The 138,799-nt window shown below is 54.9% G+C and overlaps 4 protein-coding genes across 9 annotated transcripts; 3 read left to right on the top strand and 1 right to left on the bottom strand.

Annotated features, from left to right (window-relative positions):
• The first annotated feature begins 22,567 nt into the window (after positions 1–22,567).
• On the top strand, positions 22,568–66,975 carry ADGRG1 (adhesion G protein-coupled receptor G1). Of its 3 annotated transcripts, XM_075940437.2 has the most exons (15): positions 22,568–22,747; positions 23,505–23,621; positions 48,612–48,700; positions 49,409–49,834; positions 50,957–51,185; positions 55,197–55,344; positions 56,602–56,724; positions 58,738–58,854; positions 59,547–59,592; positions 60,277–60,377; positions 60,489–60,607; positions 61,811–62,082; positions 62,993–63,101; positions 63,582–63,850; positions 65,318–66,975. In XM_075940437.2, exons 3-15 carry the CDS (start codon positions 48,652–48,654, stop codon positions 65,437–65,439), a joined length of 2,130 nt encoding a protein of 709 aa, XP_075796552.2. In that variant the 5' UTR covers positions 22,568–22,747; positions 23,505–23,621; positions 48,612–48,651; the 3' UTR covers positions 65,440–66,975. The 3 variants fall into 3 exon arrangements, with proteins under 3 accessions (XP_075796552.2, XP_075796549.2, XP_075796550.2); XM_075940434.2 differs by lacking the exon at positions 23,505–23,621 and having other exon boundaries at positions 22,616–22,747; XM_075940435.2 differs by lacking the exons at positions 22,568–22,747; positions 23,505–23,621 and adding an exon at positions 34,813–35,339.
• Positions 66,976–72,356: 5,381 nt separating this feature from the next.
• On the top strand, positions 72,357–89,546 carry ADGRG3 (adhesion G protein-coupled receptor G3). Its single transcript, XM_075940439.2, has 13 exons — positions 72,357–73,083; positions 74,491–74,520; positions 76,669–76,846; positions 77,835–77,976; positions 78,797–78,943; positions 79,860–79,982; positions 80,057–80,096; positions 80,891–80,991; positions 81,531–81,643; positions 82,333–82,613; positions 83,015–83,108; positions 83,906–84,195; positions 85,149–89,546. The coding sequence occupies exons 1-13, from the start codon at positions 72,999–73,001 to the stop codon at positions 85,259–85,261; spliced, it is 1,737 nt and encodes a 578-aa protein (XP_075796554.2). The 5' UTR covers positions 72,357–72,998; the 3' UTR covers positions 85,262–89,546.
• On the bottom strand, positions 89,523–109,209 carry LOC102463142 (zona pellucida glycoprotein D-like). Of its 2 annotated transcripts, none has more exons than XM_089781424.1 (9): positions 109,066–109,209; positions 104,533–104,599; positions 103,783–103,950; positions 102,536–102,741; positions 98,852–99,009; positions 97,032–97,277; positions 92,861–93,020; positions 91,174–91,315; positions 89,523–89,679 (listed from the first exon to the last, which is right to left on the bottom strand). In XM_089781424.1, exons 1-9 carry the CDS (start codon positions 109,069–109,071, stop codon positions 89,588–89,590), a joined length of 1,245 nt encoding a protein of 414 aa, XP_089637550.1. In that variant the 5' UTR covers positions 109,072–109,209; the 3' UTR covers positions 89,523–89,587. The 2 variants fall into 2 exon arrangements, with proteins under 2 accessions (XP_089637550.1, XP_075796556.1); XM_075940441.2 differs by lacking the exon at positions 109,066–109,209 and adding an exon at positions 105,895–105,982.
• Positions 107,431–138,550, top strand: DRC7 (dynein regulatory complex subunit 7). Of its 3 annotated transcripts, none has more exons than XM_089781422.1 (18): positions 107,431–107,861; positions 110,526–110,669; positions 111,950–112,124; positions 114,810–114,935; positions 116,230–116,424; positions 117,235–117,393; positions 118,487–118,705; positions 120,238–120,363; positions 122,499–122,571; positions 124,572–124,700; positions 126,365–126,493; positions 128,333–128,559; positions 130,920–131,135; positions 132,492–132,602; positions 133,992–134,102; positions 136,153–136,347; positions 137,140–137,279; positions 138,169–138,550. In XM_089781422.1, exons 2-18 carry the CDS (start codon positions 110,539–110,541, stop codon positions 138,260–138,262), a joined length of 2,556 nt encoding a protein of 851 aa, XP_089637548.1. In that variant the 5' UTR covers positions 107,431–107,861; positions 110,526–110,538; the 3' UTR covers positions 138,263–138,550. The 3 variants fall into 3 exon arrangements, with proteins under 3 accessions (XP_089637548.1, XP_075796547.2, XP_089637549.1); XM_075940432.2 differs by having other exon boundaries at positions 110,523–110,669; XM_089781423.1 differs by lacking the exon at positions 107,431–107,861 and adding an exon at positions 107,977–108,102.
• The last annotated feature ends 249 nt before the right edge of the window (positions 138,551–138,799 follow it).

Raw genomic sequence — 138,799 nt, 5'->3', positions numbered from 1 at the left:
GTCAACCCCGGTTTGTGGATTCAAAAACATTTGATAGTGACAGTGGTTTATATTCTCCAAAGTCCGGGTATTAGGAGTGTGGGGGGGAGTTTTGTACCAAAGCCTGTAGAGTTCAGATTTTGGGGTGTTTCTGTGGGTCCCCACTTCTGCATTCATCGTGCCAGAGTGGGGAACAGCCTTGACATGGTGGTAGAGCATTGGGATCAATTTGAGGACCCAGGGTTTTTAAAGGACACAGGGTTTTCTTTGAGCAGTTGCAAGCTTGGGAGGTTTTCTTTCTGTTGGTGTCTTGGGGAGAGGCAGACAGGTTAATCGATAGCCAGACAGTCAGGAGTGGCCGGAGGCGGGCTGCGGCAGCTGGCGCCCTAAGCGGAAGGCGCAATCCGCACCCCCGCCAGCTCGGCCGTCAATGGCCGTGACATCATCATCGGGCGCCCGGGCCGGCGGCGCCGTAGGCAACTGCCTAATCTGCCTAGGCCCCTGCAGACCGTCCATCCCAACCGGTTTATTTTGTTCTAGCTTTCAGGACAACTGGCTAGCTAGGCTAGTTAAGGCAGGACGTCCAGCTCTAGGACAGATTCATACCCCAAGGAGGGGAGACAGGAGCATGTCCCTGTGAGTCCAGGGCGGGAGTAACCTTGAGGGGGCAGGAGCAAGGTATAACAGCCCTCCTCTCCCTCATCACTGCCTTCGGTGTGGGAAGCTGCCTCTAAGGCAGAGGTGGAGTTCTTATGACCACTGAAGCAAATAGAAGCAGAAACCAGGAGAACGGAAGCAGAAAAACAGGCCAGGATAGCAGAAATAAAGGCAGAGACCAGGCAAATGGAAGCGGAAGCACAGGAGAGGATGGCTTAAGTGCTAACTATCACCCTGCTCCCCCGAATGCTGCAGTCACTGTTCAACAGCCCAAGGAACTCCAGACCCAGAGAGCGAAAGAACAACAGAGACGGCTGACTCCCAGGCGTTCAGTGTACAGCCATGTGGGGATGGGGTGTGATTCTAGCGTGGCTACTATGTGTAATTGGCCCGGTGCCTTAACCCAGCCCCAGAACGTGTATGAAAGTAAATCTCCTGTGTTGCCTGTAGGTAACAGGGAGGTTTGTGACGGGGTGAGCACAGGGCCGGCTCGAGCCGTTCCTGCACCCCGGGCAGCAGGTGCACGACGCATGCGCGGCTCCGGCGCACGGCGTATGTGCAGCCCCGCCCCCCCGGCATGCTGCGCACCTTCCAGCTGCAATCGGGCGCGCGGCGCCCCTTACAGCTGCCATCAGGCTCCCCCCCTAGGTTGGTGCCCCAGGCAGCTGCCTGGCTAGCCCCCCCTTAATCCGGCCCTGGATGAGCGTGATTCTGGGCAGTTGTCTGTGTCTAGTCCTATTGGGACCAAGGTAAAAGTTTCTCTGTTTGCCTGAGGGAGGTAGCTGTGTATCTATGCGGGAGAGCCATGTGTCTGTGAGTAAGATTTCTGCATGACTGCTTGATGCCTCAGAGGTGAGGCTGGAATCAGAAACAGGGCAGGGAGAGCCCAGCAGTCAGGGAAATGTTTCTCTGGAGCAGTCTGGAGTGGCTGGCCAGAGTGGAGTTTTAGCTGAGGAAAAAGCTTGAGTTCTGGAGGGTGATGGGTCGGTGGCTGGTGAGGTCTGTAAAATCGAACCTGCACAAGTGGAAGGTGATTTATTTGAGAGTGCTCCGTGTGAGCAACTTCTCTGTGTGGAAACTGGCAGTTTGGCTGTTGGGAGGAGGGCGGGGGGAAGGGTTTCTTCCCAGTTCTTTGTCTGCGGGAGGTGCCTGTCAGCCTGGACGGGCTGAGGAGAGAGCTGTGGGTCCAGATTTAGTTCTGGGGACAGCTGAAAGGGGAGGACCCTAGGTTTGTGTGTGCTGGGGAGAGTGGTGCTGTAACTGGGGTAGGTCCAGGCAGTATCATGTCAGGATCCCAGGGATCAGACCAGTCAGGTGCTGGTGTGTTGCTGGGAAGGAGGAGAGTGACTCTGTGTGAGCAGGGTGCTACCCTAGCCAGGAGACCCGGGGAGCAGCAGGGTGTGGTAAATGTGCTTCCTACCACCAGTGTGGAAGCTTGTAGCAGTCTAGAAAGCTGCAAGGGGGAGGAAGATGTCTCTGACATCTTACCAGAGGAGTCTGGCTGGTTGCCTGAAAGGGGTTGTGTGGAGACCTGCCTGTTCAGGGAGTAGGGGAAACTCAGGAGGAGCAGTTGACGGTGGCTCAGCAGGGCGATGCTACTGTAGGGCCAGGGAACGGTGAGCTTTGCCTTACGAAAGGTCATAGGGAAGAGAAGCCTTACGGGGATGTTGGCCAGCAGTTTGCTGTGCCGGAACCAAATAAAAGTGACTTGCAGTTAGAAAGATCCAATGTGGACAAGGGTGAGGAAGCTGCAGAGGGACAGGAGGTTGTTTCAGATGAAGTAGACGCAGCCAGGGAGATGAAACAGCCCTCTGGGGACCAAGTGACTGTGTTTGGCCAGCTTGCTGGGGAGTGAACAAGAATGTTTCCAGTCTGATGCTGTGAGGGGACGAGGTGTGTCTCGGGTTCAGAGGAGCTGCGGTGTTGTAGTGAATCTCTGTGGAATGCAGGAGATGGCAGAGACACTCCTATTTCTGGACACTGCGGAGAGTTGTGATCTATCAGTGAGCCTCACATCTAGGAAGCAGAGGTTGGTGGTGAAAGGACCAGAGAGCCCAGTACACCTAGGCCCTGTCTCTGTGAGGCAGTGGCCCACTTGGAAAACTAGATTGCAAGCAGGGGGCCAGATTAGTGTCTGGGCTGCTTATTATCTGATCCGCTGTAGGGAGCAAGGAAATTCCATGGCCATTGTGACCAGGGAAGACACACCCAGCCAGCCCTTGTCTTTGTTAAGATGGAGACTTCAGGATTTAAATCCACAGGGCAAGGGGGACGGGCAAGACTTGTGTTTGCCAAAGAAGGCTGCAGCTTTTTAAATCAAAAAGCCCCACATTGTCAGGGTACACTTGCTATGGGTTTGTTCCTGTGACGGGGCCCTCCCGCCCCGCACTCAGAGCGCGCCGGGGGACGCCGGGCGGACACACCGGGGGGTGGAGAGCACGCCCCAGCCCGCTGCGTCGGGCTGCAGGAACGCGCCGGCGATCGGTGCGGGGAGCGTCGGGAGGCAGAAGGTGCCGACCGGCAGGGCCCAAGAGGGAGGGGCTGGCGAGGCGCAGGGGGATGATGTCACGGGGGAAGGGTGGCTGGGAGGCGTCGCAGGGGAAGTGACGCGGAGGGGGAACGGAGCCGGCGGGGGATTTAAACCCGGGGTCGGCACGGTGCAAGGGAGCGCGGTGGACGGAGCTGGAGGAGGGGAGAAGGAAGGAGAGGTGAGGCAAGCGATGTCAAGGGAGATGGGCCGGGAGGCCTGGTGGAGTAGGAAGCGGCCCAGGGCGGGGTCGTGGAGCCCGTGAGCGGGTGTGTTTTGGGGCATTCCCCCATCCGCTAGGGAGGGACCATGGGTCCCTGCCTTTAGGGCCCTGGGCCGGGGTTCGGAGAGGGGGCGGGCCCGAACCCCCCTACTCCGCTGACCGCCAGATCCGGCTCGGGTGTAAGCACGAACGTGCGCAATAAAAGGGCCACCGGCCTGGGTGGTGGCTGCTTATGCTTAACTCTCTGTGATAAGATTGGTTCATAGTTGACTCTGAGGGACGAACTCGTTCACAGTTCCCATTCATGAGGCTCACTTTTGTAACCAATGTGCTGTTGTTACTAAGAATTGTAACAATGTCCAGTGTGCATGATCTTGTGCCAGCATCCTGGAAACTGTTAAGAAATGTACCCAAGGACACACTGTGTGTTAAAGAGCCTTGTGATACTGGTATTTCACAGGTACTGTAATTAGTTTTGGAGCTTCTCACCTGAGAAGGGCATTCCAGGATTGGTGTGCTACGTGAAAGGGGAAACTGAGGCACAACTACATTTTTTTGTTTTCGTGGCTAAGGGCCAAGATGCCTACATTATGGGGAATAAGGATACATACATTATCTCAGCGTTAATTGGATTTCAGACCATTGCCAACTCTGGCATAGAAACATTTAATTTCTTTAGCTCTGAGCAAGGGCATTGCTGTACCCACTAATGGGTGTTGGGTCCAGATTTGCTCTCTAGATACTGAGGGAGATAGAAGACATGTCTCTCTCCAAGAAAAAGACTCTTCATAATGTGTAAGATGGGTAAAGTCTAAATAAATCCGTCAGGTTTTATTGTTTTCTGGTTTGGGAATTTGGATCTGATGTCTGTGCTGTTAGAAATGGGGTTTCCTCTCTTTTGCAACTAAGTTTTGGCCCATGGAGAAATCCTCCGTGAGTGTATTATTTGGTGGCTCTTACCATCTAGCCATTCCAACTATGCTTGTAACTGGGGTTTTGTTTTGATCATAAAAGTTCTTTCTTTCTGTTAATTAACCTGGTATTGGTACATTTCTGTGCCCTAGAAAAATCTCTCTGTGGATATTTGCATGCCTCTGACTAGAAGGCAGCTACCACAGACTGTAGCTTGTATTTTCTCTTTTCCTTTCAAACTCTTTGGGGAAAAGGGCTTGGGGTGCCCTGGTTTCAAGTGTCAACCCCTGTTTGTGGGTTCCAAAGCACTTGATGGTGGCAGTGGTTTATATTCTCCAAAGTCCGGGTATTAGGATTTAGGGGGAGTTTTTATACCAAAGCCTGTAGCAATCAGGTTTTGGGGTTGCTTTTTCGGGCCCCCACTTCTGCATTCATCGTGCCAGTGTGGGGAACAGCCTTGACACTAGGCATCCAGTGTCACTTTGCTTTCCTAAGAGGCAGGAAGCAGGCGACTGTACAACGCTACTGGCTTCTGGCTTTACATCCTTTCCCTCCGGCCAATTCTGGATACGAGCCAAGGGCACAGAACGAACACAGCAGGCTGAGATCGTCCCAGTACCACTCTGGGGCGTCACCCTTGAGCTGTGGACGGGTGGACCAGCACAAAAGAAAAGCCAGACCACAGCCCTTCTAAACTGTGATATTTATAGCAATTCTGACTCTAACACACTCAGTGGTAGCAAGCGAGAGGGCTGCATTTCCTCACACTCTGAACACGGCGTTTTACGGTGCTAAGGCAAGTCAATCCAACAACCCCTGGTTTTGCAAGCGTGTCGGGCCATTCCTTAGCTTGTAATAACTCTACTCATCTTAAGTACTTCTCCCTCCCTCCGCCGTTGCCATAGCAACCTGAGCATGTTCCAATCTTTATCCTCACGGGACTCCTGCAAGGCAGGCCAGCAATATTATGGCCCCTGTACAGATGGAAAACTGAGGCAGAAAAGCTTCAGGGGGAGCCAAGTTAGTCTGTACAGGATAAACTGAAAAATCAACAAATGGTCTGGTAGCACTTTATAGACTAAGAAAACATGTAGGTGGGATCATGAGCTTTTGTGGGCACAGCCACTTCTTCGGATGACCGGAGTTTTGAGTTTAGGATGTTCAGACCCAAAATAAATAGGGGAGAAGGGAGAGGGGGGGAAGGAAAGAAAGGAGGGGGGCAGGAAACAAGGAGCAGAGGGTATGAAAATATCAAAGGGAAAAACAAGTACGCAGAACTGGCAATCTATAAGCACCTGAAGATTGGATAGTTAAAGGAAACAGATAAGGATCAAGGGACAGCAATAGATAGGAAGGGTACTAACCCAAGAATCTACACAAAGAGCTGTTGGCACCCTCGGGCGCACAAGTACAAAACCAGAACTTGACCCCTGATCACCGCACTCTTAAGAGGAGTGCACCGACCCCTAGACCAGCCTTCCTGAAGCACTCTAGACTGAGAATTTCTGTCCAAACGCATAAACTAACTTACTTGGGGGGGGGGGGGACAGATTTTCCAGGCGCTGAGTGATGTGGCATAGGGCCTGGCTCTGGGCTCCCCACAACGACTAGGGTCTTGGACAGCCAGCTGTCAGCTCTTACCACACTGTGCAGGATTTGCCGAAGGTCAGTATTGGAGCAGGTCAGGAATTTTTCCAGCCCCATTGGGTTGGAAAATGCCAGTGTGTTGAAGCAAAATGGCTAAGATCTAGGGTTTTAGTAGTTTCTTATTTAAAAAAAAAAATGGAAAAAAGTTTAAAAATGCCAACATCATCCCCCTCTGACCTTTCAAAATGAAAAAATCTGGTTTTCCATTCAAAATTGTCTTTCCACTGAGAAAAGTAAACTAGCTGTAGTATAGGTGGAACCTCTCTAGCCCGGCACCCTCAGGACCTGACTGGTGCCAAATCAGAGAATTTGCCAAACCATAGGAGGTCAATATTGTCTAGCAGCATTGCCAGCACTTCCCCGGCTTACTGGGCTCTTAGAAGACGTTTGGGGTAAATTAGAGCTAAAGAACAGCACAGGACACTGAGAGCCAGAGTTGGTGGCTGAAAATAAACTTTATGGGACTGCGAGAAACTGGACCGCACCCACAATAAGTGAACATCCGGCTAAGTAACATGCCAGACTACAGATGTTGCCGGACCAGAGAGTGCTAGATGAGAGAGGTTCAACCTGTAAAACATTCAAATAAGAATCAAAACAAGATGCTCTAATTTACCCAATTGACTTTTTTGTTTGAGGGGGGGAGGGGGCGAGGAATGCCAGTGTGGAAAAAAATCCATCTCAAATGTTCCCAAGATTAGGGAAAGGAAAAATTATTTGAAGTTTCAAAAGTTGCCCCAGAACAGGGGACCTGTGTTTTGTCCATACTGTGGTGCCCATTTTACAGATGAGGAGAATGGAGGCACAGAGAGGTAGACTGACTTGTCCAAGGTCACCTAACAGGCCAGTGGCAGAGGCAGGAATACAATCCATTGCTCTATCCACCCAGTCCCCACTGCCTCCCACGTTCAGCATGAAGCTTAGGGGACCAGCTACCCTACGAGTATGGTGGGGAGGGGAGATGTGGCACCAAGCTAAGTAAGCAGCTTTACAAATCAGTTCAGGATGCTGAGCAATTTTGAAAATAATGGGAATAATGGGACCGGAGGCGGGGGATAACCCAGCAATCCCTTATCTGTTTAGCAGAGGCCTGTCACCAATTGTCTAGCCCTGCAAGGGAGACAGCCTGTCCCCAGGATCTGTGTATTGTTAATGATTTCCAGGAAACCTTAAGTGAATTTCCCTCACTGCTGACTTGTGCACCCTGTAATGGAGCGCTAAGCTGCATTGTATTGTTCAGCCACTAGGCAGCACTGCCTAAAATCCCCTCTTTGAAACCACCTCCGCCCTAGCTGAGAGCAGAACATTAAAGAGTCTTCTGGTAACAAATCTGGCATGTCTAAGCCAGCGCTGTGACCAGTCCTGATCCGCTACAGCAGGGCTGGGAACCTTTTTTGGGTTGGGGGCCGCTGACCCCCAGAAAAATCAGTCGGGGCGCCGCACTCAAGGGAGAAGCCAAAAAATCTCTCACTGATGTGGTCCCTGACTGAGAAGGAGAAAGACCCTTGCCCCGCACACCAGAGCCTCGTGGGGCCCCGGCCAGTAGATTTTGGGTGCTCCAGTCCCGCAGTAGGCATAGGTTCCCCAGTGCGGAGGGGAGAGCCCAGGGAGCCGGATCCAGGCAAGCCAGGGGCCGCATCCGGCCCCCGGGCCTGGGGTTCCCCACACCTGCTGTACAGGGTGCATGACACGTTCTGCCATCCTGCTTCTGAGTCAGTCTCACCCAATGCAGAAGGGAAGTTGATGACAGAAGGGGGCTCCCCGCCACTGTGCCGCAGTGCCCCAGGCTTCTGTGGAAGGCAGCAGGAAGCGAAAGGCATCAAAACAAACAGCCCCTGTGTGCACGTAAGTCGCCCGATTCTCCCGTTGCCAGAGGCGGCGCCTTCGGCAGGTCTTTGCCCGAAGAGCGCCCCCTGGAGGTCCAGCCAGCCAGGCTCACAGGCCCAACGCAGCAGCATCGGTTGGCTCCCGCCGCCAGCGCAGACGCGGCGAGGCGCATGGAAGACCGTCATCCATCTCGGACGCGGATTGACCGCCTTGGTGAACAGCCCGTGTTGGAGGCCTCTGTCCTAGGACACTACAGTGCCCGCCCGGGTGCTGCGGCGTAGGAACGGGCCCGGAGCACAGGCTGGCACCTTCGTTAGTGGGTGGAAACTCTCAGCATCGTGCAGCTGCCTCTAGAGGCCCGTCAGGTTAGACTCCTCGTGGCAGCTCATTGCGGGGCCAGGTTCCACGCCTCTTCCATCCCAGGCTCCCAGAATGCTTTACCGAGAGGAATTAAGCTCTGGGGTTAGGCAAGATTAATCCCCTCTTGCCAATAGGGAAACGCAGGAGCAGAGAAGTCCAGAGCAAATGCTTAACTGGTTGTCTAAAGCGGGTGGAGGGGGGGAGAACCTCAGGCCTGGGGGCTGGATGCGGCCTCTGGCGTGCCTGGATCCGGCCCCTGAGGCTCAGCACTGGGGAGCAAAGGTTCAGAAAAGGGCAACAAAAATGATGAGGGGTTTGGAACGGGTCCCGTATGAAGAGAGATTAAAAAGACTTGGACTTTTCAGAGGAGACTAAGGGGGGATATGACAGAGCCACTCTGAAGTCTACATTAGAGGTGCCAATGTAGACACAGCCCAGGAGTGAAGTGTAATGGGCTTGTAAGAGTGCACCCCCAAAGATTCATAGATTCATAGACTTTAAGGTCAGAAGGGACTATTATGATCATCTAGTCTGACCCCCTGCACAGTACAGGCCACAGAATCTCAACCACCCCTCTTAGAATAATCCTCTCACCTATATCATAGAATCATAGAATAATAGGACTGGAAGGGACCTCGAGAGGTCATCGAGTCCAGCCCCCCGCCCTCAAGGCAGGACCAAGCTCCGTCTACACCATCCCTGACAGATGTCTATCTAACCTGTTCTTAAATATCTCCAGAGAGGGAGATTCCACCACCTCCCTTGGCAATTTATTCCAATATTTGACCACCCTCACAGTTAGGAATTTTTTCCTAATGTCCAATCTAAACCTCCCCTGCTGCACTTTAAGCCCATTACTCCTTGTCCTGTCCTCAGAAACCAAGAGGAACAAATTTTCTCCTTCCTCCTTGTGACACCCTTTTAGATATTTGAAAACCGCTATCATGTCCCCCCTTAATCTTCTTTTTTCCAAACTAAACAAGCCCAGTTCATGAAGCCTGGCTTCATAGGTCATGTTCTCTAAACCTTTAATCATTCTTGTCGCTCTTCTCTGTACCCTTTCCAATTTCTCCACATCTTTCTTGAAATGTGGCGCCCAGAACTGGACACAGTACTCCAGCTGAGGCCTAACTAGTGCAGAGTAGAGCGGCAGAATGATTTCACGAGTTTTGCTTACAACACACCTGTTGATACAACCTAGAATCATATTTGCTTTTTTTGCAACAGCATCACACTGTTGACTCATATTCAACTTGTGGTCCACTATGACCCCTAGATCCCTTTCCGCCATGCTCCTTCCTAGACAGTCGCTTCCCATCTTGTATGTATGGAACTGATTGTTCCTTCCTAAGTGGAGCACTTTGCATTTCTCTTTATTAAACCTCATCCTGTTTACCTCTGACCATTTCTCTAACTTGCTAAGGTCATTTTGAATTATGTCCCTATTCTCCAAAGAAGTCGCAACCCCACCCAGTTTGGTATCATCTGCAAACTTAATAAGCGTACTCTCTATCCCAATATCTACATCATTGATGAAGATATTGAACAGTACGGGTCCCAAAACAGACCCTTGAGGAACTCCACTTGTTATCCCTTTCCAGCAGGATTTAGAACCGTTAACAACAACTCTCTGACTACGGTTATCCAGCCAATTATGCACCCACCTTATTGTGGCCCTATCTAAGTTATATTTGCCTAGTTTATCAATAAGAATATCATGCGAGACCGTATCAAATGCCTTACTAAAGTCTAGGTATAGACTTTGAAGGCCCCAACATGCAGAGAGTCCTTCAGCTGTGATCTGTGCCCAATGCTACAGAGGAAGGCGAAAAACCTCCAGGGCCTCTGCCAATCTACCCTGGAGGAAAATTCCTTCCCGACCCCAAATATGGCGATCAGCTAAACCCTGAGCATGTGGGCAAGACTCACAGCCAATCATCAACTGACTGTGGTGGATGCTGGAAATCCAGTGTGCTTAGTTGGGTATTAGTCCATTGCCCCGGCTTGCATAAAGTGTAGTGGTGCAGTGGCGAGTCTGTTTGCTGGCAACTATTACTGTATGTTGCTTGACAATACGCCTACTCCGATTCTTTCGATCCTTATCTGATTTGTGGTCCCTGAGGGCTCTCTCGGGAGTCTGTTATATTAACTAATTGCATGCGGTTAACACATTTAGACGGAGCATGCATGCAGCCGAAAGCTGATCATCATTTATGGAGTAGAAACCCTGTCGGGAACCCACCGGGACAAACCCTAAATCCTGACTGACGACAGTCAGATGTTAAACATTTTCTTGTTATTTGTTAGGCTGAAAAACAATCCGGTCCCTGCCCAAGGAAGCTGGTTCCTCTGCTGACATAGATACTACCAGCTCCTGAGGTGCCCACAGAGGCTTCCTGGACGGCCAAGAGAACTAAATCTAAGCATTTCAGGCTGTCTTTAGCACGATAAAGGAGCAATAAAGACACGAACTTAATTGATATCCCCTGCAGGCCACTTTAAAAAGGTTAAAGAAAACCCCCCTAAACCGCAGTGGTATCACCCGAGAACCACAGGACTTGAGAATCGTACAGTTGTAAGAGTGCCAGTCCCCTGCTGGCCAGACGTAGGGCTCCCAAGCTGAGTTAAGGCCATTAGCTTCCCTCTAAGGTTATGTCTACACTCGCGGCGTCTTGTGCGAGAAATAGGCAAATGAGGCTAAGTGTGGAATATTGCTGAGCCTCATTTGCATATCTAATGAGCCGCCATTTTTACAAAAGAGGCTCTTGCGCCAGAAGGAGCTGTCTACACTGCCCCTTCTTGCTCAATGCCGCTACGCTGATTATTTTCAGGAATAACGGCGTTGCGCAAGAGGGTTTTTGTTGCGCAAGAAAGGGCAGTGTAGACAGCTCCTGGCGCAAGAGCCTCTTCTGCAAACATGGCAGCTCATTAGGTATGCAAATGAGGCTCGGCGATATTCCACGCTTAGCCTCATTTGCATATTTCTTGCGCAAGAAGCCGCGAGTGTAGACATAGCCCAAAAGTTCAGGACTGGAAGGAAATAACCCGCCGGGGAGTCACTGTCATGGCCCAGCGAGGAGCCGCGTTCACAGCTCCATCACATCACACGCTGACCAGAAAACACCTTCATTTGGGAGGGCGTAGCTCTAAGCAACAACATTTGAACAGGTAACTAGAGCGAAAGTGTAACGTGTTTGTACCTGTGTATAAAAGTGCACCCCAAAGGGTAATCATCGACTGACTGTATGGTGGGCGCATCCAGTGTGCTTAGTTGGGTATTAGTCCATTGCCCTGGCTTACATAAAGTGCAGTGGTGCAGCGGCGAGTCTGTTTGCTGACAACTCGGGGCCTTCAATTTAACCCTCTCCCAGGCGAAGCCACTTACCCACGGTCCAATCAGTATGGACTCAAGCCCAGCTCTCCCAAGTTATTTAGGGCATAAGGCCCATCCATTTCGGCGCTCTCGCGCATCTGTCATCAGTGGAAGATCTACCTTATCATCAGATGAAGCAGGGTCAACCTCAGCCTAAGGCTTCCTTTCAAGACAGCAGAGTAGTGTAAGATCTAATCAGATCTATCCGTTCTGTGAATTACCACATTACAAATAACTTCCTCACCCTCACGACGGCAATGCCAGATAGGGATCTGAGAAATCATGCTGCTCTGTGAAATGCAACAAGACACGCGCTGGGCCCGTTCGCCAACGCTCTCCGACTGTCCATGAGGCAGCAGCATCGTGTGACTTCACTGAAATTCCCCCACCAATACGGCCCCCTGTCGCATTGCCTCTAGCACTTTCCCACAGGCTCAGGGCAAACAATGCTCCTCTTTCCAGAATAGTAATAGAGATGTAGCCGTGTCCGTCTGGTGTAGCTGAAACAAAAGACAGGACTATGCAGCACTTTAAAGACTAACAAGATGGTTTGTTAGGTGATGAGCTTTTGTGGGCCAGACCCACTTCCTCAGATCAAATTGTGGCAGAAAATTGGCATGACCCTATATACCAAAGGGATACAATAAATAAAAAAAAAAGTGAACACACATAAAATTGACAAATCAGATTTTAGAACAGAGGAAGGTGGGCGGGAGGGGTGGAGGTTAGTGTCTATGAGATAATGAGATTAGGGATGATAATTGGGGAAGCTATCTTTGTAATGGGTAAGGTAGTTAGCATCTTTGTTAAGGCCCATTTGTAAAGTGTCAAATTTAAGCATGAATGACAGTTCTGAGTGCTTTCCAGAAGCACTTAGCACATAGGAGACTCAGCTAGCCCCAGAGCTGCCTTCCTGATTCCCTTCCCAACTCTGCTTTTTCTATCCTTCAGCTGATGCTAAATGGTTCATGAACCCACCTGGCCTGAGCTGCTAATTAGCTTCATAGTCTCCAATCAGCCTTCTCTAGGGAAGCCGGTTGGCGCCATGATCACAGCTGGTTCCCCTGCCGGCTTCCAGATGACTGTCACAAACTGCAACAAAAGAATAGCGATAGAGATGCAGCCGTGTTAGTCTGGTCTAGCTGAAACAAAAGACAGGATGTGACGGCGCGTTGGGGGTCCCCCGTCTCCTGCACCCCGAAATGGCACAAACAGACTGCACCAGCCGGTGGAATAGAGGAAGTTTATTGCCTCTCCAGGATACAGCACAGCACAGATGTAATCTGGTCCCAGAGCTGGGCTAGGATGCCTCAGGCCCCCTTGAGATGGGGGAGACTGGGCCCCTAAACTCCAGACCCTTTCCCTAGGCTGTCTCCTCCATGCTTCCAGCCCGCAACTAACTAACTCTCCTCCAGCCCTGCCCCCCAGCCAGGGCAGCATTTCACCTTCCTTTGTTCCTCTCCATGGGGGGTGTCTGGCCACTGGTTTGCATAGTGACTCATCCTGTTTTGCTGGGTCGTGGTACCCACGACAGCCAGTGGGGGTTACCCCAGAGCCAGCAGCATAGAAACCAGCCAGGTACCCCCACTACGTCACACAGGACTATGTAGCACTTTAAAGACTAACAAGATGGTTGATTAGGTGATGAGCTTTCGTGGGCCAGACCCACTTCCTCAGATCAATATGTGGAAGAAAATCGGCACAACCATATATATCAAAGTGATACAATCAAAAAATGAACCCATGTGAAATTGACAAATCAAATTTTAGAACAGAGTGGGGGTGAGGGGAGAAAGTTAGTCTCTGTGAGGTAATGACATAGGGGTGATAATTGGGGAAGCTATCTTTGTAATGGGTGAGATAATTAGAGTCTTTGTTTAAACCCATACATTAAGTGTCAAATTTAAGCATGAATGACAGTTCTGAAGCTTCTCCTTGAAGTCTGGAGTTAAAGTCTCTTTGAAGCAATATGCATGTTTTAAGCTCATTGAGGGAATGGTCAGTCTGGCTGAAATGGCAGGCAACAGCTTTCTCTCTGTGAGCGAGTCTGATGTCTGTTTTGTGGGCATTGATCCTTTGGCGAAGTGTCTGAGACGTTTGTCCAATGTACATAGCAGACGGACACTGTTGGCACATGACGGCATAAATTATATTTCTGGATGAACAGGAATATGTGTTCTTGAGCCTATAACTGGCATGGTTAGGTCCAATAATGGTGTCGGCAGAGTGAATATGTGGACAAAGCTGGCACTGGGGTTTGTTGCAAGGGAAAGTTCCAGGGTTGGTGTTAGTGTGATATGTCCTGTGGTTGTTGGTAAGAATCATCAACAAACCCTGGTGCCAGCTGGGACCGAGGTGCAGGAGACTGGAGTCTGGGAGGCGGTTTGGGGGAAGGAGGCAATTGTGACCTAGGGCAGGAGACTGGGATGCAGGATTTTGGGATTTGTTGTAGGGTAGGAAGGGATTGTGATCAGGGGCAGGAGATTTGGGTGCCAGATCTGGGTGGGGATGTGGGTGCAGGAGGGGGCAGAGGGTTTGGGTAGGTGAAGGGGGCAGAGAGTTGGGGAAGGGAGGGGCTAGGAGCCAGAGGCAGACTCTGGCCGGGAGGCGCTTACCAGCAGAAACCTGAGGCAGATTGTTTGCTGCAGTCTGCTCGCTGCTCCACGCGGCTCTGCTTTGAGGGGGGGGAGGGGGGTGGAAAGAAGAAGGCTCCCTACACTGCCCCTGCTCCCAGCAAAAATTCTCAGTTCCTATTGGCCAGACACTGAGAAACTGCCCCCAGACTTCCTCCCAGAGCCCGCACCCTGCACCCCTTCTCACACTCAAATTTCCCCCTAGAGCCTGCACCCCCAGCCCAGGTGGTGAAGGTGGGGGAGAGTGAGTGGTGGACGGAGCAGGGCCCCAGAGACGGGGTGGGCAGGACCCAGGCAAGGGTCTTTGGGTCTGCAGGATTAGGCCGTTGGCCACCATGTGGGGTGGGAACGTGGCAGCCCTGGCCATGCTGGAGGAGCACACGCAGCAGCGCAGCCGGAGCTCGCTGGGCACCAGCCAGTGCAAGCACCGTCCCAGCCAAATGTTGGGGGGCGGGGGCGTCCACGCGGGTGCGGCGGATGTGTGAGTGGGGGCCCACTGACTCTTCTCCCCCTGGCCCGGAATTGCTGTCGGCGGGCTGAGCGCGAGCGATGGGGGCGGGGGGCATGGAGCAAGTGGGGTCCGGCCTCAGGGAAGGGCCAGGACAACGGGGTTCGGTTTTGTTTGGCCAGAACATTGGCAATTGTAGACTGAGGGCTGGGACCTTGGGGCACATTCCCCACAGACGAGCCAAGCAGGACTCCCCCTGACAGCTTGAGGGTCCCATAGGGTCTGTCTCCCAAACTCCCCACTGTCCTCCCTTCCCGACCTCTTTCCCAGGTCCTCCTCAGCCTCTCAGTGCTGAGACAGCTGTAGGCCCCACGTGGGATTCAGGGCCCCCCCAAATTCAGGAGGCGTTGGCTCTCCACCTCTAGGTTTGCCCACAAGTCCCCGGGCCTTCCCTCTGAGTCCACACACCTCCCCACAGGCTCCTCCCTGCGCTCTCCAGGCTGGCTCCTCGGCCCCCAGTGCCTTGGCTCCATTGGCTTGGCTTGTGCCCAGGGAGCAGGGTTATTTCAAGGTGCGGGTGGATGGGCCTGAATCCAGCGCTTGGCTCTGAATGCTCCTGAGCTTGGGGGAGTCTGGATCCGGCTCCACCGTCTTTCGCTGAGGCGCACGTCAAACGTGGAGTCTTCCCAACTCCATCGGCCATCTCATTCCCTGGCCTCCTCCCCCCTCACGGCTGGCTTTGATCTCTGCCCGCATGGATGTGGTCTTGAGGACCATGTGCTGAGCCACAGAGAGCCAATTGTGTGCCTGGCCATGCTGAACAGGCATGTGTGCAGCCCGGCTGCTCTTCAAAGGAGGACCAGTTAGCCATGGCCCCCCGTGGGCTGTGCACGTTGCCAGTCACGCTGGTCGCCAGTGTGGTCAGAATCCCCTTGGGAGATCTTGGTGGGCACCGGCAGAGGCAAGAGGTTCCTCTTTCCCATGGGAACAAAAATGGTTGTGCATTGGGAACCAAAACAAGCAGCACGGCCATCAAGCAGCTCAGCCCCCTCCTTCCGCACAAGGGTGTGGCGACACCCCCTGGATAACGCCCCGCAACCCAGGAGAGACTAGCTTGTCGAAAGTTGCGGTAACTGATCTGGAGGGTAACGGTTGTGCTTCACGTTGCGTTGTGAACATCTATAGTCCATTGTTGGTGTGCTCATTTTTGGAGGAATTAGGGTTCTTGCGCAAAAGGGGTTTTTTGCACAGAAAGGTGCCGTCTACACGGCACTTTTTTGCACAAAAACCTCTTCCGCAAAAAGGATCGGAAGAGAATATGCAAATGAGAGCACAAGAGATGCAAATGAGCGCGCCATTTGCATTTCGTCTTCTGGAAAACGTTTGTAGTGTAGCCGTAGCCCTAGTGTGGTTCACTGTCTCATGCAGTGGCACCTAGACCACAGCAACAGATAAGACCAAAAGACCTCTACAGCACGGGCTGAGCGTCAGCTGGCTTTTAGCTCAAAGGGTAGAGCAGTGTTTCTTAAACTGAGGCAGTCAGAGGTATGCCACGGAGAGTAACACATAATTCAAAATGGCCGCCCTTAAAGGTGCAGGTGACCTTTTTTTTTTTTGCTCAATAACGTCCCCCCAACCATTCCCCCCCCCCAACCTTGGTGTTCCCCATAAAAAAAATATTGTTTGGTGTTCCTCGGTCTTAAAAAGTTTAAGAAACACTGGGGTACAGACTCCTATACTAACCTCCTAAGGTCCCAAGTTCAAATCCATGTGGTGGGTTCCTTCGCCACGGAGACCGTGATATTAATAGACCAGCAGGTGGATGAGTACAGGTGCACACAACACACCTCCATGAACCACAGTCAGTTCCCAGGTAGGGGCATTACCATTTCTACTTTTTCCGAGTAATTGTGTACTTGTGTATTCAGGGGTGGCCCGTGAGTATAGGCCGACTCGGCCATTGCCTAGGGAGTCGCTTTCAACGGGGCGCCCAATGATGACGTCACGCCATTGAGGGCCATGCAGGCTGGGGCGCCGATCGCGCGTTCCACCTGGGGCGCCAGCTGCTGCAGCCCACCTCGGGCCACCCCTGCGTGTATTCCACCATTCGAGATTTCCAAGCAGCGCTCTTGGGATGGAGTCTGCTTCACCAGTGAGTGTCAAACTGCCTTCCCAAAGTTTGCATCCGCTCTGGATGTTTCAGTGAGAACATAATGAGGCATCAACATTTGTACCCAAGACCAATCCTCTGTTTTCCAAGTGTGCAGGACAGGAACACCGCAGAGAAAGGCCCCGGCGGTAGCTTGATCCCCGGTGGAAAGATGCCGTCCCTTTCCCAAGTCATAACATGTCCTAAGGCAGGCAAATCTCGGACTGGAAATTCTTTGTTGCTGATGCTACCTGACCTCCCGTTCTCCCTGAGGATCTAAACTGTGCCATCCTGTCTCTGTAACATGAGATTGCCCTGGGGGCTCTCCAGAAAACATACCAACTCTTCATCCTCTGAGCGTGCAGCTTCACAAAGGATATTGGCACAGAAATGACCCGACTCAGACAGAACTCGGAGCCTGCTCTCTGTAAAAGGAGGAATCAGGCCTTCATGGGAGTTGGTCCTTACAAAATACAGCAGGTAAGGGCCTTGCCATTAAAATGCGACGCTCTCCTCCCTGCCATGGCGTCGTTGCCATTCGAATGACTATCTGAGCTGGCAAGTGGGAGACAGTGGCTTGAACGGCCGTCACAAAAGCCTTGCCAGTCCTGAATTAAGGTCAAGGGAAGGCAGAAGTTCCCTTACCGGAAATTAAACCAAACAGAACACCTACAGGCCGAGAGCAACTGGAGAGCAAAGATGGCTCTTATTGAACTTGCAGAGCGACCTGAGGGTTTCAAAGTCTAGCGGGGGGTTGAGGAGATCTTGACTCTGAGCTGTGGATGGTGGCTAGCCCAAATTGAATCTAGCTCCCCACTTAGCTATGTCAGTTGATCTGGTTGAGCTTTGCCGGCTGTTAAACAAGGTGTTCTGGACACCATGCAGGCAGAACCTCTGATGTCACTGGCCAGTCAAAATCCACACAGTGACAGGAGCAAGAGGAGGGTCTTCGCCAAGATCCCGGAAGAGTCCGTCTGGGAGAAGTGGCAGGCTTCGGGGAGGCAGGACTGTGGGAGTGTGAGCTGGAAAGCAGACTTGCCTCAGCCGTGCACAGCAGAGTGAAAGCATTTTGGGCTGCTCTCATGTCAATGCTCTGGCGGCTATTTTGGATGTCAGAGTCCATTCGGGGTCCCTGATCGACTTCTGCTCAGGTGACCGGCTAGAGCTGGCCGCAGGCGGCCCGTTTGCTTGCGGCCTGCAGTGTGGTTCGGGTTTACGCGGGGCTCAGCAGGTGGGATCCTTTGAACATGGCCGACACTGGGAACAAGCTCCACAGTGGCGAGGCGTCTCCCCGGCGGGGTGAGCACTGAAGAAGGCAAGCCGACGGGCTGGCTGGAACCGACAGGGACAGAGTGTCGGTGTTTCTAGCCCCCAGGGAGGAGGTGCCGGGAGCACCGGGGCATTGTGTGAAAGAAGCTGTTTGCATATCTTTGCATATATATTTGCATGTCTATGCACCCACACTGAAGTTGCGGCTCTCGGCATGTGCTGTGAGTATCACTGTGGGCCCTGGGTTCCAAAGCTGAGTAGCCCTGAGCTAGAGCATTGTAGCCACTGGGAAGAGCAGATGCCCTGAGAGCGAGGCCGTTCCGGATGCAGATCCAGAAAACAGGGGCTGGAACTCACCCTCCATGGTTTGCTGAGATACAACATGGCAATTGCATGGTGTGTCATTACTGGGCTGGGACTCACAGAACACTGGGACTGGAAGGGACCTCGAGAGGTCACGGAGTTCAGTCACCTGCCCCACGGCAGAACCCAGTACCATCTCGACCAGTGGTCTCCTACCTTTTTTAGCACAAGATCACTTTCTGAATTGACGTGCAATGTAAGATCTACCCCGCACCCAAACACCCTGGCCCTGCCTCCTTCCCGCCCCTTCTCTGAGGCCCCGCCCCCTGCTCTCTCCATCCTCCCTCCCCCATCCTCCCTCACTTTCACCAGGCAGGGGCAGAGGGTTGGGGTGCAGGCTCTGGTCTTGGATTAAGGGATTTGAAGTGAGAGGGGCTCTGAGCTGAGCTTGGGGCAGGCAGTTGGGGTGCCGGAGGGGGTTCTAGGTGCAGGCTCTGAGAGGGTGTTTGGATGCAGGGGGGCTCGGGGCGGGGTTTGAGGTACAGGAGGGGGTTCCTGGCTAAGGAGGCGTTCAGGATGTGGGCTCCAGCTGGGCACTGCTCACCTCAGGTGGCTCTTGGGTAGTGATGCAGTGGGGCTAAGGCAGACTCATCCCTGCCCGGGCCCTGCCCCACTCCCAAAGGCAGCCAGCAAACTCCCTCCCAAGTCCTGTTGTGCTCCTCACTCTGCTCTATGGAGATAGGATACAGAGTGGGAGAGGGGGCACCCTGACATCAGCGTCCTCTTTTCCCTCCCCTGCCCTGCCCAGCAAGCAGGAGGCTCCCAGGGATGGGAGGAGGCAGCTCTAAGGCAAAGGGCAGGCGATGCACAGCAGTGGGGGGAGGGGCAGCTGAAGTGCCAGCACTTGACAGCCTCTTGGCCAAACCAGTCAGGATCCCCTGTCAGAGGTGATCTACGAAGATCTACCAGTCGATCCCGATTGACTGGTTGGTGACCTCTGATCTAGGCCATCCCTGACAGGTGTCTGTCTAACCTGCTCTTAAATAACTCCAGCGATGGAGATTCTACAACCTCCCTAGGCAATTTATTCCGGGGGAGGAGAGGAGGAAAGAGGGGGAAGAGAGAAAGAGAGAGAGGAAGGAAGGAAGGAAGGGGAGGTTTTTTGATAGATGGTAGGAAAACCCCACAGACATAAAGAGTGCCCCTCAGCTACAAGGTGATTTTCAGGTAGACCATAGACCCCAAGTCTATCTGCCATGATCGCTCTGAGCTCCCAAACCCAGGCCCCCACTCCAGGTCTTGTAACCTGACCTCCGGGGTCGCAGTGCCACTCTGCCTTGTCACATCCACCCCTGCGCAGATGGAGACGAGGGTGAAGGGCCCGGCTCGCTGAACATTGACCCTAGCACACGGGGGTGCAACGCAATTCAGGTCTGGCACGTCCATCTTGCCATCTGTACCAAGGCGGACGCACAAGGCCCGAAGGGTGCAGCAACCATGCGGGCCAGGTGACAATGCTTGGAGGGAGAGGCATGGCCACTCGAAGGGGCGTGGTCTGTATTCAAATGAACCACTGGGCACTCAGCCTGAGGAAGGAGGCGTCTGGTATGTCCCTCATTAACAGACCTGAATGCCTGGCAGGAGGAGCAGGCATTAAAACCTGGGGACTTGTGCATGACTAAGCTTGTACCAGACTACCCACAAGGATTTCCTATCCGGGAGAACAAAGGAAACATTATAATACAGGCGCTAACGACTCTCCTAGTTGCAGACTGTTTGCACAAGGAGAAACTTCTGATAAGCAAGAAGGAAGAGACTTCACTGCTGGGCTCTGAGGGAGGGGGTGGGTCGAAGCAGCCTCCCCTTTTATGCCCCCGCTTGGCGGCACAAGGACACGCAGGAGGCATGCGCCAGCCAGCCAGCTCTGCTGGATAACAGCCTCTGGCCAGGTGCCCAGGGTGTGCACACCCCCACAACGGATTGAATCCCTGCACAAGCACTTGAGGAAGAAAACAGCTGTTCAGCCGTCAACCCCCGTCAGCTATTACAGTAAAACCGGTACCTTAGATAAGGGTTGTCTGGGGCCCACGGGCAACTCAGCTCAATAGCTCATGATCAGACCTCTCTCTGCCCCACCCCCCAGCTGATGGAGGAGTGTAGACAGAGCTCAGCCCCACGCTACAGGAGCCTGGTAGGACAGTGGCTGGGTCTGTCCCCAGACCTGCACATCGCTGTGTGGCTCCAAAGCGTGGCGCTCTCACCAGCAGAGGTTGGCCCCGTAAAGGAGATGACCTCCGTCACCTTGTCTACCCACACGTCTGGCTTCTCCCTCTTTCCCGGAGCAGGCAGATGGAGCGTAGCTGATAGCAGCTGCCACCCTCTGCCCCTGACACAGCGGCGCTGACGCTTTGTAACCCTGACTGGCCCGGGAATGAAGCGAAGTCTCTTCCCACCACTCCTGAGAGTCACACCTGTCTGATGTGGTGTCGCAGCCCAGCCAGGATCTTAGACAAAAGTGGGGCAGAGGGAGCCTGAATACCTCACTCAGGCCAGGGACCCCGTGAGGGTGACCAGATGTCCACATGTTATAGGGACAGTCCTGATATTTTGGGCGTTGTCTTATAGGGGTGTGAGGGTGGCTGTGTGTGTGTAAGGATGTGACACTGGCTATGTGTATATGGGTGTGACACTGGTGCTGTGTGTGTAGGGGTGTGAAACTGCATAGGAGTGTATGGGTGGCTGTGTGTGAAGTGATGTGACACTGTGTGTGTGTGTGTGTGTGTGTGTGTAGAGGTATGATACTGTACAGGGGTTGACGCTGGCTGTGTGGGTGACACTAGCTGTGTTTGGGGGAGTGAAACTGTATAGGGTTGTGACACTAGCTGTGTGTAGGGGTGTGACAGTGGCTGTGTGTGTGGAGGGGTGTGAGTGGCTGTGTGTAGGGGTGTGACACTCACTGTGTGTGTGTGGAGGGATGTGACAGTGGCTGTGTGCAGGGGTGTGACACTGGCTCTGTGTGTGTGTGTGTGGAGGGGTGTGAGTGGCTGTGTGTAAGGGTGTGGCACTGGCTGTGTGTGTGTAGGGGTGTGGCACTGGCTGTGTGTGTGGAGGGGTGTGAGTGGCTGTGTGGAGGGGTGTGGCACTGGCTGTGTGTGTGTGGAGGGGTGTGACAGTGGCTGTGTGGAGGGGTGTGGCACTGGCTGTGTGTGGGGGGGTGTGTGGCACTGGCTGTGTGTGGGGGGGGGTGTGTGGCTGTGTCTGTGTGTGGGGGTGTGTGTCTGTGTCTGTGTGTGGGGGGGTGTGTGTGGCACTGGCTGTGTGTGGGGGGGGGTGTGGCTGTGTCTGTGTGTGGGGGTGTGTGGCACTGGCTGTGTGTGGGGGGGGTGTGGCTGTGTCTGTGTGTGTGGGGGGGTGTGGCTGTGTCTGTGTGTGGGGGGGTGTGTGTGGCACTGGCTGTGTGTGTGTGGGGGGGGTGTGGCTGTGTCTGTGTGTGGGGGGGTGTGGCTGTGTCTGTGTGTGGGGGGGTGTGTGTGGCACTGGCTGTGTGTGGGGGGGTGTGGCTGTGTCTGTGTGTGGGGGGGTGTGTGTGGCACTGGCTGTGTGTGTGGGGGGTGTGTGGCTGTGTCTGTGTGTGGGGGGGTGTGGCTGTGTCTGTGTGTGGGGGGGTGTGTGTGGCACTGGCTGTGTGTGGGGGGGGTGTGTGGCTGTGTCTGTGTGTGGGGGGGTGTGTGGCTGTGTCTGTGTGTGGGGGGGTGTGTGTGGCACTGGCTGTGTGGGGGGGTGTGTGGCTGTGTCTGTGTGTGGGGGGGGGTGTGGCTGTGTCTGTGTGTGGGGGGGTGTGGCTGTGTCTGTGTGTGGGGGGGTGTGTGTGGCACTGGCTGTGTGTGGGGGGGTGTGGCTGTGTCTGTGTGTGGGGGGGTGTGTGTGGCACTGGCTGTGTGTGTGGGGGGTGTGTGGCTGTGTCTGTGTGTGGGGGGGTGTGGCTGTGTCTGTGTGTGGGGGGGTGTGTGTGGCACTGGCTGTGTGTGTGGGGGGTGTGTGGCTGTGTCTGTGTGTGGGGGGGTGTGTGGCTGTGTCTGTGTGTGGGGGGGTGTGTGTGGCACTGGCTGTGTGGGGGGGTGTGTGGCTGTGTCTGTGTGTGGGGGGGTGTGTGGCTGTGTCTGTGTGTGGGGGGGGGGGGTGTGGCACTGGCTGTGTGGGGGGGGGTGTGGCTGTGTCTGTGTGTGGGGGGGTGTGGCTGTCTCTCCGCGCACAGCCGGCCGGAGGGGGCGGGGTAACTCGCAGACTCAGGGCGGCTCCGCAGGACGCTGCAGGTGAAGCCGCCCCCGCCCCCCTGGAGGTCGCTCGCGGACGCCGCTGCAGCCCAGCCCGCCCGGCCCCGGCCGGGTCTCGCCTCGGAGCGCTCCCGCCGGACGCGGCTCGCCCTGCAGCAGCACCAAGGTACCGGCTCGGCGGCGCCTCCCCCGCCGCTGGTGGGCAGAGCCCGGGCCCGTGGGGCAGGGATCGGGCCCCGGGCCGGGCCGTCGCCTCCCCCGCGCTCCCGCCCAAGGAGGCTGCAGGCGCCGGGAGGGCTCTCCCGGGACCGGGGCGAAGGGGGCTCCCGTGCGGGGGGCCCGGAGCCAGCGAGCGCCCAGCCCGGCCCTGCCCGCCCCGCCGGGGCTCCTGGAGCAGCCCGGCTGGGGCCAGGTGCGGCTTTGCTCGCTCCGCAGGGCGGGGGCGTTTCAGGGCGCACCTGGCGCTGTAGCTGCGCGGGGATTTGCAGCCGGGGCTGGGTCCGAAATGTTTCCGTGGCCCTGGGGCAGGCTGCGCCCCCCCCCCCCACCCCCCTATGGTCTCCTATAGGGCGAGCAGCTCTGGAGATCACAAAGCAGCCTTCCCTCCGCTGCCCGGGGGAGGGGCGGGCCCAGGCGGGCTCCTGCGCTCCTTCCAGCTCGCCTCCCCCCTCCGGGATTCCTGCTGGAGCCCAGCTTTCTCTAGCCGGAGCTAGAGCAGCCTGGGTGCCCTGCTTGGCCAGCAGGAGACAGAGCGATGGGGTCAAGCTGGGGTGTGTGTGGGGGGGGGGGGTGTGACTTCCTTGGGGCCTGAATTCCGATATTTGCCCACCCTGGGGTGTGTTTTCCAGCTGGATGGGTCTGGCCCGTCCTAGGCAGCGGGGAGTCATTGCCATTAAACAGTTAACACTCCCCCACCCCACCAGCTGCCCTGCACAGCTGACCACAGGCTCTTGGAGAAATGTCCCACTGCAGCAGCCCAGGACTCAGCTGTGCCAACACCTGCTGGGGAGCAGCAGGGATCTGACCACAGAGTCAGGCAGGTAAGGAGAAACTGGAGTGGTGGAGGAGGGAGGAGAGTTTTATTCCAGCGGGGTGTGAGCAGTCTTCTTGGTGGATGGATCCCGCCCTTCAGGTCTGGCGAGCCTCCTGCAATGTTGCCCCACCTCTTTCTATTTGTGGACTAAGGATGTTAAGAGGCAGGCAACGAAGTAATTGTGTAGTCGATACAGTTTGTATCAACTACGGGATTAGTCGGTAAGGGAAGGTGCTACCCCAGCTGTGGTTCTGCAGTTTAAATCTAGTAAGAGTCAGGACCATGGTGGACAGAAGCCTTTTACTACATTTTAAATAGCAGAGCCATGGCTGGGGTAGCTCCTTCTGAGGGCCTTTCTGTATTGACTGTTCTTAAGCATCCTTAATGAAAAGGCTCAGAGGGATAGCTGGGTTAGTCTGTAACTTGAAAAACCACGAGTAGTCTTGCGGTATCTTAGGGACTAACAAAAAAAATGGAATCATGAGCTTTCGTGGGCAAAGCCCATGAAATTGGAGTGGAAATAACAGAAAACAAGATGTATATATTTAACAGCAGAACAAGTACCTGTCAATTGTAGGGCCTGTGTTAATGAGGCTAATTAAGTGGTCTGGATGTGTCCCGTTCACAGCATTTGTTGTGAAAATGTGCATGATAGAGGCAGGAGAAATTGGCTTTTCTTTGTGCCAACCAGTTAAGGTGTTTGTTCAAGCCTACGGTAACAGTGTCAAATTTGAAGATGAATTCCAGTTCTGCAGACACTCTCTGTAATTGGTTAGTGAAATTCCTTTGTAGAAGAATGGCTACTTTTAAATCCATGATTGAGTGACCAGGAAGATTAAAATGTCCCCTGACAGGTTTATGCATGTTATGGATTCGAACAGAGGTTCCTGCAACGACCATTAGGCATAAGTGTCTGCTCCACGTTTGTGCCCTTACTGGACATAGCTGGAGTTTGCACTGTTGTAACCAGGTTGGTCCTGGGATATTAGAGGGACAAGGGGGTGGTGAGGTCATAGCTTTTATCGGACCAACTTTGGGTAGTGGGCGAGACCTGGCGAAGAGAGCCGCCTGCGGTCCCACAGCTCAGGGAGGAGGGAGAACGTGCTGAGAGAGGTGCTGGAAGGCTGACATGGCTGATTTAGACAACTTGCTGCCCCAGGCCGGGTGGGAATTTTGCCCTGGCGCTTTCTGCCTGGCGCTGTCTGCACGGCTGTGACCTGCAGGGTTTGCGCAGCTCAGGCCGTGACGATAAATGTTACATATTTGATTGCCGTCCAAATCTTAATCCAGCGACTGGAGAGATGGGAGTGGGGGAGGGAGAAGATCAGAGGGCGGCAGGTTTGTAAACAACAGCAGGCATGGTGGGAAAGGAGAGCTCGTGGCGCTTTAAAGCTGGGCTGGTGGAAGGCTGGGAGCTGTTCCCAGAGCTTGCTATGCTCTGTTGGGTTTGATGGAGATGGTTTTCTTTAGCAGCCATCCCTCACAATGAAACAGCAGGGCGGAGGGAGGGGAGTGGGGCTGCCACTGGACTGCTGAGTCCGACCATTGAGTTTTTAGCTGCTCTGTTGAGACCATCTCGGGACCTAATTGGTGCCGCTGTAGGTGGTGGTTTTGACACCTGCTCCCACGTAGCCACGCGGGGACCCACCAACACGTTTCCCAGCAGCTCCGAAGCAGCTGCTACCCGGGGCTAACGTCTTGCTCGCTCCCACCCTGGGCTGGGCTAGAAGCGGGGATTCTAGCAACGGAGGGAAAGCGTGCACGAGGCGTAACGAGGAGGGAAAGTGGTGACACACAGAGCTGGAATGAACGCTAAGTGGTGTGTCATGGGAAATGGTGGCGAAAGCCAACTCCAAGCCCTTTCTTTTAGACAGGCTGATGGCTCTTTACGAACCATTAACTGATAAGTCATGGCCATTCCCCCTGCCCCCCACCCCACCCCGCCCCCACGTCCTGCTCTGGACACGTGGTGAGCCAGAGTGTGAGACATTCGCGGAGGCGGCTCGTGAAGCAGGAGGGTGGCAAAGCCCTCACGGCCCGAGGCAGCTGAGAAGCCGGCCAGAGGAAGCCCACCTGTTAGAGGGGGAGCCCCATAGAGAGGGGAGAGCAACTCCTCTGCCCCCCCCGCTCCTGACGGTTGGCAGAGGTTGGAAGACGCCTGCCTTGGGGGCGGAATGCTGTAGCTGATTAACTGATAAGCAAAAGCTTTATAGGTTAATGCATTTTCCCCCCCTCCCACAAATTGTTTAGCTGGCTGTCCACCAGCAGCCTGGCTCAGTGCCCGGTCTGAGACCTACCCACGCTGTGGCTCTGCATTTAAAGTGTATCAGGAGCCAGGCAGCCTGGCTCAGTTCTGGCTCGTGCAGGATCCGGGAGCTCAGCACCCACCCTGGACAGCAGCGCGGAGTGGCAGGCACCCGGTCCTCGTGAGGAGCTGGTTTTTAAACAGGCTCCTCTAATGGACCAGCACCCACAGGGTACACCACGCTGCTGCCTCTGATTCAGAGCAGCAGTGTGGGGTGATGGGGCTCCTTGGGGGTGTGGCCAGGCTGCTGGCCCCGCCCCCAGGGACTATAGAAGAGTCGAGTAACTGATAAAAACTCACGAGGTTAATCGACTATTCAGTTAACTTCCCTACGCTGCCTGTCTCCAGCTGCCATAATAGGCCATTGGAGACCCCAACGAGGGGACCGCTGGCTCTGATTCGTGCTGGGGACTGAACAGCTGAGGATTGGGGCCCTCTCAAAGCCATCTTTGCCTCCACCCCCGTCCCACTGTGCACCGAGGGTGAGATGGCGGGTGCAGAAGGGCAAGTCCTGTGGAGCTCAGGGAGGAAGCCGGCTTTAAGACACTGTTGGGCCTTGGGATTTGGGGCTACTTCCGGGATTTAAATAACCTTCCAGCAGGGGAGCGAGGGAAGTCTCCTCCCACACCAGGGGCATGGGCATCTTGGGGGAACTTGGGGTGGGGCAAAGGCACTCCCTCACCCCCAGACCTGTCATTGTCTGAGGGTGGGAACCCAGAAATATCTTGCCCTGCCCCTTCCGCTCAATGCCCGGAGCCACTTCCAAACTTTTCGAAGTGGCCCCTGGCAAAAAATTATTGCCCGTCCCTGCTCTAGACACTGCTGGCCCACTAGGTCTGAGGATCGGGGCCCACCGCTATAGCAACAGTCCCTGCGTGGCCTAGGTTTGGTCACCGAAGCCACGGCTGTGGCAGACGCCCTGTGACCCATCCCCCTCGCGCCTCCAAGCTCCCAAGAAGGTTTGCCAAGCCCTGCCTCCCCCCTTTCCAGGGCAGAGCACAAAGGCTCTTGTGCGGGCGGATGCATGGCCCCAGGTTGTGTGACTCACTCCCCGCTCCGCTCCCTGGCACTTGGCAGGTGGCCCGCTTGCCCTTGGGTGTCACATGAGTTTCTGCCATTCCCGAGGAATTCTGCATTCATTGAAGAGCCGTAAACATTCGGCAAGTCGTGATCAGACTACAAAGGAGTCTATAAAAGCACATTGAGGCTGACGGTTCAAAGGGCTGTCTGCACACAATGCTGCCAGTCTGTGGGTCTGATTTGAATCCCTGTACCCTGGTTTTCTCTTTTCTGTGGGCCGCTGACTGCCTGGCATTTTCCGTGGTTGAAGGCTCCTCGAAGAGGCGTGTCAGACCAGGGTGCGCTTACACCTCGCAGGAGGGACGGTGGGGAGAGAGGCCCAGCCGTGGCAGAGAGGAGAGTAGGACTTGCACTGTCACCAGTTTCACAATTTCCGAATTAACCTGTCTAGGCACCTTCAGGCGGATTCTCTGCAGCGTGGGCTGAAGGCTGAGAGACTCAGCCTGTCTCAAAGCCCTTTGTTATCCCTGAATTATACATCTTAAGGGCTTGTCTACACTGCTACTTCACTGCGCCGTAACTTTCTCACTCAGGGGTGTGAAAAACACCTCCCCTCCCTTCCCCCGAGTGCAGCAAGTTACAGTAGCTGTTAGCTACTCCCATCGTGTTTTAGGTGGTTTAACTAACGCGCTCCCAGCGCCGGTGCCGTGACCACACTCATGTGTCAAGGTGTTGCTGCAACAGCGCTTTAAACTTACAATTGCAAAGAAAAGATAAGGCACAGCGAGATGTATGGTGTGCGGCAAAACAGCTGTTCGAGAAGTCAGCGCCAGAGGTGGGAACAGATCCCACAGCTCTGGACTCCCAGCATTAGCCACTTCTGTAGTTTTACCTCTCTCCTGCATGTTCGCTGGCACCTGTAAGTGACTGTCTTGCCACAGCTGTTATAACTGTCAGTGACTGACATTTGTGAGAACATAAGAACGGCCACACCGGGTCAGACCAAAGATCCATCTAGCCCAGTGTCCTGTCTTCTGACAGTGGCCAATGCCAGATGCCCCAGAGGGAGGGAACACAACAGGTAATCCTCACGTGATCCCTCCCCTGTCACCCATTTCCAGAAAAACAGAGGCTAGGATCACCATTCCTACCCATCCTGGCTAATAGCCATTGATGGACCTAACCTCCATGAGTTTATCTAGCTCCTTTTTGAACCATGTTATAGTCCTGGTCTTCACAACATCCTCTGGCAAGGAGTTCCACAGATTGACTGTACGCTGCATGAAGAAAAACTTGTTGTTTGTTTTTAATCCTGCTGCCTATTAATTTCATTTGGTGACTCCTAGTTCTTATATCATGGGAACATGTTAATAACTTTTCCTCATTTATTTTTTTCCACATCAGTCATGATTTTATAGACCTCTGTCATAGCCCCCCTTAATCTCCTCTTTTCTAAACTGAAAAGTCCAAGTCTTTTAAATCGCTCGTCATATGAGACCCGTTCCAAACCCCTCATCATCTTTGTTGCCCTTTTCTGAACCTTTTTCAATGCCAAGAGATCTTTTGTGAGATGAGGCGACTGCGTCTGCACACCGTATTCAAGATGTGGGCGTACCATGGTTTTATAAAGAGGTAAAGAATAAGACAGAAAATATCCTATTATCCCTTTCTAAATGATTCCTAGCATGCTATTTGCTTTTTTTGACTGCCCCTGCACTCCGAGGGGATGTTTTCAGAGAACTAGCCACAATGACTCCAAGATCTCTCTTGAGTAGTTGTAGCTACATTAGCCCCCATCCGATTGTATGTATAGTTGGGCTTATTTTTTTCCACTGTGCATTACTTTTCAGTTATCACCCTTAAATTTCATTTGCCGTTTTGTTGCTCAATCACTTAGTTTGGTGAGATCTTTCATAGTCTGCTTTGGTCTTAACTATCGTGAGCAGTTTGGTATCACCTACAAAGTGTCAAAACTTGCATCTCACACTTTTTCTCCTGAGGACCACCCTCCCCCCACCCATCAGCAGCTAGCAAAGTGGTTGCAACCCATTCGTGCACTCTGTTTTCCTATGCACACACATGCATGTGTACCTGGCTGCACGTTGTACCCCCTCCTACCTTCCCTTATTCCCCTTCCTATATTCCCCTTTACAGCAACACCCTACTAGCGAGGGGACCAGCAGCAGCCGTTTCAAAGCCACGCTGTCTGGGGCAGTTCTGGGGCCTCAGAGCTGACCACACAAACTGGTGGTATGTTTGATAATTAGATTTTGCCAGCACCGTAACAAACGGGACCTAGATCACTGTACCGGTCTTACCATGGAATCAGACAGGCCCCTCTGTCTTCCCACCCAGGCAAGCTGGACTTAGTGATAAAGGGTCGCGTATGCGAAAGTCACAAAATAGTCCCAGTGCACGCAGTCCCAAGAGACCTGCTCCGTACCTCAGAGCACTGTGTGCCTTAGGTCTCACCGCAAGGACAGGGCCGGTAGCCAATCCTATCGTGAACTAACTGGGGGAAAACGAGGGCGTTATTTTCAGGGGAAAGCCGGCGGCAGGTAAGCACAGGTAAGTTACTGTCTGTGGTTCTGAGAGATGACAGACTAGGGATGTGAACGACCAGGCAGACGCGGAGCAAAGATGTGAACGACTGGTTAACTAGTGCGGCGAGGGGAGGAGAGAAGGGGGTATTTCAAAGTGGCAGCGCTGCTTAGAAACGCTGCGGGGAGCACGGCGCCAGCGGGGGACTGCCTGAGTACCCTGCTGGCCCCTGGAGCTAGAGCTACACATTGAAGGCGGAGGCACCCGTTATCGACTACAAATCAAGGGCGATCTATGCAACCATCAGACGAACTGGAGTGAACATCAGAACTTAGCTTATTTTGTGGTATAAAGGCCTAGAACAGAAACGACCCAAAACTAATTTCAAGCGATAATACAGGAAAGTCCACCTATTGCTCAAGGCAGGCCCGATGACTACCCATCGACTATTCGATTAGCCAAATAACCAAAATTTGACCTCCCTAACGGAGAGGTCATGTGTCCACTGACTGGCTTTTAGGGCTACCCCAGATTGATTCTGGGGATCTCTGCTTTTGTTCCCTCGCTTTAGCCCAACGAGAGGTCAAACAGCTCACCGGTTCTTCTTGTGAGAATCTCTAGCTGCTCTTCTCTCCGAGTTCTAACAAATGGGGCGATTGACAAAGTCTTTATCCTCCAAGGGCCCGTTTCGTCTTCATAGTGCTCCTTGGTGGGTGCAGGAGCCTACAGCCCTGCCACGAGACACCAGCAGTTCACAACGGTCTAGGGTAGGTGGGAGACTATTGGGATCTGTCGAAACCAGAGGAGAATTGTAGGTAGAAGACTGAAACCCGAGTGTGTACGGTCCTCCAAGGCAAAGTATTACGGTACCTTTTACAACCGTCAGTGACCCAGATGAAGAGCGCACCTGCTCCCTATGGCTCTTTTAGGGTCTCATTTCAGCTCTGTCTGTGAGCGCAGAATGCCGTGGCAGCACCTGGCTTTCCCACAGAAGTCTCCTGCAGCGGTGGTTAGCTTATTTTGTGGGTCTTTGATGAGATCTCTTGACAGCAGCGCCCAGGTCTCAAAGCAAGGTGAGGGCTGGCCGACTTCTGTTCTCCTTACGGCCGCATTTCTCAAACTGTGGGTCCCGACCCTCTGGGGGGTCGCGAGCAGCTTAGAGGGGGGTCGCGGTATCACAAAGTTTGAGAACCCCTGCCTTACGGTGTTTTATGCCCCTGGGTTCCCCTCAGCCCCCAGGAGGTCTGACCCGGGGGTTCAATACCGAAAAGACAGCAGGAGAGTAGCTGTCTGGCTGAGTGCTATGGTACATGGAAGAGGCGGACCTCAGCAGGACTGCTCCATATTTGGTGTTTAGGGAACCCAAGGAAAGTGACGTGGAGGCCTTGATGATGCCGGTGTGGTCTCTAACCTCAGCGGATGCTTGGTACCATTCTTAGCACTGTGATTGCAAAAGGCATTTTTGGGGGGGTAGGGCGGCACGGGGAGCATTGCAAGATGCTCCTGGCCAGCCTTGTGATGTTATTTCCAGCCACCCAGCTTTGCCTTACCATGGGCTGCAGTGTCGGGTGGGGAGAGGGACGAGCGGATCAGCTCCCTTCAAGCAGTGTGACCGATGCTTCCTCGTATCTTAGCAATGGCCTGGCCGTGGTCACTGCTGAATCCGGCAGTCAGCTGCCGCCTGTTGTCTGTGTGTGTGGCCACAGCATCACAGGCATGTGGCTTGCGTGCGTGCTAAGCGTGTTGGGCGAGGCACTATTAGTATTGGAGTTGCAAATCTGAGACCACACAAATGTGTCTGCAGGGAGCAGCTTGTGCTCTGGCTCGGAGAACACACGGTCACGAACGAGCGGACGGAAGAGTCCAAGATGGAATAAGTAGGTTGCCCAGGCTTTCCCGGCTCGGGGGAACTGCTGCCACGGCAGGGTGTTGTTCATTAGAGATACTGTGTTGTTCACGCTGTGGGAGAGCGCAGAGACCTTTGTGCTAGGCCCTGTACATGTGTTGGCACCATGTTACCGTCTCTCGTGATTTTTCTTCACCCAAACTCCCTCTCAGACCCTTCACCCCGTCCTGCACCCCAGCCCCTTACCCCAAGCTCCCTTCTGCACCCAACCTTCATATCCCCACCACAGAATGCTGCCCTCGTCCACTTGCCAGAACCTTGGAGTGGCCCCCCTTTAAAAATTATTGCCCATCCCTGCCCTAATCTCATCCTGCAAGCTACCTACTCGCTCATCTAAAATAGCAACCCTCTCTGCAACCTTGAGGATGGGTGGCCTTCACCCATCTCCTTTAGACGTGTCTAGATTGCGGCGCTATTTCAGGATACTTCCGGTATCCCAAAATAGCTATTCCGCACCTTTCGAACCAGCGCGTTCTTTTGAAATCTAACGGGCTCGCTGTTCCGATGTCCCTGAGAACCTCGTTCCACCAGGATTAAGGGACGCTTCGGAATAACAGTTTATCGAAATGAGCTCTTTCGACATTCACTCGAGTAGCTCAGATGGTGTCGCTTGCTTCGAGCTAAGGGGACAGTGTAGACACACCGTGGCAGCCCATTCATAGCTCTTGCAGAAGCTAGTTCACGGAGCAAAATGCTGCAAGTTCCTCTATTCAAAGTAAATGAAACTGACTGGAGCATTTTTAGCCAGTGCAGAAGAACATGTTAGGAAATGAGAATTATTAACCTTCAGCCCCCAGACAACAGGTCTTACCAAATCACTTTCCTGAAAAGTCTCAAAGTCTGTCCCCACACTTCCGTTTTTTCCCTGTGCACAGCTCATAAAGTAAGATTAGCTGTCTTATTTTCCGAGCCCGCACTCTCATTTCTGCTCGGTTTAGCAACCGAAGCCAGCTCCGAGCAAAGTCGGTGGGGGTCTTTGCATGGGCTAAAATAAGAGTAGAGCTCTCATGCAGTCCAGTCTGTTCTTCTTTTTTTTTTTTCCTTCTTTCGTTGAGTCAGCCTGGAGGAAGACTGCAAGGCTCCATTTGCATGTTGTGACCCAGAATGCAAATTCTGAGGCCAATATTTGTGATATTGGGTATTAATAGAAGTTAGAGCTGGCTGAAAACGGGACAAATGTTTGGCGAGTCTTAGTGTTTCTATTCCACTCCGCTGTATTCAGATCTTTCAGTGATGGCAAATATAGACTGCTTCGAAACCGTTCTGCACGGCTCAGATGAGTGTGTGTGTATTCGGCGCTGTCATGGGGCAGACTCAGCATCATGCGTGGCTGCTCTGGGAATTCACTTGTTTGGCTTATTGGACGCCTCCCTCTAGCTCATGGGTTCCCAAATTGGGGGGCATAAAGAAATTCCAGGGGGGTGCGAGGTGACCCAGGTGTGCACACACCTGTCAATAGCACCCGAAGTTTTACTATTTTGGGGGGGCGAGGGTTTTTCAAATATCAAAAAGGGGGCGTGGTGCTGAAAAGTTTGGGAACCACTGAAGGGTGTCTCCCCATGTTTCTCTTTGACCACGGCATCCTCTTCCAGACACGGCTCTCTGGCAGTGCCCACTCCAGTCTCTCTGCACCCCCTTCCGGGGCATGGTGTTTATCCAACTGTGCTATCCAGGATCCTCTCCTCCCAAGGGGCACCCAGTTCCCCCAAGAAACGCCCAGTTCCCCGTCCCCACCTTGCTTCAGTGACCCACTGCCAGTCTTCATCTAGCCCCTGCCTCTGGCAAACTGCAGTCCATAACGGCCACTCATCACTGGCAAAGGGGTATGGACCTGCTGCCTTTGCCTAACCTGGCTGCTTCGGGCCCTGCAGCCTGGGAGCTTGCTTGGCCAGAGTTGCCCCAGCTCTGCTCTACCTCCAGGAAGCCTCCTGCTTCCCTGGCGGTCAGGTCCCTACGGCTTTCTGTCCAGAGCAGCAGTCGGTTCTCCCCTCCCTCCGAGTCCTCTTTTATACAGCCCCCAGCTGGGCCCTCACTAGCCAGAGCTGCCTCAGCTGGGGCTTCGCTCTCAGCCCTTAAAGGGCCAGTGCAGGGCAAAGGTTCAGTCACGAGCCCCTTGCAACTCGCATGGCCTGGGCTGCCACCAAATGCCAGCGTTCTGAATAACGCACACGCTGCCACTTGCTCATCAGGGATGTGTTTGAGTTGTCTGCACCCCCCCCCCCCCCCAACCGGCTCTGGAAATACAAAAAATGCTTTGCAAAGGCAAACATTCAATAAGCAGAATCAGCACAGAGAGACTGTGCTAGAATCGTGCCTCTCAGAGAAGAGGAAGCAGTAGTGGGACTTAACCTCATCTGTTTTTAGGGGATAAACTGGGCTCTCAAAGGGCTTCGACCACTTGAGTGAATTTAGCTCCCCGGCCCCATAACGGGCGGGTCGGCAGATATTATCCCCATTTTACAGATAGGCAAATCAAGGCAGAGCACTGGCATTTTCCTAAAGGATGCAGAGCAGGCAAAACGGAACAGAACCCAGGTCTTCTCTCTGCCATAAAGTTCCCTTCTGTAAGGAAAAAACTCAAATAGGAATCGAAACCCGCCTTCCAACAGCATTTGGCGTGTCTGGGTCAGGTCCCCCAAATCATGAGGGTTTTAAAAGGCGCTGTGGTCTCCTCCTGCTCTTCTAGCCGTTCGCTTTTGAGTCCCAGAGCTTTTCTCTCTCCACACCAGCTTTCATGTTTGATTTGAATGAAAGCGGAGAGTCTCACGGAGTCAGTCCAGGAGTCGGAGCTTTATGGAAGTGATATCGTATTGCAAGATTTGCGATACAAATCACAAGAGCTGGTAACGTGGCGCCAACACCCTGCTAACCGACGTGTGCCCCGCTCTTGGGTGTAAGTCCAATTTCACGGGCACCAGTTTTATGCCTGGGAGGCTCTTGTGACTCCTGTTCTTACTCCGGATTTATACTGGGTGTGAATGAAGAGGGGATGCCTTTCAGCGTGAGCTAAGCAGCAGAATCGTGAGCCTTGCACAAGTAACAGCTGCCGCTGCCTGACCCCGGCCCGTTACACAGCTGTTTGTGCAGCACATGGCTTCTGCCGTTGGGGGGCAGGAAAGCAGGGAGGGAGGTGCCCCACCCGAGCTCGTGTCCCCTCTGGTTACTTAATGCTCTGGGGAACCATCTGTGCTCTGACTGTTTGTGACCAAGCAGGAACTTTCGTGCGCTATTGTTCTCCAGCCAGCTCACTGACGCGCAGGCCTTGAGGTGGGATCTAAAAATACCCGCAGGCCCGCTCCTAGCGGCAGCTTGGGGGAGATAAGGCTGCTTGAGCCGCCGGGGCGGAGGCTGGGGGTTGGCGTCTCGGGATACAAGGATACTGAGAGCAGCCCCGTGTGGGGAGGAAGGATCTGCCTGGTCCCTGGAGATAGCAGTGGGCTCGGGTGGGCTGTCCGATGTCAGGCTGGTTAGCCGCTGGGCGTTGCAGTTTCTAAGAACAGGAAAGTTCCTTGGAGAGGGGAGCGGCAGTGGCCGGGGGCTCCCAGACGAGCGTGCACAACCCCGTCAGACTGGACTCTAGCCAATGGCAGGAGACCTAGTGGGGCCGTAAGCCTGGTCTGCGCTAGCAAAACGCAGGCCTGCGGCAAACCTGCCCCCGGGGGCGCATGCCCCTGCCAGGCTCCGCCACCTGGGCCAGACACCCGCACTGTCTCCAGCAGCACTGGGCCCCACCGCTGCTGTCGGTGGAGCTGGGCGGGTCCGGACTATTCCTGGTCCGGCGCATCCTCGGAGAGCAGCCGACAGGAGCGGCAGCTGGACTGCCCTAGGGCCCCCCGAGGGGAGAGCCAGCCAGTGAGCGGGGGGGCAGCCCAGCCCTAGGGCACCCGCCAGGCCTGCTAGTCATCCGTGTTCCCACAGCGCCGAGGGAGCCCTGGACCACGACCTGTAGAGCGGTGAGGGGAGAATCCAGCCCGAGAGAGCGGCAGCGGGGGGGGGCAGGGGAAGATGGATCTGAGACAGCACAGCTCCAAGGGAGCAGCTGCCTGACAGCCCTGGAGGCCTGCTGGGGGTGGCTCAGAAACCGCCCAGGGCCTGTTCTCGGTTTGAGCTGGTGTCTCCTGAGTCCTGGGCTGGGCCTCGCCTCTGCTCGCCGCATACCTGCCTGGGGCCCTGCGCCCCGTCTCCTTGGCCAAGGGGTGTGAATCGCTTCCACCCCAGCCTCTCGCTGAGTGGTGCAGCTGCACCATCTTGGACTCTCCCGGGTCACGGAAATCCCTGCACTCCAGCCAAGCAAGCCAAACCTCAGGGCCTCTGCTCCCTCTCATGCTCTCCAGCCACGTGCGGAATAAATGTTCTGTGCACCGGCGCAGGGGGGGTGTGCACCACCAACAGGGCGCTCTGCTAATCAGTGGGGCAGCATTGGAAACTCTCCTGGGCCCAGCTGACTAGGACGCTGCCTCCGTCCCATCTGCGAATCGCCCCACCAACACCCAGCGCTAGCTGTCCATGGGGGCAGTGCAGCTCGGTCCGAGGGGGGGCTGCAGGGGCAGTGCTCTGGGCACCTGATTCGCTGTTGCCAAGGGGCTGCTGGGCGGGCACGAGGGGTCCCCTGCACAGAGCCCCTCCCGGCTCACCGAGGCGGGGGCCGGCTGCAGCAGCGGGCGGCGTGGCCAGGCCCTGGCTGTGCTTAGCGTGGCGGCGCCCACCCGAAGGCAGGAGGGCCCCTCCTTCCCCCCGGCGATGGCTGTGCCCCGGGCGAGGAACCATCGCTGCGGGGAATGAGGGTCCTGGCGGGAGCTGGCACCGCGACTGGGCCGTGCAGAAGCAGGGACTCCACCTCCCGCCGGCGAGCGCGCTGCAGGGACCGTGTCTCCGGCGCTCCTGTTTCTGCCGACGTTCAGGGCAGGAAGCGCCGCTCTGCGTGGGCAGCGCTCGGTCGGGACAGGCCCCGGGCAGGCAGGGCACCGTGGGCCTGTCCCGACGGCTCTCCTGTCCGCTGGGCGCGCCGGAGCCGCAGTCACCTGGCTGGTGAGGCCCCGCCCCTGTGAGGACTAGGCCCCGCCCCTGTGAGGACTAGGCCCCGCCCCTGTGAGGACTAGGCCCCGCCTCCTGAAGACGAGGCCCTGAGGCAGCAGAGCGAAGCTGCCGCCCTGTTTTGCAGTTCCCTAGGGCAGCGGTTCCCACCCTTTTTATGGCGCGGGCCGGCAAACCCAGTCGCAAACTGTTGGCCTAGTAATGGTTGATTTGCATATTTTTGTATTCATTATGCAAATAATGACTATGCAAATAAAATGGTAGCGCTGCTGTGAACAGCCGGCTTCAGCTCCAGCAGTCGCCATGTGGTATCTCCTGGTCCCAGAACCCCCCCTGGTGCCAGCCCTCACCCCTAGAGCCCCCCACCCCTCCACTGACCCCGGAGTCCCCTGCAGCCAACCCCCCTGACGCCAGCCCCCCACCATGACCCTCCAGTGCCAGTCTCCTGTTTCCAGAGCCCCAGTGCCAGCCCCCCCACCTCTTAGCACCCACCACCCCGAGAGTCCCCCAATACTAGCCCAGCCCCCAGAGCCTGTCCTGCTCCCCTCGCCCTGCGCTGCCTTCCAGCTGAGCGCTGCTCCCGGGTTCGGCTGCTCTAGGGCTGCCGTGCTGGGCTCCGTGTGGCTGTAGGGGTGGCACGGCCATCATGCCAGCAGGGAGCGAGGGCAAGAGGCTGCCAGGCCGGGGCTAATGTCCAGGCCTGCCTTCGAGTCCCTTTCTCCTGCCTTGGCTCCTCCCTGCCCCCCGCCTGTCCTGGGGCAGAGGGCATCACCCCCCCCCCCCCCCCCGGCTGACACTTGGGAGGGGACGGGCACCTCTGAAGCGGGGGCGTCTCGGCTCGTTTTCTCAGGGTTTCGCCCTCAGCAGCCTGCGGGCCTCGGAGCCGGCCTGCCCCCCCCTTGCACCTGGGCCATGAAGCCAGCAAGGGCCAGAAAACTGCCACGTGCCGGGGTCCGGGCTGTGACTCCAGACGGCAGCGCCTGCGGCAGCACCGGTATCCAAACCACGCGTGCACACAGCGCCTGCCGTCAGCCATGCGCCGAGGGCCACTTCTGCTTGTTGCTGCCCCTCCGCCGGGGCCCTTCCCCTCCTCTCGGTCGCTGGTGTCTGGACCACACCGTGCAGGCTGCTCCCTCGGGGGGAGGAGGGAGACGACAGCGAGTCCCAGAGCCAGAAGTGCTCTGTGTGGCCGCCAGCCACCCCCTTCGCACGGCCAGAGGACGGCCTGGCTCCCCCGGGACTCCTGGGTGCAGTAGCCAGGGGGCCTGGGCTGAGCACCCCCCGTTCATGGCTAACACGCCGCCTCTCTGGCTCCAGCTGAGGCCCTTGCACAGAAGGGCGAGCAGGTACTTCGGGCAGTTCTCAAGTCCAGCTCCCTGCTGGCCACGAGGTCTTGCAACGCGCGGCTCTACGGGAAAGCGGCGCCAAGCCCGGCGCGGGAGAGGGTGGGAAACGCCAGCTGCCCCGTCGGCAAGTCGGCTGGCCTGGGTCAGCGGCAGTTTCCCCTTTGCTGGGCGGGTGGAGCCGGCGAGGGGGAAGGGGACGGGAGGGAGCTGACAGAGGGAAGAGGGGCTCGGTGGGGCCTGGGGTGGAGAGATGGAAGGAGCGAAGTTTGGGAGCAGGCAGGATCAGGGCGTGAGGGGAGGACGGGAGTGTGCCAAGGGGGATGCAGAGGAGGGACAGAGAGAGGAATGGAGAAGGAAACGGGCTTAATTCAGAGTGCAGCAGATCAGCTATTCCCCCCCCCACACACACACACACAGAGCCCGTTCTGCTCCCCTGGGGGGCATGCAGGCCGGCATTCCCCCCTTCCGATGCCGCTTCAGAGCAGCTGCCAGGCAGCCCTGCGGCGTCTCGCCAGCTCCCTGGCCCACGTGGCGCCACTGCCAGACAAAGCGAAACTCCTGCTGCCCACCAGGGTTTCTGAGCAGCAGCTGCCGCAGGGCGCCCAGGGCTCCGCTCAGCCGCGCTGATCAATACCGGGCTTTCGGGGGTGGCAAGGCGAGGACGCTGCGCTAAGAATGAACCCGCCGCTTGCGGGGGTGCCGCCGGGGTTGCTGGAGGCGCACAGGCTGCCGGCTTGCAAGCCACAGCCGGAGCCGGCGTTGGCAGCCGCGTCGGCCCCTCCTGCTGTGAAGTGATGAGTGTGGCGACCTCGCCCTCCGGCGTTGCGCCCACCTGCTGGCACGGATCTTGCACGACAGCAGTGCTAGCGTGAGCACCTGAAGGAAGCGTGGTCGGCGTTTGCATGGGACAGCTCTAACCTCAATTCTGCAGCTGCCGGGTACTTCAGCCCTTCCTCACGTTGGGCACACGCCCGCAAGGCCTGCTTCCCACCTGGGCCGCTGACCACGCGTTTGCCCCTCTCCTCCCTTTCTCCCCCCCACCCGGTGCAGCTGAGCTGTCCTTCCCTGAAGCTGACGTCGCGAAGGGTGTGTTTCCTGGCTTCCCCCATTCAGAGTTTTCTCTCCGGCCTAACCAACTTCTGTTCCTCTTCCTTGTCTCTCCGCGGGATCCTTGGTGCAGCTCGGCTGAGTCAGACCGAAACCGGCACAACCTGCCAGGGAACTGCAGGGTCCAGCTCTCCTCGGGGCTCTCTGCAGGGCAGAGCGAGCGGGTGAGGAGGCGCTGGAAAGCGAGCGGTGGCAGCCGAACAGCTGGGAGTCCTCACAGAGCTTTCCAAGTGCGGCCCTCGGGGGATTTGTCCATGGACTTCACTGGGAGCATGAGTCGAATGCCCCTTTCTATGGCTCAGCCCCTGTTTAATGCAGGGGATTCCAAGGGAGTGTATTCTGAGATAGCGCTGGTGTGTGTAACGGCAGGAAAGAAAGATTCAGAGGGGGAGACGAGTTACTGTAACTGGAAATATTTAAAAATCAACAAATAGTCTAGCACAGTGGTCCCCAGCACGGTTCCCGCGGGCACCATGGCGCCCACCGGGACATTTCTGTGCGCCTGCTGACTGATCGGGGCCAGCCCAGCCCCCGGGCGCATGGCATGGGCTGTTCCAGCCCCGGGCGCATGGCGTATGGGCGTCCCCGCCCCTGGGCGTGCAGCACAGAAGCGGCACCGGCACCAGACATGCGGCGTGTGTGCGCAGCCCCGCCCCTGGGCACCCGGCAGCCCCAAAAAGTTGGGGACCGCTGGTCTAGCAGCATCTTAAAGACTAACAAAACATGTAGGTGGTATGAGCTTTCGGGGGTAGAACCCACTTCTTCAGATGACTGTATTAGAAGTTCAGATCCAAGAATAAATAAGGGAGGGAGGGAAAGGGGGGGGGGAAAAGAGAAAAATAATGAATTAGATTGTTCAGGTTACAAGAGGCTGAGAAGAACAATTTGCACCTCTATAAGCACCTGTTGGTTGGTTGGTTAAGACATTAGGACGTGGAAGGGAGTGTGCTAGCCAGGTAATGTCTTTATTCAGTCCTCTCTGATAGGAATCAAACTTGTGAATGAAGTTAAGTTCCGACCCTTCCCTGTGTTTGGCTTGTGGGATTGGCCTGAAACAACAGGTGACTTTGAGATCCATGAATGAGCGCCCGGGCAGGCTAACGTGTTCTCCAACAGGGTTCTGCGTGCTGCCTTTTCGGATATCTGATTTGTGTCCATCAATTCTTTCCCGTAGAGACGATCCAGTCTGGCCAATATCCATGGCTCAGGGGCACTGCTGGCATTTGATGGCGTAGATCCCAATAGTGGACGTGCAGTTAAATGAGCCCCTGATGTGGTTGGGTCCAGTGACGAAATCGCTTGTGTGGACAGAGCTGGCACCGGGGAAAGAGAGACTGTCACCGTCCTGCTGTAAAGGTTTATGCACCTGGACAGGGGTAGCCACAAGGCCTAGCCTGGGAACGGAGCTGACAGCCAGGCTGCTCCATCTTCCCCACGCAGGCAGGAGTGGGGGGAGAGTTGTTGGGACTCGGCTCAGTTCTGGAGGCAAGACCTAGGAAAGACCAAGCCCAAGGGACTGGGGTGCGGCCAGAGAGATCATGCACGCAAGCTGGTGTTGTGGGCCCATATCACTTGGCGCAAAAGCAGCGCCTGGATTCCTGCCTGGTTGGGGCTGTTAGCATGATGCCGGCAGGCGGAACCGAACCCGGGACCTCAGTGCACGTACCTCTACAGCTCGAGCTAAAAGCCTGCTGGCCCTCAGCTAAGGCCGGGGAGCACACCCAGCTGCTGTCTGTGTACGTGCGCTTCGTCCCACTGCATGGGACAGTGCACCACATCCCGGGGATGTGTGCGTTGCAATATCAATATTGAACAAGAGCCACCAGGTCCGAGAAAGGGGCTGCAAACCCCAGCCCGCACGCTCCGCCGAGCTGCTGGCATGTAGGTCTCCTCTGGCTTGCTGCTACTTACTGTTTCCCACCCCACTCTGCACTCACCCCCTTGTGGGTAACACACATGCAAGCGTCAACATGGTCGGAGGTCAATTAGCTTGTGGTGCTGGCTGGTTATTATCTGACAGCAGCAGCGTGGGAAAGGCTTTTATGCAAGTGCAAAAAAACTCATTGTGAAATCCTCCAGCAACAGTCAAGAAATCACAATCACAGCAAGGCCAGGCCGACTTCTCCCGGGGCTCTTAAGAGTCCGGTCAGCTAGCTGGGCAGGAAAGTTTGCTTAGTGGCTTTAGTGCCAGGGAGGTACCAGGTAGGCATCCCTCGAGGCTGGAGTCCCCCCTTGTAAGCACAGAAGCTGCCCAACGGGAACAGTAGCAGGGCAGCTTCCCCAACGCTCTCCCACCAGTGTCTCCGTGGCTTCTCTGCGGAGAGCGCCTCCAAGGACACGCTGCGGAGAACCACAGAACAGTAGAACCGGAAGGGACCTCGAGAGTCCGCGAGTCCAGACTCCGACCCTCGCGGCAGGACCGAGCACTGTCTAGATCAGGGGTGGCCAACCCATTTAACAAAGAGCTGAAACAGTGGCGGGAAAAAATGCGAAGAGTTGTCAAGGGGGGGGGGGAGAGGCTGCCCCTTTAAGGAGCAAGCAAGCTTAGGCTTTTTGGCTATATTAGCCTCCCATTGACAGCTGCCAGCTTGGGTGCTGTTTTGAATCGCTGTCGTGGAGGGGAGCAGGAGCGGCTTCACGAGCCACACTTTGGGGAGGAAGAGCCACAGGTTGGCCACGGCTGGTCTAGATCATCCCTGACAGGCGTCTGTCCAACCTGCTCTGAAATGTCTCCAGGGATGAAAATTCAACAACCTTCTTAGGCAACTTATTCCAGTGTTGAACCACCCTGAGAGTATGGAATGTCCTAATGCCCAACCTCAATCTCCCTTGCTGCAATCTAAGCCCATTGCTTCTTGTCCTGTTCTCAGAGACCAAGGAGAACAATCTCTCTTCCTCCTTGTGACTCTCTTAGATACTTGAAAACCGCTCTCATGTCCCCTCTGTCTTCTCTTTTCCAAACTAAACAAGCCCAGTTCTTTCAGCCTTCCCTCATAGGTCATGTTTTCTAGACCTTTAATCATTTTTGCTGCTCTTCTCTGGACCGTCTCCCATTTCACTGCATCTTTCCTGAAATGTGGTACCCAGAACTGGACACAAGACTCCAACCGAGGCCTACCCAGCGCAGAGTCGAGCGGAAGAATGACTTCTCGTGTCTTGCTCACAACCCTCCTGTTAATGCAGCCCAGAATCGTGTGCGCTTTTTGTTTTTTGCAACAGCGTCATGCTGTTGACGCATCTTTAGCTTTTGGTCTGCTCTGACCCCTAGATCTCTTTCTGCAGGACCCCTTGCTAGGCAGTCCCTTCCCAGTCTGCACGTGTGAAACTTGTGGTAACAGGCATCTCCCGGACTGGATCAGCTCAGCGAGAAACCGAGGAGCAGACCACTGAAGCCGCTAGTCCAATATCCTGGCTCGGGGCATGTCTGCCTTGCAGACTGCTGTAGAAATGCTGCTCCTGCAGACAAACTTTCCTGTGCACACTCGTGTGGCTAAAAACTGCAACATAGCTGTAGTAGTGTGGCCTGTGCAAGCACATCGGGGACCCCGGCTACCTCCCGTTGCTGAAACCCACACGCCTCCTCGGCTATTTTTAGCCATGCTAGCGAGTGTGTGTCTGCGAAAGCTGCCATCTCAGCTTTGATTTCAGGGGGGACGTATGCTCTGACAGCAGCCAGCCCTGCGTGCGTTGGAGGAGATTGTAAAATTGTGGACTAACCTGCCCCCAGGGGAAGCCCCTGGCGGTTGTAGCAGTGGGGTTTGTGATGGGGACACCGGTCCTTTCGGAGCTGGCCTGAGACCAGCTGCTCTTCCACACATGCAGCTGAACAGCTGTCAGCACATTCTGTTCTTTCCTTGTGGCTGAGTCTGCCTTGCTGTAATTTCAGCAGTGCTGCGAATTGAAAGGAGAGGAAGGAAAAGTTGGAGCGAGCCAGGAGTTGGCTGTAATGCGGTGCCATGGTTATAAGGAAACAGCTGGGGCAGATATGCTGGCTGGAGAGGCAGTGGTTGAACTAGAGCCCGGTTTCTCAACCTCTGGGTCACAACCCAAACTAGGGATGTAATAGTGAAGTCGATTAACCGATACGTGAAAGCTTATTGGTCAGTGCTATAGACTACACACATTCCGCACCGTCTCTCCCCGCCGCCACCTGCCAGTAAATTTTTTAGCAGGCTGGCCAGCAGCCCGGCACAGTCCTGGCTCATGCCGGTTCCGGGACCTACCCAGCTGCGGCTCTGCATTAGAAGTGTATTAGGAGGCCGGCAGGCAGCCCAGTTCAGTTCTGGCTCATGCCAGGTCCAGGAGCTCAGTCCCTCCTCTGGAGAGGGGCTGCTGCCACCCTGCACTGCTGCCTCTGTATCACAGGTTGGTACAGGCCCATCGGTGGCTTTGTTCCTAGATTTAAGATGGGAGTAAGTCAAAACCACAATACCCTGGGTCTGGACGTGTTTACGCTCTATGGAGAGGGCGTCCCACAAAGAGAAATTCCCTGGCACCGATTCGTTTCTTGCTAACCCCGGCAAGACGAACTCCACTGACTCCCACGGTGTTACTAGTGTTATGTGGGATCCCCACTGACTTCAAGAGAGAGACGCCCCACCCCGGCATGATACGAGTCAAGCTCCAGGACTTCAGTTTAGTTTAGGGAGGTGTGGAGCTGACTTTCAGCTCTTCTCCATACTAAAAAGGGCCCTGTTTGAACTCAGAAGCTGTACATGATTGGTGCGGAGAGGGTGAATAAAGAAAAGTTATTCATTAGGTCCTATAATATAAGGACTAGAGGACACCAAATGAAATTAATGGGTAGTAGGTTTAAAACTAATAAGCGAAAGTTCTTCTTCACACAGCGTGTAGTCAACCTGTGGAACTCCTTGCCAGAGGAGGCTGTGAAGGCTAGGACTATAACAGAGTTTAAAGAGAAGCTAGATAAATTCATGGAGGTTAGGTCCATAAAAGGCTATTAGCCAGGGGGTAGGAATGGTGTCCCTGGCCTCTGTTTGTCAGAGGCTGGAGAGGGATGGCATGAGACAAATCACTTGATCATTGTCTTCGGTCCACCCCCTCCAGGGCATCTGGCGCTGGCTACTGTTGGCAGACAGGCTACTGGGCTAGATAGACCTTTGGTCTGACCCAGTACGGCCGTTCTTATGTACTGGCAATAGACTCGTTTTGTCTGTAGAGCTGATCCAAGGTTCCCCAATGAAATAAGCAAGAAGAATGTTTTTGTTGGTATAGCGGCACCGACGCCAGAGCTTTTGCCGGTAGAAAAATAACCGGAACCACCGGGTAACATTATCCGAGTGGAATATTCCAAGCTCTACGCCCCTTGCTTGCAGGGTGTTCCCACTGATTCCGCAATGAGGCACCCTGGCAGGGCACTGTAAGGGGTGTGCGTTTTCCAGCAGAAACCGAGGACGAGAGCAGCCAGGGCTCTCCGGGTAGCACTCCCCATCGTTCCCCCTCTCTCTGTGTCCTCTGCATCTACCCAGCTGGTGTCACTGGTTGGTGTCGCTGGTTGACCACATGTGGGCAGTTGCTCAGCTGGTGTAAATCAGAATCACGCTGCTGCTCTCAGAAGTGCTCTGCCGTACAGCTGTCGCGGTGTGTCATGGGCCCTTTCCAAAGGCTTTCAAGAAGGTCAAGCCCAAGAGAAAGTCAATCTAAACACAGCCGCATAGCACACTGGCTTCTCTTTGCCTGTGCTGCTGTTGACTCTGACCCAGCAACAGGACTGCAATAGTCTTCCCAACACTAGACCCCCCCCCCCTTGCAGCATTGTTCTCACACCCACCCCAGAACAGTGTCTCTGATGTGGTCACCCATTTCGTGGGGCGTGGGGCGTGGCCCTCCAGCCAGGTCCTGCTGGAACTACACCCTTTCTGGGTCATCCATGTCCTCCATCACGGCCTTCACCAGGATGAGGGCACAAGTAGCAAACCAAGAAGCCTGAGGTCTCGCTTCAGTTCCAGCCTCTTCACTAAGTAACCGAAAACAGAACCACGGCTGCCAGCTCGTTCCTGGTGCTAGAGGTTGCAGATGGCAAGAGCTATTCCGATTCCCCTCTGTTCTCCACCCTATTGTCCGTGCACCAGGGCCTCTTACCCCAAGCCTATGGTGGATGCTAATCTTGGCTCCTTCAGCGTGTTCCTCTCTCCCTTTCCTTGTGGCTGGATCTTTTTCAGCCTCTCCCTCCACCTCCCCTCGGCCTGCTCCTCAGGAGGAGAGGACACAAAATGACCACTCGCCGCTGCTCTCAAACCCCTCCTTTATGGAACCAGACAGTGCCACCCCAGCTGGGTCTGACCCTGAATTGCACCCGGAGGGCACAGCTAGGCTGGCTCATTAGGAGGTCAGGTGCTAATTAACCCTTTGTGGGCCAGTGTGGTGATTTATACTTCAACCCACGGCAGTAGCACACAGAGGACTTGTTCGTTTAATAATTATTTTACAAGCTCTCTGCTTTGGAGTCCTGGAGGGGTGTAGAATCATAGGCCTGGGAGGGACCTCGAGAGGACATCTAGTCCAGTCCCCTGCCCTCATGGCAGGACCCAGCGCCAGCTGGACTTTCCCTGACAAGGCAATTTATTCCAGTGTTTGACCACCCTGCCAGGTAGGAAGTTTTTCTAATGTCCGACCTAAACCTCCCTCGCTGCAGTTTAAGCCCGTTGCTTCTTGTCCTGTCCTCAGAGGCCAAGGGGAACAATATTTCTACCCCTTCTCCCCCCCCCCCCCGCCCTTCTTTAGAAAACCTTTCATGTATTTCAAAACTGTTACCACTTCCCCAGCCAATCTTCTCTTCTGCAGACTAAATAAACCCAGTCTTCAGTCTTGCCCCAGAGGGCATGTTTTCATCACTTCTAATTGCTTTGTTGCCCTTTCTCATTTCTCATCGTTTTGCTGAAACGTGGTGCCCAGCGCTGGACACAGTACTCCAGCCAAGGCTTAACCGGCGCAGAGCAGAGCGGAAGCATGACTTCTCGTGTCTTGCTTGCAGCACTCCTGTGAATACATCCCAGAGAAATGTTAGCCCCTTTTTTTGGGCCACAGTATCATATTTAGCTTCTGGTTCACTGACTCCCCAGCTCCCTTCCCGCAGAGCTCCCTTGTGTGTGTGTGAAACTCATTGTTCCTTCCTCAGTGAAGCACTTCACATTTGCATCCTATTTACCTCAGACCATTTCTCCAATTTAATAACTGAAGAACAACAACTGGGGAACTTCTGGAGTCAGCTAGATGTTTTGTCTCGAGAGCGAAGTGGAGGAGACTTGTAGATGACCTATACTCCACTCGGAGTGCCAGGCTTTAAGAAGAAGATTTCTCCAATTTGTCCAGGTCATTTTGAATTATGACCCTTTACTCCCCAGCACTTGCAACCCTTCCCAGTGTGGTATAATGAGCAAGCGTCCTCTCTGTGCCATCAGCTAACTCACTGAAGAACAACCCCAGCCCCAGAATGGATCCTTGCTCAATTCCATTCGTTGAGCATAACTTGCAGCATAACTCTCTGAGAACAAAAGCTTCAGAGGGGGAAGCCACGTTAGTCTGTAACAGAAAACCTTAAAAAACAACAAATAGTCTAGTAGCACCTTAAAGACTAACAAAATGTGTAGATATCAGAGGGGTAGCCGTGTTAGTCTGAATCTGCAAAAGCGGCGAGGAGTCCTGTGGCACCTTATAAACTAACTGAAGTGTAGGAGCATAAGCTTTCGTGGGCAAAGACCCACTTTGTCAGATGCATGTAGTGGAAATTTCCAGAGGCAGGTATAAATATGCAGGCCAGGATCAGGCTGGAGATGACCAGGTGGATCCAATCAAGGAGGATGAGGCCCACTTCTAGCAGCTGATCTGGAGATGTGAATTCCAAGAGAGAAGCTGCTTTTGTAGTTAGCAAGCCATTCACAGTCTTTGTTTAATCCAGAGTTGATTGTGTCAAACTTGAAGATGAACTGTAGCTCAGCAGTTTCTCTTTGAAGTCTGGTCCTGAAGTTTTTTTGCTGCAGGATGGCTACCTTTAATCTGCAATTGTGTGTCCAGGAAGATTGAAGTGTTCCCCTACAGGTTTTTGTATGTTGCCATTCCTAATATCTGATTTGATTCTTTTACGCAGGGACTGTCCAGTTTGGCCGATGTATATAGCAGTGGGGCACTGTTGGCACATGATGGCATATATTACATTAGTAGATGTGCAGGTGAATGAACCAGTGATGGCATGGCTGATCTGGTTAGGTCCTGTGATGGTGTTGCTGGTGTATATATGTGGGCAGAGTTGGCACCAAAATGTGTAGATGGGATCATGAGCTTTCAGGGGCACAGCCCACTTCAGATGACTGGAGTATTAGAAGTCTAGATGCAAGAACAAATAAGGGAAGGGGCAGAGGGGGGAAAAAGAGACAGAGAGTAGATGGTTCAAGTAGTTACAGGAGGCTAATAAAAACAATTAGCACCTCCATTGGTTGGTTTGTAAGTCATTAGGATGCGAGTCAGCAGCGGATGTCCCTGTTCATACCATTTGCATAAGAATTAAACTTGTAAATGAAGTTGTTCCAATCCTTCTCTGTGTATTTGGCTTGTGGAATTGGCCTGAAACAACAAGGTGACCTGGCAATCCATTAATGGAGTGCCCAGGCAGATTAACTCTGAGAACAGTTACCCAGCCAGTTATGCACCCACCTTATAATAGCCCCATCTAATTTCCCTAGTTGGTTTATGAGAAGGTCATGTGAGACTGTGTCAAAGTTAAGATATACCCTGGGCTATGGCTTCCCCCTTAGCCACAAACCTTGTTATCAGACCAAAGAAAGCTTTCTGGCTGGTTTAACATGATTTTGTTGACAAATCCATGCTGATTGTTACTTATCACCTTACTAGCTTCCAGATGTTTGTAAACTGATGGCTTAATTATTTGCTCCATTATGTTTCCTGGGACAGAAGTTAAGCTGGCAGGTCTGTCATTCCCTGGGTTGTCCTTATTCCCCTTTTTATAGATCAGGAAGGGGCAAATGCAGTGCCAGTATCTGGAATCTCTCCCTGTATCTCATGACTAGTGAAAGATAATCGCTAATGGCTCCGCTCTCGCCTCAATCCGCGCCTGGAGTGGTCTAGGGAGTGCAGTGTATCTGAATGCCAATCCAGGCTCCATAGGGAGCAGAATCGCTCATTTCACAGACTATATGAAATTGTTCCAGTTATGCCGAGAATTTTACTTGGCTTTTAAGAAACTGTCGTTCCCTCTAGTGGCAGGGGTCAAGAGAATAGTTGTATCCAGCCTTGCTCATACGGACCGTCCACACTGTAAGTCCAAGATACGTTCCAAACAACTGGACTTCTAGCAAAACAAGTGAAAGCAGGGAATTTTTTTTCCCGGGGCTGACTTCCATTTGTGCAAATTGTCGCGTGTTTTGTTTTGTTGCGCAACTTATGAGCGGGGAATGGGAGGACTTGGAACACATCAGTCCCTGCAAGTGCCAACGACTTTAGTGTCGAATGGATGTACACCGGGGCGGCTCATGGTGGGGATGCCCTGTAGAGCTACTGTGCTTTCTGCTCTCGCTGGCAATCACAAGGACGCAATTCCTGGGATTCGCAGGTGTCCCGCACCGAGCACGGTCGCTCCACTCAGCCCAGGCCGGCGCAGAAAGAATGGCTGGCTGTTGGTCCGCTCCAAACCCTGCACTGTGCAAAATTCCTGCTGCTCTTCAGACAAACTGACTCTACTGCTGTGTCCTTGTGTCCCTCCAGGTCAGAGCCTCTTGCTAAGGAACATCAAGACCTGGGAAAGATGCCCACAATGGAGCGCCTCCTTCTGGCTCTGCTTTTCCTCTTGCAAGGTAAGATGCTCCCCGGTTATATTGACTGGAGGAGCGAGGAGAAGGCATGATCGTTTTCTGTGTTCTGGGGCGCCGACAGCCATGCCGGGGCCCTGGGCAAGGGGGCAGAGGAGCTCCACACGCCCAGGAACGGCAGTGCCTTTGGTGGAAGGGGGCAGGGCTGGCGCAGAGGCAGCAGGCGCATTGTGCTGCCCCACAGCCCTTAGAGCTGCCTGGAGCGGCCATCTGGTGCCCAGGGGTCCAGGCCCTTTAAAACGGCTGGGCCCTCAGGTAGATGTCCCCTCCCCTCCCCCCACCAGTTTGTGTTCCTCTTATCCTGCGGCACACGTGGGGGTGCTCAGCTCCTCCGAGTGAGCTTCGAGTCCTTTCAGAGGAGGGGTGGGCCTGGCCTGAGCCTCAGAAAAACCTCCCTGGGCCTCACTTAATCTCTCTGGGCCTCAATTCCCCATCTGGCCCATGGGGATAAGAGGCCCGTGTGTGGCTAAGCACATGCCAGACTGGAAGTCACTCAGCCCTGTGCTAATGGGTTCTAACATGGCTCCCAAGATTTTCAGAGCAGCACCTGGCACGGTGGCCCTTCCTGCACCCCCTGCCGTAAATAACAGGCAGTGGTGTTGCGGGGACACCAAGGAGGTGACCGGGGAGCTGCTAGCGAACGGGGCACCTCAGGCAGAGCGGCACCTCACCGTGCGGGTCTGTGTAACGCAGGGCTCCACGGAAGCAGCTGCTGTGCGGACAATTTCCGATTTTGTGGCGACAGAAACCAGACCAAGCAAAGCCGCCTTGTTTATGAGACGCAGGAGGCGAACATCACCATCGAGAACAGCCCCGAGATGCTGAAGATAAGCGCACCGTTCCCCACGGCCTCTGTATTCAACAGCAGTTTGCAGCAGCATTTGGGGAAATACCGCTTCTGCCTCCGCTGGTGCAAAGAGAAGAGGCGTCTCCTCCTCACGTATGGCGGAACTGACTACATTCTGAGTAACACGACTGAGTCTTCCTTCAGCGTCTCCTGCGCCCCTTCGCTGTCTAACAAAACGAGGGATTCGCTGCTTTTCAACGTGTCCTACACCCACGACAAGGCGGCCAACAGCTCCCTCGGCAGTGCTGCCGTCTACTCCTTCCAACTCCGTGGTAAAGTGGAACCCACTTATTAAAAGGGTGGGAGAGCTTGCAGCCACCCGCATGGGCACTCTTGGGAGCTAAGCGGGGATGGCTCATGCGTGGGAGGGTTTTGGGAAGCTCCCACAGGCTGCTGTGGCTCTGGATGCTAGCAGTGGAGAAGCCAATTCCCTCATTTTTCCAAAATGGCCACTGGTTTTGGGTTCCAGTTTTGGGGCATCTGTTTGTAGTTTCTCTGGGCTCTGTTTCCCCACCTCTCCCACTGAAAGGTGCTGAAGTGCCGGGTCTCAGCTCCTCTGAAATCCTGCCTAAAGCATCTCCGGTTAGGCCCCCACAATAACAGAGTTGCCAAGGTTACGCATTTCACCAGCTCATCCCTCCTCTAGTCCCAGTGCGCCCCCCCCCCCCCTTTCGTGGCCAGTCGAGCAGCCTTCAGCAGGGTCTCAGCCGCAGGGCATCCGCCACATGGCGCCCTTAGAACATCCGCTGGCTGGGGACAGCTGAGGCTAAGATGGAGGCGAGGCTGGAGCGGCCCCGGCTGCACGCTGGTTAGAGGCGTGCTGAGGAAGAGACGGCAAAGCTGCTGGCCAGGGCTCTAGTGCCTGCTCTTACCCCCAGCTAGCCCCTTCCTTACAGCTCGGTGCAGTCGACAGGACCCCCCTGCAAACTGCCACAAGCCCGTCTCCTGTGCGCCGGGAGAGGACTGAGACAGGCCAAGAAACTCACCCCCCAGGGGGCTGTCGGCCCTCTCCTGCCATGTGCAAGAGGCTCCAGGCCCAAGGCCGGCTCGCAAAGGCATCGAGGCCCCTACAGATGCTGAGAGAGGCTTTTGAGGCTCCCCTTAGATGCCTAAGAACTTGGGAAGTCCAGCCCCAGATGCCTCCCGCTACACCCATGGTCTGCTTGGCCCTTCGGGCCTACCCATCCTGACCAAACTCCCAGCCCTGGCGTGCCCCTCGCTCCTGCTGATGTACATCCCCTGGGTTCAGCCCAGTCCGCCTCCGCCCCTAATCGATCAATAGTGCGGTCACCGGAGAACACCGTACCACGCACACGCTGCTGGCGGGGGGAGAAACCAGCCCTGGCCCCTCCTCCCAGAATGAATCACGATGTTCTCCATTCTTCCCCCGCCAGCCGCTGGAGACCCCGGCAGGGCCAGCGCGGTCACGGAGAACGAGACTGTGGAAGAATTAATGAGCTTGGGAACCACCGTGAGGAATCCCAGCAGACCCGCTGGAGACCCCGGCAGGGCCAGCGCGGTCACGGAGAACAAGATTGTGGAAGAATTAACGAGCCTGGGAAACAGCATGAAGAATCCCAGCAGAGCCGCTGGAAGACAGACCAATGCCCTAGACTCATACCAGTGAGTACGGGACGTGTACGGCGCCCGCTTCCTGCGCTCCCTGCTTAGGCCCCAAGCCTCACCTGCCCGAGGAGTGAGACCGTGGTGGCGGCATAGCACGGGTGGGCCACCCCCTCTTAACCAGGCCACTGACTGGACGGCAGGACCGGCGCATCGGGGCTGACCCCACTTGGCTCAGCAGGGGAGCGGGGCCGGGTGTTTACCGCCCACCCTGGCTATGCCCCTGGTGCGTGGACAGCGATGGCTTTCCGAAGGGGTAGGTCAGAGGAGCAGCCTCCCGACCTCGGCAGCGGGTCCCCACAGCTCCCCTAAGAACGGTCAGACTGAGTCAGGCCAATGGTCCATCCAGCGTCCTCTCTGCCGACAGTAGCCAGCACCAGGTGCCCCCGAGGGAGGGAACAGAACAGGGAATCCTCACGTGATCCCGCCCCTGTCCCTCATTTGCAGACAAACAGAGGCCGGGGCGCCATTCCTACCCATCCTGGCTAACAGCCAGGGCTTGACAAATGCACTCGGCCGCTCGCCCGTGGCAAGTAGATTTTACCAGCTGGCGAGTGCAGGGGCAGACTGGCCCGGTGGGCGGTTGTGACGGGCTGGCCAAAGCCTGCGCTACGGCCGGCGCGGCCCCATCCGATCCGCCGGCCGGGCGGAGGAGCGGAGCGCCGCCAGGAAGGGGGAAGCGCGGTATTTCTCAGCGCCGGGCTGCCTGTGTGCAGCGCCAACGCGAGGAGGCGGGGCCAGAGGGCGGGACGCCGGCAGACGCCAGGACGCTGGCGGGACATGGCCCCGCTGATTTCAAAGGGCTGCGGCAGCTCGGCTCTGGCTGCATGACCCCCGGGAGCTGGCTGTGGCACAGTCACGCCACGCCCCGCCGGCTCCAGTCCTGCCGTGGCCCCAACCCCATCGCTGATGAGAGACCGCTCCCGGCCGACCACCCAGCTCGCTGCACCCGCCCCGCGTCCCTTTGTCTCCGCGCCACCTGTTCCCCACGCCGCCCCGATCCCCTGTACGCCAGATCCCCTGCTCTCCCTCTTCCCTGCGACTCTCTGTCTGCACCGCCCTTGCATCCTGCTCCCCTCTGATCCCTGCCCCCCAGCTCTGTGCTGCCCGTTCCCTGCACTGCCCCTGCCCCTAGACTCCGATCCCTCTGCCCCTCCCGTTCCCCGCGTCCCATTCCCCGTGCCTCCACCGCACCCTGTGTCCCTCTGGCTCTGTGCCTCCCATTCCCCGCGCCACCCCTGTACCCCCCCCCACACACACTGCTCCCTGCACCCCTCTGGCTCTCTGCCTCCACTGCATCCTGCTCCCCCCGATCCCTGCACCCCTCTGGCTCTGTGCTGACCCTGCACCCTGCTCCCCCTGTGGGTCGGGAGTGAGGGGTGCTTGCCCATAGGGAGGGGCTGGACAGGCCAGGGAAAAGGCTGCTGTGACCCAGCAGCGAGTGAAAGGGGGAGTTCACTTGAAGCGCCTTTGCTTTTATGGAAAAAAAACCAAATGAAAATGCTATTTGCTATTTATAGGGCTAAAAGGCCGGGACAAAAATGAAAACAAAACAAACAAACCCCATTGCAAATTGCAAACGTGTAAAAGACAAAAAATGGGCGGGGGGGATGTTTTGCTTGGGGCAGCAAAAAACCTAGATTTGGCCCTGGGGGAGAGGAAGGGGCTGGGCTCGACTGGACTGTGGGGAGGGGAGGGGCAAAATATGGGGAAGGGGCTTGTGCTGAGGGGAGGCGAGGAGAGGGGAGGAGGTCAGGAGAAGAAGAAGAAGAAAGGGGAAGGCACCAAGGGACAGGGGTGCAGAAGAGATAAATCCCAGGGGGCCAAGTGCAGACACTGAGGAAAAGGGCAGGGGGGAGGTGTCAGTGGGAGGGGGGACAGGGTGATGCTGGGAGAGAAGAGGGTAAGGGCACTGGGGGCTAGACGGGGAGGGGGAGGTGCTGGGAGAAGGCTTGAAAGAAGGGGTGGGCATGAGGAAGGTGGGGATGGAGCAAGTTGTGTGAGGGCACAGGGGCATGAGGGTAACAGGCAGAGGGTGGTGAGGGGGTGGGTATCAGGGCAAAAGAGGCCAAAGGGGGCAGGAGCAGTGTGGGACAGGGGAGGCACCAGGAGGGTGCAAGGCTAAGGGAAGGTGCAGGTGCCAAGGGATTCTGGGAGTGAAGCAGAAGGGCAGATACCTGCAGGGGAACGACCAGCACCAGAGGAGAGAGGCAGGGCAGGTGTGTAGAGGGAGGTGTTAGAAGAGGGGATGAGGAGGGGTAGCTCACATGATCAGAGTGGGGCTACTGGAGGAGTGGGCACAGGGGGGAGAGAAGGGTTTGTGGAGGGGGCAGGTCTCAGGAAGGCCGAGGACAGTGAGAAGGGCAGGAGTCAGGACAGCAGAGGAGGGTGAGGAGTTGGGGGGCAGCAGGCACCAGGGGATCTGATGGAGCAAGGGGAGGAGACATGGCAGCAGAGGGAAAAGGCAGAGGTTTATAAGATATTTATTAATAACTTATTAGTAATTACTGTTCTTATTCTTATTAGGAATTTATGCCATTAAAAAAACACTTTTTGGGGGGAAGGGTGGCGAGTCCCTTTTTTGTCTGGCGAGTAGGGTTTTCCAGAATTTGTTGAGCCCTGCTAATAGCCATTGATTGACCTGCACTCCATGAATTTATCAAGTTCTTTTTTGAACCCTGTTAAAGTCCTACCCTTTACCACATCCTCGGGCAAGGAGTTCCACAGGTTGACTGTGCTCTGCATGAAGAAAAACTTCCTTCATTTATTTTAAACCTGCTGCCTATTAACCCTCTCCTGTCACATTCTGGTGGTACAGATCCTGCTTTGAGGTCCCTTTCCCTCCCACCCTCGCTAGACTCCCTCTCTGCTCAAAATTCAAAAGGATGGTCTGAGGTAAACAGGACGATGTTTAATAAGGACAAATGCAAAGTGCTCCACTTGGGAAGGAACAACCTGCTTCACACATACAGAATGGGAAGTGACTGTCAGGAAGGAGTCCTGCCGAAAGGGATCTAGGGATCATAGTGGACCATAAGCTAAATATGAGTCAACAGTGTGACCCTGTTGCAAAAAAACCCAACATGATTCTGGGCTGCATTAAGAGGAGTGTTGTGAGCAAGACATGAGAAGTCATTCTTCCACTCGACTCTGCACTGATTAGGCCTCAACTGGAGCATTGCATCCATTTCTGGGCACCGCATTTAAAGAAAGATTTGGAGGAATTGGAGATCCAGAGAAAAGCAACAAAAATGATTCAAGGTCTAGAGAATGTGAACTATGAGGGAAGGCTGAAAGAATTGGGCCAAAGGAAACTTTTCTTCATGCAGCGCACAGTCCACCTGCGGAACTCCTTGCCAGAGGATGTTGTGAAGACTAGAACTTGAACAGGGTTCAGAAAAGAGCTAGATAGATTCATGGAGGTTAGGTTCATCAATGGCTAGTAGCCAGGATGGGTAGAAATGGTGTCCCCTAGCCTCTGTTTGGAAATGGATGACAGGAGAGGGGTCATGTGAGGATTCCCTGTTGTGTTCCCTCCCTCGGGGGCACCTGGCATTGGCCACTTTCAGCAGACAGGATACTGGGCTAGATGGACCTTTGGTCTGACATTGTCTGGCCGTTCTTATGTTCTTATATGCTATGTTTAGTTTGGAAAGAGAAAACTGATGGGGGACACGAGCAGTTTTCTATTATCTAAAAGGGTGTTACAAGGAGGAGGGAGAAAAATTGTTCTCCTTGGTCTCTGATGACAAGACAAGAAGCAGTGGCCTTAACGGCAGCAAAGGAGGTTTGGGTTGGACATTAGGAAAAGCTTCCTCACTGTCAGGGTGGAATAAATTGCCCGGGGAGGTTGTGGAGTCTCCATCGCTGGGGATATTTAAGAGCAGGTTGGACAGATGCCTGTCAGGGATGATCTCGCTGGTGCAGGGGACTGGTCTCCATGACCTCTCGAGGTCGCTTCCAGGTCTCCAGTTCTGTGAGTCTCTGATTCTGTTCCTTCTTCCCCAAAAGAAAGCTCCTGCGTTTGGAACGGAACCTGGAACAGGTGGAGTTCAAGGAGAACAACAAGACTTTTGGGAACAGCACAGTGCGTGCGACTGTCTGGAAGTTGAAACCCAGCCGCGACCCTCAGGACCTGTCCTTCACGTCTACACTGAAGGTGAGTGCAGCTGTGCCTGGGGTCCAGGCCTTTTCCCCTGAGTCAGGGCCAGAGAGCTCAAGGCCAGAAGGGACGACTGGATCGCCTAGTGCGAGTGTCCATCACAGGCCACCACCCGCACACTGAGCCCACTGGCAGCAGCGAGACCCAAGCATTACGGCCCGAAGGAGACTTATTGTGGGCCCCAGGCAGAGCACAGCAGGGACCGAGGGGCGCCGGTGCCAGAGGATGGCAGGGAAATGATTGTGGGAGGGACCCTGAGAGGAGCCCGGCATGTGACCTGTGCCCCATACTGCAGGGGAAGGCGGAACCCCATGGCAGTGACCAGCTAAGCTCTGAGCATGGGAGCAAGCGCCCATGGGCCAGTAACCTGCGGGGGAGGGGAAACCCTCACTTCCTGACCGCTCTTGGTGGCCAGCTGAGGCCCTGAAGCATGCGGGTTGCAGCTTTGTTCCACATAAGAATGGGGAAGCCCACGTTCCACACCCGCTTCCCCGCCCCCGATCCCAGGGCTGCCTGTTTTTCCCCCCGACGGTCATGCCCTGCCTCCTGCAGCAGGCAGCCCACTTTGTGTGGCTCTTTCGGAGAGCCGCGTACCCGGCCGGCCTTTATAATCCCCGGACCCGGCAGCGGATCGGTCAGGCGGGGTCCAGCTCCCCTGCTTTCAGGGGCCGCGCTCGGTGGTGTCACCCGCCCGGCTCACCCGCAGCACGTGCCGAACCTCTGTGGGTGCTTGGCACGTTTCCAGGCTGCTCCGTGCTCTCCGCGGAGTCTAGCCAGGGTGTGGTCTCACCCCAGGGAGCTCGGGTTAGATTGGCCCCCTTGCCGCGGTTGTAAGGCACCGCGCGCAGACGCCCCAGCCACCCTGAGCCTCCAAGCGCCCGGCCAGGCTACAGGCTGGAGGCCCATTTACACTCGTGCCAATTGGAAGAGGGCCTGGCCGGAAACCCTGGGACGCCACAGGGAAGCCCTCCCCTGACACCTCAGGCTGGTCTTTGTCCCGACTGCAGGGCAGTCTCCCTCTCGCTCGGGTCCTGGCGTCCCGGGGAGCCTGGGGCGGCTCTCGGGGGTCCCGTTCCTCCCTTCCAGCAGGAGGCGGGGGTCCCCCTTTGGAGCCCGGGGAGGAGGGAGAAAGTCAGGAGGTTTCACCTCAGTGCTGCTGATGTGCTGGGGCGTGACGCCGGCGCCCGCGTATTGCCCGGCGCTCTGCGCTGCCGGTCCCTCTCCTGACAGCGCGCTGCGGGGCTTGTCTGGCAGGCGGGCAGGCGGGTCCGCCGGGTTGCGGTGACGCTGCCGCGTGAGGTCTTCACGCCCAAGGGCAGGAAGCTGGTGGAGAGGAGAGTCCTCCTGGTGGACATCGACAGCCAGGCCTTTTTCCAGGTAACGGCCGGGCCCCAGCTGGGATTGCATTCGGGGATCAGTGGAATAAGCCAGGGGCTGCTGTGAATGCCAATGGTACTTGCTGCCCACAGCCCTGCCCGGGCATCTGAGCTGCGCCCCACAGTGGGGCCTGGCCTGCCCCCTCGGTCTGGCGTCCCGTGTGAAATCTGACCTGCCGTGCAACCATCTGCTCTGCCAGGCATGGGCTGGCACCCAGCTCTACCTGACTCTCAGCGCCCCCGGCTGTGCCAGCCCCGCCAACGCCCCTCCCCCGCTCTCAGCGCCCCCTGCTGTGCCAGTCCCGCCAACGCCCCTCCCCGGCTCTCAGCGCCCCCTGCTGTGCCAATCCCGCCAACGCCCCTCCCCGGCTCTCAGCGCCCCCGGCTGTGCCAGTCCCGCCAACGCCCCTCCCCGGCTCTCAGCGCCCCCTGCTGTGCCAATCCCGCCAACGCCCCTCCCCGGCTCTCAGCGCCCCTGGCTGTGCCAGTCCTGCCAACGCCCCTCCCCGGCTCTCAGCGCCCCCGGCTGTGCCAGTCCCGCCAACGCCCCTCCCCCGCTCTCAGCGCCCCCGGCTGTGCCAGTCCCGCCAACGCCCCTCCCCGGCTCTCAGCGCCCCCGGCTGTGCCAGTCCCGCCAACGCCCCTCCCCGGCTCTCAGCGCCCCCGGCTGTGCCAGTCCCGCCAACGCCCCTCCCCCGCTCTCAGCGCCCCCGGCTGTGCCAGTCCCGCCAACGCCCCTCCCCCGCTCTCAGCGCCCCCGGCTGTGCCAGTCCCGCCAACGCCCCTCCCCCGCTCTCAGCGCCCCCGGCTGTGCCAGTCCCGCCAACGCCCCTCCCCGGCTCTCAGCGCCCCCTGCTGTGCCAGCCCCGCCAACGCCCCTCCCCCGCTCTCAGCGCCCCCTGCTGTGCCAGTCCCGCCAACGCCCCTCCCCGGCTCTCAGCGCCCCCTGCTGTGCCAGTCCCGCCAACGTCCCTCCCCCGCTCTCAGCGCCCCCTGCTGTGCCAGTCCCGCCAACGCTCCTCCCCCGCTCTCAGCGCCCCCAGCTGTGCCAGGCCCACCAACGCCCCTCCCCGGCTCTCAGCGCCCCCTGCTGTGCCAGTCCCGCCAACGCCCCTCCCCGGCTCTCAGCGCCCCCGGCTGTGCCAGTCCCGCCAACGCCCCTCCCCGGCTCTCAGCGCCCCCGGCTGTGCCAGTCCCGCCAACGCCCCTCGCCGGCTCTCAGCGCCCCCGGCTGTGCCAGTCCTGCCAATGCCCCTCCCCCGCTCTCAGCGCCCCCTGCTGTGCCAGGCCTGGCCCTCTGCCCAGCCCTTCCAGTTCCTCTCCCCACAGTCACAGCGTCCTCTCCCAGCCCTGAGACTCCCCTGAGCGCGCCAATCTGATCTGCGCCCAGCTGCACAGTGGCCTAGTTTTACCACGTGCTTCTAGCCAGGCTTTCAGCGCTCGTTTCCAGGGGCACAAGCCCAGCATATTCACTGCCTCCTCCATGGAAACGGCTGCAGGCCAGTCCCAGAAACACTCCGGGACAGTGCTAGCAGCGTCCCCCTGTTCCGGTTCCTGCCAGAGCCCTGCCCTTTCCAGCCTCCCTCTGCACCTGGCTCCTGCAGTCCCACTGGGCTCCCTCACCCCTGCCGCTGGCAGAGTGCCGCAGTGAGGGGGAGGAGGGAAGGCAGCCCAACCCCCCCCCCACCCTGAATTCTGGGGCTGCAGCTCCCCTCAGTCAGGGTACCGGGGCAGATGGTTGTGATCTGGCCTTTGCCACAGTAAACAGGAGGCCACCTGGTGTCCTGAACCCCCAGCTGGTGGTGGGGTGTGACAGCGGTGGTGGGGTGTGACAGCGGTGAAGCACAGTGTGGGCAGGGACTGCTCCAGCTCTGACCGGAGCCTGTGTGTGCAGACCCATTTAGGGAGCGTGTGTGTGTGTCAGAGACAGGGAAGTTCTGTGGGTCTGAGGTCTGGGGGAAGGGGTTAGCGGCTTGGTGCCCCGCCGCCGTCCCAGCGGATCCCTCTCTCCTAGGACCAGAACGGCAGCAGGGTGCTCGGAGAAAAGGTGATCGGCCTCACCGTGGGGAACACCAACGTATCGGGCCTCTCCCAGGATGTGGTCCTCGAATTCTTTCATGACCAGCTGCCGGTAGGTGTGAGAAATGGCCCGGTCCAAATCGGCCTGCCCCGGGCGAGAGGCGGAGCCTGGGACTTGGCCAACAGCTTCAGCCTCGGCACGGCCGCCCCGTCCTCCCTAGTGGGCGCCCCTTCCAAAAATGTAACTCGGGAGCTAGCCGGGGCAGGCGACTGCCTCCAGAGACGGCACGAGCGGGGCCTTTGGTCCTGCCCGGCCCTGGGGGGCGTTGCTGGGAGCAGCCTCCCTGTTGAGAAAGGAGATGACGCGCTGGGGAGAGAAGGATCTCTGTTGGCAGGCCCCAGTCACGTGACAAGGGCCGGCTTCTTTTCTCCTCCTGCCCCGTTTTCCCCTGGATCTTCTGCTCTTCAGCCCAGAGCTGAAAGGAAGAATCAGGATTTACCGGCATGCAGCGTGGCTGCTGGGCAAAGTGGGGGGCGGCTCGGAGTCCCTGAAAGGGGCGGGGCCTCTGGCAGAAGGGGCGGGGCCTCTGGCAGAAGGGGCGGGACTGGGGACCAAACTCCCCCCGTCCATCCCTTCATGGTCACAGCAGCAGCGGTGGTTAAATTGCCAGGCCCTGAAACCGATGCCCCTTTTAATGGTGGCCGGTACCAGCCCACTTCCACCCCTGCCTCAGCCCATCCCGCCCGCCCTGGAACTCCCCCATTGGTGCACGTGCGTCACTCCCCACGTTCTTGTCCTTGCAGCGGAACGTGACCCCCCGGTGCGTGTTCTGGCATGTCCGCGCCAACCGTGAGTATCTCAACCAGAGCGGGTGGTTTAGCCAGCTCCGGGGCCTCGGTGTGGGAGGGAGGGAGGCTTTAGCACCTGTGTGAAGGGAGGGAGGACCCAAGGTGCGGGGCAGGTGAGAAGCAGACCCCTCCACTAGCCGCCCAGGCAGGGGATTGAGATCAACCACCTGACAACTGAAGATCGTATTTTAACACCTGTGGGGAGACACGCTGGACCGAGTCCCGCTCCCGCTGGAGTGGATGGAAAGATTCCGGTTTACTGGACTGATCCGTGGCTGGAGCTGTATCCATCCCCTTTCCTCTTGTCTGTATCACGCCAGCGCCCTGGGACGCTTCTCCTTCTCAGCCTCAATGGGCCCTGCTATGATACCCACTCCTCCGCATGAATCCTGCCAGAGGTGCCTCCCCTTGATCTCTGGCCAGCCCCCCGTGGATCTCCCTAGGAATCTGCCCCCAGCCCTGCTCCCCATGCAGATACGGGTTGGGTGATCCTGGGTGCTTGGGTGATCCTGGGTGCTAAGAGCCCATTTGAGCAGTGCGGCTGCGTGGTCAGTATGGGAGTCACTGGGCCCCATCGCAAAGCACTCTCCCCTCCTGCCACCCGCTTGCAGAGAGCTTCCTGCGAGCCTGGACTTGGGCTGAGTGTGTGCAAACTCCCCAGGGAACGCGGCTTGTCTCTTCGCAGGCGCCCCGGGCAGCTGGAAGAGCGATGGCTGTGAAACCGAGAGGAGCGATGCAGTGACCGTTTGCCGTTGCAACCACCTCACCTATTTTGCTGTGCTGATGGTGGGTACCGGCTCCCATTCCAGCTGTGCGTCCTCCCTGCGGATGTGCTTCCGCGGCGATGTGCAGCGCGCTCCGCTGGGCTCTCACCCCTCCCCTCCTCTCTGTTCTCAGGTGGCCTCTCCGGAAATCGATGAAATCCACCGACAGCCCCTGACCATCATCACCATCATTGGCTGCGTTACCTCAGCCGTGGCTTCCCTCGTCACCATCATCTTCATCTGCTGCTCCAGGTACTGGACTGGCTTGGGACCGAGAGTTAGCGAGCAGCCTGAACCTTGTACCCTGCTGACCAGTTTGCTACCCCGGGTGGGTAGCATCCCCTTCGGTTGCCGTTACACACAAACTGGTCGTGATTTTCTAAAGGGGCTAGTGATAATGGGGGGGGGGGGTCCCAACATGAAACATAAGAATGGCCATACAGGGTCAGACCAAAGGCCCATTCAGCCCAGTGTCCTGTCTGCCGACAGTGGTCAGCACCGGATGCCCCAGAGGGAGGGAAAACAACAGTTAATCCTCACGTGTTCCCTCCCCTGTCACCCATTTCCAGAGAAACAGAGGCCAGGGCCACCATTCCTACCCATCCTGGTTAACAGCCATTAATGGACCTAACCTCCATGAATCTATCTAGCTCTTTTTTGAATCCTGTTAGAGTCCTGGCCTTCGCTGCATCCTCTGGCAAGGAGTTCCACGGGTGGACTGTGCGCTGTGTGAAGGAAAACTTCCTTCTGTTTGTTTTAAACCGGCTGCCTATTCATTTCATTTGGTGACCCCTAGTTCTTATATTGTGGGAATGAGTAAATAACTTTTCCTTATTCACTTTTTCCACACCAGATGTGATTTTTTTATAGACCTCATATCCCCCCTTACTCTCTTCTTTTCTAACCTGAAATGTTTAAGTCTTTTTAATCTCTCTTCATCTGGGACCTGTTCCAAACCCCTCCTCATTTTTGTGGCCCTTTTTTGAACTTTTTCCGATGCCAAGGTATCTTTTCTGAGACGATGAGAGAGCTTTTTGAGGCACCTGAAAGGGACCTGATATTCAGGAAGTGCTGAATACCCACCCCTGGAAACCAGGTCCCATGAGTGGCTTTTCCAGAGCTGCCCATTGTTTTTGATAATCTTGACAGCCCCACACAGCTGTTCAGCAGCGTGTTAACCGAGACTTCCTGGATGAATTGGGCTGTATGCGGTGGCCTGCACACCAGGTCCAAAGGCCAGAAGAGATGTAGCTTCCCAATAACACAGCAGGCCCCAGTTCACTCCCCCTGATGTAGTTACCGGCGGTGGAACATCACTAGATCTCTTGCGTGTGTCTGGTTGGGGTGAGCTGCTTGAACCGAGGTGCTGGGACCCCACTGTGGGGTTTTATGGGCGCTGAGTTTGGGACCCCCAGACAGGACCAGGAGTGAAATCTCTGCCTCTCCCTTTCCCAGGAGGAAGCCCAGACACAGCACCATAAACAACATCCACATGAACCTCCTTGGGGCCATCTTCCTGCTGGATGTGAACTTCCTCCTCACGGAGCTCTTGGCCTCCTCCGGCAGCGAGGGAGTTTGCTGCGCCGGTGCCCTGTTCCTGCACTTCTCCCTGCTGAGCTGCCTGGCCTGGATGGGCATTGAGGGCTACAGCCTCTACAGGCTGGTGGTGAAAGTCTTCAACGGGCAGGTGGAAAGCTTCCTTCTCAAGCTGTGCCTGGCTGGCTGGGGTGAGTCCCACCAGCTGCAGAGGTGGCCCAGCGAACTGCAGGCCTCAGGACTGTTTACCCCGCGAGGCCTCTCCCCTCCCAAGGTTGAGGCGATTTGATCAGTCTGTAGGCACCTACATGCGGCGACGGTTTCTGATAGCAGGGGGCTATGGAAAGGCATAAGAAGAACCAGGGTCTGGAAGCTGAAAGGGGAGAAATTCAGACTAGGGATGAGCCCCCTCACTGGTCAGAGTTGTGCCTTAGCCATCGGCTACTACGGTATCTCCATCGCTAAGGCACGGCTGGCTGGCTCTGTGTAAAATACGCTGTCGCGCAAGCACCAGATACGGGCAGGAGCCACTGGCCGAATTTCTTTGGCCTGTGCTGTGCAGCAAGTCACATTAGAGGACCACAGTGGCCCTTCTGGCCTCAACACCCAGGAGCTTATAAGCAGGGTGGACCCGAGGGTCCAAAGGGCTTGTCTCCGCTATGTGGGGGATGGAGGTTGCAGTGATCGGTCCATCAGCGGTCAATTTATCATGTCTGCTTAGATGCGATAAATCAATCTCTGAGCACTCCCATCGACTCCAGTACTCCACCAGGATGAGACGAATAGGCAGAGTCAATGGAAGAGCAGCCCCTGCCGAGGTTACTGCGTGGAACTGTCAACTTTAGCTTCGCTATTTGCGTAGCGGACATCATGTAGAGAGAGGGATGAGGGGGGTTAGTGTAGAGCAGGCCAAAGCAGCACCCAACCATACCGGTTCAATACACCGTCCTCAGTCCGCCGCTAGGGTGACAAAGGGCATGGGAGAACATCATGGACAATTCCTGTGGAATAGTAAGGATGGGCTCCTTGTTCAGGGACATGCCAGGATGGGAACTGGGGCTAGGGCTAGGGAAACCTCCTAATGCTGTTCTCTGCATCCAGGGATTCCCTTCCTTATGGTGGGCGTGATATTCCTGGCAGATTGGAAAAATTATGGATTATTGCACATTGACGTATTGGACTCCCTGGGAAATTCCACCAGTGCAGCCATGTGAGTAACTGGAAAGGTGTCACAGCGTTCCCGGTCATACTATTGCAATGCCCCTCTCCCGTGAGTTGAATTACGGTGAGCACCTCGGATCAGACTGGAATAAGTTGCCCAGGGAGGTTGTGGAATCTCCATCTCCGGAGATATTTAAGAGCAGGTTGGATAAATGTCTATCGGGGATGGTCTAGGCAGTAGTAGGTCCTGCTGTGAGGGCAGGGGACTGGACTCGATGACCTCACGAGGTCCCTTCCAGTTCTAGTGTTCTATGATTATAGCCCCTCTGCTGGGTTTCCCCAATAATCTCTTCTTCCTCCCACCTCTCGCTCCCACCAGAGCCCCAGCACGCAGAGGTCAGCAAAGATCTCATGACATAGTATAGCAGTACACCTGCCGGGAGACTGGCCCCCTGTTAGCTCAGAGCTCTGGCAGCCTGTTACCCACGCAATAAAAGACTTGACTCATCTGCCTTTCTCCTCTCTCCAGGTGCTTCGTCACAAACCAGCTGGTCCATAGCATAGTGAACATGGGCTTCTTCAGCCTGGTGTTCATCTTCAACCTGGTCATGCTGGGCGCCATGGTGTGGGCCATCTCCCGGCTGAAAAGTACAGGCCAAAAGTGGGAGCACGCCTTGTTGCTCCTGGGGCTGAGCCTCGTGCTGGGCATCCCCTGGGCGCTGGTGTTCTTCTCCTTTCTCTCGGGAGCAGTGAGGCTCGTCACGCTTTACCTCTTCACTGTCATCAACTCTCTCCAAGGTGAGTGGGCGGTGGCGGGCCTGCTTTCCCCATCGCGCCCTCTGCTGGCAGCCGGGGATCCGGTGTAGGCGCTGCCCCCTATGTTCCCTGTAAGCTGCACAGCCATGCAGTGGCTCAAAGCTTCCATGTGGGCAGGGAGCTCAGCTGACTGGCCGGGAAGGGGGGCACCTCTGAGCAGCTCCCAGAGCAGTAAGCAAGTGAGATAAGGAGAGAATAAGTGGCATGGGAAGGGGGAGAGAAGGAGCGAGCGAGGGAGTAATTAATTAATTGGTTGGCGGGGGGAGTCAGAGTGGAGGGAAGTTCGGAGAGTCCCACGGCTACATTTCAATCGGGGAGGTTAAAGTGTTCCCCAACAGGTTTTTGTGTGTTGCCTTTTCGGATAGCTGATTTTTGTCCATGAATTTTTTCATATAGGGACTGTCTGGTTTGTCCACTATATATCACAGTGGGGCATTGCTGGCATTTGATGGCATAGATCACATTAGTGGATATGCAGTTAAATGATCCTCTGATTTGGTGGCTGATGAGATGAAATCACTTGTAGACGTGTGGGCCGAGTTGGCACCGGGGTTGATTGCAGGCGTGAGTTTCTGGATCCTTATGATGTAGCTGTGTGGCATGGTTACTGGAAAGAATTTGTTTCAGGTTAGGGGGTTGTCTATAAGCAAGTATTAGTCATGCTCTCCTTGCAAATACTATTTCTAGTTGACTCATAGATTTGTTTAGCATCTTAAAGCTGAGCTTTGTGTGGATAATACGCATTTTAGAGTGTATACTAGCCTGAGTGGTTAGAACGGTTGAAGATACATATACTGCAAGGGTAGTGTTAATTTTGTTTTTATTTAATTTCATAACAAATAAACATTGTAAGCATTGCTCCTTGTTAACTATCCCTTGTCTTAATATATCACATGCACACACTACCTCAGGATTAGTGTTGCACATAAGGAAAATTCATCTTGCCCAAAAGAAAATTCAACCCTCCAAAGGATAGAAAGTGTTAGCGGGAACACTGGCTGTCACCCTGGGACCAGTGCTGGGGGCACATGGCAGAGGGGTCTGGAGGCTCTCGAAAGAGCAGCAGATAGATTTCTCACAAGCCTGTGGCCAGTTCCTCCCTGTGGAGGGGAGCTCCCTTCCCTGGTCTCTCGCTCTGTGCAGAGACGGCCCTGCAGGGCCATGGGATTTTCTGCAGGAGAGCGACAGCAGGTTTCTACGCCTGCGATAGTGCCCTGGGGCCACACAAGGGCTAAAGATGGAGACTGGGCCTTGCTACCTTCAACTAAGACTCAGCTCAGTTCACCTGACGTGGCGTTGCTGGCGTGCTCCTTGGGAGTGGCAGCAGTGATGGGATGGGATGGGCGTGCTGGGGGTGACCATGTGCGGGCAGGGCGCCCATGGCCCTGTCCTGCTCCCTGCATTGCCCCTACCCACTCAGTACTCATCCATGTCTCCCTTCTCTCGCAGGCGTCTTCATCTTCCTCTGGTACAGGACGATGGTGTGGCAGGCCAGAAAGCCCAAGTCCTACTTGCAGAGCACCTCCGACTATGACAAGGTGCAGCTTAGCACGAGCCACACAAGCGACTGAGTCACCCGCTCGCTCTGCTTGCAGCTGGGTCTGCCTGTGCCTGGGAGCGGTCAGCCAGCCATCAAGCTCCCGGCGGGGGGCGGGTAGACGCATCAGTGACGCTCTTGCCTTGCTACACGTGGCCCTGTGTAATCACAAGGAATCTAGAGAAATTGACACTCCCCCCTAGACACAGTCTGCCAGCACGGAGCTGGGTACCCGCTAAGGGCACCACTGCAGCTAGGTGTGTGTCTGCACATTCACAGCACTGTCCAGGAGTTCCTCTGGCCAGTCCAGACGGGGGGACCATGGTGGAGACGGCGGTTGCTGTGTGGTTCTTGTAGTGGGTTTGTCTGCCTGTTGCCCTGTGTAATTTGCTGGTGTCTTTGGTTCTTCCTGTAGGGTTAGAGTCCCAGCTCACTTCAACGGCTGTGAAAGCCACGGCCAGGTACTTTTCCCCCTTCCCCGGCAGATCTGGCTCACCCTTAACCAGGGTTTGGTGGACCATACTTGTGGTGTCTTCAGAGGCTACTGCCAGTGACAGATCAAGTCTCCAAGGGAGAGCCGCTAAAACCAATGAGTAGTCAGGTGGCACCTTCAGCCATGTCTACACTAGGAGATTATTTTGAATTTACTAAATTCGACTTCTGGGCACCTGATTTTACAAAGTCGTAACTTCCTCACTTACGAATTTGACAGTGCGGGAATTATTTCGGACTAAGGGTCTAAAGTAGACCAGGCCTTTGAGACTAACAAATACATACACACACACACACACACACACACACACAGCTGGTCCCCAAGTTATGGACCAAACACTTGGCCGTAACTCGAAGTGTTCGTAACTCGGATCCCTTTGAGTTACATGGCGACCGCGCTGTTCGTAAGCGCAGATCACGTTTGTAACTCAGGGACCGAATTTAGGACCGCTTTCGTCGTACGTGCGGATGGTCATAAGTGGAGGTGGTCATAAGTCGGGGACCGGCTGTATATCGTACCATGAGCTTTCATGGGCAACACCCACTTCTTCAGATAGCTGGTGTGAATCGGTAAATATTAAACCAACTCTTACACAGAGTCAGTGGCTGCTGCTTTGCTTCTGGATACAGTTCAAGGCACTCACTTTAAAGCCCGTAAGTTGGGTAACCTCTCTGTCCACATTCCAGTATGCCCAGCTATCTCCTCAGCCGCAATGTATCTAGCCATTCGAAAGGGATGCACCTGGCTCTTGGTCCTCTGGTCCAAATGAGGGTTGGGCCTCTGGGCCGGTGTCGTAGGAAGTGTGTGAGGGCGCAGGGCGGCATCTGTCACTTTTCTGGGGGGGTTGCTTGTAGATGGTGGCGGGGAGATGCCCATTGCTGGCTATGGTTGCCATTTTGCACATGCACCTTGAACAAGTGGAAAAGTGCATTTTTAGAAGCCTCAGACAGGAATAAATAATCTGTCCAAACGCTGAGAAGCCTCGCTCCTGAAATACAATAGCCTTGGGTGTTGAATGCTTCTATTTTTCTATGATGTCAAATCTGCATTCTGCTTATTAAAGCATTCTTACTCCTACACAGTCTGTCCCCGGGGCTTTATTCGCTACCTAATCCACACCCCTGCTGTATTTTTGAGAGATTTTCAGAAGTACACAACTGAAGGCTCCTAACTCCCATTGCCTAAGTTGCCAAGGGGATTTAGGCACCTAATGTCCAACGATTTCCATGGGACCCCTTCGAGAATCTAGGTCAAGGTATCTAACAGCTCTCTGTGCCTTTAGAAATCTCCCTTGTCAGTGTCTCAGTTGAGGGGTCACAACAGGGAGGGCTGAGGTTTTTTTGGAGGAATTATTTTGCTTCTCACTTGTGTGGTCCTCACCTGATTTTTCTATGGAACAGTGGCCCCAGACTGAAAAAGGGTTCCATAGGCTGCACGCCACTGCCATAAAGAAAGAAAACATTGAAACCTTTTGTGCTGGACGTATTTAACTTGATTTAAAATGACGTTTGATCAACTCACATGCGAAAGTTCAAACACTTAATTGGTTTAATAATTTAAATTAAACCGTTCTCCCCAGCTGCAGCACTCGCAAAATGGCTCGGGTGTAATTATTTAATTAACAGTGAGTTTCCATTAGCAACGGGCAGTCTGCGGAAAGGTTTGGAGAGGGCAAGCAAGGGGTGGGGCCTTGGGGGAGGGAGGGGGTAGATCCTGACTTGCCCTGACATTTAAAAAGTGGTTTTGGGTGTAAAAAGGAAGGAGACCGCTGATCTAGACCATGCTTGGCCCTGCCGTGAGGGCAGGGGACTGGACTCCATGACCTTGCGAGGTCCCTTCCAGTCCTAGGATTCTAAGAAGCTCCCTCCCAACTGCACGAGCCTCCTCAGCCAGCTTCACCCGGCCCTCCGGCAATCCCTACCTGGCCGGCTGTAAAGAGCGGGTAGGAAATGCCTCAGCACTCGGGACGGGCTGGTGGGTTCCCTGCGGGCCTCGCAGTCCCGTCTCTCCCCTGCTCAGGGGCATGGAGAGGGGGCAGCCCGGGTGGGGGAGGGGCAGGGCGGAAGAAGTTGGGCCAGTCGATCATCGACCGCGTCACGGCCACCCAGCACCATGTCAGAGGCTCAGCCATCTCCAAAGCCGGATGTGGGGGTGTTGCATGTTGGGTGTGCAGGCGCTGGGGGGAGTGGTGCTAAGATGGTGGAACCGGATTTAGGAGCGGCACGTGCGCTTCTTCCAGTGCTGCCTTCAGAGCCTGCTGGAGAGATCTTTGTCCCTGGAGACCCCAGGTACCGGCCGAGCTGCTCCTGCTCCCTCACCTTCCCTCAGACACCCACCCGCACCCTGCTCCTGCCCTCTGGCCAGACACCCACCAGCACCCTGCTCCCTCACCTTCCCTCAGACACCCACCAGCACCCTGCTCCCTCACCTTCCCTCAGACACCCACCTGCACCCTGCTCCCTCACCTTCCCTCAGACACCCACCCGCACCCTGCTCCTGCCCTCTGGCCAGACACCCACCAGCACCCTGCTCCCTCACCTTCCCTCAGACACCCACCCAGCACCCTGCTCCTGCCCTCTGGCCAGACACCCACCCGCACCCTGCTCCTGCCCTCTGGCCAGACACCCACCCGCACCCTCATCCTGGTCAACAAGCCCCCAATTGGGGCCCAGCCCCATCTGACCGCAGCATCATAATAGCTCTGCACACACCCCAACACTCCAAACCTGAGTCCATCATATACCGCAACCCCCTGCCCTGATCCCCCTCATACTCCCACATCCCCAGCCCCCTGCCAGAACACCCCTGCATCCCACACATACCCCAAACATGTGCTGAGCCCATTATACACCCAAACCCCCTGCCCTAAGCCCCTCATACACCCCAATCCAAACTCCTGCACCCCCCATCCCTAGGCCCCTGCCATAACACTCCCAACCCCCCCCCACACCCCAACCTTGTGCTCTGAGCCCCTCATGCACCCCAAATCCTGCACCCCCACATCTCCATCCCTGCCATAAGATTGACAGAAGACATCCTGAAGGCGTGCCTGAAGCTGGACTTGACCAGTTATGATGTAAACTTCAAAGAAATTTGCGAAAAGATGCAGCGACAGAAGTCCCCTTAAATAGAGTCTGTGAGTGCAATGTTTCTTTGCTATTATTAATCATCATGTCTATTGTCAATAATATTACATTGTATATTTTCAGTCATGCAAATGGGCATTCTTCTACGGCTCTTTGTTGCCCACTTGTTCTGAGTTTTGATGTAGTTTGGCTCTTTGGTTTGAAAAGGACGCTGACCTCTGAGCTCACTGATTAATCAGGCAGTTAAGGCAGAAGTGAACAGAGGGCGAGAAAACCCTGTTACAAGAAAACCCACAAGGAAATACCAGCAAAACAGAAAGGGCTCTTTCCTCGTTACGACATGCAAAGAATCCCGCCAGCTGAGAAAGTTTAATTAGAAGAGTTTTGCTAAAGTCAAGCAACTTTCCAAGCTCACAACTCACACCGAAGTTATTTTCCCTCCCCGGTTTCCCTGGCTAAAGCTGCCAGATACTTTCACAAAAAATACCGAACAGGGCAGGGGAAAAGTTGGCTGAGCAAAAAAAAAAAAAAAAAATTTTTACATGTCTGATATTTTCTGGGTTTTTTTTTAACCAGACAGAGGCTGCAAATACCAGCCACGTGGCAACCCTACCCTTGGCTAGAATTCACATGCCCATGTGCCTTGGTCGGGGGGTAAGATCAGCGCTCTCTGCTGCCAACCGAGGGGCAGCAGCCTGCTCTCTGCTCCCAGCTCAGCCTCTCCCCCAGCTCTCTGAGTACCAGGCCCTTAGCAAAGCAGCTGCCCTGCCTGCTGGCTCATGGGGTCTGACCCCCACCGCAGAGACAGACCCTAAACTACCCCACCCAATTCCAGAAGCTGCCCAGTGTGGGGTGCAAAATCCACCTAACAGTGCCCTAACCACTACTCCCTCCTGCTTCTTCCCGAGGGGGGTTCTTAAAGAGACAGCTCCCTGGTGGGGACATGGGCTACATAAGCATTAGCCCAAAAACCGGAAATGGACTTTGTTACACCCATTCTCTTGTTATCCCCCCTCCACTCAGGCCAGAGCCTCATTAGCAGGATTCCTGCCAGAGTTCAGGCCTGGCCCAGTAACGAGCAATGATGTTATTAATTTATTTGCTTCCCCGGCAACTGGCTTAATGATGGTGCAGTGATTAAACCTGCACAGGGTTAAAGGGCACGGACCAGGCACATGCTCAGAGCCCTCGGTACGGGCTGCGCTTGGCGCTGTACAAACACCCAAGAGGAGGCGCTGCCCCCTGGAGCTCACGCTCCGTCGTTGCTTTACTCCCTCCTTCCACGCCGGGTCGCGTGGCTCCAGCTGGTGTGGAAAGAGCCCCTGTGGGCCACGGCACCATGGCCCGTGGCTGCCCGGGCTCTCGCCGTGCTCCCCACAGCTTCTGGAGGGCAGGGAGGCCCCCTTGCCGAGCTGGGTCAGGGGGAGCAGATCTGGGTCGGGACCTGGCTTTTGCCCATTGCCGTTTGTTTGCGGTGCTGGGTGCCAGACAGCCCTGCGCTGGCTTCCCCCGGGGGTGTTGGCACCTGCCTGTGCGGGGGAGGGGGGGCGAGCAGATTAGCAGCTCTGGGAGCCGAGTCACGTGGGCAGACGCTGAGACGCCCAGGTGCTGAGCACAGAACAGACCCCGGAGAGCTGCGCCCAAAGGAGGCCAAGCGGCGTGTGTGTGGGTGGCTGCAGCGTGCAGAGGTGCTGCCGAGAGCCCCGCGGCACAGAGGGGAGAGAATCAGCAGCCCTCACTCACCTCGCTGTGGGGAGAGCTGAACACACACACACACATACACACACACACACACACACACACTGTGGGGAGAGCTCACACACAGACACACAAACACACACAGTGGGGAGAGCTGACGCACTGTAGGGAGAGCTCACACACACTGGGGAGAGCTCACACACACACAGTGGGGAGAGCTGACGCGCGCGCGCACACACACACACAGGGGAGAGCTGACACTGTAGGGAGAGCTCACACACACACACTCTGTGGGGAGAACTGAACACACACACACACACACAATGGAGAGAGCTGATGCACTCACACACTGGGGAGAGCTGACACAGTGGGGAGAGCTGACGCACACACACACACAGACTGGGGAGAGCTGACGCACTGTAGGGAGAGCTCACACACATACATACACACACTCTGTGGGGAGAATGGCCACACACGTGTACACACTGTGGGGAGAGCTGCTGTACGAACACACACACACACACATTATGGAGAGAGCTGCTGCACGCACACCCCACAGATGCACACACTGGGAAGAGTTCACACACACACACACACACTCTGTGAGAAGAGCTGTCACACATGCACCCACTGTGGGGAGAGATGCCACACCCACACCCACACACTGTGGGGAGAGCTGCAGTGCCGAGTGTGCACGTACCCCCCCCACACACACACCCCTCGCCTACCACCCGCTTCATTAGCAGCAAACAGGAAGAGTGGTCTGTGCAAACACATCCTGACCCTTGCGTTTGGAGCTGGGTGGCTCTTTCCAGAGCCTTTCACTTCGCCACAACATGGCAACACAGCCGCCCTTACGAGCTCCCTCGGGCTCACAGCACATCTCCTAGAGCGGGGGAGGTTTCTTGGGTCAGGGCCACTGGCTCAGAGAAAAATCAGTCGGGGGCTGCACACAAGTGAGGACCAACCCCCCCACCCCAAGATCGTGTCAGTGTCAGTGTAGACATAGCCTAGGTGCCTTCCTGTGAGGCAATCAAGCCTTGAGTAACCCGTTAACCCTTTCCTGGCTTGCATGGAGGCTTGTAGGTCCTTTGAATCTCATTAGCCACCTAACTGCTGAACCAAATTCCCAAGCTGACCCACTTTCCCATATGCAGAACATGCAGCTGAGTAGGGCAGTGGTAGAGTCCCCTTAGGGGCACTTGAGAGAAGTCCAGGGGGTACAGCCTCCTCCTTGTGACACCCTTTTAGGTACTTAAAAACCATTATCATGTCCCCGTTCAGTCTTCTGCTTTCCAAACTAAACAAGCCCAATTCCTTCAGCCTTCCTTTATAGGTCATGTTCTCTAGACCTTTCATCATTCTCGTTGCTCTTCTGGACCTTCTCCAAGTTCTTCAAATCTTTCTTGAAAGGCGGTGCCCAGAACTGGACACAATACTCCAACTGAGGCCTAACCAGCGCAGAGTAGAACGGAAGAATGACTTCTCATGTCTTGCTCACAACCCTCCTGTTGACGCTTGTAGGAATTGATGCATTGTAAGTCCACTCATTCCCCGCTCGTAAGTTGTGCCAAAAAAACCCAACATCAACAATTTGCACAAATGGAAGTCAGCCGCCAGAAAAAAATTCCCCGCGCTAGGTTGTTTTGCTAGAAGTCCAAGTTTTCTGGAACATGGCTTGGATTCATAGCAAGGACAGCCTGTATTATTTTTATTTAATTCTCATGATTTTTAAGGAGGACTGACTGGATTTCTGAAGGACCGGAGTTGGTAAGACCGCTGTTGCAAAGGGCTGATGGGGAGATACTTACATCTGGGGCACACCTAGGCTCCTTCCAGCTTTCCGGCGAGAAGCCAGGAGCACTGGCAAGGAAACCGTGAGCCTTTCACTTTCCTGGGCCAGGCTGGGCATCGTAGCGTTGACAACATTCGGATGGGCTGAAACGCAGGAGGCTCGGGTCTGCATGTGTGTCCAGCCCTGCTGACCTCAGACCCAAGGCGGGGGGCGCATTTCTTGCCAGACACACGGAAGAGAGGAGATTTAGGGGTTCAGGTGGGATTGTGACCCCGCAGTAGCTGGTAAGGAGCTGGGCCCGGGCCCAGACATGGAAACGCCCAGTTGTGTGCTTTGGGGACTGCTCTGTCACCCATCAGCCAGCCCTGTGCCAGCGAGTTGGCTCTGTAAAAGTGCAGGAAGATGTGTGACGTTTTCAGCAGGAAATGAAGACACGGTCATTGCCCAATTTAAACCTCAGAGCGCAGGGCCGGAGAGAGAGGGCATAGGACGGAGAACAGAGCGGAGCGGCAGAGAAACTTATGAGAGATGGTAGAATGGTGACCCTGCCGCACACCATGAAATATTCCTTTCTGATGACAGCCCTGAGTTTCCTGCCGCTACTGGGTGAGTAGGGGGTGGGGAAAGGTCACCCCTGTGTGTGTCCCACCTGACGATGCTTTGGGTGGATCTAGAGCCCTGCGTGAGACCAGGGGAACATGCCCTCCCTCTTAGCAAACTGTTAACCATTGGCCTGACCCTTCCATTTGAAAGGCCAAAGTTCAGGGCAAAGTGGTCAGCTGAGCGCAGGGAAGGAAAAGACGAGTCCACCGAAGCCGTTTTTTTCCTTCTTGGGCTAGACTGACGTGGCCACAAGTTGCATTGCAGTCCGGTGGGGCCTGCCTTCTGATCACATGACCACCGGGTTTGGCTTGGCATCTGCCCCTAGCGCCAGGCCTCTGGTGTCAGGCGGGGAGTGGCGGGTGGGGTGAATGGGCTTGCTTCCTGCACTGTGGGAGGGCCGGTTGGGAACCAACAGGGAGAGCCGATCTGCTTTGCTGCTGAGAACACCACTGCAGAGCGAGCAGGCGACCCTGGAGCAATGGACCTTAGCCAGAGCTGGGGGAAGCCTGCCAGCAGCATCTCAACGAGTCCCCACGAAATCCCACGCATCCACGCGGGGTTGAGTGGTATTAGTGGTGCTGGTCTAGGATACAGACTCCGACCTACTCCCTGGGTCTCCTTGGGGTGCTGGCTCGGGGATGCGCTAGGGACGTATCTGGCTGCATGGGGACTTGCCGTGGGCAAGGAGCAACCACAGTCCACGGGGGACCGGTGAGTGGCCGGGCACGTGGTGGAGGCAAAGAAGTGATGGGAAATGATCCGCCACTGAGGATCTTGCCTCACCTAGTCCTTTCCGTTTCCTTCTGCCCTGTCCCCACGGCTCCCCGGGCGCTGAGCCAATGGGAGTGAAGGCAGCGCGGGAGGGAAAGAAACGAGGATGAGGGGCCTTAGGACGAGGCAGACCACGGGCGGCCGGTGTGCTAGGCAGGGGGAGGCTTTGCCTTCCCAGACTGCCAGGCATGGCCCCGCCCACAGAACACCTGCTGCAGGTGTTCTGGGGGTGGAGTGTTGCTGCCCCCAGGCGCCCGCCTCCCCATGCTCCAGGGTCAGGAAGCTGGGGCCACGCACCCTCCCTGGTGCTCCGGGTGGGGTGGGCTGGGGGATGCACGCAGGCCCCCTCCCCTCCATGTAGTGGGGGGGTCACCTGCACTCGGCACGCTGCCCCACACCCTCCCCTCCCTGTGGAAGGAGCAGGGCCTCCACGGAAGGGGCAGAGCTGTAGGTGGGGTTGGGGGCCTGCCTCCCCCAACCCTGCCTTCAGCAGCTGCCCACGGGACAAACTCAGGGTATCCCTGGTGTCGCTGGGGGGAGGAAGCCCTGAGCCATGCAACGGCGCGGCAACGGTCCCTCCCCACGTCCGACTGCACTCACGGGCCCCGGTGACTTTTGTTCATTTCCCCTTTTTTCCAGCCTGCGTCAGAGAACAAGCCAGCTGCCAGGGTGAGCCTCCCCAGCCCTGCAGGACCGGGCCCCGGGCTCTGTGGCTGGGCTGTGGCTGCAGAAACCCTCGAGGACAAATCCCCGGGGGCCTCTTTCTGCCTCTGCATTCCCTCTGCCTCCCTCCGATGCGAGGATGCCTTACACAGACACCCAGGCCTGCCCTGGTCCCCCCATGACCCGCGAGCCAAGCCCCTGTAGCAGGGCCACTGAGGGCAAATGAGCCCAGGCAGTCCAGGGCAGGGTGGGGTACACCTGTTCCCGGGCAGTGGGTGAGGAAGGAGCCCCTCCGGCCACGCTGGCTGCATTACCGTGCTGCCCTGTGACCCAGGCAAGCCACTTCGCCTCCCTTTCAGTTTCCCCCTCTGCAACGGGCGATAAGACGAGCGAGTCACCCACTACTTCCTGGGGATCTAGGCTTGGTCAACGTCTGCACAGAGCTGGAAAGCCACACACCACTCTTGCACATGCTACGGGCTGTCTCCCCCAGTCAGGAATCATAGAACCGGAAGGGACCTTGCAAGGGCATCGGGTCCGGTCCCCTGCCCTCCCGTCAGGACCAAGCACCAACTAGACCATCCCTGACAAGTGTCTGTCCAACTTGCACTTGAATATCTCCTGTGATGGAAAGTCCACAACCCCCCTGGGCAATTTATTCCAGTGTTTCACCCCCCTGACAGGCAGGAAGTTTTTCCTAATGTCCAACCTCAACCTCCCTCGCTGCCGTTTAAGCCCGTTGCTTCCTGTCCTGGCCTCAGAGACCAAGGCAACCAAGTTTTCTCCCTCTTCCTGGTAATGCCCTTTTAGATACTAGAAAACCTCTATCATGTCCCCTCTCAATCTTCTCCCTTCCAAACTAAACAAGCCCAGTTCCTTCAGTCTTCCCTCGTAGCTCATGTTCTCTAGACCTTCCATCATTCTCTGCTCTGGACCCTTGCCAATTTCTCCACATCTTCCTTGGAATGTGGAGCCCAGAACTGGACACAAGACTCCAGCAGAGGCTTCAGTCTTCAACTGAGGCTCGTGTTCACAGTCCCATCGCAGCCCACGCTGCTATAGCCTCACACCTGGTTAGACCCCTTAGTCCACCGTGGGCTCACCCCAGATGTCCCTAGTAGCTTGGCAAATGCATCCCCTGTCTAGCTGGAGGGTGCCCACACACAGGTAAAACTGGATCCCATTCCGGGATTCGTGCTGAAGGAATTCCCGTGGCTCTTTAGCCAGATCACTGGCACCAAACCTCCCTGGTGGGGCATTCCCGCGGCTCCCTGGGCCGGCAGCAGCCTCTGACGTGTTGTGCACCTGATGGGGGCTGAGTTGGGACCCAAACGCCCTGGCGCTGCCTTCACTTGCAAGAGCCCTGAAGCTGCTCTATAGCAAGCCTCGTGCCGCGCTGATTCGCACTCATTTCAGCTGCCGGTCCCACGGGGACCACGCAAAAAGGGCGAGAGCCCAGGTCACAGGAGGGAGGCAAACCTGCCAGGCGCTAGAGGAGATGCAGTTGCTGAGGACAGCCAGTGGGGTAGGAAAACCAGCTTCCAAATCTGAGCCGCCCCCCAGAGAAAGGAGATCCCAGGAGAGGGGTTCTAGGTCTCTCTTTCCACGTGGGCAGCTGCTCTCAAAATCTGCTCCCGGGAGCTGTTATTGACATTCTACGGTGCCGGTTTTTGCTTCTATCAGTTTCTGCTACCCATACTCCGGCTTTGGTCCTCCTCGACAGCTGGCCCGGGGTGGGGCAGGCAGGACCCCAGCGGGACGGGGAGATGCCGTTCCTGACATCAGCCGCCCGGCAGGTGTGCGTGCTGGGAGGGTTCCCGCTCACGGCCACGGGGGCAGGTCCCGCGGACGCGCCGCTCTGAGCCGGCTGGTGCTTCTGCCCGGCCTTCTGAGGCTCGCAGAGCACCCCCTGGCACGGCTAACCAGCCACCCCCACTTCGGAGCAGGCTGCCGGGGAGCTGCCCAGCTGCAGGCCCAAGAGCGGCGCAGGGCAGGGCTGCTCAGTTCTCTTCTAGCAGCCACGGCCCCCAGACACCGGTCGCTGCTCTGTTTCCTGTAGCCCCGGGGACCCTGGGTCTCCGAATCACTCCCCGCTGGCCAGGTGAGTGGGGGGGGACGTGGACACATCCCTGCTGCTGTGTTTGCCTCCCCCAGGGGTGGACGCTGGCACCAAGTGCTGCGGCTTCTGCGAGCCTGGAAAAGACTTACCCGTGACTCCGGAGTGCGCCAGAAAAATCATGAGCATCAGCTACACGTGTGTGGAGCAGGAGCAGGAGCAGACGCAGAAGAAGAACGATACGTTCTGCGCGTGTCTGCAGGACAAGCTCCACAGGTACAGGGGGGGCGTGCTGGGGAGTGGGGCCCGGTGCCCCGTCAGGGCTCAGCAGGGAGAGGGGCAGGCTAAGGCAGCCAGCCCAGGATGCCCCCATGTCCTGGCCCAGGAGGGAGGCTCCTGCCCCCGCGTCCCCCCTCTGGCCAGAGAGGGGCAGTGCCAGAGTTCAGGAGCGAGGGGTCGGTCAGTCCCAAAGCCAGCCTCGTGCTGAGGTGAAGGGTTCGTGCCAAAACTAGGGTTGCCAGGTGTCCGGCGTTGACCCAGACAGTCCGGTATTTTCGCCTCCTCTCTGGTAAAAAAAAATGCAGAAAATACCGGACACCGATAATGTCCGATAATGTCCGGTGTTTTCTGATATTTTCCCGGCCAGGGGGTGAAAATACCAGACTGCCCGGGTCAATACCGGACACCTGGCAACCCTACGACACACTCAGCAACTGGGCCCACCCCCGCTTTCCTGGTTTTGCAGGGGAGCCGTCTGGCCTGGAGCAGGGAGACAAGATGGCCACTTCGTAGGTCCAAAAAGCCTCTTAAAGGGGCCATCCTGGCGGGTTTTTTAATTATTTTTTTATCTATATATTTTTTTTGCTTAATAAGTCTCAGGGTCCTTTTTTTTTTTGTTGTTCAGCAGCTTTGGTCTCCCCCCTTTTCTTTTTCTCAATAGAATTTTTTCCCCAGGGTGGTGTTTTTTGGGGGTTTTTGTTTGTTTGTTCGTTTGTTTTTGCGGGGGGAGTGTTCAGTATTTTTGGCTAAATCATCTGGCAATCCTAGCCAAAACCCCCCCCGGGAAGGGTTATTCCCAGCCTCCTTCAGCCAGGCTCTTTCCCGCCTCTCTTTTCCCTGCTCCCCATTAGCTGAAATACGCCTAGGCAGCACTACTCTTCCTCAGCGTCCTGGGGACACACATTTCCGGGCGGCCATTTCCCAGCCAGTAGGAACAGCTGCACCCCTTCCCCCATTCCCAGCACGCCCCTCCTTCCCATGGCAGGTTCTGGCTGGCCTTCGAGGACTACCTCACCAAGGAGGAGGCGCACGAGGACATCGTGGACATGAGCAGGATGAAGGCCCGGGTGCAGAACATCAGCACCAGCCTCGACCAGGACCTCCTCTTCACGCTGGCGCCCAACGAGGTAGCAAACACCATCCTCCTCGCAGGGCAGCATCTTTGCCGCCTGGGCGCTGGGCCTCGGCTCTCAGGCAGACACCTCGGGGTCAGGGTGCTCTGGGGGGCGGCCACACTGCCGAAGGCAACCGCTGTGTTGCGTTAGCCCCTGCCGGCACACTGCAGGCCAGGATGGACCCAGGGACTTCTTCAGATCTCCTGTTTTCCGCTTCAGTGGGGCGACGAAGGAACGAGTCCCTTGAAACCACCCCTGGAGAAGGTGGGGGGTGCTGGCGGCCGTACCTCACACTCCATATCGCTCACGTTTGCCGCCAGGGCTGGTAGGGGCCAAGTCAATCGAATCACAGAGCCCTAGAACTGGAAGGGACCTCGAGAGGCCATCAGGGCCCTCACGGCAGGACCAAGCACCATTCTAGACCAACCCTGATTGAGGTCTCTCCAACCTGCTCTCAAGGAGCTCCAGGGATGGAGATTCCCCCACCTCCCCAGGGTCCCCCTGGCCTGGAAGAACTTGCTTCTTCTCACAGACCCTCACACCGAGCCCAGGTGGCAACCGCGAGGCGGCCATGCCCTCTCGTGGCCAGAGCACGGAACTGAGCAGTGGGGCATCTGAGGTCTAGGCCCAGATCAGCTCTCGAGGCACTGAGTGACGGTGGGCAAGGGGCTTTCTCTTTGTCTGTGATTTCCCCATTTCTGCGGGGGGGGGGGGATAATCTCCACCTCGCCAGGGTGTTTGGAAAGGGCCCGGGGGTCTGCGGCGGACGGTGCTAGAGAAGAACCCGGCGTCCTCGCGCGCAGTAACGTGCTATTCCCGCTCCGCCATGCAGGTCCCCAGGGAGGGGAACGCCAGCGTGAGGGGGCACGTGAGCAGCGTCAAACTGCCCCAGGGAATATTTCAGTCCCTTCACAACAAGACAGACCACGTCAAAGTGGCCATCATGGTGCTCAACGTGGAACAATGGGGCCTCTTTAAGGTAAGCCAGGGCTGGTAGCTAATCCCCTGGCCCCCCAGCAATCCCTGATTCACCAGGGCAAGGCGAACACACACGCACTGATTTCCCCCAGCTATGGCGAGGGGCAGAGTCTGCGTACGAGGGCACATTCCCCTTGTGAATTAGACCAGGGCCGGAGAAACTATTTTGAGCTGGGGGCCACTGACCCACAGAAAAATCAGTCGAGGGGCCACACACGCATGAGAAACAAAAAACAACCCCCCCCCCCCAAGCTCTCACTGATGTGGCCCCAACTGAGAAGGAGGAAGACACTCCCCACACTCCCCTCACACAGCAAGGCCTATGTGGGCCCAGGCCGGTAGGTTTTGGGTGCTCCAGCCCCACAGAGGGCAGCAGGGGCGCTGGATCCAGGCAAGCCAGGGGCCACAACTGGCCCCCGGGCTTTAGGTTCCCCACCCCTGAATTAGACCCTGCTCCAGGACAGCTGCCACTTGAGTCCACGGCTGAAGGCCAGGTGGCTGAACAAACTCCTTTGTGGCCCCACCGTGGGAGCCAGGGCCGTGGGAGGGCTGCCGTGTGATGGGGCAGTGGCAGGACGCATGCCTAGGCCTGCCGGATCTAGAGCCGTGAATCGTGACAGGGTCATCAACCAGCCACGACTTAGAGCGGGGGTGGGCAAAAGGGCCTCCAAGCATGTGGATCCAGCCCACGGAGGCCCTGCCACTCTCCCTGCCTCCCAGCCAATCAGAGCCTGGGGGTGGGGGGGCTGCCCGCAAAGCTCCTCCCACCCTGCCAGGACGGGAGGAGACTGATTGGCCTGGGGGAGGAGGGGGGGTGCGCGAAGTCTCCTCCCGCCCTGCGAGGGGGGTGGCGCTTGGGGGGCCCCTCTCCCTGTGCAGATGAGCTGGAGCCCTTGCACGATGCCGGTACCCTGCAGGACCCTGACCAGACGGGCACCATGCTGGACAACATCATGGTCAGCGTGAACGTGGGAGGCAGGGAGACCGCTGCATTCAACAACTGCATGGAACTCACCTTCTCCCACAGCCCACTGCCCCTGGTGAGCCGGCCCCCCCATTCTCCCCTCCGCCCCGAGGGGGGCTGCCGTGCGCACTAACCCCTCTGTGTTTGCAGGACACGGCCAGGCACTGCGTCTTCTGGGACCCCAAGAAAGGTGCGTGAGGGGCTGGGCCTCGAAGGGGCTGGGCATAGACCCTTGCTTCACCAGGGCATGCGGGCAGAGAGCAGGAAAAGTCGGGCAGAGACAAGCCCCCCACCCAGACAGGACCACGCCTCGGGCTTACCAGGGTGGGCACCTGCGTGCTTGCCAACCCCTCTGCGGAACGCCCGAGTCCCCTGGTGCCAAGGCCTCGTGGCCGGGCGAGCGTTGGGGGCTGCCCCCCACTCTGCCTTGGGCTGCGGTCGCCTGGCCGGCTTGGCGTTTTGTGTTTTACCTGCCCGGCTCGCCACGGCAAAGCGCCCGGGCCTGCCTCCATTCCTGCAGGTAGACCCACTCGCGCCAACATAGCGTTAGAGTGAGCCCCAGAGGCCTCAGAACTTAGCCGGGGCCAGGTGAGCGGGACAGGACCCCCCTCCCGAAATGCCAGCCCATGGCATGTACTATGGGCTGCCCCCTCGCCCTCTGTGCATTTCCCAAATAATATGGCTCCTGCGGCATCAGCGCCTGCGTGTAGCCGTTGTGCTCATGGCTTAGAAAGACACCAACTCAGGGACGTCCCCCTCAGAGCCGACCGCACGGCCTTTGTGAGCCACGGCGAACAAGACCACTGCCCCACCTTGTGGCCTTCACCATCCCCTCCCCACCCTGGGGCCTTGCAGTGTCTTCCCACGTGGGGCTTGGAGCTGGCCGAGCCCTGGCACGACCCTTCAGCGCAGGGCTGGTGCGGTTCCACGGCTATCGGCTGCCCTCGGGTTACAGGCCGTGGCTTCTCCACGTGACTCTTGCAGGCCTGCGTGGAGGATGGAACACGTCCGGCTGCCTCACGGACTGCAGAGAGAGGGAGACAGTGTGCTGTTGTGACCACCTGACCTTCTTCACCCTCCTGCTGGTATCGCCTGTGCTCCCAGCCGCCGGTGGTTCCACACATGGCCGGCTGTACACTTACACCGGCAGCCCCGGTCCCTCGTCAGCAACAAACCCAATTCAGCCCTGCAGGGTGGCGGAGGGGGGACGTTCTCCAACTAAGCATCTGGCCTGGGATACCAAAGCGGAAAGACTTACGCTCTCTGCTCCCAGCTGGAAGGGCTGCCCGGTCATTATGGTCCCTTGCAACCTTCTCTGAGCCCCCGGCCTCCTCCCCCCACCATCGCTGAGCACACCGGGCGTAACCGATCCACTGCCCCAGGGGGCAAGCCAGGCGTTGCTTTCAGGCCTCTCACGCTTAGCGCCCCTCCTCCGCCCTCAGGGGCTTATGGAGCCGAGCCTGCCCCACCAGCCCGGCCTTCATCCCCAGCCCAGCCTATCAGTGGCTCTATCCCAGCGGCTCCAGCAGGCTGTGACGCTGCCTCAGCTCTCCGGTCCGCCGCGGGCCACCGTCGCGCCCGCCCGCGCCTGTCCTAACCCCGCGCCTCGGTGTGCGTTTGACAGAATCCGTCCCTGGACGCCTTCACGGCCCAGAGGTTGTCCACTATCGCAAACGTCGGCTGCGGGATTTCCATGGGCTTCTCGGTCCTCACGGTCGGCCTGTACTTTGTGCTGAGGTAGGACCCGTCCCACGCCTCTCGCGCTCTCTGGGGCTCACCCCACCCTTCTTGTACCGCTCTCCTGCTGGCGCCTGGGATGGGAGAATGCCGAGGCTCCGGGCTGAGCTTCACCCTGGTGCAAACCGCTGCAGTGACTTACAGGCGGTAACGGCGAGGGCAGGGACGGGCTCTAAGGCCCCCCCTCCCAGTCATGGAGAAGGGCAACAAGAACTGACCAGAGTCCTGCATTTCTGAGGCCGCCCGATGCTACAGGCACCCCCCAGTGAGGGGCAGCCTTGGACTGGCTCGTTTGTTCCCTTTTCTACCAGTCTCTTGCATTGCAGTCACAGCCAGGCTGCGTTTGCGCTGGTCCCCAGGCACACAAATAGCCACCAGGAAAGGAGACTGTGTCACCAAGAGCTTCCCGTCTCCTCTCGTCCCCTTTTCCCCTGCCCACAGGCGGGTCCTTTGATTCCCCCAGGGGCGTTCCCCGTCGTTCCCTGGTCCTGTTAGGAAGCCCTGGTTAACCGGGTCTCTCCCTACGTGGTGGGAGAGGGTAAATCATCTGCCCTCGTTCATGGACATCCCGCCCCGGGAAGGAGGAGGATCCCTGCCCTGTTGTCTCCTGAGCAGCAGTGGGGAATTGGGGATCCCAGCACAGTGAGGGGGTCTCTCTGGGGTCTGCACTGAGCCTCGTTCCATCTCAGGTGTGCCTACAAAAATTTCAAATCTGACAACTTGGTCAAAATCCACATGAACCTCACGAGCAGCCTGCTCCTCCTGAACCTGGCCTACCTGCTGAACAGCTGGATCGTCAGGCTGGGCCGCCCGGGTCTATGCAAGGGCATCGGCGGCGTCACCCACTACGGCCTGCTCTGCTGTTTCACCTGGATGGCCATCGAGGCCTTTCAGCTCTACCTGCTGGCCATCAAAGTCACCAACACCTACATGCGGCACTACCTGGTGAAGCTGTGCCTCGTGGGCTGGGGTAAGCTGCATCTCCCCGCCTGGCGAGGGGCCCGGGCGTCCCAGCCCCAGAGAGCTTAGGGCCAGCTCTGGAAGGGGTACGTCTAACCTCTTTGGGTCCACAGTCTGACCTGCTGTAGGAAGGCTAGAACCTCCGGACTGAAAATATCTGCCTGTGTCAGAAATCCGTTCCCCCAGCACGGCCCAATTAGCGAGGCACCACCCCTCGGCCTGTAGCTTAGGAGGACACCAGACCCCATCCAACCTGCCTCCAACTGCTTTCCCATCTTCACAAAACCTCACCGAGATTTGCCTGCTGGCTCAGCCTATGTCTGGACAAGAGCTCAGAGCACTGGGACATAGAATAGCAGCCCCTCCTCTCCCCGTCCCGGCTCTCACGGCCTGCCCCTTTTGCTTGTGCAGGCTTCCCTGCTCTGGTGGTCACTATCGCGGGCAGCATGAACAGCTACGGACAATACGCCATTAAGGACGCGGCCAACCAGACCACTGTCACCCTGTAAGTGGCCCGTTCTCGTCTGGCTGGCGGTGGCGTGGGCCGGCTCCGCGCTTGGCTTGGGCACAGCCAGCCTGCTCCTCTGCTGGGAAACGGGACCCATCTTTGCTTGGCTCCTCCGTTTCACAGGAAGCGGCTGCCCTCTGCTTCCTGCCCGACTCCCGGTTAAGAACGAGACGCTCTCCGCAGCGGCGGAAACCAGCCTGGCTCATGGGCGGCCCCGTACGCTCTGTGGGGGGCAGGACTAAGAGGCCAGGGCAAGCGAAGCTTCCCCCAACAGCTGGCCCACTGACCAAAAAGGGGGGGCATCCTGGCCATATCCTGCTCCCTCCCCGGTCCTACTCCCCCTCCTCCTCTTCCCACAAGGCTCCGCCTCTTCCTGTCCTAGCCCTGCCTGCTTGGGGGGCGCTCAGGAGGGGGTGGAGAGGTGCACATGGGCAGTGAGTGGCCGGCCAGCCAGGGGAGGGGGATGCGGTGCAGAGGAACAAGCAGTGGGGGGGGGCAGAGTGAGGCCAGGGGCGGAGCTTCAGAGGGAGGAGGCTCAGCAGGGGCGGAGCTTCAGAGGGAGGAGGCTCAGCAGGGGCGGAGCCACCGGCCAGGCACAGAGTCATGCCCCGCCCAGGCACAGTTCCACCTGCAGAACGTCTCTGCCCCCCACGGATGCCTGCTGGCCCTGCCTTCCAGCAGAGACTTTATGCAGGCAGGTCCTGGTGCTAGGAAAGCCACGAGCGATGTCTGGGGGGGCTGCCCCCCAGCTCCGATAGCCCCCATGCCCAGGCTCACTGTGGTGCCCCTTGCAGGTGCTGGATAGACGCCGGTCACGCGCTGGTCCATTACATCACCAACTGCAGCTACTTCGGCTTGATCCTCCTCGCCAACATGCTGGTGCTCGGGGCGGTCGTCTGGAAGCTGTGCGGCCTGAGGAGAACCACAGCGGGGAAGGAGGCGAAAATAGAGGCCTGGAAGGGGGGCCTGACGGTGCTAGGCCTCTCCTGTCTACTGGGAGCCACCTGGGGGCTGGCCTTCTTCACCTACGGCACCATGTCCGTGCCGGCCCTGTACCTCTTCACCGTGCTGAACTCTCTGCAAGGTGAGCATGAGAGCCAGGCCGTGCTGCACCCCGGCGGGGCCCCGCGGCGGCACTGGCTTCGCACCAGCGGCTGGAGGCCTCCGCTGCCCTGCCCTCTCCCAGAGAGCTGTGGCCCATCAGCACTGCCGGTCCCAAAGAACCGCGCTACGCCTTGACTGGAATGGAAAGCCACTTGGGGCTCGCGTAGCTGGGGCAATGCATGCTGGGACCGCTCCACCGGCCACACCTCCCTGGCAAAGGGGAGGCAATTCTGGGAACCCCAGGGCTAGCAGAGACCTCAGGCATCAGCGAGTCCAGCCCCCTGCCCAACGCAGGACCAATCCCAGCTCAATCAGCCCAGCCAGGGCTGTGTCCAGCCGGGACTTAAACCCCTCTAGGGATGGAGAGTCCACCCCCTCCCTAGGGAACCCAGCCCAGCGCTTCCCACCCGCCTAGGGAAATCATTTTCCCTAATATCCAACCTAGACCTCCCCCACTGCAACTTGAGCCCATTGCTCCTTGCTCTGCCATCCGTCACTGCTGAGACCAGCCTCTCTCCATCCTCTCTGGAACCCCCTTCAGGGAGTTGAAGGCTGATCTCAAATCCCCCATCAGTGCTCAGAGAAACAGGAGAGCTAATGGGCCGCCTGCCCCAAGAGCGAGGGATGATGTTCTCCGGGAGCATCGGCTACCACCCCAGACACTCTCCCCCTGCAGAAGGTTCCTCTCTGGACTCCACCCCTTAGCAAGAGGTGGAGCATTAACCCGGCGGGGGCAGGGGCGTTCACTTTGGAAGGGCTTCTTGAGGCAGGAGGCAGCGGGGGAAATTCCCCCTGGCAATGGCCTAGGAGCCAAGCTCAGCTTGCCCACACGCCCCCTGAGAATTCGGAGGCGAGGTTCAACCTTGTTCCACGCAGTAGCCAGCAGGCTCACCAGTGCTTCCAGCCCTCAGCGAGGCCTTTCCGTCTCCACAGGTCTCTTCATCTTCATCTGGTTCGCGGTCCTCTACTACCCCAAGAGGGACACAGCCGCCGCCTCCTTCGGGACCGGCAGGAACGAGAAAGTCACCACCGCATCCCACAGCTAGCCGGGGGCCCTGCGTCTGCCAGGCCGAGGCAGCCCGCGGAGAAGCATTTTCCCAGTGGCCAGCTGCGCCAGCGGGAGAGCGCCACCAGGCCCCTGTGCCCCCTTGCGGGAGTTGGGTCCAGCAGTGCCTCCCTTTGAGCCTGATGCCCGGCGCGAGGAGATGCATCGTGCCTCCTTCACAGAAGGGTGAACGGGGCCATGGAGGGGCCCAAGTTCCTTGCCCAAGGCTACCTAGCTACAGCTCAGTTTGCCCCACTGGTCTGCCCTAGGAGCAACTCTTAACTCTGCCTGGTTAGGGGGCTGGGAGGACCTGAAGCCAGAGCCTAGAGCCCTGGCGTGTCTCAGGCCCCCAGCGGACATCCTGGCCAACCTGCCCAGCTTGCTTGGGGTCTCCCACACGCCCCTCATCCGCTTGGGCCAAGCGCTACAAAGGCCCTGAGGGCTCACACCCCTTGGGCGTTGCTTTCTAAGGCGCTCTCGTAGCCATCAGGGCTTCGGCTTCTGGGCACGTGGGACTGGAGCTCTGCAGCAGCCCCCCTTTGTTGAGGCAGAAGAGGACCGGGAGTTAGGAACTGAGCCAGCAGGGAAAATGTTCAAGTATCACCCCCCATCCGATAGATCTTAGAGTCACTACAGGGTCAGGGCTGGCATTGAACTGAACTGCAGTGAGAGCCTTGTGCAGATATATTTGTAGCTGCGGAAACAAGCTAGGCTATCCACATCGCCTCCCACGGATAGGGATACCCAGAGGGATACCCAGGGTGGTATAGCCCTCCAACGACAGCGCATAATGCACCGAGGGAGTCCGTCTGCACGAGGTATCCATGGGAACCAGCAGGTTCCTGGGCACTGGCCCCCTAGAGCAGTGTTTCCCAACCTTTTTTTTTTTTATATATAAAGGACCCCTTTTTCCCTCCAAAAAATTATAAGTATCATAGAATCATAGAGCCGGCAGAGACCTCAGAAGGTCATCAAGTCCAGGCCCCTGCCCAAGGCAGGGCCAATCCCAACTCAATCAACCCAGCCAGGGCTTTGTCAAGCTGAGACTTTAATACCTCTAGGGATGGAGGTTCCACCCCCTCCCTAGGGAACCCGTCCCAGTGCTTCCCCCCTCCTAGGGAAATAGTTTTTCCTAATTTCCAACCTAGACCTCCCGCACTGTAACTTGAGACCATTGCTCCTTGTTCTGCCATCCGTCACTACTGAGAACAGCCTCTCTCCAGCCTCTTTGGAACCTCCCTTCAGGGAGTTGCAGGCTGCTATCAAATCCCCCCTCACTCTTCACTTCTGCAGACTAAACAAACCCAACTCCCTCAGCCTCTCCTCGTAGGTCATGTGCTCCAGCCCCCTAATCATTTTGGTTGCTCTCCACTGAACCCTCTCCAAAGCATCCACATCCTTTCTATAGCGGGGGACCCAGCACTGGACACAATACTCCAGATGTGGCCTCACCAGAACCGAATAATGGGAATACTCACTTCTCTGGATCTGCTGGCAATGCTCCTCCTAATGCAACCTAATATGCCATTAGCCTTGGCTACAAGGGCACACTGTTGCCTCATATCCAGCTTCTCATCCACTGGAATCCCCAGGTCCTTTTCTGCAGAACTGCTACTTAGCCAGTCGGTCCCCAGCCTGTAACAATACTTGGGATTCTTCCGTCCCATGGGCAGGACTCTGCACTTGTCCTTGTTGAACCTCATCAGATTTCTTTTGGTCCAATCCTCTAATCTGTCTGGGTCACTCCGGACCCTCTCCCTGCCCCCCAACGTATCTACCTCTCCCCCAGTACCTACAGTTTTCAGACAATTTTTTTTCTACCATTGCAGCACATTTGTTTAAACAACTTAATCGTAGCCAGGCGGGTGATGACATTTTTGGGTATAAAAAGTACAGAAATAATAAAGCGCTGTAAAAACACAAAAATTCAGTTTTCTCCAAATCTCAGCCGTGTTGACGTACCTCCCCTGCCCCAGACTTCTCTTGAGTACCCCTGAGGGTATGTGCGTACCCACTCCAGCCAGATGCCTGGCCCCAGGTCTAGGCCGTGGGGAAAACCGGGGGCTTCTGCAGAAATCAGGGTGCAGCTACACCCTGCCCTATGCTCAAAATAAGATATGCAATTGTGTATCTTATTTCGATCGTATTTCAAAATTGGGCGCGTCCACACAGCACCAAACTTCAAAATTGTGTGCCAAACTAACGTAGAACGAGGGCTCCAGCAATGCGGAAATAGCACACCTGCCTTTCAAAAAGTATTTCGAAATAACAGGCGAGTTTAAAAGACGCGGGGTAGCTATTTTGGGATACTTCCAGTATCCCGCAATAGCCCCGCTGCCTAGACGTACCCTAAATGAATTATACACTAGGTATAGCTAGAGGATTCCCTCCTGACAACACTAGGAACCTTCAGGGTGTGACACAGGGCAAAAGCGGAAGTCTGCGGGGCTCTTCCGTGTGCGCCCCTATTTCCTCCTCTGCTTGCAGCGGTGCATGGGTTGCCAGATCTGCTCTACTCCTGCAAAAGGGCAGAGGTCGAAGCAGACTTCGCCGCAGTGGCTTTTTTTTTTTGCAAGCCTGCTTTTGCATCAATACCTCACCCCCCACCTCCGTACAGAAAGGCCTTCCCTGTTGTGCCAAGGGGTGGCATGGGATGTGACCGAGTAAGTCACATCAGCCAGGAAGCTTTTATAGCTATGCACAGGCCAACGTGGGGTCACACAGGATAAGGTACATTCTGAAGGGAGAAAGGGTGGAGGGCTTCTCCCGTGGCTTAGGGGATAGGCCATTCACCTTGGGAGCGAAGAGTAGCAGGTTTGAGCCCTGCCCCACCACCCAGGCTAGGAGCCACCAGACTGCCAACACAGCAGGAGGGGGCTGGGTTCTTGAGTGGCTTAGGGAAAGGGCATTTGCCGGGGGAGTGGGTTGCTTGCATGGAAGGTGCTGCACACCTGTTCGTTTGCCAATGCAAAAGGCCAATAATTACAGTGTTGAGGCAGAACTGTGGATCTGCTGTTACAAGAAATCTCTTTACCCTAAAGCATTTCTCTGCTCCAAACAGCCACCTGCCTGGAAAAGAGGCTTTGCTCAACTCCCCCAGACTTCTGAGTTCACTGCGGGTCAGTAAAGCCTGCTCCGGGCAGAGTTCTGGCTTGTATAGCATCTTCTACAAAACACAGTCCCAGCAGGCCTTTGGATGCAACCCACCTCAAGATGAAGCTCACAGCCTGCAGAACCACTGGTGTTTGAAAGAACTTACGTAGAGCATGTGGTATGTATCAGCGTGAGCCCCCCTGCAATGAAACAAGCCCACGGTGGATGTGGCTGGCAAGCCAGCTAGATACCAGCATGATGTGCAAGGACAGGCAGGCTGGGAGCGGAAGCCAGGGCGAGAGGCTGATGTTAAAGCAGCTGGAGAATTTAGACACAAGAGCCAGCATGCTCCCAGTTTTGGTTCCCACAGCAACAGCCACGTGATTCTGCCTGGGAGCCTGTCATTCATTCGAGCGAGGTGAGCTCTGTAAATCCAGCCTGGATGTTGTAGGTTATGCCAGGAAATTCCACTGTTTCAGCAGCAGGGAGAGGTTCACCCAGGGGAGGCAAAATACAGCCCGGGGGCTGGATCCGGCCTGCCACGCCTTTGGATGTGAGCTGCTGGCTAGGAGTCAGCTAAGTAAGCATCTCCCAGCCAGAGCCAGCTCCTGACAACCCTCACTCCCTGCACCACGTCACCACCCAGGCCCTCTGCACCCCACAACTCCTCCCAGGCCCTCTGACACCCACCCTTCCCCCAGGCCAGAATCCTCTCCTCACCCATACCCCTATCCCTGACTTTGCACGCCAAGCTGCCAGCCCAGGTCATAACCCAAACCCTCTGCACCTCATCAAGATCTTCTCCTGCGCCCCTACCCCCTCATGGCCCCGCACCCCAATCCCGTCCTGCTCCCCAACACCTCTCAGGCTCCCCTATCTCCTACCGTGAGCTCCCTTCTGGCCCCAACCTGCATCCCAGACCCCACCCCCTCCCCCAGAGAAAAGCGCAGCCCATGGCCACTCACCAACATCTTGGAGAACCCCCCACCCCCATCAGAAGTTAGCTCCCACCCCTAGTGTAGCCATTTGAGCCTCAGAGCATGACCCCAGCTCCCCTACTCGGAACAAGCAGCCCATTCCCAGAGCATCCTGGTCCTGCTCTGGGCAGAGGGCTGGGCTTGATGACCTCCTGAGGTCTCTCCCAGCCCTCGGAGTCTAGGATGCTTTTTAAGGAAGCCGACAGACTCTCTGCAAGCGGCTGGTTTATTTAGAAATGCGGCTCCCTGGGCTTTGCTCATTTCTTCAGGGCTTTAGCGACAGCCACCAGCCCAAAGAGGCCAGCCACGATCAGCATCGCCAGGGCACCAGGGACCCACAGGTGCAGCCCTAAAGAGAGGAGACGACATTTCAGGTTCCCCCTTGTGCTCCGTAGTGGAGAGCTGCACGCCATGGTAGATCTAATGGCGGGTGGGAGGGAGGCTCTTCTCAGGACGGGTAAGAACCATGGAGGCTGCGGATCCAGCAAACGGGACATTGCATGGTGCAAAGACACATCCGGCTCCTCGCACCTGTCGCCTCCCGACAGTCTCTTACTTAAAGCGTCTAAGGTCCAGAGAGTTATTTTTAGCAATTTTTGTGTTTGATATTACTGGGCATTTTCAGGGTACTTTGCATATTCTGAATAGTAATAGAGAGGTAGCCATGTTGGATCTTGCAAAAACAAAAGGAGAAACTGACGATGTAGCACTTTAAAGACTAACAAGATGGTTTAATAAGTGATGAGCTTTCATGCCCCACGAAAGCTCATCACTTATTAAACCATCTTGTTAGTCTTTAAAGTGCTCCATAGTTTTTCCTTTTGTTTTTGCATATGCGGAGTTCTACACGCTGCACCATGCTTTCCACACTATCGAATATCGTCGCGAGCCAGCTTTGTACTGTTGGCCCGTGCACGTGAATGCAACACTGCGCCAAATGGTGACGCACACCGGGGCCTTGATGCGCTGTGGCAGGGTCTGCACAGGCCACCTCACGCACAACACCATGAGTGAGAAGTTGCGGCCGTCGTTAGCCCATCTCTAGATTCGTTAGCAGGGACGGGCCATCATTTTTGTTGGGGAGGGGAGCACTTCACCAATTTTGGTAGCGGTGGCAAGCAGACTCTGGAAGGGGCGGGGCCCACTAGGCACCGGGGAATTCGAACGCTCCCTCACCCCATGGGGGAGCACGCAAGATCTCTTGCATGCCCCTGGCAGGGCAGGGCAGGTGCGACACCTAGAGGGAACCACCCGCCGGGGGGGGGAGGAGACTTTGCATGTTCCCATGCCCCAGATCAATCGGGGCTTGGGGGTGGGGAAGCATGCGAAGTCCCCTGCCCCTGCCCAGCTGGGGCATGCCATGCCTGAGGGAACTGCCAGCTGTTTGGAATCCCTCTGGAGCCATGGGCCGCCCGGGGGAGGGGGCGGGGGAGGGAGGAGACTTTGCTACCCTGCCCTTGGGTTTCAATTGGCCGGGCGGTGGGGCCGTGGCGTGGCAGGGCAGGCCACGAGCCGGATCACATGGCTTGGTGGGCCAGATCCAGCCCACAGGCCAGATTTTGACCACCCCTGGTCTACAGGCTTCCAGCTACCAGCTCCCCTCGGGCCAGTCCCTGGCCTCCCAAGCGACTGTGCCATGGCTGACATCCAGCCGTGGAAGGGGCAGACTCAGTGGGTGGAGGAGGATGCACGCTACAGCTCGAGGCTTCTAGGGGCTGCAGAAGACAACCAGGGAGCACCAAGATCTCCAGCCAGGAAGCCCCTGAGCTTCCACATGGCAGGGCAGCGATCTCGCCACCTCTTTTCATGGCTACATATAACCCGGGGCAAGCGTCATACGTACCCCAAAGGTCCTGCTGGTTCGTCCCTGACGCGGCATCCCGGGCTCCAGCACGGGGAGAGGCCAGGAGATGGATGGGCCCCAAAGAGACAATTTTCTTGTAGTCCTCCTCCAGTGCCCTCTTCCTCAACCTCCTGGGACATTGCTGTGAGCAGAGCAGAGGCAACCGCTAGGACAGGCTGGGACGCTTGCCTGTTCTGCTCCCATGCAGCGTGGCAAGAGCCATTCCTCTGAAGACCAAGCCTCGCTTACTGGCAGGGAGACCCTGCCTCCGGCACGCACCCAAGAAGTTGGGCTTGGTCCTGCTTTGGGCAGGGGGTTGGACTCCGCCCTGCTGAGGTCTCTGCCCAGCCGCAGAGCTACAGGTAATGCTTGCAGGTGGCTCACCCAGCAGCCAGGTGGACCAACAAACAAGCTGGAGCCAGCTAGCGAGGGGGGGGTGCAAGTGAAAACCCTCCACGAGGTGCCCTCAAGTTCGGAGGGAAAGGAGACGAGGTGCAAGCGAGGGTGTTATGCACCCGGGGGCAAAGGCAAAATTTGTGCCTCCCCGGCCGCCCTGAATCTGGTGCACAGCTGAGCCCAACCCTGGGAGGAGGGGGGAGCTTGTACTGCATCTTCTCCTACCCTTCAGGTTTGGGGCCAGGCCCCGCACGCACTAACCCGCCAGCAGGGTCGGGTGGGCAGGAGGCGGCGAGCCGAGGGATGACAGGGACAGCGGAGGGGGACTCAATTGGTGCACACACCCCAGTGTGGCACCTAGGGTCAACAGCCCCCCCATCCCTTCCTTGCCACGCCACTGGCACTCCATAACTAGGCAGCTGCCCCTTAGAGCAAGTGTAACCCACACAGCTGTGGCGGGGGTGAGTCGCTGCCCCAAGTAGTGGCACTTAGACCTCTACAGTGTATGCGGGGAGCCCGCTGGCTTTATAGCTCAAGCTGTAGAGCCTCCTCCACTAAGCTCCAAGGGTCCCAGGTTCCAATCCGCCTGCAGGCAGACCCAGCAGCAGTGGCTTGCTCTGTTCTGTCAGGAAGCCCAGCGAGCTGCTGAAGGAAGTGGGGCAAATTAAGGCCTGGCACAGGCTGCTCGGTTTGGGCACAGCTGCAGGGCACTGCTGTAACGCCAATACCCAGACATCAATGGGGCCTCACGCTGGGCTTTCACAAGTGTCCATACGCAGGCCCTGCTAGCAGATTGGCAGGCCAGCCTGAGAGGTAGGGTTGCCAGAAAAATACCGAACATGGCAGAAAAAAAATTTGGTTGAGCAAAAAAAAAAAAAAAAAGAGGTGGGGGGAGAGAAACAAAATTGTCAAGAAAAAAAGCACTGTCACTGTGCCTTTAATTCCCCCTGCTCCCTGCCCCCACCAGACACGGTAGAGGAAGAATGTCCCAACCGGCTTTCTGTCCGAGAAAAACAAAAAACACACCAGTCATTTTACATGTCTGGGATTTTCTGGCTTTTTTTTTTTTTTTTTTTTTTTTTTAACTGGACAGTGGTTGCAAATACCGGGCTGTCTGGGCCAATACTGGACAACTGGTAACCTTGAGAGATTGGGGCCTCGTTTATTTTTCACACGAGTGACAATTCCATAGGGAATGCTCCGTAGCCAGCCGTGAACAGAATCCGACGCAGGGCGAGAGCCACGCCCTCTGCCTCCGCGCAGCCCCGCTCAGAGGTAGCGGCCACCTCACCTTCACGCAGGGCTCGGCGCCATCGAGGAGGCACAGGCGGACGCGGCAGTGCAGGAACACCTCCGAGTGGTTGACAAACTGGAACATCTGGAAGCTGAACTTGGCCATGGTGCTGTTGCCCACAGCATTGAGGTACGTCACCGTTTCATCACGAGGACACCTGCGGGGGCGAGCCGAGAGGCGAGTCAGCCCGGGGGGTTGACAGCACGAGATGCCAGCCCAGTCGCGGTGCAGCGCCTGTTCCGTCAGCGAGGAAGCTTTGCTCTCAAGAGGTCTGTCTTGAGACAGTGGGGTTCAAATCAGTGGTCCCGCTAATCCAGGGGAGGGCAAAAGCAATCAGGCTGCCAAGTGGGTTGATCTGGCCCACTGAGGCCCTGCTGTTCCCCTGCCCCCAGGCCAATTAGGGCCTAGAGGTGGGGGAAGCACAGGAAGTTTCCTTCGCCCTGCCATGTGCTCCTGGCAGAATGGGAGGAGACTTCACGTGCTTCCGCGCCCCCAAACCTTGATTGGCCTGGGGGCAGGGGAGTGTGTGGAGGGTGGGTGGGGAAGCCCAGATGCATCCTGGCTCTGCCCCTTCTGTTTTAGGCCCCACCCCTTCCCGGCCAAAAATTATTGCCCACCCCCGCTCTAATCTTTTCTATCCACATGCAGAATAATGTTTTCTATGCGCCACCACTCGAAACAAAGCCTCACGGGGGGGCGCTCTGCTCATTAGCTGGAATTCCTCCCACATGGGTCCAGTGGCTCAAACGCAGCTGCCGCATGCAGGCTCAGGTAGAGGCGGGCGGATTTTAGGAGAAGAAAATAGATCAGAGCTGAGAAAAAAAAGGAAGGTTTGTCTTCAATGAAAGCCTTCATTCCTACCCCCCCCCCCCACTTTCTGGGGAGGAGGTGCAGGTGTCGAAAGTCTCTCTCAAAATTGAAAAGCAAACAGTTTCAGTTTTCTGTGCTGTGGAGCTCTGACCAGCCGTGACCTCTAGATTAACTCCCTATCTGATCTGAGCAGGGTAGCAGCTTCCCATTTCCAGATGGTGCTTCAGAAGCCACTGAGGCCATGGTTTGTTTTCAGAACAGCTGGTGCCTACACCTACAAGCACGGTGCACCTTGTTCCGGGAGAGTGCACCTTGTTCCACCCAGCAGTTTCAGGGAGGTCAACATTTCGACGTCAAGAGATGCTCCTTCTCCTCCAATCTAAGCCCGCTCTAGGGCTTAGAACTAGGGGACACCAAATGAAATTAATGGGCAGCAGGTTTAAAACAAATAAAAGGACATTCTTCTTCATACAGCACACAGTTAACCTGTGGAACTCCTTGCCAGAGGAGGTTGTGAAGGCTAGGACTATAACAGGGTTTAAAAGAGAACTAGATAAATTCATGGAGGTTATGGCTATTAGCCAGGATGGGTAAGGAATGGTGTCCCCAGTATGTTTGTCAGAGGGTGGAGATGGATGGCAGGAGACAGATCGCTTGATCATTATCTGTTTGGTTCACTTCCTCTGGGGCACCTGGCATTGGTCACTGTTGGCAGACAGGATACTGGGCTGGATGGACCTTTGGTCTGACCCAGTTTTGGCCGTTCTTATGTTCGGTCCCAACGTACAGCAGCAAGGAAAGATTCTCTTCCTCCAACAGCTGAGGAGCGGATGGTACATATCCAGATCTGTAGATCTCAAAGCACTTTCAAAAGCAGATCAGTATTGTGCTGTGGTGCCCCTTGTATTTTTATGGAAATATGCTCTTGAACACAAAGATGCTTAACTCAAACATGCTTTATGCAAATGGGGCACGCAACCAATCATTGAAGAGCTTTTAAGCCACCAAACGTGTCTGTGCTATGCGTGTGCATGGATCATACTTGAATGTGAAGTTAGAAAAATGAAGCACAAGCCCATTTGTATAGCTAGACATGGTAGTGAAAGCCATTTGCAGGATTCAAGGAACTTAATGGCCAGAACTCAAGACAATAATCTGTGAATAGTCTTGTTTTTGGCTGTCGGCTTGGGCTATGGTTGGTCCTACAATGATATCTCACCGGGTGCTGGAATTCATCTTGAATTCCGTACTTTTCCACAGGGCTGGGGAGAATTGAACAAAGACTTCCTGCCCTGGGGAAATTCTATAAGGAATGAGAAGCAAATGGGGAGGTCTTCAACTGGTTTACAGACTGCTCCCTGCCCTAAGAGGATACATGAAAGCACCTGGGACTAAAAGAACGCTAAGGATGGGGATGGAGGGGAGCTGCTTGACCTAGGTCAGGAAAAAGATCAGCTTCGGCCCGAGTAGGATTTTACCTGAAATAAGAGCTAGGGTGAGAAATGATGATTCGTAACAACTTCAGTGTATTAGGCTTAACTGGCAAGTTTTGTTTATTGTAACTTAGTAACTTACTTTGATCTGTCTGTTTATTGCTTGCAGCCCCTGAAATCCTACTTGACACTTAATAAAACCACTTCTGTTTATAATCAAACCCAGGTTACAGGAAGGGTAACAGCTGTGAGTCTCTGAGCCATCAAGGAAACAACCAACATGAGCTTGCTCTGTGTAAAACTCCCATGCAGAGTAAGATGGGTGTATCTGGGGTTATGTGCTCCTGGGTGCCGTGTCAAGCCCCTGTAACTGAGCCATCCCAGAGCTGAGTTGCTCTGCTGTGGGCTGAGACTCCAACTTTGTGACTTGCTGGGCGGATGGCGGGGGGGGGGGGGCGCAGAGCTTCTGGCCCAGCCAGACAGCGTGGTGGGGTGTCTAAAAGGGGAAGTAGGCTGGTTCAGTAAGATCAGCCCACCAAGAGACAGTCTCAAGTGATGGGTTGGGCCAGAGATCCCCAAGTATCACTATCCCTGCTTTGCAGTGGGGAAACTGAGGCACCGAACATAGTATTACTCTGTAAGGTCACCCAGCAGAGCCAGAAAGGAACCCAGGTCTCCTAAGTGCCAGTCCAGCGCTTTGGCCACTCGGCCTGCGATGAAACACTGGTGTATCAGAAAGCTACACCGGCGTCTGGTTAGGGGCAGGGATGGTGTCCCTCGTCTGTCAGGGGCTGGGAATGGGCGACGGGAGGGATCACTTGATTCCCTGTTCTGTTCACTCCCTCTGGGGCATCTGGCAGTGGCCACTGTGGGCAGACAGGACACTGAGCTGGATGGGCCTCTGGTCTGAGCCCGTGTGGCCGTTCTTACGCCTGTTGGCTATGCATCAGCATGGCGTAGTGGGGCTCTCACAGGCCTATTGGTGGTACGCAGGCCCACAGCTCAAATGGCTCTCTCATTGGTCTCTAGTCCCTGTACCCTCCTTCTGTTCATATCCCTGCGGGCCTATGCCCATAGTTTTAACCACACCTGCTGGCTCTCTGTGCACCAGACCACAACCTGCAGCCTACTAGTTGACCCCCTCAGTCATGGGAACGTTAGGCTGGAAGGGGCCTCAAAAGACTATTAGGGTTGCCAGGTGTCCGGTTTTGAACCGGATAGTCCAATATTTGAGCTTTCTGTTCGGGAAACAAATTGAGACAATAGAACTGGCTGGTATTTTCTAAATAAGAAGCAATGTCGATTGTGATGTCATGTCAAGTGTGTCCGGTATCTTTGTTGAAGCCATCTGGCAACCCTAAAGATTATCCAGTCCATCCTCCACACCAAGGTGGGACCAAATAAACCCAGGCCACCTCGGACAGGTGTTTGTCCAAACTGGGATGAGGCTCCCCTCCCAAACTTTCACTCTCCGTACCCCGGCAAGATAACTCAGCAAGGGGCCTGTTTCTGTTCCTGAGGCTCTCTCGAGAGGCAGTGCCATTCCAGAAGGAGACAGGTTGGGAATGCAATGAGAAATCCATGCTTTTGGGGGAGTCTAACAGCCCCCCCCTTGAGACACTAAGCAAACCTGTGCTGTTCAGAGGGGCAGAACCGTGGGGGGCAGCCTGTGGCGTGAGGGCCGCATGCCGCTCGCTGCCCAGCAGGGTAATCTGACTGCAGACTGCCGGACATTTTGCTGACATTGATCATCCTCAGGCCCCGCCCCCCCACTGCTCCCAGTGGCCACAGTTCCCAACCAATGGGAGCTGGGGACGGGAGGCGCTTGCAGGGTCATGCTGGCCGCTGCTTCCTGCCACTCCCCGGGAACAGCGGCCCCGGAGAGAGGAGCGCAGCAGAGGCAAAGCTCAACCCCCACCTCTTACCCCTTCACAATGAGCTGGTGCTGCACTTCGTGGCCGGGATCCGCCGCCGGGGTGGCCCAGCAGTCCTCGACGCTCAGCAGGAAGTACCGCAGGTGGCTCTGCCCTTCCAGCTGCAGCAGGATGTAGAGGAGCTCCGACAGCGGGAGGGCAGGGGGCTGCTGCCGGTAGGGATGCAGGTACGCCGAGGTCTCGTACAAGGCCATGCTCACATTGAATTCCCCCTCCTTGATCACAAACTTCACCAGCCTGGGAGGCAATCAGGGAGAGCCCGGCCCAGAGTTACAAAGCGGCAGGATGGAGGTGGCCACCACGCATCCAACTGCCAGCACTAGCAGACAGACCCCCATGTGCACTAGCGCCTGCCTATGGGGAAGCCCTTCGGTCACCCTCCTTACAGCCAGGGACCTATCACCAACCAACAGTCAGGCACAGTTTGCTTATCCCCCACCTGCCCAGAAACACCCGGTGTGAGCAGAAAGAGCTGCCTCAGTGTCCCTTCTGCACTAGGACAAAGCAGCTCCCGTCGAGGCTGCCTCAGTGGGGTGTTGCACCCCGACCTCTCCTGCTGCAGTCTCCCAGCTGGGGACACTGGTGCTGCCTCCGCTTATTTTCAGTGGACAAATTAAAGAAAGGCAGAACTCCAGTGTCCCACACCCCCAGGAAAGACTTTAAACACAGCGAATAGTCTAGTGGTACCTTAAAGACTAACAATATATGTAGGTGGAATCATGAGCTCTCGTGGGCAACAGCCATTATACTCCATAAGAACGGCCAGACTGGGGCAGACCAGTATCCTGTCTGCCGACAATGGCCAATGCCAGATGCCCCAGAGGGAGTGAATCAAACAGGTAATGATCAAGCGATCTCTCTCCTGCCGTCCATCTCCACCCGCTGACAAACAGAAACTAGGCTCGCCATCCTTTACCCATCCTGGCTAATAGACATTAGTGGACTTAACGTCCTTGAATTTATCTAGTTCTCTTTTAAACCCTGTCATAGTCCTAGCCTTCACAACCTCCTCAGGCAAGGAGTTCCACAGGTTGACTATGCGCTGTGTGAAGAAGAACTTCCTTTTATTGTTTTAAACCTGCTGCCCATCAGTTTCATTTGGTGGCTCCTAGTTCTTATATTACGGGAACAAGTACATAACTTTTCCTTATTCACTTTCTCCACACCACTCATGATTTGATAGACCTCTATCATATCACCCCTTAGTCTCCTCTTTTCCCATCCTCTTTTCCCAAGCTCATGATCCCATCGACATGTTAGTCTTTAAGGTGCTACTAGACTATTTGTTTAAGTTTTTCCAGTTACAGACTAACTCGACTACCTCTCTGAAACTCCCAGGAAAGGTGCAATTGCTTGCAACATATGCGACAAAGCACAGTCCCCTTCAAGCAATCGGCCGAGTACAGCAAAGGGCAGGAAGGCAGCTTCCAGCCAGTCCAAGCCAGGCATGTGGGGCCACTGCTGTGCCAAGTAAGAGCGAAGAATCCAGATGGGACATTGCTCTCCAAGCTCACCAGCACCTCTGCATAGTCTGGCTAATCATCTCACTGACGGGAGCTATTTCTACAGCTGCTCTCCATCCTTTGACTATGGACCTCTTTGTGAAGTGCCACCCCCCGGTCCTGGCTGTTCCAGCTGGGATTGTGGTGTTCACCCCCCCCCCCCCCCCCCGCAGGTATCAGATACGAGACTCCCCGAGCTTGTGCGCCGGAACTCAGCCACCCATGGGGCACCAGAGTATACTGAGCATGCTGCACTGCTGAAGCCAGGTCAGGAGGAAGCTGCCTGTCAAGAGGAAAGAGGCAACTCACGTGTCGATGGCGGCGACAGGAAAAGGCAGCTGGACCACGTGCTCATAGGAGTAGATGCAGGAGAAGTGCACGCGCACGAGGCTGCTTCTGGAGATCACACCCAGGGTCTCCCGGTCGGACTCCATCACGTTGGTATAGGACACGTGCGTCCTGTTCCGCTGATGTGGGCCAGACAGAGCATTGAAGTCATCGCCTTGTGCCAGGCACTGGCCTCCCCAGGCTGCCTGCCGCCGAGCCAGCAAGGACCCAGGCAGAGCTAGGCCAGATAGCGCCAGTCGCTAAGCAACCCGACGGCCCTGCTCCCGAGCCATCACCTCACGGGCACAGACAGGCAGGTTTTCAAGAGCGGACTCTTGTTTGGGGTCCCCCTGAGCACCCACAGCTCCCGTGATTTGAGCTGGTGATTTTTGGGTGCTCACCCCCCCCAAGAAGGCAGGTCCCAAGTGAGCATGGGCCTCCCTCAAGGTGGCCCAGAACACACCTTCCATTCCCAGAAGGGAGAGCTCTGTATGAAGACGCCACTGTGCGGAGCGGCTTAGGAGTGGCACATTGGTACTGCACTAGATACGGGTTAGCAAGTAGCCCCAAAGCAGATCTGTATGCTGCACACAGCCCTTCAGCTAATCCACCCCCCAGGAGTGGCAGCGTACAGAGCTCCAGAAACAGCCTGCTACGTCTGGAGACAGGAAGATCTCCATTAGCTTGCAAGACCTGCTATTTGGAGGTCCAGCCACCAGAAGGTGACAGTCGCGGGATGGAAAGCTGGCTGTGACCCCAATAACTAGGCCTAGCAGCCCCACGGTCCTCATTACCCTAACTGAGGACGCGTGGGTAAAGCTTCATGAAGCGACAATGCATTTGTTATACTAAACGTTTAAGAAACAAAGGGAGACGGAGACGAAGTCGGATTCGAACAAAGCGCCTGCCGATTGCATTGGAGGATGGTTCAGATGAGCTAAGCGGGGCGGGGGGATTGGAAATGAGCCAACAGTCGTTTGGATTCAATCAAGTGGCTTCTACCCAGGGTAAAGAAATTAGACCCAAGTGGTGGACAAAACAAGCAGCAGGAAAGTGACCGTCATTCCCTATTGAACACTGAATAGAATTAACCCTTTCTTCCCCACCAAGGGCTGGTCAGCTCAGTAAGGGTGCGTCTACACAGCACAGTTATTTCAGAAGAACGGCCATTATTTGGAAACAACAATGCGAGCATCTCCTCTGCAATTCCGTTATATCGAGATTTCGACATAACCGACAGCTTTTTTCAAAATCAGTAAACCTCATTCCACGAGGAATAACGCCTACTCCGAAAGAGCGATTTCAGAATAGCTGTAGCGTGGACACGCCACTGCTGCTGTTTCGAAATAGCCCCTCCCCCACGGCCATTCTAAGTTACTAGCCAATTAGCCTATCATAAGACGGGATTTTCAGGTCTCCCTCTCCCTCTCCTCCCCCCGCGGAGCCCAAATGGTCTTTTGGGCTCTGCGCGCCTCGTGCTGCATGGGGAGCGTGGAGCCCAAACGGTCGCTTGCGCCACTTGCTCCCACATGGCGGCCTGGCTGAGTGGCGCAGAAGTCAGCCGAGCGCCATGGCGGGAGGTGAAGGAGGGTGGGGCCTGGAGCCGCTGTCACACCGCACATCACCACCCTGCCCCTCCCCCCCATTCCCGTCCCGCCGTGGTGCTCGGCTGACTTCTGCGCCACTCAGCCAGGCTACCACGGGGGAGCAAGCAGCTGTTTGGGCCCCACACTCCCCATGCAACATGGGACGCCCAGAGGGAACAGCCAGCATTTCGGCATTACAGACTCTCTCCTCATCTCAAAAAAGATATTTTGGCCTTGGAAAGGGTTCAGAAAAGGGCAACTAAAATGATTAGGGGTTTGGAACGGGTCCTATATGAGGAGAGGTTAAAGCGACTGGGACTTTTCAGTTTAGAAAAGAGGAGGCTGAGGGGGGATATGATAGAGGTCTATAAAATCATGAGTGGTGTGGAGAGGGTGGATAAAGAAAAGTTATTTATTAGTTCCCATAATAGAAGAACTAGAGGACACCAAATGAAATTAATGGGTAGCAGGTTTAAAACTAATAAAAGAAAGTTCTTCTTCACACAGCGTGTAGTCAACCTGTGGAACTCCTTGCCAGAGGAGGCTGTGAAGGCTAGGACTATAACAGAGTTTAAAGAGAAGCTGGATAAATTCATGGAGGTTAGGTCCATAAAAGGCTATTAGCCAGGGGATAGAAATGGTGTCCTTGGCCTCTGTTTGTCAGAGGCTGGAGAGGGATGGCAGGAGACAAATTGCTTGATCATTGTCTTCGGTCCACCCTCTCTGGGGCACCTGGTGCTAGCCACTGTCGGCAGACAGGATCCTGGGCTAGATGGACCTTTGGTCTGACAGTACGGCCGTTCTTATGTTCTCAGACACTGGGCTACTATATTCTAAGTTATTCCTCCCCAGTGCCACCTGGGGCTCTAAATCGAGATAGCGCATCCACATTAGGGGAGCCTGTCTCGGACTAATTGAGGCTTCCCTGTAGGGTAGACGTGCTGTTTCGGAGGATTTCTTCTGGAATAGCTTATTTCAAAATAAGCATGCAGTGTAGAATATGCATGAGGGTATGTCTATCTCCCAAAAAAGGGAGTTTTGGGGGGCAAAACTATTTCCATTTCTATTCTCCAACTTGAAGAGTTCTAATCGCTGGCTGCTGTGGTCGTGTTGGTCCCAGTATATTAGAAGATATGCCCACCCCAGCCTAGAGTCTATCAGAAGAACTTCTGTTGGTGAGAAGCTCTCGAGCGATGCAGGTGTGAAGAAAAGTCCCTGTATCGAGCTGAAAGCTTACCTCTGGCCAACAGAGTCCAATCCATTGAGAGATATGGCCTCACCCACCTTGTCTCCAACATGCGGCATGACTTTTATAGCGTGTTTGCCATGGTGCTAGGTAGGCTGCGTACCCATCCCCGAGCCTGTTCACACTATTGACCGTTGGATGGTGACCGGGCTATTTGAGCACCTTTAGCCTATTTATTCCATCTAAATACATACAATGGCTGCTGGAAGGACAATTACTTACTGAGGAAATAGAAACTCGGGACTTTCATATTCCACTGAAGTGGCCATGGACTGCTCCCTCAAGACCCTACCAACACCAGGGCCAGAAAGAATCACTGACTGCATTAGCTGGTGTCCACTTGGCCACCTCACCAGCTCTCTGGAGAAGACTTCCATTCATGGTGGGGACCTTTTTTCAGTCGGGAGCCACGGACCCACAGGAAAAATTAGTCGGGGGCCATGCACAAGTGAGGAGCAAAGAAAAAACCCTCACTGATGTGGCCCCGGCTGAGGAGAAAGACACCCCCCACATTCCTCTCACACACCAGAGCCTGGGGGGTCCAGGCCAGTAGATTTTGCGTGCAGTGGGACAGCACGGGGGGCTGGAGCACTTGCACAGTCTCCCCAACGCTGGGCTAGGAGCCCTGAGCCTTGTGGGCTAGATCCAAGTAAGCCAAGGGCCGCTTCCAGCCCCGGGGCCTGAAGTCCCCCACCCCTGATTTAGAGCTAGGTCCAAACGCCACGAGGTGGAGATAAAAGAGGAAGAGCAGAAATGCCCACAACCCTTCACCGCTGTGTCCTCAGAACAGCTTCCCCTGCCCTAGGCTCCCAGGTTACCCTGCAGAGCCCTCACCTGAATCACCGACCCACACCGCGTATAGTTCACGTCCATGAGAGTCGCTGCAAAGAAAACGGCACCGTCTTCTTCCTTCTCGGAGACCTTGCAAGCCCTGTTCTTCAGGTGAACACGCGCCAAGGGGATTTTCAGCTGGTCAAAGACTTCCTGTCTCACCATCATCTTCATGTGTTCGTCCTCACACTGCAGCTTCAGCACCACATCTGGGGGGAAGCCAACGGCAGGAGACATACGGAAGAGGCCTGAAGGAGCCTGCCGCCCGCTATGGGGTGGCCTGGAATGGATGTAGTCAGACAGCCCTGCCCCACGCTGCTGGCCAAGGACTGGCAGAGGCCCGCAGTGGAAGAGACTGAGAACCTCAGGAGAGCAGAGGCCTTTCACATCACAGCCATGGGGACTGCATGTCATTACACTAGACCCGAGCACCCTGGGAAGCCAGAGACTCCCAAGCGCTTGGCCTAAGGCAGCGGTTCTCAAACTTTTTGGCCCATGACCCACCCCACTCAACACAAACCTTTCCACGGACCACCCGCCAAGCACCCATGATGACAAAATGGGTGCAGGAGCAGGCTGAGGGTGTGGGGTCTGGGTAGGAGGGAAGGTGCAGGAGTGAGGTGCATATGCAAGGTCTTGGTGGGAGAGAGTGCAGGGTTGGGACAGGAGGGGGATGGGGTGATTACCTGACCTCTGTGCCCTGGGCACCGCCCCCCCCTCACTGCTCCCATTGGCCACAATTCCAGCCAATGGGAGCGGTGGGGAAAGCCTCCAGGTGAGCCGATCTTGTGCTGCTGTTCTCCCAGCTGGGAGGTAGCAGTGCACAGAGTCACTTCCTCCCCCCACGAGCTGACCCAGCCTGCGAGGCTCAGGGGTCCCCCCCCCCAGTGGGAATCCGGTACTGGTGCGCCAGTCACACGAGGTGCATAGGATGCTCCCCTCTGCCGGGGGGGGGGGGGGTAAGGGGCGAGGAAAAACGAGCTCTGAGCCTGTGGCCCACCTGCAAGACAGTCGCAGACCACCAGTAGTCCACACTGAGAACCACTGGTCCAAGGCAACACTTTTGGGTCACTTTCTTGCAGGGATACACTTTCCTGACAGCTCAACAAGTCCTGTCTGCATAATCCCACCAAGGAAGGGAAAGTCTCCTCCTGACACTTGTTTGAGCCCGTAAGTGGCACGAGTCCCGCTCACGACCACTCGAATGGACACGTTCTCGCAGACCACGCGCAGCGTGGCCCCCGGCCTACCTTGACAGAACGCCCCGGTGAAGCCAGCGTTGCAGGTGCAGTTTGGTTTCCCCTCAACTACTTGGCAGACTCCCTGGTGCTTACAGGGGTTCGGGAAGCACAATCTCAGGCCTCTCTTGGGACGGAGGGCAGCCTCTCGCCTCGGGTCCTGCAGCTTCTTCAGATCGGCTAGAGCAGGAGGAACGTGTGGATGTTCGAGGTCATCGGGACCAAGCGGTTGTCACGGCACAAGCTACAGTTAACCTATCTAAGCTGGAGTCCATGTTCGGCTCAGTGGGGAGGGGATCTCGTTTGACACAGATGGGGATTCTCTAAGCCGCTGCTCACATCCCAGGAGAACCTTCCCACGGATGACGGAACTGCCTTGGGACACTCCATCCAAGACAACGCCTGTGCAGTGCCCATCGAGAGGGAACGCCCAGGAGTCCCGCGTTAGAGCTGAGCTCATTAGCAGCCGAAGCTCAGCATGGTGTGTGGCTGCCCTCCACTGTTACTGGAGATGCAGAACCTCCAGCTCTGGCTTGGCGGAGAAAGGGCTTCCCCTCAACAAGATACAGAGTTCCCACTGCTGCCACCAACGCTTTAGCAGAGCTATACGTTTTGGTGTCCTTCCACCCGCCCTCCTCCCTGCCAGCATTTCTGCTCTTGGGAGAAGCTACCAGTACTAGCCCTGCTCTGGGTAAGTAGCTTGAATGGGATTTCTTGTCCTCACTATTCAACCTACCCCTGTATCCCTCAGCATAGACTCACAATTGTCGCTCTCGCTGCCAGGCAGCCAGAGAGCAGAGAGAAGCAGCAGGCATGTCACAGTCACTTCCTGAAAAAACAAACACACACCAGCTTTTGTTTTGATTTCTAACATGCTCCTCTGTAGCCTCTGGAAACACGAGCAGCTGTTTAAAAGCCTCCCTGCAGCTGCAGAAGGGGCAGAGATATTTAACCCGTCTAGAAAAGCAGGGGGGCGGGTCTATTGTTACTTCACCAATCACCTAAGACCTGAAGGGTCTGAACAGCAAAATCGTCTTCACCAGCTAGTGCAGGGCCAGATTTTCTCCAGCTTTATAGCAGCATAGCCAGTAGAGATACGCCACCACCAGCCTCTTCCCCAACTTAGAGAGCATGCAGACACAAATAAACCCAGACAAGTGACAAGAGGCCACTACTAACAGCGGAGCGCTTGCAATGAAATCCCACGGTCGGGGCTCCCGTGCACACAGACAGAAGGAGGGAAGAGTTGTGAGCGCCCCAAGGAAGTGGCAAATGTCAAGAGAAACAGCATCTTCCTGCGGGCCCTTTGCCCAGCGAGAGTGAGGATGTGGCTGTTAAGGGAACGTACATTTACTCACAAACAGAAAAAGGAGGCAAATCAACCACCTCTCACCCTCCCAGCTGCCTATTTCAAGAGTGCAGCCGTTTGACACCGAAGGGGCCACCGCATTGGCAAGCTTGTTAGAAGGCAGCATGGGCTAGTGGATAGAGCACCAGTCTGACTCCACTGTCCTTAACATCAGGGACAATGCAGGTGTAAGCAGTTACCAACCTGACCCAGGACTTTTTACACCTGCGTTGTTACTGACTGCACAGCTAAGAGTCTGGAGAAGACTCTACTGTCATTGACTCAGTAGGAGACTTTGGACAGGTCACAGGCCTCGCTTACCCCATCTGGGATATGGGAATATTATTAGAGCACAAGTTGATTAGTGAGGGCATACCACAGAGAAGCTCTATTATTAGCACAGGAGTCCTACCCCACAGAGGCAGGCCAAGTGCAATAAAAGCCAAAAGAGCTAGCAGGCAAGAGCCGCACTTGGATCAGACTTTCCCCGCTGCCTTGTGCCTTCTGCAGCCAAGCAGGCTGATGCAGCAGCATTTTGCACTCACTTTGCCTGAGGTTAAAGGACCAGACAAGATGCAAGCAGCTGAGGAATCCAGGCCCTTTATTTAAAGGGAGAACAGGGGCTCATAAGAAGGCCTTTAGGAAGCCCTGCCAATGGCTTTCAGGAGGCAAGAAAACAGAGCTGCCCTCTTGCAAGCAACAATGAGGAAGCGAAATCCAGCAACAGCCACAAACAGATCCCTCCTCACTCCTGAGATTTCATTTGCTCTACTCACCATTGCCAGACCAGCAGTGCCTTGCTCACCCACAGCTGTCCCCATTGCCTGCAGCCGGTGCTGCTCTTTATATCATCTTTCAACAGCTGCTTCTTCCCCACCCCTCACACTTCCCCAGTAATTGCATCTGGCAGGGCCGGCCTTACCATGAGGAGAACTGAGGCAGCCGCCTCAGGTGCCAGACTGTGGGGGTACCACTAGTTCACGCTTTGTGAACAAGGCATTTTAAGTTATTAGTTCTCCTTTACGGGGGTAGGGAGCAGAGCAGCCCCATGAGAGGAGGAGAACAGGAAGGAGGCAGAATTGAGACCTTTCAAAGTTTTGGCCCAAGTGAGGGGACATGGGGGCGTCATTTGAGCTCCCCGCCTCAGGTGCCAAAATGTTGTGGGCCGGCCCTGGCATCTGGGCCCATTTAGCGTCCTGCATCAGCTGCATTGAAGGAAGGAGCTTTTTCTGTTAGAGCACGAGCCATGAGCACTGGCACATTCGTGGCACTGGTGGCTCCCCGAGAGAGGAGTTTGCATTCTCCTCCCGCCCCACCCTTGTCTGTGAAAATAGCAGGTTTCCATGGCCGGGGGGTGCTGCTCTGGACACAACAGTGAGACTAGGAAGCTTTTTCTTTCTTACACAGACAGAACTGGATTGCAAACGCTGTGCCAGCCACACTCAGCTTAGGTATGAAATGACGACTCTCTAGCCCAAAGCTCGAGTGCATGGTGGGAGGGAACCTTAAAGCTTCAGAAAATGGAGAGCAAAGAAAAGAGCCCAGTGTGGATTACTCTAAAAATTTAATTTTTTAAAGCAAGATCCTGATTCTTGCATCCTGGGCCCCGTTTGCTGCCCCCTGTCCCCCTCTCCCGTCCCTGATGCATCTATTAGTCCCGCCTGCCGTGCCCATGTGGTTTAGAAGGACCCTGGTCCCCACCTGTATTGCAGGGCTAGGGTGGCTTCCAGCTGCTTGCTCTGCGCGGCTGCTGGCACATCCCTGTCCCTGAGGCCCCAGAGGGGGTATCTCCGTGTGCTGCCCCTGCTCTGAGCGCCCCTGCAGTTGATGGGAAGCTGTGGGTGCGGTGCCTGTGGGCAGCAGCACCCAGAGACCCCTCTTCAATCCCCCCAACCTAGGAGCTGCTACCAGAGAAGGTGCCCCAGGTAAGTGCTGCACCCCCACTCCTGCCTTCTGGGCCCCACCCTCTCCCAGAGCCTGCACCCCCATCCCACTCATCTACTCACCTCCCAACTCCCTCCTGCACCCCGTCCCCCCAAAATTCACTCGCCCCAAATTCACTCACAGAACCTGCACTCCTCACCTTCTCCCACACCCACCTTCTCTCCCAGAGCCTGCACCCCAAACCCAATCCCCTGCCCCAGCCCAGAGCCTGCACTAGTGATGTGAGCTTATCAATTAAGTTTGGTGGTGGCCAGCCACGCTGGGCCACAGCAGCCCTGGCCGCAGTGGGGCTGGCAGGACCCTGAGTGCGGCAGGACCCCAGAACCACATTGGGCCACATGGCGAGAGCCCACGGTCGTAATGGGGCCAGGTATGGGACCCCAGCTATGGGACCCCACCACCTACAGGTTTGCTCCGGAGCGGGGGAGAGGTTCCTGACTGACAGTAAAACTGATCAGAGGCACAGGGGGAAATTGGCTGGACTCCTTTCTCGGTCCGCGGGAGATGTGGAAGGTGAACCGGTGCCCCCGCGGCGGAAAAACAACCATTCGGTCCCACGTGTGCCGAGACAGGGTCTGGTGCAGGCTCAGTCAGCGCAAACGGGGCCTGCCCCAAACCCGGCCTGGGCCCACGTGCACCCCGATGTCACACGTTCTCCCCATTTCTCCACCAGTGACGCAGAAAGGAAACCGGTCCTGCCTGAACGGCCAGTCCCCGGAACCGCTCCCGACCGAGGAACTACAGCTCCCAGAAGCCTCGGCCCTTGGACGGCGGTTGCCATGGCGAGGGAGACTCACAGGTGGGAGAAGCCGGCGAGGCGGCTGTGTGCGGAGGCGGGGGGCGGGGGGTCCTCCGGAGGGGCTGTGCGTGTGTGTGACGGAGGGTGGCAAAGGCAGGGGTGGGGGTGAGGGGAACAGGGGCCTGTCCCGGAGCAAGGAGACACCGAGGGCAGGGTGCAGAAAAGGGGCATCCCCGGAAAAGCCCAGCGCCTGTGCCGTGTCCCCTGGGCAGAGCGGGGGGCTGCAGCAGAGCCCGAAGAGGTGGGGGGCTGCTCCCCTTCCAAGCCCACGTGTCTCCCCATAGGCACCCGGTGTCTGCAAGGGGAGGGCCACCCAGGACGGAGGGGGCAGGAGGGAGCACCCCATTTCGCAGTCACAGTTTGGAGGGCTTGCGGGGAGGGCAGTACACGCCATCACCCGTGGCCTTGGTGTCTCAGGCAAGCGTGTTTTTAGAACCGAAAACCAGGCCGTTTTCCCAGATTATCCCAGCCGGAGAGGGAGGGCGGATTAGAAGGGGGGGGGCCAAGAAGGGAGGGGCTGGCACGGTGGGAGCATTTGGGAGCTGGAAAGCGAGGGGCAGGGGTTTGCTCCTGAGGAGGGGAAGGTTGGACTCCCTCTGGCCAGGGCCGGCCCACAACATTTTGGCACCTGAGGCAGGGAGCTCAAATGACACCCCCATGTTCCCCTCGCTTGGGCCAAAACTTTGAAAGGTCTCAATTCTGCCTCCTTCCTGTTCTATTCCTCTCATGGGGCTGCTCTGCTCCCTACTTATGCACCAGCAGCAGACACAATTTTCTACACTCTGGGTCCTAGTGGCGCCCCCCCACCCCACAGTCTGGCACCTGAGGCGGCCACCTCAGTGCGCCTCATGGTGAGGCCAGCCCTGCTTCCCACTCCTCCACCGTGGCTGCTGCAGCAGACCTCAAGCAGCCAGACTTTCAAGGCAGAAGGAGCAAAGTGAACCATTTGCACAGGGCAGTGATTAAAGGAATTGGGCGGGGGAGCCATGCCTGGGAGAGGAGGGGAGCCCTGTTTGCTCTGAACAGAAAAGGGAGCGCGTGCCCTCCTCCCGGTGTAGCGCCTTGCACAGTCAGCCCTGGCGGAGGCTGCATCAGTACGACCGGTCAGTACAAACACTCAGAGGAAAGCGGGGTGGGGAGCAGACAGAGGAGAGTTTCACGCAGACGGCAGGAGAGTTTGACAAATCTTATAAAAGAGACCTACAGCCATGAGGTTGTCGATGGGACAAGTTGGTTTGTTCCTGCCGGATCCTCCACTCTGGCTGGCTGGCGGAGTGTAATCCAAAGCCCAGGACAGGGAGAACTCCAGCAAATGGCCCAGGTTGTGTCCAATGTGAAACCACTCCGTCCTCTCCACCGTTTGGGGGCATTTCTTCAATAAATGCCTTTCTCCGGCTGGCTTCCTTCCACATGCCATTCATGCTGCCAACCAAAACAGTGCCCGATAAAGAGACGGCTTGCGTCTCCATTTTCACTTCTTATCTCCCCAGCCTTCAAAACGCACAGTAGGATCAATTTAAGCTTAAAAAACCAAACCAAACACATACCAAAAAACCCCACAACAGGCCTTGGAGATATAGACTCATAGACTTTAAGGTCAGAAGGGACCATTATGATCATCTAGTCTGACCCCCTGCACAGTGCAGGCCACAAAATCTCACCCACCCCTCCTAGAATAATCCTCTCACCTAGATCTCAGATATTGAATCCTTCAAATACTTTGAAGGCCCCAAGATGCAGAGAATCCTCCAGCTGTGATCTGTACCCCATGCTACAGAGGAAGGCAAAAAACCTCCATGGGGTACAGATCACAGCTGGAGGATTCTCTGCATCTTGGGGTCTTCAAAGTATATTTCTGCTGCCTGCTATTTATTGAAATGTTAAAAGTCTCCCCGTGTACACCCTGACCCGCCATGCGCTCTCTGCCCTCAACACAGCCTTATCCAATGCTCCGTAGCGGGGTTCCACAACTCAAGGTCAGCACATCTGAAGTGGCTGAGAAGAACTACTTTTTCCCCAATGCACAACTAGCCACAAGATAACACCAAGGCCAATAGCGTAGCAGGATTTTTAAAAAAATGAAGTGGACATTGATAAGGGTAATGGGAACCTCCAGAGTAGTCGGAGTAAGGATTAAAATAATTAGGTCTTTTGGAAGGGATCTAAACCCTCATGCTTCATGGCACCAATCAGGTTCTAACTCCAAGGGGTCAGGAAGAAATTCCCCTATGGGCAGGATATTCCATAACTGCTACTTCTTCCTATCCTTTTAAAACAGGGGTGGCGAATATAAGGCCCGGGGGCCAGATGCGGCCCCCGGCTTGCCTGGATCCGGCCCCTGAGGCTCAGGGCTCTCCCCCAGCATTGGGGAGCCCATGCTGATACTCCAGTCTCCCCACTATCCTCCTAAGGGGCTGGAGCACACAAAATCTACTAGCCCGGGTCCCCCTAGGCTCTGGTATGCGAGGGGAATGTGGGAAGTGTCTTTCTGGTTCTCAGTCGAGGGCCACATCAGTGGGGGAGTTGTTTGTTTTGGGGGGGAGGGTTGTTTCTCACTTGTGTGTGGCCCCTGACTGATTTTTCTGTGGGTCAGCGGCCCCTGGCCCAAAAAAGGTTCCCACCCTTGTTTTAAAATAACCCTTGTGAGTGTTTCTCTCCCAGCAGCTTATGAGGGAGCATGATGGAGGTCCTGAGAGAGCACGGGGAAGAGGAGGAGGAAGAAAAGGAAGCCTTTGTGATTAGTGATGAACTCCAAGACCTGGAAGAGAAGCTGTCGAAGATCCAAGTCCACATCCCGAATGTTGTATCGTAAGTAGGAACGTGTGTGCCAGTGTGTGAGACAGTCGGGTAGCAAGACTGCAGGAGCGACTGCATTTCTGAAACAGCTGCGAGGAAACCCACTTTCGCCAATGCGCTGCCGGTTCATGGAATTCCATGTCATGAGATAGCATCATGGCCAATTGCTTAGCACAATTCAAATGAATCCATTTATATGGATAATGAGAACCTCCAGAATTACCAGAGGAAGGATGTTAAAGACTAGTCGACTATCCGATAAGCAAATGGTATCATGAGCTTTTGTGGGCACAGTCATCTGAAGAAGTGGGCTGTGCCCTCAAAAGCTCATGATACCATCTACATGGTTTCTTAGTCTTTAAAGTGCTACCAGACTATTTGTTGTTTTTTAAGTTTATCCTGTACAGACTAACTCCGCTACCTCCTGAAGCTTATAAGATAGTTAGTCGACTAGTCGACTAGTTGATTCCCCCCGCCTCACTTGCTGCCTCTGTAAGGAGTCCCCCGCTGACCCTGGTCTCTGTGTAGCATTTCAAATCGGCAGCGCAACATAGAGTCCGGGCCCGCACACAATATTCCGCGCTCCTCCTTTGAAATGTACAATGTGATCCCAAAGGGTATGTCTACACTGCCACCCTAGTTCGAACTAGGGTGGCTCATGTAGGCATTCGAAGTTGCAAATGAAGCCCGGGATTTAAATATCCCGGGCTTCATTTGCATCTTGCCGGGTGCCGCCATTTTTAAATCCCCCTTAGTGCGGACTCCGTGCCCGTGGCTACATGCGGCACGGAGTAGGTAGTTCGAATTAGGCTCTCTAATTCGAACTACCATTACTCCTCGTGGAACGAGGCTCTCCAATTCAAACTACCGGTACACCTCGGCATGGAGTAGGTAGCTCGAATTAGGCTCTCTAATTGGAACTACTGTTACTCCTCATGGAATGAGGTGTACTGGAAGTTCGAATTGGAGAGCCTAATTCGAACTACCTACTCCGTGCCGCGTGTAGCCGCGGGCACGGAGTCCGCACTAAGGGGGATTTAAAAATGACAGCAAGATGCAAATGAAGCCCGGGATATTTAAATCCCAGGCTTCATTTGCAACTTCGAATGCCTACATTAGCCACCCTCGTTCGAACTAGGGTGGTAGTGTAGACATACCCAAAGTTATTTAATTTGTGCCAACTCTTCTGGGAAATAATTGGCGGGAGATCCGCGTGCTGCTGCAGTCGGGATTAAGCCCTTGGAACCTAGCATCATTATCTGCCTCTCTTTGTCTCCTTCCACTGCATGAAGTGACTTTGACTGGAGTTCCATTGACACGTCCCAGTTACCAGCTTCCTACAAGACAAATTCTGCCAAGGAGAAGATGCTGCTGCAAGTCGCTGACAATTTCCACCGACAGTATGTGCACCTCTGCCCAGACCGCGAGCCTCTCTTCCTCCACCCATTAAATGAGTGTGGAGTGGAGGTAAAGGCACATCTGGGAGCAGGGATGTTGGGAATAAGCTGGGTTTTCTTTCCTTTGATAGCATGCTATGGCCTGGGTGTAGTTCTGCATAGTCATGGCTTTCTTTCTTTCCTCCCTGCTGATTATCTTTTTATTCCTTACGTATATGTTTTTACTGCACACACATTTTAGCAGTCGAATTTCAAACCGTCCAAGGGCCAGTTCCATGTACTCCCTTGCAGCAGAATAGACACAACCAGAGCCATGAACCAACAATTGTGCATTCATTGCCCATGTAGGCACCCAGCACCTCCAGGCATACTCCTGTCTCTCCAGTTGTCATTCCACCATGTCACCTGCACACTTGACATCTCAGTTTTACACACCAGCAGTATCCCCTTCACACTGACTGTACCCTAACTAATCTAACTAAAAGGAATCACTGAGTCTACAGACCAACTCTGAAGACCCCCAAAATGTTCAGCCTGATAGTTCAGTCTGAGGCACGAAGTTTAGCTCCACATTTGGCTCTTAGTCTGAACTTCTCCAGATGTTTGATGTTAGAGCAGTGGTCTCCAGCCTTTCTAACCGCGAGATCACTTTTTCAGTGTAAGTGCAATGTAAGATCTACCTCAAACCCAAATACCTTTCTCGGTTTCCTTCCAGCCCCTTCTTTGAGGCCCTGCCCCTGCTTCACCCCTTCTCCGAGGCCTCACCCTGCTCACTCCCTCTCCCTTCCTCCCCCATCCTCACTCACTTTCACCGGGCTGGGGCAGGGTGCTGGGGTGCAGGCTCTGGTCTTGGGCCAAGGAGTTTGGAGTGTGTGTGGGGGGGGCTCCAGGCTTAGCACAGAGTGGGGGATTGGGGTTTAGGAGGGGGTTCAGGGTACAAGCTCTGGGAAGGAGTTTGGGTGCAGGGGTTCTCATGTTTGGGGCAGGAGGTTGGGAGCAGGAGGAGGTTCAGGGCTGGGACAGGGGTTCAGAAAGCAGGCTCTGGCTGGGCACCGTTTCACTGAGATGGCTTCCGGGTGGTGGAGCAATGGGGTTAAGGTGGCTTATTCCTGCCCTGGCCCTGCACCACTCCTGAAAGCAGCTGGCATGGACAGCAGTGGCTCTGTGGCCCTCATCCACCGGCACTGAGCCCACAGCTCCTACTGGCCACAGTTCCCCGTTATTGTCAATGGGAGCTGCAGGAGCGGTGTCCGCAGGCAAGGACAGCACGTGGAGACCCCCTGCTCTGCCTTTCTCAGAGGCTGCAGGGACATGCCAGCCACCTCCAGCAGCAGCAAGTACCACAGGGGCAATGACTCCAGCCACGCCAGGTTCAGCATTTGAGAACTCAGTACTCAAAACATTTAGATTTAAGTATGAGAGAGAGAAATGAAAATGAGGAAATGCACAGACCAGTCAAAAACCCAAAAGAACCCACTTTGCAAGCAGTAAAAGAAGTAACAACACTCCCCCCCCACCACCACACACACACACACACGTGTTGGGTCAGGAGATGAGAGGGAAGGACAGTGTGTGTTTGTGACAATGACAGAGACACACACAGTGTGTGAGAGTGACAGAGATTTGCATTGTCAAACTCCCTCCATCCCCTGCTCTCTGTGTGGAGATAGGGCACAGGAGTGTGCGGGGGGGGGGAGAGACATTCTGACATCAATGGCCCCCCTTCTCCTTCCCACACTCTGCACAGTAAGCAGGAGGCTCCCAGGGGGGCAGCTGCAAGGCAGAGGGCAGGAGCAGCAGAACAGTAGGTAGAGGGGCAACTAAAGTGCCAGCATTTGATAGCTACCTGACCAAACCAGTCAAGATCACCTGTCAGAGGCTCCAAGATCTACCGGTAGATCCCGACCTTCTGGTTGGTCACCCCTGTGTTAGACTATGAGGTCCTGGTTGGGTCCATCAAAGATTGGGGTGGAGCTAGCATCCAGTTCTAGACCTGTCTCCCCTAAAGTTTAGGGTGAGCAGATCCAGTATTCAAAATGTTTACTGAACATGCCAGAGGCTATGTCTACGCTACACTTTTTTTTTTCAGAAAAAGGTATGCAATTGAGCTCTGCAATTTGCGTACCTTTTTCTGATTCTTTTTTCGGAAGAGGCTTTTCCATCTACACTGGGCCAAATTTCGGAAAAACTTTTTCTTTCGGAAGAGCCCTTCTTCCTCATGAAATGAGGCTTACAGGTCTTCCAAAAGAGCATGTCTGCTTTTCTGAAAACAATTTCGGAAGAGCAGATGTGTTCTCTGGACGTGTAGACATACCCGGACACAACCGGTAGGAGCTGGAAGTCTAGAACCTTCGCTGAACCACAGCTGCTGGCCATGTAACAAGAGGTGTTAGGCTACTCTGAGATTAGAGGGTACTGGGGTGCCGACGGTCGGGTGCTGCCGCGCTCTGGGCTGGTCGCGGTTGCCAGGGGCTGAAAGCTTCATGCCCAGGTGTATCCATTGCTGTAGACCAGCTGAGAAGTGATACAGGCAGAGGACAGAGATGTAGGCCAGAGGCTGTGGAAATGGCCTCTCGGCCTACTCTCTTTCCCACCTCAGAAAGAGTCGATAGTAAAGCAAGAAGGCTGATCAAACTCTTGCTGTATTGTAGAGAGGAGCTGGGCGTTCGCTCTGGCCTGCTGGCCCCTGCCCACCATGCTCCTTTCTGACAGATCCCCCACTGGGTTGCCACTAACCAATGTCCTCTTGCTGCAGAAATTTGTGAGCACCACCGTGCGCCCGACCCTGCAGCCGTACCCGGAGCTGTACAACTGGGATGGCTGCGCCCAGTTCGTCTCTGACTATCTCACCATGGAGCCCCTCCGCTCCACTATCATGCCGGTAAGAAATGGCACTTCCTTCGAGTCTTCCTGTCACCACCCTCCGCGCTCCCTGGTAGCCGTGTGCCCGGGCGGCAACTCTGGGGAGATTCAGATGCCGCCCAACGGGCTAGCAGAGCACCCACAGCTAGGTTTTGTGTTTCTTTTGGTAGTGCACATTCGCACCTGCCTTGGTGCACATAAAAATTATTCTGCACATGGATGGAAAAAATCTGCAAATGGACGGAAAAGATTTGAGGGAACATTAATCAGGAGTCCCACATCATTATCACTAATGAGTGTCTCATCAAGGTATCACACTGGCACAGTCCCAGTCACGGAGTTATGATGAGTCACTTGCCCTTTGACCTCTCATGGAGCCCCCTCCTCACCAGGCCTATTAAGAACCCTTTCGCTGTCCATACGCGGGCAAAATTCCCATTGACTTCGATGAGCAGCAAGTACAGCTGCCGAAGCTGTCAGGTCTCAGCGATTATGGGACATGATGGGACTCTGTATCTCCTACACAGGACACTGAGGTGCCCCAGTGGAGGTTTCCAGAATGAGGAGAGGGCCTGGGGACCTGGTTAGAGATGAAGGCCCAGCTCCTTAGAGGCTGCAATGGAGCCACCCTGGCTTACACTTGCTGAAGAGCCACCCAGAATTGTTCAACTAGGTGTAGGGATCCAAAATCACCCCCCACATGTCTCTCGCACCTCGTCGAAAGCATCGTTATCCCCATTTTGCAGGTGGGGAAACCGAGGCACAGAGCAATGCCGCAGTTTGGCCAAGGTTGCACAGCAAGTGCCCAGACTGGGATTGGACTCCAGGCTCCCAGCCTGTTGCCCATCCATTGACCCACGTGGCTTCCCGGCAAGTGGCTTCCCGGCAAAGGAGTCTACAAATGAGAAACCGCTAGGGGGGACCACCAATGACCTCCTGAGGTCTCTTCCAGCTCTATGATTCTGTGACCAATGAACTTGGGCAGAGTTATTTCATGGGCAGGCTCCAGAGACACAGGCAATCATGTAACAGAGAGCAGAGGGGGCAGGACTTGAACCCACCACCCTATGTGAATGCCCTAGGGCACAACAGAATCCACGCTGTCGCTGGTGGGAGAGCCAGAGAGTTCTGTTCTCTCTGCAGCTGCCTACGTGCAAGCCCCATTGGGGTTTTTCAGGGTATGGCCTGGAGAATCTCAGGGCACCTGGGAGCCTGTGCTTTGTTTCTGGAGGAGGGGCTGCAAGGGTGGAGGTAAAGAGACCGCCGAGGCAGGAATAGGACTGTAAGCAAGGAAATGTGTTTGCTCTTTAAAGCCCAGCTTCCTGCCCTCCCCAACCACCACCCTGAGGTACCAAAGGGGGAATTGCTTCGGTTTCAGTGTGGTCCTCTGCTCCCTGCTGATCGGGGCAGGCTACGACGCCTACTGCGTGAACGGCTACGCCACGCGGGAAATCTGCCTGATGGACGAGACCAAGGAAGTGTGCCCCCTGCTGAAGAAGTCAAAGAAGGTGAGGCACCCAGCTCCCTGGGGGCACGTCCACCCAAGCAGCGTGTCCCTGGAAATGAGCGACATCCCGGGAGCTCCTCAAATTGCGTCGCTTATTGCGAAGGGGCTTATTTTGAAATAAATCGACATATGTTCAACACCTAGCGTGTTTCCGCTGACTTCCTCAAGCCTTGTAAAATGAGATTTACATGAAGCCGGCATAAGAAGCCCGGTGTTTGGAATTTATTTCGAAATAACGGGCTTCTTGGGTAGGCGGCACATACCGCTGCTTGAGAATAACGGACGTCATTGCAAAATAACTCTGCTGTGTAGATGTGCCCTGGTCAGGGCCATGCATGAGTCCACTGATTTTCGAGATGAAGACCCGCCGCTTCCTGTGCTGTCTGTTGGAATAACTGTGGCGGCTTAGAACCTCAGAGCCACAAAGTACTAACCCCCAGAATGTTAAGGGAGCTGCAGCCAAGGGTACCTTTGATCTGCCTCTCCTGTGACCTCCCTTAGATACCCATGTGTTGCCAGGAGTTCAGTTTTGGCCCAGACTGTCCGTTATTCAGATCCCCCGTCCGGTAAAAAAAAACCCAGATCTGCCTGTTTCCCTCAGACAGAAGCCAAGTGGGGACAATTTTCCTCTGCCTCATGTGGTGGGGGTGGGGAGTGAGGAGTGCCCCCCCCTTTTTTTTGCTCAACAGAATTTTTTCCCAGTTTTTTTTTGGGGGGGGGGGGGGGCTGTTTGGTATTTTTGGTTAAACCCTCTGGCAACCCTACATTTGGGTAAAGAAAGCTCTGTAGCTCTCTGCTCTTGTGGTTGCAGATCCTGAAAGAGCCTGTGAAGGAGAAGGTGAAAAAGTATGCAATCAAGCCCCCCCGGGACCTACGCAGCAAATTCGAGCTCCAGCAGGCGGCCAAGAAGGAAGCCGAAATTGTAGCCGCACAGGAGAAGAAGCAGAAGGAGGAAGAAGAAAGGATCGTGGTGAATAAATGTTTGGGTGTCTCCATCTTACTTGAACTCCCAACAGCAAGATCCCTGACACAGCTAGTGACCGGCTCATTGAACTGTGAGGGCGCGTCTACACACAGCAGCGCTAGCTCGCAATAAGCTATGCCATTTGAGCTGTGCAAAATGCGTCCCTTATTTTGAGAGTATTTTGAAACAGAGCGCCATTCCGACAAGTCCCTTACTCCTCGTGGAGAGAGGTTTACCAGGACGTCGAAATAGCGCGCCCGTGATTACATGTTGAAATCATGGGTGTGCTGTCTAAACACAGAAAATGCTATTTCGGGATACCGGAAGTATCCTGAAAAAGCACCAGAGTTTAAACGTACCCTGAAGGCTTGTCTACAGAGCACTGTTATTTCGGAATAACGGCACGTCTGCACACAAGCAGTTCTTTCGACATAATGTCAAAATAGTGGCCAGCTGGAGGACTTCTTACTCTGACTCCTGTAACTCTCATTGTACGAGGCATAAGGGAAGTCGGAGGAAGAGAGCTCTATTTTGAAATAAGTGCTGTGTAGACGTGCCCGAATTCGAAATAAGCTATTTCGACTTAAACTTCGCAATTGGTGTAGCTCTGTACTATGTGTGACATACAGAATCCTTTACATCCCCAAAGGATTCTCAGATGTTAAGCTAATCTTCCCAACTCCCTCCAAGGCAGATGAGTAATATTCTCCCCCTGGAGTGAGTGGGAAAACTGAGGCACAGAGCCATTAGGCCCTAGCTTTTCAAAAACCTCCACTGATTTTTTAGATGAAGATTAACTAGGTCAAATTCCAGCTGATAGAAAGAGACGAAGAGGACCAGAATCCTGGGTCCATTGCTGGTTGTGTGCCTGTGACCCGTTGAGTGACCATGGAGACACTATTTTCCGTGCTGCGTGCCTCAGTTTCCCTACTATAGACCAGAACTAATGATAATTGAGCTACTTCACAGAGGGGGTCGGGAGGGGTTCATCCATCACTTAGGGTGGTACCTGGAGCTCTTTGGAAGAGCGGTGCCAGAGGAGGACCAAGTATAACAGCTGTGTTGAATGATAACTTCTGGAAATTACTCTGTGCTGCAGGAAGCGGAAAAGCCAAAGCCGGACCCTTTGTACGGGCTACGCGTCCACGCCTGGGTTCTGGTTTTGGCGGGGAAGCGGGAGGTGCCGGAGAGCTTCTTCATTGATCCCTTCACAGCAAACAGCTACAGCACCACCGACGAGCATTTCCTCGGCATCGAAAGCGTCTGGAACCACAAGAACTACTGGATCAACATGCAGGACTGCTGGGACGGCTGCAAGGTAACTCCCCCGTCTGAACGGTGCCTGCCCTGCAGGGGAACGAGCCGTGGGGGAATGGAGACCTGTACGGCAGCCTCCCCTTCCCTTGCCATTCTGTCCCTTCACTCTTAGCCACTGAATTCCAGGCCGCCGTCTGAGCCCGGGGGTCGGCCTGGGCCTGATTCACCGATGCTCTTTGATGGTAGCCAGTGGGACATCCCTACAAAGCCACCCCTGGGGAATATGACCAGCTGACAAAGCTGGCTGGGTGCCCTGTCTAGTGCCAGAATAAGGCATTCACTAATGAAACAACAGCAATCAATTTCACAGGGGGCAGGCATTTTAATGAATTTTGGTACGTGGTCACGGGCCGACTCCACCCCTGAAAGGGGCGGGGTCTGGGGTGGAAGGGGCGGGGTTAGAATCATAGAGCTGGAAGGGACCTCAGAAAGGTCATCAAGTCCAGCCCCCTGCCCAGGGCAGGACCAATCCTAACAGAGTTGTCTGGGGGCAGAGGCGTAGAATTAAAAACGCAACAAAGGGCTCCCAGCTCCCAGCCTCGCAGGTCCTGTGTTGCCTATTTATAGGACTCACAGCTCCCGTCCCCACTGGGGTAAATAGGATCCAGCAAGCAAACTAACTCAGCATAAACACATTTGTAAATATATTTCATATACAGCCTGGATACGTTTTGTATTTCTCTAACAAAATGAATTGAATGTTTTTCTTCATATAAAAAGAAGGACGATTCTCCTTATTCACGGTGTTAAAATAGCACAGCGTCTCTTGTTATCCTGGGAGAATACAAAGCTTCAATGTTTGTGTATTCAACGCCCTTTCTGTAGAAATGAATTCATTTGTTAGGGTCTGAGGCCTCTTACACTTGCCATAGTTTAGGGTAAGCAATTATTCAAGTAGTTGACCACCCAATAAGCTTATTCGGTTCCCCACCCGCCCCCAGTTGCCTCTGTAAAAGCTGGTTCCCCCCAACACCATCTCCGCAATGCACAGGAGGGGGCGCAGGGGAGGCAGAGCAGCAGCAGTCCCGGAGCTGGTGCAAGCCAGGACGGCTCATTCCTGGCTCACGCTGGCTCCGGGAGCCACCTGCGCTGTGCTGCCACCTTTTAAATGTAGTAAGAGCTGCCTGGCTGAGTCCCAGCTCACGCCGGGTCCCGGACCTATCCCCGCTGCGGTTCTGCAGTTTAAATGTAATAGGAGGTGGGCTGCCTGTTGCTTCTATTCAGTCCCAAGCTGCTCCAAGCGCGGTGCTGAACTGCTGTCCAGGGCCTTTACTGCAGAGGCGCCACCCTTGGGCTCCTAGCAAGCTTCCAACGCAGCAGTCAGCTGGGAAGAATCTGAGCACCCTCCCACACTAGGGATAGCTAATCCTCCACTGATCCCTGGGACTCCACGTCGTACTGTCCGGCCCTGAGCCTCTGCTGCTGAGCCGGAATCATACAGCTGAGCGCGCTGTGGCAGGTTATGTCTCTCGGGGTGAGCATCTTATGCTGAAAGCAAATTTATGGCCAGCTCTGGTTGTTGTGTCCTCTCAGGGGTTGGCCTTCGACCTTGGGGACCCCGTGCGGTGGGAGTTCATGCTGGAGGGGACCGACAAGCCCCTCCTGTTGCTGCCGGAGGAGTATGAAGAGGAGTTAGCTGATGAGGACCTGGATGACTTTGTAAGTTCCCTGTCATTCCACAAGGCCTCCTGTTGTAGGAACAGGGTGTATATGTGCACGCCTCTGCCCTCTGCTGGGTAGAATCTGACCTGCCTCAGTGTCTGTGCCCTGAAGTCCTCTAGTCCAGTGTTTCTCAACCTTTTTTTATAAAATATCCCTTTAAAAAAAAAAAAAGTACCCCCTTTTTCAAAAAAAAATTAGAAGTACCCCCAGTACCTACAGCTTTCAGATGCACACAATTTTTTTCTACCATTGCAACACATTTGTTTAAACAACTTAATTGTAGTTAGGCGGGCTATGACATTTCTGGGTGTAAAAAGTACAAAAATAAGAAAGCGCTGTAAAACTTAACACAAAAATTCAGTTTTCTCCACATTTCAGTTGTCTTGATGTACCCCCCGGACGTCTCTCGAGTACCCCTGAGGGTACTTGTACCACTGGCTGAGACACACTGCTCTAGTCTGCCCTGGATGAAACTGCTTTTTAAAAATCAAGTTCAAATCTGCAGTTTTTCAGAACACCTTCTACCTCGGGGTGGGCAATAATTTTTGCAGAGGGGGCCACTTAATGAATTTTGGTACATGGCCATGGGCCAGCTCCACCCCCAGAAGGGCTGGGGACTAGCCTCCTCCCAGAGTTGCCTGGGGCCAGAGGCTTTGAATTAAAACCACAGCCAAAGGCTCGCGGCTCCCAGCCCCACTGCTACTGCAGTGCCTGGCAGCTGCCCGGGGTTGCTGCGGCTATTTAAAGGCATCGCGACTCTGGCCCCTGCTGGCTTAGCGCTACAGCGGTGAGCCGCAAGCCTGGATCCTGCTGCCTGAGCCACCACCTGGAAATTCAGGGGCAGAGGCAGCAGGATATAAATAGAAAGTGGCCAGATGCAGTCCAGGGGCCAGATCAAAGTGTTAGGCGGGCCGGATCCGGCCCCAGGGCCGCATCTCACCCAGCCCTGTTCTACCTGCTTCTCCTCTCCCTGGGGCAGAAGGAGTGTGGCAGTGGAGTTTGGAAATAAGATGATAGTCACAAGAGAAAATAATGTGAGAGCATAGACGTGACATCAGTGCATTCTCTCCCTTGATCTAACCTGTTCAGACAATGCCCGTCTCCAGGGTACGTGTCTGAGAGTGCCTTTCTCAGACTGCATGAAATAAACGAGCCAGGCATTGGTTCTAATGAGCAGTGCCATCTTCAATCAGCCCTGAGCGTCTCGCATCCAGCATGACCTTCACCCGAAAGAAAATACGTCCCTGGCTAGGCTCTGCTAGTGGCGAATGCCGGGATGGCGTGAACGTAGCCATGTTCTGTTTGATGGAAAATCCAAGAGCAATTTGAAAATAGCATCCACTCTGCAAAATGACAGGGTCAGGAATGTCCCAGCCGCGCAGACAACCTGTGTGGTTTTTAGTGTGGGGTGCAAATATTCCCCTGCGTAAATGTCCCATGTGTCTCTTGGCACACTGATGGCATAAAGCAAAGCTACTCAAATTTGGAAGCCCCGAGGGTCACAATGATACTCACAACACATGCCGAGGGCTGCAACTTAAGTATGGCTGCATTGACATGCAAATGTCTATGTAAATATATGCAAATAGCTTCTTTCACACTGACGGGCATGACGACAAAGATTAAGGCAAGACTACGCAACACGCAGGCCCCATTTAAGTCAGTTCTGCTGATATTAATTACATGCAATATTTACCTGATACCCACCCATATATCAGCCCTTTTAATGAGTAATGACGGTCCAGGAATTTAACTATTTAAACGTATCTCAACAGAAGACCATTCCATTGACTCGCCGTTGTGGACCATGTTCCCAGCGGAGGCCATATTCAAAGGATCCCACCTGCGGGCCGTGTGTTGAGCCCCGCGTAAACTCAAACCGCACTGCGGGCCGCAATCAAACGGGCTGTGGGCTGCATGTGGCGTGTTGAATTAACCGTACTTTGTTGTTTGCGGCACGTACAATGCACCCTGGGGCGTGTGTACAGCCACATGTGTGAAGGTGTGCGCCACAGTCTAATATAACAATCATTTCCAGAGACAAATGTGCTTCCTCCCTTGGCAAGGCAGCGCCGGCAGCTCTGGTCAGGGCATTGCTCAGCTAATAGAAACCCCCCGCTCTGTCTTGCTAGGACAAGGAGGAGGAAGAGAAGGGTTTTGACATGCCGGCGTCCTGGGTGGACCCCGTTCAAATATCGCGGAAAGGTATGTGTGCTTCCTTCACCGTGCGACATGGTCTTCCGACGGCAATAGATATGATTCTGTGTATTTCAGTGAACCTTTGTATTGTAACATGCGGGACAACGTCAAGCAATGATATAGGAATACATCAGGCTGCGCACTACTTGGGATATCCCTTATTATTTAATTACATCCCTGTGTTTTGTGCCCATAGATTCTCCCAAAACCTACTGTCTCATTCTAAATTGGGCATCGCCGCCCCCCAGGATGGACATAGGTTTTGTTTTCTTCCTTTGCTTGATACCTGGGTGAATTTTGCCAGATATCCTTCCTGGCATTACCAGTGTTACACTGCAGTTGATACATCTGTCTGTCTGTCCATCTGTGAGTCCGTTTGTTCCAGAACTCCTCCTGAACGCTAAGAGCTAAGGCCACCAAATTTGGTATGTGGCTTCCTCTTATCACACCTTCCTCTGACTTCAAGCAAGGTCAGGGTTTGCTTGTACCAGGATAATGGGACGTGCTTGGAATCTGATTGTTTTCCATAACATGGAAAGAGAGGGGTCCAGTAGGAGGGACGGTTATACTCCGCAATGACCACAGGGGGGCAGCAACATGGGGGGGATAATTACACTGCAGAGTGACCACAGAGGGGCGGCCACTCCAGTAAGAGAGTGGGATGCTGTGACCAGGCTCTGCATGTTGCAGGTCACTGGCCCAGGTAAGTGGCCCCTTTTCCCAAAGCCTCAGGCCAAACCCCTCCCCCGGACCTCAGTACCAGACCCAGGAGGGAGAGATCCCTGCCACCCAGCAACCTCCAGCTAGGGCTGGCCAGCACAGCCCTTGCTGCTGTGCCCCTCCCCACCCAAGGCAGCCGTCGGCAGGGCAGCACAGCCCTGGTTGGCCTAAGAAGCAGCCACCGGCCAAAGCCAAGTAGTGTGAGCCCCAACCTCAGCTCCCCTCAGGAGGAACCATCATCTGTGCAGCCCCGGTCTCCTAGGGAGGCGCCCCCAGCCGGGGCCAACCACTGCAGTCCCTAGCCAGCCTGGGGAATAGCCACTGGCTGGAGCCTCCCCCACACTGGAGGAGCCGTTGGCAGCGCAGCCCAGCCAGACTTGGGGCTCCCGAGTCCCCCACCCACTGCCTTGAGCCCCACAACTCCGAGTTCCCTGCCCTGAGCCTCCCATCTTGAACCTCCACACACACATCCCAACCCGACCGAGCAACGCTGGGGACAGCCGCTAGCTACCTTGTATGTGCTATAGCAGGACAACGTGTTGTTTAATCCTTATTAGGTGTCTAGTGGTTAAAGCCGAAGTGTGGGAACCAGGAGATCTCTGCTCTCTTCCTAGTTATACCCCTGACTCGCTGTGTGACTGCAGCAAGTTCCTTAACGATTCTGCGCCTCAGTTTCCCTATCTGTAAAACAGGGCTAACAGCCTGCTTCATGGGTGTTGGGAGGCTTAATTCCTTAGCGCGTTTTGTGCTCCTTGGAGCGGAGAGACTAGAAGCGGAAGATCTCTTCTATTTGGTAAGGACTTGATTCAAGAGCAGCCCCTAGTGAAATGATTTGTAAGTGGGGAATTCAGAATGTCCTGCTTGTAGTCTAGCGAGTCATGAAGAAGTGAAAGGCTCCCCATCCCGCAGCTGCACCCCCCTCTAATTTCACTGCTCCTCACTCGCAGAAGAGGCACTGAGGTTAAAGGGCAATGCCAATCCACATTAAAGACTCGATCCAGCTCCCAGGGAGAACTGGGTCAGGCTCGGTCCTGTGTGCTCCCAGCTTTCACTGACATCAGCAGAGGGGGCTACGCATGCACCAGATAGACCCCCGCTATCCCGCCACCGTGGAGAGTAACAACGTTCCTGCTGCACAGCCAGGGTGTTGTGAGAGCCGCTGGCAGCTGAATGTGGAAAAGGAGCCTCTTGGGGCCTTGATTTCTCCCATGCTGCTGCGCCTTCCTTTTATCAGCTCTGCTCCTGGATAACTCTTGGGGCTAAACTCCTCCCCTTGCCATCTGCAGAATTTGAGACCCGGTGTCCCCAGGGGAAGAAGGTGATCCAGTACAAGAACGCCATGCTGGAGAAGTGGGCGCCCTACCTGAACAGCAACGGGCTGGTCCAACGCCTCACCGTCTATGAGGACCCAGAATGTAAAGGAGATGAATGATTGATGGGAGGAAAAATGGGATGGGGGGTGTCAGGGCAACTGGGTTTGCATTTGTTTCTCCTATGCCCCCCCCCCGCTTTCGTATTTTTCCTTCTCCTCTTCTAGTCCCCCAAGCCCTTCTTCACAGTGCCGTGTTTGCTCCCCTGCCAGCCCTAAAACCTCCCAGCAAAGGATGCTGATTCTGTTCTCAGACATAAGCACCCTGCATCCCAAGCCAGGCAACTGCCGGTCAGTTCACACATGGCCTGTAAGGTTCCTGAGAAGTGAGGCAATTACTCACATCCATCCATCTGGTCTGATCCAACTGTAACCGCCAGCAGCCAGATTTGAACCCGGGACCTCTGAAGCTTAGTACAGGAGCCTCTACCATCTGGGCTAAAAGCCAACTGGCTCCCAGCCCATGCTGTAGAGGTCTCTTAGTCTAAGAGATTGCTGTGGTCTAGGTGCCACTGCATGGGACAGTGAACCACACTAGGGCTACAGCTACACTGCAGAGTTTTTGCACCAAAACTTGCAGAGTGTCCACACTACGAGATCATTTTTGCACAAGAAAAAGTACAGTAGATCATCAGAAGACAGGGCTTTTTGCGCAAGAATTATTCCTCTTTCTACGAGGAAAAAGCCTTTTGATGCAAGAGCTCTTGCCCAAAACGGTGTGTGTGGACAGACATTGGAAAAAGCACCGGTGTTCTGATGGCCATTCTGTGAATGGCCATCAGAGCTTTCTTGCGCAAGAGCATCCATGGCAGTGTGGACGCTTTCTTGCACAAGAAGCCTGCAGTGTAGATGTAGCCTCGGTGTGTGGGTTACACCAGTGTTTCTCACCCAGTGGTACGAGTACCCATGGGGTACTCAAGAGAAGTCAGGGGTGGGGTATGTCAACACAACTGAAATTTGGCGAAAACGGAATTTTTGTGTTAAGCTTTACAGCGCTTTATTATTTTTTGTGCTTTTTGCACCCCAGCATTTCATCGCCCGCCCAACTATGATGAAGCTGTTTAAACAAATGTGTTACAATGGTAGAAAACAATTGTGTGTCTGAAAACTGTATGTACCGGGGGTACTTCTAATTTTTTTTAAAGGGGTATTTTATAACAAAAAAGGTTGAGAAACACTGGGTTACACAACCACGTAGATAACATGTGCTCGACTGAAAGCACTTGGTGATCCTTTCCACTGCCCCATTTGACACCAAGCACCGGCTGACGTGCGCTGCAGGATCAGCCGAGAGCACTCAGTGCCTCTCAGGATCAAGTCCTCAGCTGTGGGCAGGAGTTGCCTGTATTTTGCTCCTGCAGAGAAACAGAGGTATAATGCTAAGAGAGCTACTGTAAAGGATGCGCCTACTTCCACTGATGTGAATGGGAGTCACGCAGGGAAATCCCTATGAGAGCAAAGGGGACGGTGTGTTATGCTTAACTAATAGCGTTTCTTTATCTCTAAGCCATATCCTGAAGCAGCTGGTCCAGGACACAGGGTGGAGATCCTGGCTTGCACCCCCAGCCTCCTTTCCCCAGCATTCTCCTTTGATGCCAGTTCTGTGATCTTTTTCTCCCCTCCCTCCTGAGTTCTGTTGCCAGGGAATATCTGATGTGTTGGATTTCCAAGGGGCCACAGGCTCGTGCCATGAGGTTTTTCTCCTGCCAGGTACCCGGGTGCTGGAGGTCAAGGAGTGGTTCAGAAACCGAGAGGACATGATGAACATGAGACAACTGAATAAAAAAACCGAGGTGACGACAGAGTACTTCAGTCCGGGACATGTCCAGGGACTCAAAGGTACACAAATTCCCCCTTCCTCCCCCAGGGGGCGCTGCACTCTGGGACAGTTCCGCCTAGGTTTGGTGGGGGATGCCCCAGGATGGGGCTATAAACAGCTGGACACAGTCACCGGTTCAGCAAAACCAAATCCTCTAGCAAGAAAGGCTCTTCCAAGCTTCATTCTAGAGCAGGGCTACTCGACACGCAGCCCATGGCTCACATGTGGCCCGTGGCCGTTTGTTTGCAGCCCGCGGGACAGTTTGGGTTGATAAGTATTTTAGTAGTTAAATTCCTAGGCTGTTGTGAAGCCGGAACAAAAAAGTAGTCAATATAACGGTCTTCTGATGAGTTGTGTTTTAGTCGTTCAATTCCTGGACCGTCATTGCTCATGAAAAGTGCTGTCCGATGGGTGGAAACGGTAAATAGTGCATTTTATTAATATCAGCAGAGCTGACTAGGGTTGCCAGATACTTTCATAAAAAATACCAAACATGGCGGGGAAAAAATTGGTTGGGCAAAAAAAAAAGAGTCACGGCCCCTTTAAATCCCCACACTCCCCAGCAGACGTGGCAGGGAAAGAATGTCCCAAGTGGCCTTCCATCTGAGAGAAACAGAAAATACCGGTATTTTCTGGGGGTTTTACCAGACAGAAGCCACAATACTGGACACCTGGCAACCCTAGAACTGACTTAACCGGGGCCTGTGTGTTGTGTAGTCTTGCCTTAATTTTGCATTCATGCCCATCAGTGTGAACGAAGCTATTTGCATATACATTTGCATATACATTTGCATGTACATTTGCATATACATTTGCATATACATTTGCATGTACACACAACCATACTTACGTTGCCGCCCCCGGCATGTGCTGTGAGTATTGTTGTAGCCCCCAGGGCTTCCAAGGTTGAGTAGCCCTGGTCTAGGGCCTCTCTAAGCACTAGCTACAGCACAAGAAACGGAGGGGGGGACATTCACAACCTGCAGCCCAGGGGAGGGGAAGCCAAAGCGGCACCTTCCCGATCCCGGGGTATTCTGAGTCTGGAGAGGCCCCCTTTATAACAGGCAGCATAGGCACCAACTCCTAGGGAAAAACTGATGGGTGCGGAGCATCCCCCTGCAGCCTTGTTAACTCCCCCCGCCTCCCAGGATGGATGGATGGATGGATGGATAGATAGATAGATAGATAGATAGATAGATAGATAGATAGATAGATAGATAGATAGATAGATAGATAGATAGATAGATAGATAGATAGATAGATAGAGCTGGTGTGTGGGGATAGATAGATAAACTCCAGTAGCTTCTTTTCAATTTACTCTTTATTGCTTTAGAAGGGGGTTAAGCTAACCTGAAAACAGCCATATAACTACGGGTTTAATTGGACCAGTATAATTATACTGGCGTAACTGGTAAAACTTTCCTGTTTGACAAGTCTTAAACTCACTATTTGTTTCCTGCTTTTCCCCGGCTCCGGGCAGATATACCCAGTATCAGCCACGGACCTAGTGCAGCATATATCTCCAACCTAGGTAGCTATCCACATGGCGATCTCCGGGGGGAAATCAAGGCTCCGCCTACTCCCAGCCCAGAGGTGTGCAGGATGGGGTGGCCGGGCGGATGCTGCTGTCCTTCAGTGCCGTTAGTCACAGCATTCCAGTGCATGGGAGTACGGGATGTTCCACATTCTCTTACTCTCCTGCATGGGTCATTCAGGTTCTGTGATGGCTGGTGGGGCAGTCACAAAGTCCAGTCCCACGGCATGCTGCCCGCTCGTGCCAAGTAATATTTGGCAAGCGTATCAACCAGTGCTGTCATCGTCACCTTTTGAGGTTCATACAGTATCTCTGACTCTCCTAGCCCACACCTACAAAACGATGGAGCCGGAGACAGAGCGCACCATGGAGTTTTACAGCGAGACACGAGTAGACGGCCTTCAAAAACGGGTTGAAAATGCCAAAGAGATGACGGAATACTTTGAAGGGCGGTCAGATTTCCTGCACTACCGGCACGCGATGTTTGGCAAAAAGACAAAAAGAGCACAGATGCTCGTCGCTAACACTGAATCGAATGCCCGGCCCATCTTGGTACCAATATGCGAGCTATTCAGAACCTCCCAATTTCAGTCCATGGGATTCCGGGTGAAGGTTCAGATTCATTTCCACTTGGCACCGCCAAGGGAAAACTCCAAACAAGTGAAAGGATGGGGGCTAGTCTGACCCAGATACCCCACCATGACTCCCTGGAGCAACCACGATTTAGCTAGGAGTTTGGACAAAAACATTCGCCCAGGTTCCAAAATGCCCCACTGGGGGTGTGTCTGTGTTCAGCCCCAACACTAGCCAGCTTTGGGGTTTTGTTATGAAACGTGCCCATAATGCTAAGCAATATCGCCAGCACTCGGATTTGCACCATGTCATTCCTAGGGAGTCTTATAAACCCTAATTCTGGGAAGCACCCCCAACTATTGAATGATGCTAAGCATGGACTTAAAGTCGGCCTTGTGCTTAAGTGCTTTCTTGAATTAGAGCCATAAGAGCAGGGGTGGGCAACAATTTTTGCCCGGGGGCCACTTCAAAAATTTTTGAAGTAGCCCCAAGCCACCCCGGAAGGGACATGGCCTAAACAGGAAGGGGCGGGACTACCCACCTCCAGACCATGATTAGTCTGGGAGTGAGGGAGCCCCTTTGCCCTCCCTTCCCATTAGGCTCCCATGCCCTGGAAGAGGCTTGGCACGCTCCCCCACCCCCAGACCAATCAGAGCCTAGGGGCGGGGGAACACGGGAAGCCTAGGAGCAGGGGAGTGCATGAAGCTTCCTTTGCTCTGCTCCCACCCTGCGGCACTTCAAAGCAGCACAGGCCCTAATTGGCCTTAGGGACTTGGCGGGCTGGATCCGACCCACAGAGGCCCTTTTGCCCACCCCTGCATAAGAATGACCCTTTCCCGACGCTATGCAAGGCGTCTGGTGCTTGGACTGGTGTTCAAAGGGGAAGGTTGCATCCTTTCCCCCCTGTGTGCAGGGAATTCCTGGAGGAACTGTGCTTCTCCGAGGTATAATGCCACATGGAGCGCATGTGTAAGCGGGGGAATGATCCTGCTATTGTGGGGAACTTTCCTGGCTTTTATACCACCCCGGTGAAATGAACCAGCGAAAGGATCTGAGTCCCCGCTCCCACTTCCTTTACCCCACGGCTCCCCTGTTCCTGAGGGCTCCCCCTCCACCCTCCTGAGTAGCAGAGCCTTGAAACCCCAACAAGGCTGGCCCAGGTTTCCTGGGGCTTAATCCCCGACCTTGTAGTCACTAGGGGCAGGAGTTAGGGTGTCCCCACTCCGAGGTGCTCTCTTTACACTGCAGGCCTTCTTGGCCCAGTGATCACTTCATAAGGTTCAAAGCAAATACAATTTATTAAACATCAACTGATTAAAGAGAAAAGAATAAGAAAAAATGAGAAAGGTTAAATGAGAACACACAGCCCTGCTCTGTAGCACAGGGACATCAAAACAGCAGCCTGCAGAGTGTAAGGACAGTCCACAGTCTCTTCCTTAGAGGCCCCTTAGAGGCCTTGGATGTGCTGCAGGGGGGGGGGGGGCGTTGCAGGCTGGACACGCTTGCTCTGGCAGTGACCACACAGCCTCAAGCTCCAAGTGGCCAGACCCCTCTCCCAGTCCAGAGCCTCTCCCCACACTTTGCAGTTCCCCGCTGCTCACCACATCCAGCTGCAGGCTGAGCTGCTTGGCCAGTCTCTAGCTTCTTGCATTGCTTCTCTGTTCCTTTTGGCTCTCTGAGCACTGCCAGTCTGCTGCTCAACACAGGGTCGGCGCTCCTTGAGCTGTGTGTGTCTGGCTCAGCTGCTGCAAAAACTGCCCCTCAGCACACAGCTTGCACTCCTTGGGCTGCGTCTCAGCTCTCTGTTTGCTCAGAGAGAGCCAGAACAATCCCAGGTCACAGGGAGGACGGGGCCTGGCCTCTCCCCTTCCTCACTGGCCTGTCCAACCTGTCAATCAGGCTGAGCTGGAGTGTTGGCTGCTTTCCATTGTCTCTGGGGTCTGTCAGACTCATGTCCCTTCTGAAACTGGGAGCTGGCAAACCAAAAAACTCCCACAGAGTTTTAGTAAGGGGTAACAGTCCCCTTACACATGGTCCAGCTCTGCTCTTGTACCTGAAGGGTGGAATCTGCTCCTGTAAGCAGCAACCCCAAGCAGCGCTGGCTCTGCTCCTTCTCTGCTACACTGCAGTCACAGGTGGGAGGGCATCGTAGTCCCGAGTCTGAGCAAAGCCGTTATCGTCTTATTTAGAGCTTGGATTTGGAGTAGGGCTCAGTTTTCTCCTTGGGTGTCTGTTTCCCGCCTGGTCCATTCAAATCTCCTCCCCGATCTTGTCATTTTTCTAGGCCATCTGTTCACTTCTGACCTGTTTGCATCTCTTCTTCCCACCACCACCCCCAGCAAATCAAGGAGCAGTTCCGTAGAAACACCCAAAAGCCAGCTGATGACGATGTAGCAGAGCGCATCTTTATGATCTCGGAGGAGCGGATTATGCTGACGTATCATTGCAAGGACAGTTACATCACGGCCTCGAAGAAGGAGTTCATCAAACAAAAGGAGGAAGATAATAAAGGAAACAAGATCATCATGACCTCCGATATGTGCATCAGCTACCAGGTATGCCAATGAATTGGAGGTTTCCAGTCCCAAAAGGCACAAAGAGAAGCTGGAAGTCTGACTCAGAATTTGAGAAGACAATTTCCATGGTTCTGAGGATCCAAGCTGGCACTTTAGGAAGGGAAAGATGAAACCTCTTTTCGGCATTTCTCTCTTGGGGGAGCAATTAAGGGCACAAGAAGTCAAAATTCCATGGGTTCTATCTCCATTTCTATGATGGATTTGCTGTGTGTTGTTACCATTTGTCCTAAACTCTCCATCCATTAGTTTGCCCAGGTGATGTATTTTTTTCCTACAATCTGGATGCTTTTGAAAAAGTCTGTCATTTTTGTCGCTTTGCAAAGAGCGTGCAAACTGCTGCCCCGGGGCTGCTGTCCTGTGACCTCAAGTGGGCGGAAAACTGATTCTAGCCACACAGCAGCAACAAAGAGAGGAACAATATACTGCCAGCCACAGTGAAGTGTTAGATTCAAACCCTAGACAGAGCTAAATTAACTATTAACCATGCGCCAGATTCTCAGATGGTGTAAATCAGCGTAGCTCTATTGAAGTCAGTGGAAATGTGTCAGTTACTAACCAACTGAAGATAAAAAAGGGATCGAGAATAAGACCGAGAATATCTTACTGCCTCTATATAAAACCATGGTATGCCCACATCCTGAATACTGCGTGCAGATGCAGTTGCCTCATCTCAAAAAAGCTAGCTTGGCATTGGAAAAACTTCAGAAAAGGGCAACAAAAATGATTAGGGGCTTGGAACGGGTCCCATATGAAGAGACATTAAAGAGACTGGGGCTTTTCAGGGTGGAAAAGAGGAGACGAAGGGGGGATATGATAGAGGTTTGTCAAATCATGACTGGTGTGGAAAAAGAGAATACGGAAAAGTTATTTACTTATTTCCACAATGTAAGAACTAGGGGTCACCGAATGAAAGTAATAGGCAGCAGGTTTAAAACAAACAAAGGAAGTTTTTCTTCATGCAGCACACAGCCAACCTGTGGAACTCCTTGCCAGAGGATATCGTGAAGACCAGGACTTAACAGGGTTCAAAAAAGAACTAGATAGATTCATGGAGTTAGGTCCATCAATATTAATCAGCCAGAATGGGCAGGAATGGTGTCCCTGGCCTCTGTTTGTCAGAGTCTGGGAATGGATGACAGGGGAGGGATCACTTGATGATTCCCTGTTGTGTTCACTCCCTCTGGGATATCTGGCATTGGCCACTGTCGGCAGAGAGGACACTGGGCTAGGGGGACCTTTAGTTTGACCCAGTCTGGCCATTCTTATGTTCTTATGACGATCTGGTTCCATGTGTCTAGAAGACTCTGCATCCAACACTGGTGCTTTTGTCTTTAGGTGGGGTCTTTTCAGAAGAACAAGAAGCTGCTGCATCTCTATGAAATGATGCTGAAGCTAATGGATGCAGAAAAGCACCTGAGGCATCAAGTCTGGGAGTCTGAAACAGAGGTGATGGGGGAAATCTCCTTGCTAACACCAACGTATGTTAGACGTTAGAACTAGGTGCAACTAACCATCTCTTCACATCATGTCATGTGGTCCAATATTATCCAGTATCTCAGTGATCAGTTCCGATGACACGGTGCTGGTCCCCAGCCCAGAATATACAAACCATGGCTTGCCTTTGTTCGGTGGAAATCAGTCTTTGGGATTTTTGTGAAGACTCCTCCTCGGCTCTCCTTCCACTTTCTAGGGACAGGGCATAAAAGGGCTGCAACAGAGAGGGTCCGTAGTGGGATAGCTAGCAGCACATCTGCCATTTGCCTGCTGACCAGAGCAGGAAAGAAGAGGATGCCCAAGAGATTACAATCTAATTGCTAACTAAGCACTTCTAAGGTAGCCAAGGCCATAGCATCTAGGTGCTTACCTCTGTAGTAAAGGACAAATTACCTTAAAAGAGATGGATTGCAATCGGTAACCCATTGCAACTGCATGCACCAAACCCCACTTCCATGGCACTGGTTGCGAGGGACTGACCGAGCAGAGCTATTGCAGCTTTGAAGAGAAGACCGCTGGATCGGAACGTGAGAAAACTACTTTGATGAAATCCCTATAGCAGTTGGTTAGGTAATGAAAAGGACTGTGGTGCCAGTCTGATGGCAAAGTAGAGGGTCACAAAATACTCGGGTAAGATTTATGGATCTGTAATTCCATCAATGGGCTTTGGGGACACCCATCTTTCGCGCCGGAGGTTCATAGTCATCACAATAGCTCAATGGAACTATAACCCCATTGTTCACATTGTTTACGTTTAGGCTCCGTAACGAGGAATACTTTTGGTAATTCCATCAAAGAGTATGGCTACGCCTAGATGACAAAGAAATGTCGGAAATAGAAATTTACGGATCTTTTTCCGCGTTTCTGTCAGAAGAGGCTTTTCCGAAATTTGGCGCGTCTACACGGCACCAGATTTCAGACAAACCTGCTCTTTCGAGCCATCCCTTCTTCCTTGTCAAACGAGGTTTACAGGGATGGCGAAAGAGAGCGTCCACTTTTCAAAAAAAAAAATTGGAAAAGCGGACGCATTCCTTGGACGCAGCATTGCTTTTCCAGGATACCGGAAAAGTACTGCTGTCTAGACATAGTCAATGAGGCAACAGAAATAAAGTTCTTATTAGTACTCTTTAAAAATGCTGCTCTTTTGGCCAATATATCCTCAGCCCATGAACAGATACATGCCGCTCCCTAGCGAAAATGGATACAAGCTTACACCGTCATGCAGTGCCACCGTCCTTGCATACTGACCAGGCATATGTTCTTTGAAGCAGACAGTCAAGAGGAGGGCTTCATGCTTTGAGGAAATGTCACGAGATCTTTGCTTTTCTGATTTCACTGAAGGTGTTAGAAATTCTCAAGATCCGGGAGGAAGAAGCAGCTACCAACAAGCTGACGGTTTCTATGTATGATACAGAAAGGAATGAAAAGAGCAAACAACATCGAGAGACGATGGTAGGCAGCAGTGTCTAATAACAACCATAACTTTTGATCCCAATTTCTATCTCTTGTACTAAAGGTGGGGTTTAGTAGGAACCATGAGGGTATGTCTACACTACCCCGCTAGTTCAAACTAGCGGGGTAATGTAGGCATACCGCACTTGCAAATGAAGCCCGGGATTTGAATTTCCCGGGCTTCATTTGCATAAGCGGGAAGCCGCCATTTTTAAATCCCCGCTTGTTCGAACCCCGTGTAGCGCGGCTACACGGGGCTCGAACTAGGTAGTTTGGACTAGGTTCCTATTCCGAACTACCGGTAGTTCCACGAGGTGTACCGGTAGTTCGGAATAGGAACCTAGTCCGAACTACCTAGTTCGAGCCCCGTGTAGCCGCGCTACACGGGGTTCGAACAAGTGAGGATTTAAAAATGGCGGCTCCCCGCTTATGCAAATGAAGCCCGGGAAATTCAAATCCCGGGCTTCATTTGCAAGTGCGGTATGCCTACATTACCCTCCTAGTTCGAACTAGGAGGGTAGTGTAGACATACCCTGAGATAAGCCTAGTGTCTTTAAGTGGATCAGCAAGAATCCAGATAAGGTTTTTTAGGATTGGATTCAGAGTTCATTACTGGAGGTCAAAGAAATCCCAGCTCAAATTCTTCCCTTCTGAGGAACTATCCCTAGAGACCATTCTAGTGCCATTAAAACTCCCTGGCTGAGATCCTGGGCTGGTGGGAATCGGCATACCTCTGTTGACTTCCACGAAGCTACAATTTGTATTAGTTGAAGATCTGGCTCCTTTGCCTATGACTTTCTGGAAGAACCATGTCATCAACAAAATCACACCCAGATTGAGTTTAATACAATACATAAAATCATTCATAATAATGAAACTAATTGTAGTTGGAGCTAAGTGAGGAGTTTGCTAATTCCAAACCAGCTCCATAGCCAAGGTTCATTTTGTTAGGGAAATATCAACTTGTTCCCTGAGTACCAGATTTGGAATAGATGGTTTGACAGTTTGGCATTTATAACATCAGTATTGATTCTAGCCCAGGGTATCTCTTGAGGAATTCATGCCATGTGTATTTTCTGGACAAAATTCCAGTCTAGCTATCACAGGTTGTTATGGGGCTTGTTTTCAAATTCCACTTGTCGGCAAGATGTTTATTTTGTGTGGATTGTGTTCTGGGCACAATAATAAATTCCAGGAACAATACTTTTTCTTCACTCAGCACACAGTCAACTTGTGGAACTCCTTGCCAGAGGATGCGGTGAAGGCTAGAACTTTAACTGGGTTCAAAAAAGAGCTAGATAGATTCATGGAGGTTAGGTCCATCAATGGCTATTAGCCAGGATGGGTAGGAATGGTGTCCCTAGCCTCTGTTTCTCTGGAGGTGGGTGACAGGGGAGGGATCACATGAGGATTACCTATTGTGTTCCCTCCCTCTGGGGCATCTTGTATTGGCCACTGTCAGCAGACAGCATATTGGGCTAGCTGGACCTATGGCTGTTCTTATGTTCTGTTCTTATGCACCCCGATGAGAAAGGTAACCAAAAGAGACACAAGATTTTGTGTCAGGTACCTATGGACTGAAGAACAAATTGAGAGCTATCCAGAAGCAAATATTTGTCAACTAGGCGGACATCACTGAGAAAGGTTTCAAATGCAACACAACCCTCCACTCTGAACCACTTCAACCCTAGAGGGCAGTGTACTTTGAGGGGCCCTTCCCACGCCAGAGATGACATTTCATGTCTGGGACAAGCTCAGTATTCTAGGGGAATGGGTGAGTTGTTGAAAGCCACAGCCAAAAACTAGGTAACAGAATAAGAATCAGGTTGGGAGTTCTGCTGGGAAACGGGTGGTATAAGAAACAGCTGGTGAAAAGCAAGCGGTCTGGTCAGACCTCGGAGAGTAGTTATGTCCCAGAGCAGGGGGGAACGAGGGAGGGAGGGAGGGAGGGAAGGAAGGAGGGGAGAAGACAGCAACACTGCATGTTGCGATGCTAGAGCCCTACACAGGGATGTTTGGGGCACTTGTTCTTCTCTCCCTTCCCCTCCAGGAGCGTCTGATGCAAGAAGAGAGACAGAGACAAGTGGAGCAGGACCTAGATTACCTGGCACCCTTCCTGATTCAAATGGGCAGCACAGAGAAGATGACCAAGTGGCAAGCCCTCCGCCTCAAGGAAGACTGCCTGACTGATTTCAAGCACCGGCTCATTGAGAAGGCCAACTTCATCCAGGCTCGCTTTGAGAAGGTCACGCCCCCTTTCGCATGGTCCACTCCTTGGCTCCAGCAGTGCATCGGGGCGCCTTTGCTCCGGGAGGGGACCACATGGGGCTCTCCCTCCATTTTACAGCAGGTGAAAAAGCAGCACTCTGCCAACATCTTTAGTCCAGGGAGGCTGCATACATGCCCTCGTGTTGCTCTGTCTTTGCCCAAGGACAACATAGGGCAGAATAGCCCTAGGAGCAAATTCAATGGATTTGTACTAGCTCATAGCAGAACAGAATTTGACCCCCAATGTCTTATCCTCAAGGAGGCGGCGCTCTACACATTTCTCTCTTCTTCCTTTCTTTTTCCTAGTTTGTTTTGTGTTCTCCATGTCCTCATCCCATTCTTTGCTTCCAATTTAGTATATTTCTTTTTCTACTACGCTCTTTTTTCCTTCTTTTGGCCTTGATATGCTACGTTCTTGATCTCTATCTAATTTAATCTATCTGTCTATCCCCATACACCCCCTCTATCTATCTATCTACCCCCACACATACCTTCTATCTATCTATCCCCATACACCCATACACCCATCTATCTATCTATCTATCTATCTATCTATCTATCTATCTATCTATCTATCTATCTATCTATCTATCTATCTATCTATCTATCTATCTATCTATCCCCATACACCTATCTATCTATCTACCTATCTATCCCCATACACCCATACACCCATCTATCTATCTATCTATCTATCTATCTATCTATCTATCTATCTATCTATCTATCTATCTATCTCTGAGACTGATTTGTACCTTCTTCCCATCAGGAGACACAGGAGTTACAAAAGAAACAACAGTGGTACCAGCAAAACCAGCTCTCTATGACCTTGGAGGACGAGGATGCCTACCTAACCTACTGCTCTGATGCCATGTTCCGGATTCACATTCTGGAAATACGGCTTAACAGGTGTTAAATCAGGCCTGGGCAAAATATAGCCCATGACCCAGATCCAGCCTGCCAAGCCACCGGATCCGGCCCACAGAGGCAGCGGGGAGCCCCAGGCAGGCTCCTCTGCTTGCCCCGCAGCCCCTGCAGAAACGTGGCTGCAGGGTTCCGTTTCTGTTTTAAAACTGGAGGTGAAGGGAGAAGTTTTAGGAGCTGCCCTGCCCCCAGCACATTCCCATTCCCAGAAACCAGCCAATGGGAGCTGCTTGTTAGAATAACAGGCAGCTAACACAAATCACACCCCTTCTCCTTGCTCAGTTATTCACGAAGCACATGGCCAGCAGGCTGGCCAGCTGGGAAACATTTTAAGCTCTGCAGGCAGACAGGCTAATTTGGCAGCTGACAAGTAAAGTCTCTTGGCCACAGCCTGCTTCTGGCACCCCAGCCCTTTCCTGCCCCAATTATCTGCCCCCCCATGCAACATACCCAAACTCCTGCCTTAGATCACAATCCCCTCCTACCTTAGGTCACATCCCAAGCCCCTGCACTCGAGTCCCCTGCCCTAGGTCACAACAGCCTGCTTCATCCCAACTCCCTCCCAGACTCCTGTCTCCCTCCTGCACCCCAGTCCCTTACCCGGGCTCCCTTCTGCACCCAACCTCCATCCCAGACCCCGCATCTCCTCCATTCGTATCATGGAAAAGACCACTTTCCGCAATCTTGGAGTGGCTCCCCATCAAAAGTTATTGCCCACGCCTGTGTTAAAGGAATGTGTGTCAGTCCTACTGGAGTGATTTAAGGGAGCTCTGCAAGTAGATATTCACGGGGGCTTTGCCTGTCAATTGTTTGATAATTTCATCATCTGAAAATATTCCACTTAATCTCATCAGCTTCTGGTTCCCTTCTTTAGACACAAAGAGATGGCACCACAGAAATACATGGAACTGGACGAGAAATTGTGCAAGGACCCTCGCCTGGCCGAGTATCTCAAATTTAATGTCTGATATAGTCCCTGTTCTCCCACAGCAGTCCCTGGAAACGGTACCCAGAGTGGGTTGACCTAACCGTAAGAGCTGCTGGCAAGAAAGGTAGCATCTTCTTCCTGCTTGTGTTCAGTGACCCATGTGTGGTCTGGCTGGTCAAATTTCCCTCAAGGCCTCTCGGCTGTTTTCTCCAGGAGCTGCTGGGCTCGCCACGAGGAAGGTTATAATGGCTGGATTACCTTGTTTGTAAGTTTCATTTCCACCTATTGCATTTATCCCTTTTTATTTCATTAAATGTTTTCCCAGTGAGGTTTTGTCCTGTGTTAATTATGTTAATTTGTGTGTCGTCTTGTTATCTTGCTGTTGCGAGGCCCACCTGCGTTACAGCAAAAACTGAATCAGAAGGCTTGGTTGTCTTGTAACCAGTGACATCATGGTTCAGCTCTGCAGTTTAAGTAAGGTTGCCAGGTGTCTGGTTTTCGCCCGGACTGTCTGTTATTCAGGTCCTCCGGCCGGTAAAAAAAAATACCAGACATGTGAAATGTCCGGTATTTCCTG

The sequence above is a fragment of the Pelodiscus sinensis genome, chromosome 12 (genome assembly GCF_052426305.1).
Source record: "Pelodiscus sinensis isolate ZL-2025 chromosome 12, ASM5242630v1, whole genome shotgun sequence".
In the NCBI taxonomy this organism is placed as follows: domain Eukaryota; kingdom Metazoa; phylum Chordata; order Testudines; family Trionychidae; genus Pelodiscus; species Pelodiscus sinensis.
This window is presented reverse-complemented; position numbering and strand designations above follow the sequence as displayed.

Bases quoted from the DNA above. Each gene is read 5' to 3' on its own strand.
- ADGRG1 (XM_075940437.2), top strand. From the start codon at position 48,652: ATGCCCACAATGGAGCGCCTCCTTCTGGCTCTGCTTTTCCTCTTGCAA. The intron at 62,083-62,992 runs GTGAGTCCCACC...CTCTGCATCCAG, and splicing joins GCTGTGCCTGGCTGGCTGGG to GGATTCCCTTCCTTATGGTG. The intron at 63,102-63,581 runs GTGAGTAACTGG...TCCTCTCTCCAG, and splicing joins AATTCCACCAGTGCAGCCAT to GTGCTTCGTCACAAACCAGC.
- DRC7 (XM_089781422.1), top strand. From the start codon at position 110,539: ATGATGGAGGTCCTGAGAGAGCACGGGGAAGAGGAGGAGGAAGAAAAG. The intron at 116,425-117,234 runs GTGAGGCACCCA...TTGTGGTTGCAG, and splicing joins TGCTGAAGAAGTCAAAGAAG to ATCCTGAAAGAGCCTGTGAA. The intron at 122,572-124,571 runs GTATGTGTGCTT...TGCCATCTGCAG, and splicing joins CGTTCAAATATCGCGGAAAG to AATTTGAGACCCGGTGTCCC.
- ADGRG3 (XM_075940439.2), top strand. From the start codon at position 72,999: ATGAGAGATGGTAGAATGGTGACCCTGCCGCACACCATGAAATATTCC. The intron at 74,521-76,668 runs GTGAGCCTCCCC...TGCCTCCCCCAG, and splicing joins AGAACAAGCCAGCTGCCAGG to GGGTGGACGCTGGCACCAAG. The intron at 82,614-83,014 runs GTAAGCTGCATC...TTGCTTGTGCAG, and splicing joins GCTGTGCCTCGTGGGCTGGG to GCTTCCCTGCTCTGGTGGTC.
- LOC102463142 (XM_075940441.2), bottom strand. From the start codon at position 105,939: ATGGGGACAGCTGTGGGTGAGCAAGGCACTGCTGGTCTGGCAATG. The intron at 97,278-98,851 runs GTGAGTTGCCTC...ATTGCCTCCCAG, and splicing joins CCTGTCGCCGCCATCGACAC to GCTGGTGAAGTTTGTGATCA. The intron at 89,680-91,173 runs GTACGTATGACG...TCCTCTCTTTAG, and splicing joins GAACCAGCAGGACCTTTGGG to GGCTGCACCTGTGGGTCCCT.